The 141,909-nt window shown below is 38.3% G+C and overlaps 10 protein-coding genes and 1 long non-coding RNA gene across 18 annotated transcripts; 5 read left to right on the top strand and 6 right to left on the bottom strand.

Annotated features, from left to right (window-relative positions):
- The first annotated feature begins 47,607 nt into the window (after positions 1 to 47,607).
- mier3b (mesoderm induction early response 1, family member 3 b) lies at positions 47,608 to 54,872 on the top strand. 2 transcript variants are annotated; one of them, XM_007548136.2, is made up of 13 exons: positions 47,608 to 47,670; positions 49,476 to 49,500; positions 49,737 to 49,882; positions 50,134 to 50,256; positions 50,363 to 50,486; positions 50,962 to 51,035; positions 51,140 to 51,212; positions 51,320 to 51,468; positions 51,596 to 51,677; positions 51,944 to 52,038; positions 52,136 to 52,263; positions 52,383 to 52,537; positions 52,668 to 54,872. In XM_007548136.2, the coding sequence occupies exons 1-13, from the start codon at positions 47,662 to 47,664 to the stop codon at positions 53,138 to 53,140; spliced, it is 1,656 nt and encodes a 551-aa protein (XP_007548198.1). In that variant the 5' UTR covers positions 47,608 to 47,661; the 3' UTR covers positions 53,141 to 54,872. The 2 variants fall into 2 exon arrangements, with proteins under 2 accessions (XP_007548198.1, XP_016525004.1); XM_016669518.1 differs by lacking the exon at positions 47,608 to 47,670 and adding an exon at positions 47,679 to 48,299.
- LOC103135429 (zinc phosphodiesterase ELAC protein 1-like) lies at positions 54,666 to 59,609 on the bottom strand. Its single transcript, XM_007548134.2, has 5 exons — positions 59,351 to 59,609; positions 59,004 to 59,210; positions 58,657 to 58,715; positions 58,150 to 58,360; positions 54,666 to 57,503 (listed from the first exon to the last, which is right to left on the bottom strand). The coding sequence occupies exons 1-5, from the start codon at positions 59,505 to 59,507 to the stop codon at positions 57,019 to 57,021; spliced, it is 1,119 nt and encodes a 372-aa protein (XP_007548196.1). The 5' UTR covers positions 59,508 to 59,609; the 3' UTR covers positions 54,666 to 57,018.
- A 170-nt stretch (positions 59,610 to 59,779) lies between these two features.
- LOC107835814 (uncharacterized) lies at positions 59,780 to 77,264 on the top strand. Its single transcript, XR_001661640.1, has 2 exons — positions 59,780 to 59,978; positions 75,755 to 77,264. It is a non-coding gene; the product is annotated as an uncharacterized LOC107835814 (long non-coding RNA).
- On the bottom strand, positions 60,380 to 72,529 carry LOC103135426 (NAD-dependent malic enzyme, mitochondrial-like). The gene is made up of 15 exons (XM_007548131.2): positions 72,374 to 72,529; positions 70,337 to 70,493; positions 65,821 to 65,954; positions 65,582 to 65,731; positions 65,313 to 65,388; positions 64,882 to 65,043; positions 64,555 to 64,768; positions 64,261 to 64,358; positions 63,972 to 64,085; positions 63,778 to 63,889; positions 63,470 to 63,612; positions 63,221 to 63,323; positions 62,957 to 63,027; positions 62,364 to 62,462; positions 60,380 to 61,981 (listed from the first exon to the last, which is right to left on the bottom strand). The coding sequence occupies exons 2-15, from the start codon at positions 70,448 to 70,450 to the stop codon at positions 61,823 to 61,825; spliced, it is 1,749 nt and encodes a 582-aa protein (XP_007548193.1). The 5' UTR covers positions 70,451 to 70,493; positions 72,374 to 72,529; the 3' UTR covers positions 60,380 to 61,822.
- On the bottom strand, positions 72,704 to 75,442 carry LOC103135427 (zinc phosphodiesterase ELAC protein 1-like). Its single transcript, XM_007548132.2, has 5 exons — positions 75,129 to 75,442; positions 74,799 to 75,005; positions 74,456 to 74,514; positions 73,947 to 74,157; positions 72,704 to 73,304 (listed from the first exon to the last, which is right to left on the bottom strand). The coding sequence occupies exons 1-5, from the start codon at positions 75,283 to 75,285 to the stop codon at positions 72,820 to 72,822; spliced, it is 1,119 nt and encodes a 372-aa protein (XP_007548194.1). The 5' UTR covers positions 75,286 to 75,442; the 3' UTR covers positions 72,704 to 72,819.
- On the bottom strand, positions 76,962 to 88,326 carry LOC103135428 (NAD-dependent malic enzyme, mitochondrial-like). Its single transcript, XM_007548133.2, has 15 exons — positions 88,160 to 88,326; positions 86,123 to 86,279; positions 81,607 to 81,740; positions 81,368 to 81,517; positions 81,099 to 81,174; positions 80,668 to 80,829; positions 80,341 to 80,554; positions 80,047 to 80,144; positions 79,758 to 79,871; positions 79,564 to 79,675; positions 79,256 to 79,398; positions 79,007 to 79,109; positions 78,743 to 78,813; positions 78,148 to 78,246; positions 76,962 to 77,765 (listed from the first exon to the last, which is right to left on the bottom strand). Exons 2-15 carry the CDS (start codon positions 86,234 to 86,236, stop codon positions 77,607 to 77,609), a joined length of 1,749 nt encoding a protein of 582 aa, XP_007548195.1. The 5' UTR covers positions 86,237 to 86,279; positions 88,160 to 88,326; the 3' UTR covers positions 76,962 to 77,606.
- Positions 88,327 to 88,958: 632 nt separating this feature from the next.
- LOC103135425 (mitogen-activated protein kinase 4-like) lies at positions 88,959 to 107,422 on the bottom strand. 5 transcript variants are annotated; one of them, XM_016669515.1, is made up of 9 exons: positions 107,142 to 107,422; positions 103,915 to 105,299; positions 101,962 to 102,137; positions 96,664 to 96,808; positions 95,613 to 95,695; positions 95,152 to 95,230; positions 94,611 to 94,827; positions 93,816 to 93,981; positions 88,959 to 93,465 (listed from the first exon to the last, which is right to left on the bottom strand). In XM_016669515.1, exons 2-9 carry the CDS (start codon positions 104,279 to 104,281, stop codon positions 92,521 to 92,523), a joined length of 2,178 nt encoding a protein of 725 aa, XP_016525001.1. In that variant the 5' UTR covers positions 104,282 to 105,299; positions 107,142 to 107,422; the 3' UTR covers positions 88,959 to 92,520. The 5 variants fall into 5 exon arrangements, with proteins under 5 accessions (XP_016525001.1, XP_007548191.1, XP_016525002.1 ...); XM_007548129.2 differs by having other exon boundaries at positions 103,915 to 105,296; XM_016669516.1 differs by lacking the exon at positions 107,142 to 107,422 and adding an exon at positions 105,964 to 106,049.
- A 3,065-nt stretch (positions 107,423 to 110,487) lies between these two features.
- On the top strand, positions 110,488 to 134,736 carry LOC103135421 (macrophage-expressed gene 1 protein-like). 2 transcript variants are annotated; one of them, XM_016669514.1, is made up of 4 exons: positions 110,488 to 110,498; positions 131,415 to 131,874; positions 132,562 to 134,211; positions 134,242 to 134,736. In XM_016669514.1, exons 2-4 carry the CDS (start codon positions 131,422 to 131,424, stop codon positions 134,260 to 134,262), a joined length of 2,124 nt encoding a protein of 707 aa, XP_016525000.1. In that variant the 5' UTR covers positions 110,488 to 110,498; positions 131,415 to 131,421; the 3' UTR covers positions 134,263 to 134,736. The 2 variants fall into 2 exon arrangements, with proteins under 2 accessions (XP_016525000.1, XP_007548186.1); XM_007548124.2 differs by having other exon boundaries at positions 132,562 to 134,736.
- Positions 113,643 to 121,487, bottom strand: LOC103135423 (tetraspanin-3-like). Its single transcript, XM_007548126.2, has 7 exons — positions 121,258 to 121,487; positions 116,957 to 117,148; positions 116,716 to 116,790; positions 116,521 to 116,622; positions 115,930 to 116,067; positions 114,992 to 115,075; positions 113,643 to 114,407 (listed from the first exon to the last, which is right to left on the bottom strand). The coding sequence occupies exons 1-7, from the start codon at positions 121,315 to 121,317 to the stop codon at positions 114,330 to 114,332; spliced, it is 729 nt and encodes a 242-aa protein (XP_007548188.1). The 5' UTR covers positions 121,318 to 121,487; the 3' UTR covers positions 113,643 to 114,329.
- On the top strand, positions 127,725 to 128,527 carry LOC103135422 (histone H1-like). The gene has a single exon (XM_007548125.2). It carries the CDS (start codon positions 127,814 to 127,816, stop codon positions 128,324 to 128,326), a length of 513 nt encoding a protein of 170 aa, XP_007548187.1. The 5' UTR covers positions 127,725 to 127,813; the 3' UTR covers positions 128,327 to 128,527.
- A 974-nt stretch (positions 134,737 to 135,710) lies between the features above and the next one.
- Positions 135,711 to 140,673, top strand: LOC103135419 (perforin-1-like). 2 transcript variants are annotated; one of them, XM_007548123.2, is made up of 5 exons: positions 135,711 to 136,131; positions 136,338 to 136,613; positions 136,748 to 137,019; positions 138,863 to 139,004; positions 139,130 to 140,673. In XM_007548123.2, exons 2-5 carry the CDS (start codon positions 136,344 to 136,346, stop codon positions 140,015 to 140,017), a joined length of 1,572 nt encoding a protein of 523 aa, XP_007548185.1. In that variant the 5' UTR covers positions 135,711 to 136,131; positions 136,338 to 136,343; the 3' UTR covers positions 140,018 to 140,673. The 2 variants fall into 2 exon arrangements, with proteins under 2 accessions (XP_007548185.1, XP_007548184.1); XM_007548122.2 differs by having other exon boundaries at positions 135,711 to 136,142.
- The last annotated feature ends 1,236 nt before the right edge of the window (positions 140,674 to 141,909 follow it).

The raw sequence follows: 141,909 nt of genomic DNA, 5'->3' as shown, positions 1-141,909 counted from the left end.
AGAATTTAGTTGAGTTTTGAAAGGGGGGGGAAAAAAGCTTTGAAGTACACACGTACTGGGATGTTCTTTGGGAATTTGAAGGCCTTTGCATATCAAATGTCAGCACTCCTCCTCCTACTCTGTGGACTAAAACAGAAAAAGAGCCAGGATGAGTGCAACTCAGCCTTTCCTCTACTCCAGCTGTAGCCTATTGACTGGAGAGATCAGAACTTGCCAATTCTCACAAAATTACCTGGGGCCAAAATGTTCTTGTTCATAAAAGAAATCTGTTTACTGAGTGTCTAAATAAGATTGTAGATATTCAAGTGTATTTGCAGCATGTCATCTTTGGTTTCCCTCCAGGTGTTCAGTGATATTTAGAGTTGCGAATGAGTCATCGGGTAAGACGCGGTGGATACTTTGTGTGACGCTCAAGCTCTGATTCCTGCAATTTCCTACAATCAGCCCTCTGAAGAGATCTTTTTTGACCAACTAAAAATAGAAACTTGGATGTTGTAAAAATAGGCTTTGGTTCAGTTGTGGATCAAAGAATTGTGCCAAATCTATCTTATTTATACCTCAGTGAGAAAGCACAAAAGGAGCAAAGACTGATTCCAAATGAAACGCCCTTTCAAACACCTTCATGTAAATTTATCACTACTTCTATTCCCTTCCTGTGAACTTTTGAAGGTTTAATCTCCCTTCTTTCTTTTTACTTTTCTACATTGTTTAAAAGAAGTCTTCATCAGCAGTTTGTTCTTCTAAAGCCTTTCGTTTGACTTCAGCAGCTGTTCACTAATTGTCAGTTCTATCTGGAATGGCATATTAAAGAAGATGTGGCTAAAATACTGACAGTGGACTAGTTGAGTGCAGAAAAACAAGTCTATAATATCTAAAGCGATATGCATAACACGTTTTTGGTGAATTAAAGTGTGCTATTTTGATAAATTCAACAATAGAAATGTGAAGGAATCAAATTTTTTGGACAATAGGCAACAAATTACCTGAAAGTAAAATTTTAACATGATTTATTGTGAAATCTGTTTTATGTAGCCATGGTATTCTCTTGAGATTTTAAGTCTTTTCAAAACCTTACTATAGGTCAGAGTTAAGAGGCTAAACCAGAAAAATAAAGAGTCCTTTGAAAATGCCAAGTTCTGAATTACAACCAATTAATGAGGCAGGCAAAGCCTAAGAAAAACCCTAAACGTTCTTTCCAACGATTTTCAGAGGAATTTATCAATTCTACTTTAAAACAATACAATAGAGTTTGGCAAAAATATCCCCAGTTACCGATAGAGACTGAAGCACATCCCATGTTCTGAATCCAGATCACTGTGCACAGAGAAGCTGAATATGTTTAGCTTTAATCTTACTCTCCTTGTCTAATTCGCTCTGTCTCCCATGTGTCCAGTTGTCCAGCTTCTAATTAAGCTGCCATTACTAAATGCTTGGACTTCATGCTTTATTGAACGTGTCTAATTAAGACAGAACAACAGTTTTATTCAGACATTAATCACGCGTGCCAGACTGACTGAACTCGGATGAACCCTCTCATACGTCAAGTCGCTGCGTTACCGTCTCAGATGCTGTCACATGCAGATGAGCATCACAAGCTGATTACTGTATTGAACTGACTGATGCTTTTTGTTCCATTTCTAATAAGAGATTTTCTTACGTCCTTTCTGACTGGTGCAGCCCTCCTCCGTGAGGTCTGAGGAGAATCTGGTTTCCTCGAAAAATGGGGTGATGATCTGCAGACATGCTATTAAAGCATCACATGGTTGTGTGCGTGGGCAGACTTATGACTAGGGGTACTGAAAGGCCATTTTCTGTTCTCTCAGCAGGACTGGATTTATAGCAATTTTCAAATTAAAAAGCTTCTCTTTTAAAAATTAAAGTAAAACAAAGTTGGTATTAGGAGCAATGCAAACCTTTCACTGTTTTATAATCGCAATCCTTGACCTCCGCCAACTCACTGAGCCAGTGTTATGTTTTTTTTTCCCTTCAGGATGGACGATATGATGCTTGATTACTTCTTAGACCAGTTCGAACTGCTTTGCGCTCTGAAATCCAAAATAAACATACATAAACAGGAAAAGGCCAAAAGAAGATAATGAAATGTTTAGAGGTAGAAGTTTCCTCTTTGTCATTTTCTTTTCTTTTTTTTTTTCATATGTTTCCGCTTTCGTTGTCAGGACATGGCAACCATCAGGTTTAGTCATCAAATCTGGACTGGGGAAAACTGTGAAAACATGTTCACTGCATTTTTACAAAGCCATAATGAAGTTTTTTTTTGTTTGTTTTTTACGTAAAATTTATTTATTTACAGAACAAAAAAAACGACAATCAGGAGAGCACCAAGGAGTGGATAGTGGTGACTCTATGAAAGACTGAATACAGACTGAACATTTACACTTATTCAAGCAACGAGTGAATTTAATTACCTGAATAACCTGCAGGGTTGGAGAACTAAGGAAAACCAAGCAAAGTTGATGTGGAGGAAAAACAAAGGAAACAGTTCAAAATAAAAATAACACTAAGGGATGTTCTAAACAACTGACATAAACAACAAAAGCAATTCAGATAAAACTAAACTCAAACTCTATCAAAACAAGGCAGTTACATATTTAGACTGTCCCAACACCGCCTGCTTTTGCTTTAACTTGCAGCAGTAATTTCAGTGGGATCGAAACCTTGCCTAAAAGCTCCACACTGTCAGTCCTGTCATTACAACACGGTAGTTTCACTGTAAATCACCGAAATGTGCTGGACAGGGGTGTAATTATTGTTCAAGCTCTTCTCATGAACAGTTGCATCTAAGGATAAAAAAATTCCCATATTCCAGCCCTAGCAGCCAACAGGGTGTGAGAACCCCCTGCTCAAATTCCTTTGTGCAAAGTTTCAACAAGTATGCATGTAAAAGCTGATACAGAAGATGATTCATTCATGTGTTATTTGTTCAAAAGCTTTGCTTCCAAAAGACTGTCTTTGAAGTAGTTTACACAGTTCACAAATTGCCACCCGCTTTGTGGCAATTTGCTATGAATCATTCTATAAAATGTTGCATGATGAAAATTAATTAACTTGTATAAGTTAACATTTGGAGTCATAAACAGACAAAAAAAAAGGCACATGGTCTTTTAATCAGTCACACAAGCTGCTGAAGTCTGTTCAAAGCCTGTTTCAGGTTGACTGTCGGTATCAGTAATTGTGCAGAAAAGATCTGTGAAGTGTGGCCAGTGTTTAAACATGGCCATGTCTTCCGTTGGGAGGAAAGCCCTGAGGCATCAGAGCAGCATTTCAGTCCTGTGATTCACACAGATAGGAAGGCAAAGAAAATCCTTCACCACACACTCCTGTACACACAGGTGGGGCCATGTTGCTCAATACGGGAACCCTTTAATGTTAATGTTTCTCTTTAACTTCATGCTGGCACTTCACAATCTATTCTAGTCTCAACGGATGTACTGAGCTGGTAGCTACAATATATATTTTATGTTCAAGTCATTTTCATGTAAAACTGCTGATTCAGCTAAATCATGCATACACACTTTATACGAGTTAAACAGCTATACAGTGCTCCACGTTTAACTTTTTTTTTTGTCCTCAGGGTGTACCTTTAAAGTGTTTTTTCTCAATTTGTTTTGTGACAGCCCTCAAAAACAGGTGGATTCTTGTTCTAACACATCTCGTTTAAAATGTTAAACTAGTTCCTCAGCAGGGCATCAGGTTTTGCATGGGGCCTGCCCAAGACACTCATATTTAATTAGGTGTGTTGAAACAGGGAAATGTCTCCAACATGCCGGGCTCTGATCCTTTACTACTAACTTTGGACTTTACTGCTCTGTGAAAGGCAAATGTATTTATTTTGTACTTAAAAACTGCTGCTAAATGTAGTGGGTGCATTCTGTCTTTGCTCAATATAGCAAAATCAAAATAAACAGATGTTAAGCATGACCTTATTTCATTAATCATTATTCTCAGATCACACAGAATAACTTCAGCTTATTCTAAAAGTAGATTTTGTTTTAGCCTTATGTGTAATGCTATTCCTTGGAGTAGCTTGCCACCATCAGCACGTGAATGTGTGAATGGCTGAATGCAGTCTGAATCGCTTTGGGGTCCTCTGAACTTGATTAAGCGATGTACAAGTGTAGGTCATTTACCATTTTTACCATTTGATTTTTTTCATGAATATTTGAGGAATCCTTGAATCTCCCATGGCAACCATTTTGGAGTGCCTTAAAGCTTGCTAACACAAAGCTCCTCTTCGGAGCTGCAGGCAGCAGCTGAGCTTCTGCCTCATAGAGTGTCCCTTCTCAGGTCTCCCCCACCAGACGACTTTGACGTGAAATAGGCATGTCAGAAAGAACTTCTTAAAGAGACAGCGACCCAATTTCAAAGTGTCAGATTTGGAAGTCAAATATATTTTAAGTTATGTTTGATACAGACAGCATTTTTACAACTGAAGGTAATTGTGCTTTAAAAATGGCACTGAAATATACATAATACCCCCACTTTAACAGATCTTTCTAGTCAGCTGCTGCCACCCAACCTGCCTTATTGTCTTCATTCATGAAGAATTGATTTGTGCTCAGGCATTCATAGACTGTGAAAGAGAGCCGTAAAATGTCAGGCGAAAGAGGAAACAGGAGAGGCTGACATCAGAAGAGAGCCGTCAATAGAAGTGTTCCTGTATGCCTGTTGGACAGACACATCAATGAACCAATCAGCACATCATCTCAGATAATAGACACTTGCTCTTGAGTGGGAGACAATGCTGTTTCCCTGGCAAACAGTTTTCTCACATTTGCCTGCGTGTAAACATCCAGCTGCGCTTCAGTGTTAGTCATCCTATATTGCTTACACACCTCCTTGTCTCTGATTAGGTTAAATCAATAGAACTGGAGTGTGGCTGTTATGCCCTTTATTTGACTCTGTTTTATGGAGCACTAAGTCTTAAGGACACATTGACCTTTCAAGGGACAAATAAGGACGAACGATGGCAAGTGGCCAATTAACAGTTCCAGTGAAAATCTACTTAGGACACAAATGCATGAAAAGGGGAGCATGCACTTTTTTGTATCAACATCCTCTTTATAGGTACACCTGTTAAATTGTTTGTTGACACAAAATGTAAATCAACCATTCATCTTCAGACATCCAGTGGAGGGAACAACGACTCACTGAAGTTCAATCCGAGCCTCAGATTGAGAAAAAAGTGGATTCGGGGGACTTTGAATATGGCACGGCTGTTGTTGTCAGATGTCTGAATGTTTCAGAAACTTCTGCTCTACTAGATTTTCACAAACAGCAATCTTTCAGGTTTGAAGAGAAAATACTGGGTGAGTGGCATTTACGTGGACGAGGGTAACAGATGAGTGAAACCAATAATAGCAGAGACAGATAGAAAACAGCATTGCCTAGACTGATAGGTCACAATATCTACAAAATACAGATAGTTGGGTAAGATTTAGGTGTGAACAGCATCAAACATGGCCTTCTATTAACAGTCCAGACTGCTAGTAACAGTAAAATATGCATCTCTGTATAACTACAGAGTATGCATTTCTGATGGCTACATCCAGCAGGATAATGCACCTCGTCACAAAGTTCAAGTAATCTCAAACTGGTCTCTTGAGCATGACAATGAGCTCCCTGTGCTCCAGTGACCTCCATATAAATCAGATCTCTCCAACAGAGCACTTTTGAGATGTGGTGGAATGGAGGAGTCACAAAAATATATGTCACAACAGAAATTACAGCAATGAAAAAGCCAAAAAGGTCTTAGTCAGGTGTGCCTAATTTGAGTTTGAAAATATTAGGCTAAAATCTAATCAAATGTAAACAAAACAGGGATTATTTTTAGACATGTTTTGGCGTTTTCTTTCCCAAAACTAATTTGCCTTATCGGTGTAATCTCATTTCTATCAAATGTCCCTATTTAAAAGCCACTTTGGTGTTATCGTTCCGATATCCACAGGAAGTGTCCGCCCAGATAAGTAAACACAGTTGTTTATCTCAAACATGGCTATCTCATCATTTGCTTTGATCACTTCTCGTTAGTTTTCAGAAGAATTGAATTCAAGCATTTTAAAACCGACAAGTGCAACATGTAAGGATATCAGCTGTTTCAGAAAGCAATTTCAGCAACACTTTTCTGACCATCGGGGGAAGTAGCTTGTTGGAAAGCTTCATTGTACTAGCAGAAATAATAGGATGCAGCTGCTGCCACTGTTCAGAGAATAATTTATAAGATTGACGTAGGACTGATAAACAGTGACAGCCGCTGAGGTACATGCTTTTTTTGAACAAACCCTCGACTTTAGCCAGAAGTGACAGAATAACTGCTGACGAACTGTCATGTCACTTACTGTTAACCAGGCAGCAAGACAATAGCTGTTGTCACTGTTTGTATTGCTTCTGGGAGAAGGGAACAGGAACACATCCGACTGGATATCCTCTGTTTGGTTCAGTGGATGAAATCAGAACAATAAGCCAGATGAGTTTAGCCCTGGGAGGAAAACATGGAGGAGGTGGGAGAAAATCTCTAGAAGACAGTATTTTTTAATAATAGACAAGAAATGTGATGATATAATAACCATTTTCAAATCCTCCAAGGCAAATCAGGTACAAGGAAAATGAAGGCAACGTCCTAGAAAACATTTTAATATACTCTGAAATGTAATTCTAAAGTCAAAATCTTAATTTAAATGACAGCTAATATTACATTATCATATATTAAAAGACCACTGTTTCCTCTAGCCTGTGCCGAAAGATTTAACGGTGCTTGTAGCTGAAGGCATGCTTTATTAGATAAAGTTAAATTATAGATGGAATGTAATAAACCATCAGCTAGAATTTATGTGTTGATCCCCTTATTTTCAGAATTAGACGCATTAAACCATAGGATACTAATCAAGCAAATTATAGAAAACAAAGCCAATAAAAATCTATTTAAACACTGCGGCAACATGCTAACAAGACAAAGGTTGTGCTGTACTATGTGAGGAAATTGTTTTGTGAAATGGAATCCTCAAGAAGGATAGAGGACTTGTATGCTCAGCTTATTGGGCTATTGGGTTTTTGACAAAGGGGTTGCCTTGAAAACCCCAACAATCAGAGTTGGAATTTTGAAGAGATGCTCTAATTCGGAGTTTCCCAGCCCTGCTCCTCAAGGCCCGCTGTCCTGCATGCTTCCTGCAGCTGCGCACATCGCTTAAAAGAACGGAGCACTTGATGGGGACTCCTGTGTGGTAAAAATAGTTTTGGATTTTTTTTCAATTAGGTGACTCTAAGTTTTAGACAATGATAAATTCAATTCAGGTACATTTCTGGAGACAGAGATGTTTTCTGTTTCTGTTATAAACACTCCATTTTCCATTTTACAAATAAAACTAATTAATTCATTGCAGCCCAAAGCAATGTACACTTTTTCTTTTCATACTATTTTACTTGACAAGTTTGCACAATGCTTTCTGTATTCACCTATCATGAAAGTCTATACTTAAACTAGTCTTGTATCTTTGTAAGGGCCCACAAATTTCCAAATAGCCTGCAAGCTACATGTAGGTTTTTGTGGCCCAGGGGAAGTTTTTATAGGATTCTGTGCTGACTTCACCTGTGTGTGACTTACACCGACTGAAAGCAACAACACAGACAAAACAGCGTTACTCACACTCTCATCAGGGTAACGTGATGAAAGTAATTGTTACTTTATGTCTGTACATCTGTGTGTGTGTGTGTGTCAGCTGAAAGACCACCTGCAGACCAAAAGTTACGTTTGACTAACACTTTTTAGTCAGTTTTCTACATTTTTGTGTTTTACTTAATAACTTAGCGCCGATGTCTTACACAGAAACAAATTATACTGAAAGAGGCAGGCACATTTGCTTTCACCTATTATTAAGTACAAGCTGTGAAGGAATGAAAACAACTGCAGAAAATGTAAGGATAACCTTATGTCTCATGCCAGATGGGGGTCTTGTTTAAGCACGCCCAAAAATCATCTAGAACGAACAGTTTTTGATATTTATTCTGTCAGGGTTGCTTGGCAAAAATTGTAGGAAAAAAAAACAAAAAAAACACTGTCCTTGACAACCTTTCATGTTTAGGCACGATAGAAATCAAAAAGGAAAAGAAAGAAAATCTCTAAGCAATCTTTTATACAGGTATGAGCGAGTCCAGGCATGCTTCAAAATCCTCGACTCTCAACTATCAAGAATGAGGAAAAATAATTAATTTGTTTATGGGCTAAGCTTTGTGATTTATTGGAAATCTTTTGGAAGGAGCTTTTGTCAATCGTTCCTTATGTTTCTTTTTCTGAAGACGTATTGTACAAAACCACTCTATGTGGAGATTGGAGACTCATATCTGTACTACCATTTGCCAGGTGCTGTCTATCTTCTTTCAGATGTGGGGAAAAAAAGAAGTGCAAAAAAAAGAAAAAAGAAAGCAGCAGCATTGTAATTATTGTGTGTGTTTATTTTTATTGTCAAGACTGAAACACAACTCTCAGTGTGATATCATCTTAGTTTCAACATGTGGGAATAACAGCTGTCCTTAAGAATGTTCTGCAATTCAAAGAATACCTGCCAGGTAATTTTTTTTATATATTTTTTTCCTTATCTGCCTCTGCATTTCTTGGTCTTACGTCAGCCCTCGTTTGCTCGTCCTTGAAAGCTTGATGATGTTATGATAACGCTGGTCAAACGGCGCATCTCGTCTGCTTCTGCTTTCAGGTGATGTCATGGCTTACCAGTCATAGACACAAAATCAGATCAAATGTTTTCACATCTATTCACGAGTGGCAGACAAAATGAGATCACCTGCCACTTACTCTGTAAAACTGAAATCATCTTAACATGCTCTGGTAGACAGAAATAAATGACATCAGCATCGTTCCTTTTTTAAGATTTTTACTGCCACGTTCCCCTGGAGACTGATGTTTACACCAGGCTTATGGAAGGTTATGTAACATATGGGAGACAGGTGTTACGTTGAACTGTACTCTGTTGCATATCACCTCTTAAAATGACGGTTTGGCTATTTTGAACACGATGGTGTGAAGTTGTTAGCGTGGTAAGTAAGTCTTAAATACATCAATATTTTTCTCTGTAAATATATATCTAATTGACATTATATATACACAACACAAGGTGCAGAAAAATAACTCAAGTAATTCACAAATGCAAAAAACATTCATGTAGTGTTTTAGGGTAACAGAGCAACATTTTTAAAGATGTGTGAAATGTCATCCTTGGTCTCATTTCATCAGAATATACTTGCAGGATTTCTTTGACTTGTCCAAATCTTTTGCAGGAAACCTTAAACAAGAGCTTTTTTTGTTTTTTTTTCTTAAACTGTGGAGTTTTGTGTAATGAAAGCACATAAAGGCCAATCAGGGTGAGTTCATCTCTCAAAGTTGCCTTTGCTGCTTGAACAACTTATATGATTAGTACTTTGAAATGTTTCAAGGAGCATCTGGTCATAGCTGGTTAATGGTGACTTCACGTTCTTTCAATTTCTGGGTTATGGTCCGAGCAAGGACATCAATTAGGATTAGACAAGGTATATTAACTTGTACTGACAGGAGGCACGTTTGTCTTAGGCTATTTTTGAAGATTTCTGTGCCTTATTGCAGCCTCCTTTTACTGTATGTTCACCTGATGGTGCCGTAGTGACGGCGGACCCAAATGTAGCAAGGCTGAAACAATGAGTTCATATTGGTGTTTTAGTAAGAAAAATGATCAAAAATGTACAAAACACAGGGAGCACTGGGAGTCAAAGAAGAACAAAAACCACTCAACACTTAGCATCATCAACCAGATGAAAGATTTTAAAGGTAAACTTTTACATCTGGTCATTGATATCACAAAATTAAACTCAAACTTCAGAGTTAGCACACAATTGTGAATGAAAATCATGAGTAGAAAAGAAGGGTTATAAAGGACAGAGCTGAAAAATAAGGATATAAACCAGAGGAGGCTATAGGAAGGTATGTGGATGAGTGGGGTGTCTTTTTGGTGTGTAGAAGACTGGAATGATGATGAGGCAACAAAACAGCCTCACAGAGGGACCTTTGCTTTCAGTCCATTAGCAATCAACAGTCGCAGTGTTGAGAAAACTGCCAGCTTCACATGTGGATCAACAACAATGTGGGGAAACTGTGCTAACTTGTGAGAGTGGTTATGTTTCTTTGCGGAAAAGTCCATGAGAAAATGAAAATAAATAAATAAATAAATTGACCAGAAAATGCTAACATTTAAAGTAATATTTTAGGTAAAACAAGAAGTGATGTGATTCTCTTAAAAATACTAGAATCCTGAACTGCAAGTGGCAGTTTGGGATGCGCTGAGCCCGTAGGTAAATACAACCAAATGACGTTCAAGCTGCCATTTGGTTGCCAAATCTTCCCTGCAGGGGATTGTCAAACAGTGAAGCATTATAGTCAAGGTAGAATTAGTTGAATTTCATCCAAGAGGTTGAAAGTATATCTTTCGTCTACCTGCACAGATTCACAGACACTGTTTCTTGTATGAGTAAAAGGACTGAATTTATAAAGGGAATTGAAATTTTGTATAGAGCTTTTCTATTCACACTGACCACTTAAAGTGTTTTACATTTATCCGGCTTTGCTCACTACCAAGGCTGGATACACTGATATCCAGAAAGGCAGCTCAAGGTTAAACGCCTTGTGCTGGCATAGTGATGAGGCGAGGGAAGAAGCTGCATTTGAACATAAAACCTTCTGATTGCAAGGAAACTCTTCCCACTGAACCACAGCAAACCCACAAGTAAACGTTTGTATTTTTATGTACACTTGCTTTGAACATCTCACAGAGCTCGGGGCTGAAGAAAATACAAGCCACACCGTTTACTTTATTTTCTTGTGGGTAACAAGAAAATAAGAAACACATCCATCCTTTTCCTGTTTGGTCTTTCATATTCTCCCCTCTTTATTTACTTTATATGCAGAACATTCATTCAACTTATAAATCTATTTTTTTTTATTTGTGCTGATCCAACTGGAAGGATTAAAACCTAATTGATTAGTTTATTAATTTGGCTTTGAGCTGTTTTTCTTATCCAGGTCACATGTTCACATTTTCCCATGCAAATGCACCTATGTGCAGTACTGACAAGAAACTGGTGTGTTCAGTCAACCTCACTGGGAAAATAACACATTGACTAGAGTTAGGAAACCAGGTTAGGGTCATTGGAGATGCCAGCTCATGTTCTTCTGTCGGAGCTCTGTGGAAACCTTCAAAACATTTAGAAATTTTTTCTTGTATTCGAGCTGAACTGTTTGAGCTGAATCATTTCTGCTGATCAAGAAAGAAAGGTGAGCTGCTCAAACAGCCAACTGATTGAAACATTATCATTAACCAAAAGCATAACCAAAAATTACCACCAGCTAGTAAATTAAAATGATAAACTGTTTAAAAAAAATTACAGCTCAGTGATTGCATGATTAATGACCATCATTATCTCCATGGTTTTGCAGTGGTAAGTAAGTGAAAGAAAGCTTTCGCTGCATGAAAACCCTAAATTAATAGCAGATTATTATTTTATTTTGTTAGAAACAACAATGAAATCAAATGTTGAAAGGGTCATTTTATTCCACTTCTACGACAAAGTTAGTCATTTTAATTTGAAGCCAGCAGCACGGTTTAAAACCTTAAATGGTCCCAAACGTGAACTCCCTTCATCTACTGTTCACAAATCTTACATTGGACTGTATTTACATAGAATACACGAAAACCTCTAATTCTGATTTAAATATTAGAAAAACTGGCAGTCTATGCATGATGCAACGGGACTCATTAATTGTTTCACAATAGCCTCCCTCACAATAGGCTGTTAGCTGAGTCTAACTAGGCCTCTAACTGCAGATCATTGAGTACGAAAGGGATCACACCTTTCCTTCCAGCAGGAAAGAGATGGCTGTCCAAGCAAATGGCTTCCTGCACCTTGTATTAACCCAACAGTTCTTTTCCTGCCAGACTGTTTCCTGAGTTACTGAACCATCACTGACCTCCTACAATGGACAAACTCAGCTGTTATGTTAAGTTGTATTCACAGCCCATTGTCTAAGAAAGCTATATTTTAATTTTACCAACTTAAAATACACCAGTGTTGCTTTGTAGCTACATAAACAGAGCTAACAACTCATTCACTTTACCCATCCCTTCAATCTTGCTGCACTACATAGTATTTAGCCTCTAGCTAGTGGGTGGAGTGGATTCAGTCTCACTTCCTGCACAACAGGAAATGGGGATCAGCACAAGAGAGCTGGGAAGGCCTCCAAGGAGTTGATGGACGAGCTTATTTTACTCCATTGTCTTTGCTTTCCTCAGCTGGTGTGTGATGCATTTAGTAGAATAAAACAAAGTGGGTTTTGTGCCTGTTTATAAAAGAACTGGCATATAAAAGGGGTTAAAGGAAACTTACATAAAATTGTATCCTCTGAAAGTTTCTCAGAAAGAGTTAGGGAAGGGAGTCAGAAAGAAAATGAAACCAGAAGAGAGAAACTAAATTGACTTCCCACTACTTCTATTGAGGCTTTAGAAAACTTAAAATCAATAAATGGCTTTTGCATGGAACACTGATAAACTGTGATTCACAAAATGAATGTTAGTTTACTTATACTGAAGTGAAGAAAATAAACAAATTAATAAAACAAAATAAAATAATCCAAGATTTAACAGAAAATGGTGGATAAAGTTTAGTATGTGTGGTCAATCATCCAAAAGAGTGGCCACTGCGGAGAGGAAAGGGCAGGTGGAGACAATTAGATGGTGATGAGTGACAGGGTTACTTTGTGACAGAAGGATAACTCTGAGAATAATGGCGAAGGTTCCCAAGATGGGAGGGAGACCTGCAATGACGTATGGACTGAAGATGGCATGATCAAAACAGACAGAAGGATACGCTGGAGGTGGCAGAGCTGGACATGGTACAGTTAGAAAGGAGTATAAGGGATCGTGACTGAGATCTGTCTGACAGTCACCCTGGACAATGCACACTCATGCTGACTCACATTGGCCATTTAATGTAATGTGCAGATTTTTGGACTGTGGGAGAAAGCTGGGGTGATGGAAGAGAATCCGTGCATGCACAGAGAGAAGGTACAAACTCCAAATGGAAGAGACCTGATGAGATTTACACCAAGGACCTTCCTGCTGAGAAGCAGCAGTTCAAAGCAAAAACAGCTTGAACAGCTTTGAAACTTTCTCACGGCACCGTCAAGTTTTATAAAGGCTAGTGGCCTTTATTTGAGAGTTGTCAGACAGGAAAGTGATTAATGAGAGAGGAGGAAGACAATGTGGCAAAGGTCGTCAGGCTGGTACTCGAACCTCTGCGTTTGAGGCTAAGTCCTCCATATGTGGGTTATGCTTTACCGCTGCACCACCGCAGCTCACCCCCACAATTATCAATTAAATGGAAGCTACCTCTAAAAAAAGACATGCAAAAAAAGATTTCAAGTGTTTCCCTTTAAGTTATGATGAACTTAACACAAAATTGTTAAATATTGGGTTGGCAAAATGGCATTTACACAGACGGGACTTCGTGTGACTTTATTACTGTGTTTACTTGTTCCAGCTCATCAAGAACTGTCAGGTTGTTTTTGATATAATGCTCACATGTGCAAAGTTCTCTGGTTTTTCCTGTGTCATAACAGGAGCCTGCGTACTGAACTCCAGTTACAGAACCTGTCTGGACTTGTCTGAAATACCACGTAATGTAGGATAGGCCTGATTCAAAGCAAGGCACAGTTCTCAAACTGTTTATATCGTTGAGTATAAGTCATCTCAAAAACTAACAACCGGCAAATCCTGAGGAGTAAAGTCAATGAACTGGTGTCTTGGGATTTTGGACTTGAAGTGGATTTAATGCTGCTTACCCAGTGGCATACCATCTCTGTTTATGTTTCTGTAATGAAGCACTGTGTTTGATCAGATCAGATTGCCTCAGTACTTTTGAATTAAGTTTTACTTATCTTTCTGTAGCGTTGCGTTAGTTAAAAGTGTAATTAAATGCCCCTGCACTGAAATGAAACTCCAAATCATCACAGTAATTTAGGTCAGCACTGCATGGTCCGGCTTGATGCAAGCCCTGTGTAACCCATAGGATTCAGGCAGAGGATTGCTCAGTGTGATTTGTCTCAAAATCACACATGAGGGTCAATGAACCCTCATGTGCCTCAGCTTGAAATAAACCCACTGTGCTTGGTTGTCTTGGTGAGAAAGAGCCTAAAAAGGTCTCCTTCTTTGGAGGAGGTTTGATTGTCAAGTGTTTGCCAAATTAATAAACTCTCAAAAAAGAACCATTGAGGTCACCAGTGAAAGGAGGCAGCTGGTGTAATTCTGCTGGTGACGTGGGTGCTCCTTTTGCCTGATCCTCGCTTTGTGACTACCTGGAAGACGAGATCTTGTATCTAAAAGGGATCTGACAAAAACTAAAAATAGAATTACATTTTATACAAGTGCACTTCTCCATCTTCATAACAAAGCACTTAATGCGCAGGCAGAAAAGAAACATGGAAAAGCAAGGCAATAGAGCTCACTCTGGTGTATTGATTTCTGGGAGTAGCAGAAGAAGAAGAAGAAGAAGAAGAAGAAGAGGTCAGTGGACAAATGGCCGCTAAGTGATGTGGTTAGTTTGATAATGGCCCTGTGTGTGCAGGACAAGGCGAACAAATAAAATGAGAGGTGATCAAAATTTCCTTCTTCTGATTTTGAATGAATTCAGTGGGCGGTGACAGTAGCAGAAACTTCGACACTATTGAAGAAAAAAAGAAATGTACAGCCTCTGGTCAATATATTATTACTTTTTATGTCTTTTACCTTGCTGTGACTTTGTTGTTATATAAGGTGTGTTTCTAAAAAAGAAAGAAGAAAAGATAGTAATTAAATGCATGAAGCTGAATAAATACTTCTGTCAAGGAATTTATTTGGAATCAGCAAAAGTTTATCTTTAGATTTCCCATTTCCCTGGTGTTAGCTTGACCACTTCACACAAATTTTCCCGTCTTTTTTTTTTTAGCATGTAAGTTCCCAACAGGGCCTTCTGCAGAAAGTTGTACTGTGCCTGAAATCTCAGTGTACCGTCGATGATGGCTTTTCATGCAGACTGCAGAAATATAGACTGGGTGAAGGCACAAGCACTGGATTCGACCTCGTCCTCCACCCCCTTAACTACACAGGAGGAATTGTGACCTGTCCAGTCTTTTCCTTCTTCCTGTTAGAGCCATTACTTAATTAGTATTATCTGGCAAGCCACTTCACAAAAGTGAAGATAAAATTTCAAACGTGGACTAATTGTGTAACTTTTGAAGGCAAATGGTTGGGCTAGATTTTATGTAGGGGTATCAGAGTTTAGGGGGGCTGGAAACAAATCCACACATTTCAGATTTAATGGATCCAAATAAAATCCCAGGGAGTGTGGGTACTTTTATAAGATACATGTTGCGCCACATGGTACTCAAGCAGCAACCGGTTGAATCTTTTATGTCAATATAACTCATCAGTACTGAGCCAGGAAAGCTGTCATGAAGATTTTGTACTATATTAAGGTCTCTGTGTTACAGCCCTGCTGCCAGGGCTTTAATAAAATGAGGGATTGACACAATTTATGTTGAGCCACTGTCAGTCTTAAATGAACATTTACATGATACAAACGGCACACTTCATTATGGATGTTTCAGGTAGAAAGCACACATAATGGAAAGAGGTGGGTTATTTGTTCCTCAAGACAGCATGGGGGTGTTTACTTCTGCATTTTTAAACCTCAGATATTGATAAACTGTCTCACGCCAAGTGGTCAGAAATCACATCCTAATGCTTCATTTGTTCAAATGTGCATCAATCCAAAGAAGCATCTAAATGTGTGCAGCAGCAATGTTGTGGGATTTGTGTACGTCATCCACTTGACGTAAAAACCCCCCACTGATGGTCCCACATACCCTCTTCACCTGTAATTTTCTTCTAGCCGGGCAACTGTGCGAACAGGGATATGACAAACAACAGCTGTCCTTTTAAGTTCGAACTATGTTTCAGACTCAGCGGTCCATAGCAATGTAGAAAAGGTAATACAAAAGACCTAAGATGAAAGCAAATACTTGACAATTTGATTTGAAACAGACAATAATATGTAGAGTAGGGTTTGTTTTTTTCTGAGCCTGGCTGAGTTTGGAGGCCTCCCTGCTGAGCTGGATAAAGCATCTGCAGCATTGTTCTCTGACTCATCTAAACACAAAAATATTTCAAAAAACAAATAGTACATAGAACATTGTGGGGAGAAAGTACATTCACATCAAAATTAGTTCATTTGGGACACATGAAAACAAAAATTATGTATCCCACACACCGACATATATGTTTTTCAGCTAAAGTTAAATTTAAAGAACTCAGTTTAAGGTTTTTGTTAAATGACTAAATAACATTGATTGATATCCATCCTTGCTTTGCAGATGCTGGGCAGAACTCACAAAAGGCAGACTCCAGTTCTCTGAATGGTCTCTGTGGCAGCTTCACAATTGCAAAATTCTGCATGGGTTGACCACAGATGACCCTGACTGAAAGTAAAAACATGGTCCTGCATACAAAAGTTATACCACAGAAAACTGAAGCAGCAATATTCTTCTGTGTGAGTCTGTCTAGGTGATATTTACTTATGAGTTACATTATTTTACCGTCTTCAGGGCTAGTAAAATGTTCTCCAAAGCACGGGAATGACATATTTTTGCAGAGCATCGCAAGTATATTTTACGTGACATCTGGTGAAGTCACCGCCTTAAATGGCCTGAGTCATCCCTTGCTTATTTTTTTTTAAGAAACAATAAGACTCACCAAATTTCTCATTTATTAAATGGAGTTGTCAGATTAGGTTTTTTTTTCCCCTCCACACTCATCTTTTTTCTTCCCTTTGCTGCATCGTGCTGTGCTTTTCTAAATGCATTGTTGGGTGCTGAGCTGTGTCGTGATGTCTCAGGTCTGTGTTGTCCTGAAGGACGTAGTGAGGCAGGCGAGACAGGCCGCATTACAGCTCTAATGAAATCTGTCAGCTCAGACTGCACTCAGGGGCAGCCTGAAGTGCAGCAGCACTACTTACCACCACACTGGAGAGGAGAGGGGTCGGGTGGGGGACTTTGGAGGGGGCTGCAGGGTGAGATACAAAGATTGATATGGATTTGGCAGTGTTTTTCTGTGGCATTGTGTGTTTGTATAGGAGAGAAGTTAAAAACTGATTAAAATGGTATTTTGTCATACTAGGCTATCTCACGCCACTGGCTCCAGAGCACAGGAGCAGACAGCCAACTACTACCTTCATAGACAGACTGGGACTGAACAGAATACTAATGGTGGCAGGAGGCATGGTGAAAGAGAGATAACGGAGGAAGAGGGATGAAGCAGATAGAGAGTGAGAGAGACAGAGAGAGAGAGAGCGAGGCTAGTGTGACACAGAAAATGCAGGGAGTGCTGAGGACTGTGTGTGACAAGACAGCTTCAAAACGATTAAAGAACCCATTGTACGAGAGAGCCGTGGGATTCGTGTAAAATAAAACATGAATCGCACAAAACTGACCGACAAAATTGCAACCAAGAGCGAATTCAGGATTTATCCCTGTTCGGAGGCCAAACAGCACTAACAGAGCGAGCTGCTGCTCAATGAGACTAAGCGGACTGAAGGACGGAAAATGCAGAGCTTCGCTTTTTCTCTTTGCATTCAGACAGCAAAGTAATGAAGCAGTCATTCAGAAATTATTACTAGCAACCATAATTCCTCCTTTGGAGCATTGTCACAGTGCTCACGGGGCTCGGTTATAGCTGTTTTTTTTTTTTTTTTTTTTTAATTATTATTATTTTATTTCAACAATTATTTAAAATCTTGACAATGACTGCCACGCAAAAGTTGTTGTGGTACGAGTCGACAGAATGTGGTCACATTACATAGCTGGAAATAATTTGAAGAACCCATTTGTTTTGTGACCCTGAATTTAAAGCTAGTGTTTCATTCAGTGGCTGTCTGTGAAGTTGGGGCAGAAAGTGAGACTGTCACAGTGTTTTCACTTGTCCTTGCAATGGTTCATTATATTATGCTTTCATTTAGACGCCGACATATGCATTGCTTATGAGTTTAACTGTATCTGTTTTATTCTGCCACAGACTCTGCTACGAATTATGATTTAGCTTTAAACTGTCTGAAGCATAAATGCTAAAAATATTGCAAAAAGGGGAAGAGTGCCAGTGGGCTATGTTTATTTTTGTCTGCTTCATATGACTCTAAGCGAATCAAACGACACTCAAACTCTATCAGATCAGGCAGTAAGAGTTATTTCTTCTGCTAAGGGCATTAAGGTTATTTTAGGTTTATAGAAAATATACTGAATAATGCAGGACTCTGAAATATCTATAAAGCCATCATATTTTCATGAATTCTTACTCTAGATAGTAATGCACATTTGACTTTATTAAATAAATTGGTTCAAAGATGCTCCAGAAATTTGCAATGGAACATTGAAATTTTAGAACTGCTTTGACATTTTAGAACCTTTCATAGTTCTTGTATTTATTACACAGCCCGTTTTCTGGGCACTGACTATACCTGCACAAACAAACAAGCAATTCAATGTGTGCAGACTGTTTTGAAACATTTTTAAATACAAAAGGACGTTTAAAAAAATAGCACAAAGCAGTAAGGTGGCACAAGTGGACATGTAAAATGTTGAAAAGGCTGTTGCAGCATGGACATTTTAAATGTAGTTTTTTTTCTACACTGATTATATTTTTAAGTAGCTTCAGTCATTGCAGACTTGATCAGTTTAGGTGGGGAATCACAAGAATTGAATTTGATCTATATAAAGTGTATGCAAACACTTGAGATTAAACTCTTTTCACCAGCAACAGTATTTTGAGTTGCTTAGTAACTTTTTTTTTTAAGTTTAATCCAGTCTAAAGTGAGAAACCACCAACACATTGAACTGTGTCAGAACTGACACCTGCCGGTCTGATTTACCTTCCAGATAAATCAACAGCTGTTTGTGACCCGGAACAGCGGAGAAGGCTAATTTGCCCAGTGAGTGAGTCAGCAGCCCAATTCAGTGTAACACAGTAGATAAGTAGGTTCTGGTGCTGGAAGATGACAAATCTATGTTATTCTGAACTCTGGCCATCATTTCCCCTTTCTTCCCTGCTGTTTGGTACTAAAGCTCAAAAATAAACCCAAACCCCTCCTTCCTTATTCTCTTGGTTGACTAAAAGTGGTGATGAATGTTAAAATGTTTAAATTGTTTTCTACATTTGTCGGTTTTTGTGTCTCTGCAGTATCACTAAATAAAAAAAATTAAATTAAAAAAATTCTAAATTTTGAGTACCAGTTTATTTTGTTTATCGTATCTTTATTAGCAGCCTTTTACATTTTAAAATTTTAATCATTTTAACGCTGATCAAAAATAAAAATAAAAAAAAATCCAAGCCCTAAAGACCTCACAGAAATGTTGCTTTTTTTTTTTCTAATAGAGACCGCTGAATTTGTATGTATTTTTGATCAGATTGTGACACTGGTTGATTTATAAACCTTTTTTCACATAGCTTATTCAGGCTGCACATTCTTTTTTTCATGATGCAATAAACAAATAACACATCCAGAAGAAATGAAGTTACATAAAGCGGAGATACAGCACTTCCTTCAACAACTGTAATTTCTATTGGTCATTAATATTGTTACTGCCATTCTCTTGCCTGAGTCCTTGGCAAAGTTTCTTTGTGTTGTGGGGGTTCACCTCTTGGCTATTTTGACATGTTATGCTCTTGATATCAAAAGCAGCCTTTCATTTTTGATTAAATGTATGTGACTGGGTTTACACTGTTGGCTTTGACTTTATTTATTTTTTTATTATTATTATTTTTGCTATTGTGGCCTTTGTCTGAGCTGCATATTTTGCCTGTAAAGCAACATTATTGCTTTTGACACACACAGCATACTGAAAATAACTAGGCTAACAGAGCAATGAAAGGAAGAGGAAAACAACTCTCTTTCGAAGTGTCCAGCTCCACCTTTGACATTACAATTCACATTGTTCTCAGGAAACTTTGAATTCTAGTAATTCATCCTAATCAAAACTTGTTGTTACATGAGTAAGATGAAGTAAAATTGGGATCTTTGTGGTAAAAGTTGAAGCATTTGTTGTTTTTGTCTGAGTCACCTCTTCCATCCAAATGTTTTAAGTACTTTGCTCATTATGCTAGGAGTGTGTTTTAAGGACAAGTGAACATGAACTTAGGTCAGAATAGATCATAAGCTACAAGTGAACAAGATGTGACAAGAAACAGCAAAACAGAATAAAGAAGAGTACACAAAACATGACTGTTTTAAAACATTTCTCATGTATAATTAGACATGCTTACTTTTTTACATTGGATCTAATTTTGTTACGATAATCAGAAACTCTAGTTATTGTCAGGAAATTTTTTATTTATTTAGTTATTTGGATTAATAAAAAGGAGGACTAATTTATCGAATACCTCAGTACATGCATAGGAAATAAAAGTACAGCATGTTCTCTAAATGCTTCAGGTGGGAAATGAGAGATACCAACTATCCTTTAAACTGGCTGTAAGTAAGGACTTGAAGGCGGCTATTTTGAGTTCTGTGGGCACTATTACAGAAACAGAGTGGTTATTGTGACATTACATTGGCTGAGGCTTTTATTGGATTGAAATAGCATCTGCTAAAAAAAAGAGGTAAATATAACCACAAGTACTGGCACAGACAGTCTGGCTCAACAAAGCCAAACAAATGCATCACATCTTTACCGGGTACATTGCACAAAGTCCTAAATTAGCTGAATCAGAATTGGTCGAAGTCAATTTCCTTTACAGACCCAATCTTTTTTTTTTCCCCCATCTCGTCAGACCAAATATCCAGACTTGTCTTTCGTGTAAAATCTGTATCACAAGTCTTTAGTGTTTATCTGAAAGTGTTTTCATTTCCCACCTTCATCCATTTTTCTGTCTTGTCAAAAATAGGAACACAAACTAAAATGTTTCATTGACTCTTTGTGCTAAAGAGTTCAAACTCACACTGTGCAAATATTTAGCATGCACGTTGTTTTAAACAGCTGTGTCCAAAGTCGGTCCTTGAGGGCCGGCATCCTGCATGTTTTGGTTCTCTTCCTGGTTTAACACAGCTGGATTAAATGATGGCTCATTAGAAGGCCTAAAAAGAACACTGACATGCTGAAAAGGTTGTTACCGCCACACTAGGGGAAAACTAAAACATGCAGGATGCTTTGGGCACCACTGCTTTAAACTTTGCCCATGCTGCCCATGTCAAAAACCACCCTGGTCACAAGCTCTGATCATCTCAAGTCATCAGCCTTCCAACTAGTCAGGTGCTAGTAAGTACGGACCTTCTTGTCGCTCTGCCATCCTGATTAATTCTCCAGTTTCTCTGTAATGTTTCTTCTTCAAATCCATTTTCAGATCCCCGGGTGCTACTAGAGCAAACTACTTACTACCCACTGCTAGTTCATTACCCCGTTGAAGTCTATTTAGCCTGGGCATTTATCCTGGTAATCATTTCTAACAACAGGAACTTTTCAGTCTTCAGGTGTACCTGTAGTATGTGCATTGAAATTAAGGTGGTAAAAACCAGTGTTTTTGTACAGGCTATGTTACTTTTTGGCTATGTTACTTAAAAATAACCTGATCATCTGGATTAAACCTTAACACTCTACTGTACATAGAAAATGTCCATAGTTGGTCAAATAATCCTTACCTAAATGTAGCAGAAGATGAGGATGACAACATTGAATTCTTTAATTGTTTTTAATTTAATTTAATCTTGTTTAATTATATTCAAAGTTAAGCTCCTTAGGATTAAAGGTGACCTTTTGAAATTTACTGAACTGAATTTTTGACCAACCATAAACAATTTGCAATCAGTGATAAACTGAGTTATGACAAACAGGACGGATGCTCAAGATTAACAAATACCTGAAAATGACTGATTCACCACAAAACAAGGTGAGGCTATGTTAAGTTTAGAAACATGGTAACGCTAATATCCTTATTGAGCAGAGGAGCTGAGAGAGGGATTACTTGTAACAAGTCTTACGTTAGAGGTTATGCTATTTAAATTATGAAATGGGCTTAATTTAGCTGAGACAGATCAGCCTTACTTTTTCAATGTGCAGCCGGAACTGCCGAGTTTGGCTCATATAGAGAAGAGATCCCCTCACTATGCCGCAGACTTCTGGTCTCGGGTTGATTGTGGGTCCCTGCCAGCTTCTATCAAAATGCAGGTATGCCTGGAAGATTAAAAAAAAAATTCTATTAAGCTCATACTTTGGAAAATTATCAGAAGTCAAACAACTTAAATCAATTAAAGTATTATGGAAACTTCTGCACTGAGACTAAGGAAAAAGGTTAGATTATGCACAGTTCAGAATAAAACAGAAATTAGACGAATAAATTCTTAAACTTCCTTAGAAGTGTAACCGTTTAGTTATATGGATTTATGACCAAGAGGATCTTTCAGGAATGCCTTCGTGCATATACAAGGCACTGCCTGTCCAAAAGCTCTGTCTTGGAGCTTCAATAGACAGTGGAGAGAAGCATTGTTGTGATGACATGTTGAGGTGAGAGGGTCAGGAAGGGTAAAAAGTTCTTGAAGGAATCAAGAACTTTGATTGATTTGATTGCTTTGATTTGATTGAATATTTGATTTCAAGGAATCAAATATTGTTATGAGCTGAATTGATATTTCTTCTAAGTTTTTTTTTATATATACAGCATGTTCATAACAACTGAAGGGAACGAAGTTACTTCACTGTGCTATAAAACGGCACTATGTGTCTGTAAAATATATTATCATTCCTCTTCAACATGAATTAGCTGTGAATTAATTTCAGTCAGCTTAATTATTAATTAATTCATGTATACAGGTTCACCAGCTACCAAATCCAAAATATGCTCTTCATTGACCTCTTGTTTTTGACCTCATTTATCACACTGACATTATTCAATAGTATCAGTCACATCACAGTGAAATATAATATATAAAACTTGTGGTATCCATGGTGACATGTACAGACAATGCATTAAGACATTTCTTCTTAGGTTCTGCTCTGTCAACTACAGCTTCCTGTGCCTCGATGAGTCACTGTCTGCACTGCAGCATTTCAACACTCAAATCAAACTAGCATGCCATGTCTGCTTGGCAAATATTAAACTAACGGCATGATGTTGAGAGAACAGACTGGTCAGATTAAGAAGATTGTTTTAAAAATATCTTATTGTAGTGAAAAGTAGAATGCAAATGATGCATACATTGCTAAAATAAATGGAGATAATCAGAGAGTCATAGCAGCGTTTCCTATTTCATTGCTGAAGAGAAACTGGAAATGAACAAGTGGAAGCCAAAGCATTGCAGGGGTAAATTTCCAGACCAGGATGCTGTCAGTTACAGTCGTCACCACTGCATCCTCCGTGCTTCAAGCAGCACACAAACAAAAACTCACACAGACACTTTGTCAGGATTCATCATGTCCTACCACCAAGCAACACTCACCACCCTTGCCCCATGTGGCCGTTTCTTAACACTTTCTGGCTGACGTATAAACACACAAGCACAGATGTACGCTGGCATTCACACATGCCTGGATCCACCGTCGGCTCACTGATGCAAACTGCACCCTCACACAAACATCTAGGGTCTTTTCCTTCTCAGCGTTGCCAGAGCGCTAGGAAAGGTGCTTGTTGTCCCACGGAGCAAAGCGCAGATGAGGAGATGCACCTGGTCACATATTCTAAACAACTAGTTATGTAAGATGCGATCCTGCACTTAACTACACTTAGAAATTAAAGCATTTAAAAATCATATAGAAATATTAATCAGCTTGGCAGTTTGACACTTTAGTGCCTATGCGTTGTGTTAAATGTGCGTTTCAGTCTCCATGTTGGCCTCAGTTAACCCTTGTCTCATAAAAGGCCTTTGTGTTCTGCTATTGTTTGATTTACAAATAAATTATTCAAACAAAATCAAAAAGATTAAATTGAGTAAATAGGTTATTTATCCACCATAAACACATTCTGCACAGTGAGATTCTTTCCTGGCTGTGATAGGTTCTTTCTGACTATGAGTGGTGTATTTTCTGCAGGATGCAATAGCTAACTATAATTACTGAGCATAATAAATAACTTAGGCAACAACTATCAAAGATAAAATGAGAATGAGGCAGAGCAGGATAAATTGTTCCTTCTATAAAGATGAGCTTGGAGAAAAAGTTTGAACAAAGGGCATATTGGGATGCTATTCCAAGCAGACCAGGACATTGTTAATACAAAGTGTTAACTTGAACTTCACTGTTGTCCAGGAGCTCAATTAAACATTAATTCGATTTAGAATGAGCACTTTGACATTTTGTCCTTGCCTTAAAAGCCTTTTAATCCCCAAATTGAATTGTGCATGCAAACACACACACAGACACACATGCACACCCACTGTGCAGCTACGCCTACTCTCTGGCCCTCTCCGCCTGCTCTCTACTCTCATCCAACGGGACTAACATGTAATTACGGAGAGTCAGGCTCACAGAATCCTTTAAGATTCCTGAAAAGGCTTGAAGAGAGTGTGCTGATTTTTTTTTTTTTTTTTTAAGACCACAGTCTTCTAAAGGTCAAACATTTTGTATTCCTTCCTCTGTCCTTCACACAGCTGTCCCCAGAACACTTTGTGCATGAACATGTCTGCAGCTCTAAGGCTGGCAGTTTCTTTCCAGGTAAAAGTTGAAGTGCAATCCTCACCATCAATGTTGAATAGTTAAGAAACAAATCTGTAATTGTGCACGTGCATTTTCTCTCAGCCGTGATGTGATTGACAGATTGGGTTTTCTTAACTGAGTCTGTGGTTTTTGTGATGTGCTGAACTTTTCCCTGAGCTACCCTCAAAGTTCAGCCCGACAAGCCACCGTGAGCCATCTAGCGAGCAGCACAACACTTTTTAATGAGGACACATGTAGCGGGGTAAACAGGAGTGAGAGCCAGTTGATGGCTTCAGATTAAAGAGACTCGAGTACATGAGTAAACACGATGAGAAGCATGTCACGAAGGCCCCCAGGAAACTAATATTTACAAACATGAGCCGCCCCGATGATGAAAGAAGTGCGTTTGCAGTGGCATGGTAAAATTAAATTTTTAAGTAGAATTCATTTTTTGGCATGTCTTAGGATCAAATGTTTATGGCTAGTAAGTTTGATTAACATTTCTGTTGAGATTGTTCAAAATAATGTATCAAGGTTTTAAAGTGTGTTAGTTAAAGCTTTAAAACAATTTTTTTAATCTATCTCTAATAATGCAAAACTTTAAATACAATACAGTATAAATATCCTTTACTGTGTATGCTGAGCATTTACAGAGCATTCTGAGAATCTGACACTCAGACTGCTTGCTACATCTCTTTTGATGTAGTGGACTTCAGACTCCAGGAACTGACAGTTCCAGGAAAGTTAGACCAGCGTTTGTCGACCCTGGTCCTCTGAGCACACTGCCTGCATGTTGCTCCTGATTCAGCACACCTGATTTCAATTGATGGCTGATTAACAGACTTTTCCTGAACTGCAGTCATCTTAATCAGGTCTGCATAGTTAGATATTTCCCTGTCAGGTTAAAATTCACAATTAAACCAAAAAACCCTTTATTTTAGGCCTCTAGTAGTCTGACAGATAATTGATAAATGTTACAGGTATGAACAGTTAAGATGGTAACACTCTCAAATCCATACCCTTGTTTAAATTTCTCTTTTAATTTCAAATATAGATTGATTAGCTGATCATTAGGTGTTGACATTCAGTTTTATTTTATTTTTTTATTTTTTTGGCTTAATTACTCATTAGAAAGTAGCTTAATAACAAGTTAAGTTCTAGATTCTTAATTCTTTGCAATTCTAAAAGTTTAGAATTGTGAAAAGGCCCAATGAACTGAAGAACAAAGAACAGTAAAGTAACATAGCTTGTTAATTAGCCCCTCCTGAGAGAAAGATACAACAGAGAAACCCTCCTTTCCATTATTCCCCCCCTCTCTCGTTTTCTCTCTCCATGCGTATCCCCGGTGAGTCACAGTATACCAAAAGCTCAGCGGGATCCCGAGGCAAAATAATGAGAACAATGATTGTTAATGAGCTTGATTTCAGCTGCTTGTGATTTCCCTGAAATGTTCAGTTCAATCACTGTGAAAAACCTGGAAAAACTCACATGGCTGGTGTGCATGCAGAAATATCAATAGCTCTGTTTCTGACAGCTTATTTACATTTTCCATCCATCCATCCATCCATCCATCCATCCATCCATCCATCCATCAATTTTCTTTACTGGTGCCTGTCTCCAGCTAACGTTCCAGGCGAGAGGCCGGGTACACCCTGGACAGGTGTACCTGGCGCAGGGCAACACTATTTACATTTTCACTCAATATAATGGACTTTCCCTCCAGAGGTCTCCACAGCTTCAACTCTATCAGTCTCTTCTTGGGCATGGCAATGCTTTCAGTTAAATGCAAACAGTGCGCTTCTATGCAGCCTGGAAACCACGATGAGACAACAGTTCTTTGTGCTTTCAAAACATTAGGAGTCATCAGATACAAAATCCAAATGTGAACAACAATAATCAGTTTTGAAATTAAAGATGCCCATTGCTGCAAGCTGTACATAAAGAGATGTACAATGCAAATGTTTAAGCAATGTTAGCTTTTAGCTGAGCATCAGGCAGAAAACTGCACTCCAAAGAGATCAGGACAGGGTGAATTTTGGCTCCACGCAGGATTAATCTGTTATCCAACCATTCCTGTCATATTGGTTTATAAATAGCAACAATAAATTAAAGTGGCTAACAGACGCCAACATCATTAAGCTTAGATTTTGTAGGCTAATGTTCAGGTTGTTAAAGATAGTAAACACTTGAATTATTTCATTCAGTGCCTCTAAATAGAAATTTAGTTCCCAAAGCTGTAAACTATATAGAGAAATATATAATGAAAAAGTTTAAGTGTTAAGTGTAAGTGGTGTCATTGGCATCGAATGCGATCGACACCCAAACCATGAGATCCAGGTTGCTTAATGAGTGAAATTTGCACCAGGAGTTTGATCTTTCTGGTTTTCGAGGTCATGACATGCTTAATTGGTGCTTGTGCCTAATCACGGGCTGTTATGTTTTTCTCCAAAGTATCAGGAGTGCTTTGCTGAGAGAGTGCTTGTTTTTGCCTGTTGTTTTTCATGACATTATTGTTTTGCTTCTGCAGCTGCACTTTGTGGGAGAAAAAAAAAAGGCTGCAGAGTTCTCCACTTCCTCTCTCCCTTCCCACCTCCCTCTCCAAACTTTTCCATCCATTTTTACAGTTGACTTCCTTCTGGATTGAAATCATCCCTGGAAAGAGTTTGCCCCTGAGGGTTCCCCCATCTATTGTTTCTGAGCCCATTCTGCACTGTTAAACATTGGCACACATGATGACGTCCACCTTGTAAACTGCAGTGCTGCAGTGGCCACTGTTGAACCTCTTTAAAAATATGCAAACACAGAAGAAATGTCTGTGTTTGCGCGTCTTAATTCCAGTGTGCTCTTATGATGCTTTTACTTCTTATATATCTCTTCCATTTATCTCACAACCTGTTGAGGAATGTTTTGTTTTAGCCACTGAGTCTGACCTATGAGTCATTCAAGTATGAAAGACACTTAAGCTCAAGGGTAAAACCCCCATTGTGTCTGCACATAATAGACAACTTAGCAAAACATTTCTACATTGCATATAGGATGAATTGCGAGAAGAAGCCTGCCACAAAACTCAGTTTGTTCCAAATGCAGAATAATACTTTCAAATCATATAGGGAGACATTAAACAGAGTGTTTAGAAAAAACAAGGTGAACTCCAAAAAACATTGGGTCAGGAACTTGGCATGCCTTAGCCATTTCTGCAGTGTTCATAGATACTGCAATATAAACAACTCAGACATAAAAAAAAAAAAGAAATTATATATATAAACAACCTAGGAGAATGAGCAGAGCTGGATGCTTAAAGTTCCAGATTTCTGGTGGAGCTGAAAAATGTATCATTCCTCAGTTAATTGTTCTGCTGCCTGCCAATTTTATAATTGCTCCTTGCTTATTGTTTGTTGTTGCAAGATGCTGTTTTCTGTCTGTCACACTGTGATATCTTTTGTATTTTTGCCAATTTGGGGAAATGAAGGGTAATGTTATTTTGCCAAAGGCTGTAAGTAATAAAGGGCCTAAAGATCTAATTACTTTTGTCAGTTGTGCATCATGTGTAGACATAATACTTGCAAAAATATGAATTAAACTTAAATTGTGGACTTGTGAGTCAATAGGCAGCCATCATCAAGAGAAAAATGTTTAAAAGACCTTCATGTCTGGTAAAACATGAAGGTGAAATTAAATTGCAAAGAATTTTTACTTTTAGGATAAAATGTAAAGAAGTGAGAAAGTACAGGGACCTTTCAACACAACTAGCATCCATGACTGTTTTAATCCTTATAGTTCATGTACAACAGCCTTATCCACTCAGTATTAAAGCACCACAAGTTTGAGCAGACTTTAATAGTTTAGAGACTTTCTGTGTCCTTATTATTTAAACCCCATGTTTCAGAAATCCCCATGGATCCACCAAAGCAAAGCCCTCACAGGAATTGTGTTGGCTCTTGTCAGAGGGCATTCATCGTGATGGAAGTGCAACGGGAACATTAGTGAACAGCAACCAAGCCGAGTGGCATTAATGGAGTTGCATAATCTCTAAAAGCAAGTTCCCTTTGATGAAAGTAAACCAACCTCCAGTGGGAGATCACAGCTGAAAACAGATTAACAGTTCTAATATTTGCAGCACAGAAAGCAAACAGTTGCCATTGGCTACATTGCCTCATCCTGGGTGTCCCGAACACTTTGGGTTGTGTAATTTAAGGTTGTGTTCGCAAAGATGAACTAGAAAATTCCTGAAGAAATTTAAATGGGGCCAGTAGAAGTGTGCCCGTTGCTTTTTACCCAGTGTTCTGGATATATATTGCACAGTTGGACTTGCCCAGGAGCACATCCGTGCAATACTGACGTGCTGACATGGTTCATCACTAAAGTGCAATCATTGAAGCTTTTGCTATGTCCATCACCATAGTGTTATGGCTGACCTGGTTCACTGCAACAGTAAAATAGCAGAACCTCATGTACAATGCAATTCAGTCCGAGACTCATGACTATATGAGTCAATTTACCATACATGTATTTCCCTTTGCAAGGCTACTATTAAATGCTATAAAAATGTTGAGGGTTTCCAAGTTAAAAATATTGAACAGCCTTTTTTCCTTTCTCATAAAAAAAGCTTAACTACCATTTTAATTTGTAAGATGGGAGAAATAAGCCCATAAAAGGAGCATATTTAAATCTTTTCAGCAGTTACACTTTTTCAGCCTTATTAGTCTAAGGAATAGCTGGAACTCATTGTGACTTGATTCCATGTACTTGTTAGAACAATCAGATTTGCTTTTGCATGTATTATTCTGTAAGTTTAAGAGGTAATGTCTACATCTCCTTCGTTTTTAGTTTTGAAAAATAAAGCTTTAGTGTTGTCATGACGCAGCCCAACAGCTGCTTTGAGACAGGCTTATTACGTCCCAGAACCAATCTTCCTTCTGCATTTAACTGATTCAATCTGATGATATTTTGGTGGAAAACAGAGTACTTCCTACCATCCCCCAGAGGACTGCAAATTTCCACAGCTGGCTGGTTCTCCACCTCGTCCAGTTTTGACAAGCTCTTCCCAGCAACAGTAATTGTCCTAAAAAGCCGGCTGGCATTATGTGTATGTGCAGCGTTTTGCAGAAGAATGTTTTAGTAATGTGAAAATGAAGTCATGAATAAATTTGTCCTTTTAGTCCCTAACTACTTTTTAAATTGGCCTCTATTTTATCCTGATTGAATATAGCTGTCAAATATCCTGAATGTTTTGCATTTGTTTTATAATTACCAAAAAGTTATGACAGACTAATTAGAAGACGTAATGCCACTTTTGACTTCATTAGCTAATGCATGAATTTATTGTCCCACACTTAAACTCTCCACTCACCATTTTATTCACATTTTTTGAAGTTGTAAAAATGATAATATATGTCAAACAAACAGTGCTGTTCTTTAATGAATTATATTGCAGCTTTGCAAAGAGGTATCGAATCGTAGCTCAGTTCCAGGTGGTTCAACAGTCTGCAGCCATGCGGATGTGGGAATGCCGAGAGCTTGAGCTGCTGGAGGGATGCAGTCCTCACACACTGCATACTGCACTTTCAAGTCGCTCAGAAATAACACAATCCAACCTGCAACATCTGGCACTTTCTCAACAAGATTTTTTTTTTTATTTCTCCAGAATGATGTAGATTTCACCCGACATTTGCTACTTTACTTAGGTTTTTGCAATTTCATACCAACACTTTGACATTTTTCTCAATTTTGTTGTTTCCTGCTGAAGCCTCATTATGAGTAATCAGTTGACAAGTGTGTTGAAATTTTAAGAGACTTTTCACTGACTCTTTCATCTGTTGGATTCAGAGAAAGCTGCTAATGACATGAGAGGCCTTTTCTTTTTTCTTTTTTTTTTTTTCTACAAATTTTGGCTTGCTTGCTAGCCAGGTGTTCACACGCTGTGCGTTCACAGATGTAGTTGTGTAAGTCCTCCCACGTTCACAAGGACATTTCCACCCAAGAATGGGAAGGAAAAAGAGACATGCAAAACATTTCATAAAAAAATGTATCAGAAATGTGCGTCTCTTGAAGAACAGGATAAATGTATCCATGCTTTAATTTTTCTTTTGCAGAGAGAAGGATATTGCTGAAAGCAGTAGTTTTCCTCCCTGTGTCAATACATTCTAACAACCTCTAATAACTGAGAATCACAGACTAGTTTGCCTGGAGTGACCCTAATTTCTTTTCCTGCTGGGCTTCATGTTCCCCGCCTGCGATTGGAGGTTTCCTTTGCTCTCACCTATTCACCTGTGGGAGAGTCTTCCTCCAGAGCTGCTAAGGGGGAGGCTCGTGTGCCTTGTGTGCACATGGAATCCCAGTGATGATTCACAGAGCTTCCTTCGTCTAGAGAAACATATCCTCGGCTCGCTCCGCTTGATCCGAGCAATATTTCGCACTCCTCCACCTCCTCTCTCACCTTAGTCAGAGAGCTCTTCCTTTTAACACAGTGAGTCACAAGCAAATCCACAGATATAGATGGCCCGTGTGGGCAGATGGTGCCCCCCATGCTCAGCTGCAGCAACTGCAACTTTAAAGCCCATGCAGCCATCTTTAAAGGCTATGAAACAGAAGACTCCCCCACATTGTCCTCGTTTTAACTCTGATGTGTGTTCACTTCTATGCCGTGAAGTGATTCCAAAGGTTATTGCTTTGTTGAAACAATGGTATGCTAAGACCATGCATTTAAACGGTTTGATATACCTGCGAGTAACAGTGGCATGTTGACTGAATAAGTTGATTGCTTTTCAGTTACATCAGCCGCTGCATGCAAAAAAAAAAAAAAAAATGATGCAATAAAGGCAAAATCAACAGATACACACCCATAATGAGCATAAAGTGTTCCGTACAAAGGTGATTGTCGCATTTGCCCCTTTGTGTTCCACATTTTCATGTAATCAGGGTCTGGTGTGTGAAACATCACACCCTATCCGGACCTCGCTGCTCTGCCTGACTGAGCCAAGGGTCGACAGAAAGGAAAGGGTGGAACCCTGAAAGAGGAGGAGGAGGTGTTAGTGGCATCCTCCGTAAAGGAAACATATGTTTGATTTTTAGGAAGAAACCAACTTCTCCTCTGGGCGAAACAAAGGATGCAGCGAGGAAGGCTTAATAAGAGGGAATGCGCGGCATGCATTAACATTCCTTGGGTCAACAAGCATGCATGTATCTTCACTCAGGTCATGTGTGTTAGGAGAAATAAATACTTAAAGATGTGTTTTCACAAGTGAGACCAACTCCCAAATCAGGACAAATATGTGACGGCTCAAGAGTTATTTACTTGCAGTTCTATTGTGATTTTTTCACCTGAAGTATGTAACAATAATAATTTCAGAAGACTTTTGGCTCTGCGTTTATGTCTTGTGTCACTTGGAAGAATATATGAAAGAAAGTGAGAGTTAATTTTCTCACTTTTTCTTGTAAAGCAAAAACGTATTCAACCACTTCAAGAATCACTGTAAAGAATAAGTTCCTTTTATTTCTGAGGGGGGTGGCTGGATGATTTTAAAAAATGTAGTGAAAGATAATGTTTCCAAGTAAAAAAACAAAAAAACCCAGCATCTTTCTTGTCATTGAATTATTTATAATATGAGAGGAAAGAGCTTTTTATTGCTGTCGTGATAGGTCATATTTAATTTGGCTCACTGCATTTGCCAGTTCTTTTTATGTGGGCAGAATAGGGTAACAAGAGCCCTATGAGCATAATGTGTGGTTCTTTTATCCCAACAAAAAAAAAAGATAACTCACATTGTAAACATACAAGAAAAGATTTACAGTTTTGTTCTCATGTTGATCAATGGTCAAACATATCCTGCATGGCTAACTGTAGATCATTGTTGTATGTACAGCTGGGGAGCCAATTTAGATTTTTTTTAAATATGTAAAAAGTCTCGAGGCCCCCAGTCTTGTTATGGCTTAGCCTCATACTTTTTGTTCTCCTCCCACACTCTAAATCAGAAAGACTGGAGTCTAAATTGCCCAGAGGTTGATGAGATGGAGTTTTATTCAATCAGATGCATTAACAAGTTGTCCAGGGTATTTTCCTGCCTCCCACCTGTTGTGTTCACAGACAATGTTCAGCCACCGGCGATGGGAATCTAAAGTGGGCTAAGTGAGGACCACAGCTATCATTAATGTGGCAATCCGTCATGAAAGCTGCAGGCAACATAGCTCCACCGTGCTCTGGCACACAATTTACTTTTTTTAAGTTAAGTACTTTTTACTTTAGCAATAATGAAAACATTTGCTTCCATCGACGTTGAAATCTGACTTTTACTGCGATTATTCCCGGGGAAGAAAATAATTTTTTTTTGTGCAAGGCCTGACTTTGTTAAGCTTGTCATGATAAGATTCTTTCTGGATTCGTTGCTAAATAGTCAAACATCCTGTTGAGCAAGTATATCTAGAGTATACAGTCATTTAATTTTTGCCATCATACAGCCAGCATCTATTCCCTTTTTAAATGTAAACATCAATCAAACCAGATAAACATGAATCAAAGTATTTGCTGTTTACAGTTGTTTAATTCGTGGAAAAAACAATTTAATCAATTTGCATGTTTACTGGTTCTTGAAACTGAACATTTCAATCATTTATTTTCTGTTCCGGTTTCTTTGTGGTATCTTGCTTAGAATATTGAAACTTGCTGAAAATTACAATATCCTTTCAGCTCCTCTGTGACACGTACAGCTGACGCAAAAGCACCGGTTTTGTCTTGAAAAGGAAAGTGTGCACGCACTCGACTGCTTCCCATCTTCCTTGGGGGTCATCTTCACATCAGAGAGGGGCATCCTGGACTCAGGCTGAGGGGAAGCACAAAGGAAGAAGATAAATGTTGTTTTATGTTTTGTTTTGTTGTGTGTGTGTGTGTGTGTGTGTGTGTGTGTGTGTGTGTGTGTGTATGAATGTCAATGCTTGTTCAAGCTCTTTAGTTCACGGTCCTGGGAACAGCTGCAGGCAGGACTTCCTGTTCTGCACAGGAAACAAAATGGTGGAGTATGGCAGGTCTGGAACAATGCTGTGAAAGTCAGCCACCACCCAGGTCAGTGGGGCGAGGTGCTCGTGAATCAGAAGGTGGAGAGGTGAGCCAAGCACGTCCCCTTTGGTACTTCCTAGCAACACGTGGGAACACACCTTCACTGCTTTGGCATTAATGTAGGACTCAGGTTTGTCCATTTCAATTGGAGAAAGGCAACAGAATGACCTGTTTGAAACTAAAAACAATCTTTACTTAACAGGCAGCGTGGGAGTAAATGAGTGTTTAAATATAAAGAGGATTTCAAAATTAGATAACAATGCATAAACGTTGCTTCACTTCTGTACGTTGCATCGAAACCTTGCTCACAGAACAACCTAATCCATAAGTTTAAAGAATAATCATGTGATTTTTTTCCCCCCAGTTTCCTGTTACTACAACTTTGTGTCACTGTGAATTTGGGCTTGGTGCCAAAGTGACATCTGTCGTGCACATTCTCACGTTGCGGACCTGATCAGAATAGCATGGAGGATGGAAGTTTTCAGCTGCAGCTTTGTTTTCAGGATGTTTCACAGGCGCTATATTTAGTCTCCTTGGGATTTAACAATATACCTGCTTTATATGCAGCTTTCCTATCCGTCTCTTTATCCTGAGTGGAAATTTGTTTTTGAAAACAGGCATGGATGTAAGCTGAGATTTTAAAAAGGGGAATCCGATTACAGTAACTTCCACTAGTATTAATACCTATATTTTTTTAAACATTTAAAATTCTACAATTATAAAGTTTAAAGTTTGACTGGGCCAAGAAAAAAGTAGTGCGTGATTGTGAAGTAGGTCGTAAATGATTTTCACTTTTCCTATCTCAAAACAAAAATCTGGAAATTGTGGTGTGCATAAATATTCTACCGATGAATACAATCCAGTGCGATGACTTCTCTGAAGATCTGGCCTAATTAGATCACATGGCACAAGTACAGTCTTGTGCCATGTGGGAAAAAAGGCAAGGTAAGAAGAATGAGGGCCACAAAATATTGTTTTAAGAAATTGGAAATGCATAAATCCTAATCTCATATTGGAAAAAAAAGAAAGCTTTGCTAAAGGATGATGATAGAAAAAGCCTGTTTGTCACAAGGCACATAAAGGACATAGCAAACACGTGAAAGAAGGTTCGCTGGGCATATAAGACCCAAATGGAAATGTTTGACTTAAATGTAAAATGTAAATGTGGTAAAAAAAAAATATTAAAAAAAACCTCTACATTACTCTCATAACACTACACCTACCTAGAAAATAATTAGTGGTTGCATAATGTTGACAATACAGCAACATTAAACAGACAGTCATGCTACAATGGAAGCAGACTGACTTTGATTTGAATGGACCAGTCAAAATCTAGCTGTCCAATCCAATTGAGGATCTGTGGCAAAACCTGAAAGTTAATGTTGACAAATCTGACTGAGCTTGAGCTACTTTACAAACAAATGGATGAAAATTTCAGTATCTACATGTACAAAACTGCATAGAGCTGTGATAGCAGTTAAAGATTATTCTGCAAAGTATTGACTTAAGGTGAACGGAAAAGCATGGCCCGTGTATCACATTTAATTTACAAAAACATTGAAACTTGTATAATTTTCCTCTGCATTGTGTTGATATCCTGGTAAAATACACTAGTGGTCGTGAAATGACCAAGTGTGAAAAACCTGAAGTGGTTTCAAGACTTTTGGAGCTGTGTACCTCTTTGCAACAGTGTTGAGGTAGAGGAAACAATGGAAGCAGTGAAGAATTCAAGACAATAGAAACTTGTAGGCCAAGTAACATGCCAGTTATGCAGATGGGAAAAGTGAGCGATTACGTAATGCAACATTAAATGCTACCCCACCAGAGAGTTCCTTTCTCCATTTTCCTTTTCCAGTCTATCCACCTACGGTCTTCTGATAGCGCCTGCAAATATAGAGGTGTGATTAGAGCAGAACCAAAATCCTCAAGGGATGCCAACACATTTTGAACACTGTTTGTAACTTCATGGAGCATTATCAGTAAATTGCTGCTTTAAAAAAAAAAAGAATTTTACTGCAGAACACTTTTCTTTTGTAATTATTACATTTTTTTGAAGTCTGAGACCATGGAGTCTGCACAGAAATATTCTCCCTTAAAATTTATTTGGATTATTTGGTGTTTCACAAATTGTCAGTCTCTGACAATTAACTCTACATATTTATTTTCATATACTGATCAAATGTGAGCACTAGTATAATTTTTCAACACATATCTTGCTGAAATGAAGCACAAAAAGCTAATGGACTATAAACTAAATACAATCTAGCCAAAACCTTAATTCCTAAAAGTAATGTGTTATGCAAGCCTTTTGTCTGCTTATCACTGTTCACAGAGAGCTTTTGCTTCCAGGCAAGCATCTGTGGAGACAGCTGGCCTGTCTTTACATGTCAGGCCTCAGACTTAAAAAGTTAAAAAAGGATGATGACATAAAGCCCCCTCACTGCAGGTCACTGGGAAGATAAGACTGGTCCCTTTTGAAGGTTGCATTTATTCTAAAAGTTACATTTATGCAACTGTCAAGTTTAGCATAAACTTATTCCAGTTTAGCAGACTGATATTTATGCTTAAATCATTTATTTTCTATTTAGACAGTCTTTGTTCATTCCACCATTTGGACAATAGGCAGATTAACTGCACATACTATAAACTTAAAGCTACAGACAAAATGCATCTTGTTGCTAAAAATAGGTCCTACTGTTCTTTCTCAACTTTAGCTTGGATAAAACAACAGGAAGTTGAGTTCTTTGTGTGTTTATAAGATTGAATGTTAAAGGATGGTTCAGTTTTAAAGAACTGAGATAGAGTGAGCACAGTTCAGTTTAGGAATATAATTCTCAGTAGTTTTGTCTCCACTAGCAATCTTTTAATTGACTCTCTTGTTAACTTAAGCATAACTCCAATCCCTCGCAAAGCAAATGTTCAATCACTCTTTTCCCATCGTCATATTATAACCCCAATTTACATTTATCTATTTTAATGGGATTTTATGCTGTAACTTAAAGTAGTGTTTAATTTTTTAAGCTGAAGGAAACTGGTACTTTTTTTTTGTTCCATTTGTTATCATGAAATTGTATTCACCCCCTCGGTCAACTCTTTTCAGAATCCTCTGAAAAACAGCTTCAGATTTTTTGAGGCATCTCTACCAGCTGGGCACATTTAACTTTTTTGCTCATTCAAAGTAGCTCCAGCTCTGTCAGACTGGACAAATTGCTGTTGGTGAACAGCAACAGCAATTTGGTGTTTGTGTGTTTATAGCTATTTGCTGTTGCTGTTCAACAGCAACAACAGCAGCAGCAAAATGTGAAGAAATTTTTGTTTCTTCACATAACCAGAACAAAAGTACAGATTTCCAGTTATGACAAAAAATTTTCAACTTGGCTTTACGTGTTGCTTTTTTAGTGTGCAGATCTAACACCTGGATTATGCTTTGATCCTGCTAAAAGTTTAACTTCCCTTTCAGTCTCAAGTCTTTTACAGCCTCTAAAGCCTGACACACACTGTACTGTTTCAAACATTTGGCAGGATCTGAACGTGTCACACTGTACGCAGCACGATGGAACATGAGAGACTGCACAACTTGTTGCTGCAGCAGAATCGTGTCCCCCTCACCACCACTAACACTGCTGCAGAGTCAGATGTAGGCACACACACGCAAACACACACTAAACAGCTCACAGCTGTTAATGCAGAGTTTTTCATCTCTAACTAAAGCAGCAGTCTTAGCTTTATTAAGCTAATCACCGAGTTAGCAGCAGGTGAGTGATAAACTGACAGCACAACAACTCTGCCAGCTATGTGAACTTTCTGCATTGACAGCTCACAATGAAATGACACCCAAAGCAAATCACCAAGAGATCCTCTTAATTCAGAGAAGCACCTAACTGAGTTATCACTGGTCAGACCAAGTTATAAGAACTGAAGGAATCAACATAAAAACCAACTGACGACATATCTTCATATTGGGAACAAATCTGTTCCCAGGAAATATCAAACACAACTTGACGTGTCGCAGGTCCTCTTTGTTTGTGGGATCCTTGAATCAGCAGGCGGTGCCTCTGTCACGCTGAGCAGCCACATATTTTGAAAGAGTTTCTTTCAAAAGCATGATGCTGCCACAACCAAACTTCACAATGAAAAGAGTGTTTAATACATGTTTTTCTTTTGTCTAACATACTTGTAAATGCACAAAGGCCAAAAGGTTCAATTTGGTTTCACATAACCAGAACAAATTCTCCCACATATGCAGTGTGTTCCCTGAAGTGTTGTGGGATTTCTTCATGCAACTCGTCCACAAAGGTCAGATTTGTGAGGTGCACAAGTCAAGTCAACATGTGTCGTCCCCATACACTAGTAAAGCAACTTCTGAAGGGATTTAGTTGCTCTTCATTTTAGAGTAAAGGATGATGAATAGAAATACATGCCAAACTTTAGATTTTAAAGTGTAATATTTTATAAACCCTCTATCATTTTTCACTTCAACATTATATGCAACCTTGTGCAGGTCCATTGATTAAAATATCAAGAAAGGACATTGAAATTGGTGGTTGGGGACACGACTGTTCTGATTACATAATTGCTCGAAAGAGTATTTTCTCTAAACTGAAAAATCTCAAAGTTTGTCAGTATTTATTTGCACAGAATTTAGCTTTTTGTATTGATAAAAAAAAATCCACACATATATCTATTTGAGGTTAACATATGTTTACAAGTCAAACATCAGCAACTAGAGGCTAATTTTCCCATGGAAGATAATGATTCCTTCCTCTTCACTTGTCCTCTCAATCAGAAAAGATAAGAGTCACTCTTCTTAAGTGTGCCACAACTGTCTATTTTTTTTGTTTTTTTTGTTTTGTTTTTTTTTGTTTTTTCCTAGGCATGCCCATTGTAAGGTCTATCTCATTTTCGTTAATAGCTTTTGGAGCCAGTGTGTAGGTGGCTCAAGCTGATATTTCCTTTTTGTCTTTTAGCAACTCTGAGAATGGCTGTTCAAGAATGGGAGGTGTGCATGTGAAACATGAATTAATTTACATTCCAAAGAACAAAAAAAAAAAAAAAAAGAGAAATAGAACATTTCCCAAGTTTTCACTCTCCATCCTTTGTTCCTCTTTGCTTCACAAACTGTTCTTGTGGCAGAATCTTACGTTCCCATGGAGACAGGATCACCCACGTGTCTCGTCATGAGGAGCCTCTTGACAACACAGCTGTTTCCTCTTTCCTTCACATTTGGTGCATTGCTCATCACTTTGCATATTCTTCACAGGACTCGAATCAAAGGAGCTTTTGGAGCCCAGCATCCTGCCTAAACTGCTAAAGACCTTCAGCACTGCTGCCATGACAAGTGCCTCTCTGAACTGTCATTCCTGTAAGCAGATGCATCTGAATGAATGTGTTCAAAGGGAGCACTGATGTGTGAAAAGAAACATTTGATTTGTTGGTATTGGTACAAACATCTCTTTTTCTTTTTTTGGCAATTTGAGCACATCTTTTAACCTTTGTTCGTGTTGGGTTAATAAATGATTATCTTACTTTAAAAGGAATAGAAAGGCTCACATTGCCTTTCCTGGCCACTGACATGTTGCGTCAGCTTCACAAATATGGGCATTTCCGCAGCTGCTTCTTTAAGAACTAGTCATTCAGAGAAGTTATCTTACGTGAAACGTGAGCGCCCAGAGTGACGCAGGTGGTGATTAGAAATACAAACACCTACACATATAGATACTACGTCTGAGCACAGAAAGAAAGGAAATTGCATTGCCCACTCACTGTTTCTCCTCCTTGTGGAGCTGCAAATATTTACAAAACAGAATCAGAGCACAGATAGAAGCGCCAAGTTTTTCAGCATTTAGACCCTTTTACATAAACTTTAAGCTGATACATTTTCTAGGAAATTGGAAGGGTTTACTTCTCGTGGAGACTGAGCCTTGTCTAGTGATGTCCTACAGTGATGTAAAAAAGTTTTTGCCCTCTTAGGAATTTCTTCTGCTTTAGTGTTTTTGTCACACTTAAATGTTTCAGTTAATCAGTTGAAGTCTAATATAAGGATCAGAATAGGCTTTATTGGTCAAAGATTGTGAACACAAACAACGAATGTGACTTTGGTTTAATGGGCTCAGTGTGTACAGTATGTAACTTTTTTAATAATATATGTTTTCTACATATTTCTTAAAACCAACATGTTGTGACAGTGTAATAAGAGACAGATAATCTGTCTGAAGAAATGCACCGCTCCAGACCAAAAACAACCAATGAGAACCAGGAGAAGTGTCTTAGCGCTGTCAGTCATCCATGTGTACTCATTGTTCAAGGTGCTAATAGTTATTTATAGGAACACAATGGCTGTGTTTGTCCACAGTCATTGGTGGCCATGCTAGCTAGCCTAGCATTCATGACAGGTGCTGCTACAGGAGGAAGGGGGGAAAGAGTAAGAGTAAAACGGTGATTAGCAGGGCTAAGATCCACCTCCTAATTTTGATTGGTTGTTTCTAGGTAGCACTGAGAGAAGGCAGAGAAGCTCAAAATTTTCACAAATTATCTGTCTCATACCATTCTGTCACAACATAGAGACAGTTTCAAAGCAGAGGACCTGTCTACCCGGATGGTGTCCAATGTGTTCATCAGAGAGACATCCTGTTTCCTGCTTGTCCTTAAAGAAGATTTAATGGAACACATACCTTCCAAAAAGTTCCACTTTTGTCCTGCCAATCCACATAAAACCTGTAGTCTTGGGGGATCTTCCAAATGTTAGGGAAATGTGAGATTAGCCTGTGTTTCCCTTTTGGTCAAGAGTGGTTTATGCCGTGGCAGCCATGTTTGCTGAGTGAATGAACTTTCTGTGCCTTTTCTTATTCTGTATCTCTATGACAGAGAGGACAACTCGACTCTTTCTCTTGCAGTTCTTACAGTTTCAAGATTGTTTTTTTTTCCTTCCCAAAGTCATTCAGTGTGTGCTCAGCTAAAATTACTGTCTTTGTGCCTTATCTTTGTGTTTACTTTTGTAGTTTTAGTCTTTACACGAATGACTTTTTGGTGAAGAGTGTGTCAGGTATTCTCTGTTAGCTTATTTTCTCTTGGTATACTTTAGGAAAAATATGGTTCTCCTGCTGGTAATATTTAATATATACCAGCAGGAGATGACTCTGGGTAATTTTGTCACAATAGGTGGAAACAGAGTTTAATATAAAATATTCAGAAAAAAAATCCACAATTCAGTTAAATTATGTAAGATTTTAGCATATTTATAATATTTTAGCTGGTTCATCAAAGTGATACATCACAGGATAATGAATTACTAACAGAAAGAAACTGGCACAAAAACGTTAAACACGAATACACATGAAATAATTTACAGTTATGAAACTGAACTTTGTTCTGATCCTACGATTAAATTTCCAAACCTTTGGTCAGTCATGCACATATATCTTACACACATTGCATGAAGGCAGCCGGTGAAATATTGGATCTGCTGTGCAGCGTTTCAGAGCTCAGTGAGGGGCCGAGTTCAGAAGCAGCCCTGCTAATTCCCACACTAACGGTTGATGCATGCTTCAAACTCCCTAACCTCACCAGCAACTGAGGAGACACAACAGATTCCTCACAGAGTGCAGACAATCGTGTATCAGCTCACAATGGCTGCATTAAAATGAAGTTAGATAGGTGCATTAGGAGGTGATTTAATAAAGAAACAGCTCTGGAGTTTTCAATTGTTGGAATTGGTACACTTAGCAGGAGATAAATGCACCAAGGGTCCTCGACTAGTCAGCAATAATACAGAGTTAATGTAAAATACAGGGAGAACGGTTACACCAAAAACTGTAACCATAACCAGGCTGTTTTTTCATCAGGGAATTATTTTTGGCCTGTCCTTTATCTCTGCTTTAACATGCATCTTTTTATTCAGTGAGGGGTATACTCTGTCTCAGAATGGGCCAAAAGAGGTTAGTTAGATAATGTCAATTCATAATCAACAAGAACAGAAACAACTGTTCTTCTTTCCAAAAGCTGTAAGAACAAGATCACGTTTTTCTGTTCCTTCACCTCTGCAGCGGGAGTTCTTGCAGCTTATGCATCAAGCATAAGAACTTCTTTCTTGTGTGGTGTCTGAGAAATAAGAATTGGGTGTGCTGCAATGGAATAGAACAGAATAGAATAGAGTAGAAACTTAAGGCAAATAAATGTGGAAGCTAGACTTCAATAGAAAATTACTACAGAAGGTAAGAACAGCATTAAAAAGCTGCCATGCTGTGGAACTGAGACACAGCATGGCATAAGGTGTTACCTAACTTCTACCAAATGTGGATTAGACGTGAGCAGAAACAAAGAAAAACTGTACAAATGTTTCAAAATACAACAAAATTCTAAACCTATATCTGGCCTAAGATGGCACAAGTTATATGCAGAAACTTGCAAAGACAGGCAAAAAAAAAAATTTTTGAATGTAAAAGGCCAACCGAAAAGAGATGTGACCAAAGATGCATATGAACAAAATTAGCATGAAAATATTATGTAACACAAGCTGGAACATGACAACATCGTAAGCAATAATGGGGTGCACAAAAACATCTCTATAAGGTAGATGTTGACAGCCTGAAACTATATGCATGATTTGTGTTTGTTTTGTCTGCTTCAGTTGAGGTGTCCTTTCATCACGGCAGAAATAGTTGTGTTTTTTTCAGTCCGTTCCCCTTGCCCACATCTGTTCAGATGAGCTCTTAAGAAGTACTTCAGCATCTTTATCCAGTAGAATCATACATAGGAAAAATAATGACTCTTCCACTGCAGCTCTTACTTCATAAGAGCGTCAGTGTATGAACACATGGTTGCTAATGTACCCTTAAAAATAAAACAACTCCTCCTGAGAGTCTAGATGGGTGCATTTCAGAACCAAAATATTAGAGGTGTTTTATTTTTGATCTCACTAACAATTTTTTTTTTTCTTACAACAAGCCATTTTTGTCCCCAAGCCACCTCTTATTTTTCAGGAAAAACATCACAAATAATTAACAAAACACACAAGACCTGTATTAGGAAAACCTTTCCTATTTAACCATCTTGTCGTATTTGTATGCTGAGGAAAAAAGTCAGAGAAAGTACACATGCAAAAAAAAAAACCTTTGCACTTAAAAAAATGAATTATGTTTCTTTTCTCCTATAGATTATATTACACTGTCTAATCCATCTGAAACTAGAATGAATGTGGCACAAACCTACCAAGATACATCATCTCAGTTAACTTGATAGGCTGGACTAGGAGAGCTTTTTCTATAGAAACCGGACAAATATTGGTAATGCATCCCACAATGCGTCAAAGGTCTATTTATACTTTCTAAGATAGTGAGTGGTTCTGCTCTGAGCATAATATATATTTGAAATATATTCAAGCAATATTCAAGTAACTTCACTTATCTGTTCTCATTCATACAAAATATTATATGTACTATAGGATCTGTTAGAGCAATCACAAAGTGCCTAAATGCAGCTTACATGTGTTTCTCATCAACTAATTCAATCTTGATCAATGCTTGCCGACGGAGGCTGCTTTCGTGGTTGTATTTATCTTCTTTGTAAACTGTTTACTTGCATCTATTTCCAGCTCATTTCACGGGCCAATGCAAATAGTGACACATACAATCACTTTTCATGAGTTTCGTGGAAATTACTTTGTTACCAAAAAGCACAACACCATGTTTATGCTTAGGATGAATAATATAAACTTTCAAATGGCAAAGTCCTTCAGAGGAGTTTGTTGACACTGTGGAAACTGCTCTGCAGCTGCTCACTGTTTATGGTGGACTGAAATGCTCGGCTTGATAAAACAGACCTGTGTCATTGCGCATGTTGGAGTTTCCATGATTCATCCAAACATAGCACAGTGATAATGCACTTTGTGTTTTGTTGTTGTTGTTTTTTTGGGGGGTTTTTTGGAGGGAGCTTCCGTTTTTGTTTTTTTTGCTGCAGCACTGCTAAAGATGGTGTATTAGCAACATATTGAAAATGGAAAAATGCTTTAGCTGAGTCATCTCGAACCCAAAGTATCCACATACTGCCACCTGGTGGTCAGTTATTTTATGGAAAGCGAGTCCCCAAGTGTTCATGGAAAGTACACGGTGAACTTAAAAAAGCTTAAAACGGGAACAGGGTTCAGAACATATGCAGCAGGATTCAGCAATGTTACTATTTTGTCACTTTTCTATCCCATTAAACAGCTCAGCTAATAAGCGATTTAATTGCACAGATTAATAGATTTTTCTTTATTTAAAAAAATATTTTAGTCGTGATTTTTTTTATATAGTATTAATGACATTTAGTTTTCCTCATTGTATGTTTTTTTAAAAAAAAACTTCTTATTTATTGTTCTTAATTAAATTACATTTTATTTTATTCAACATAAAAATATTATATTATATTATATTATATTATATTGTATTGCATTATACTATGATTACTCATATGATTATGCATATATAGACAAGCTGAATTGATGACCACTTTAATTGTTATAGTCTAGCAGTTTTTACATTTCAGTCAGTGTGCCATTCCTAAACCATGCATGATATTTAGCTTGATCAACATGCAGTGAATCTTTCCATTTATTCTGGAGCATAATAGATGATCATCAAGTTGTTACAATGTACTATGAGGTACATCAGCTGAGTGGGTAGTTGCCGGACTGCTGCAGATTCAGTGTAGGTGTGGGCCGGTGTTAATCATGCGCTTCCGGTTTGCAGTATAACAATGGATCGGTGACCCTTTCTAACCCGCCTCTCCACAACCTACGTCAGAGAATAACTTGTTGACCTGGCAATTTCACTCATTAAGTAAGGGCCCACATATCTTCCTGACAACATTGTTCTGTGAAAGTAGGGATTTAAAGTGCTTTTAAATGAGTAATCATAGATTTGCCAGAGAGGGAGGGATGAAGGGGAATAAAACAGGTAGAAAATGCTGCTTTTATTTTACTGTGCTCATCACAAGGGATGCACCAGCTAAGAAATCCAACAAAAATTATGTTTGATGTAAACTAGCCAACTGCCACAATATATTATTCTCTCTTTGTTATTTCTTTCTTTCTTCTTTCTTACTTTTTTCTTTATTATGAACAATGATATTCATAAACACTTGATTGCTATGTTTTAAATAAAGCTCTTCACAACATTCTCTTAAAATCAGTATTGCAATTTAAATATTTTGCATTCTCTTTTTAATCTACTTCAGCTTAATTCTATTTTTTATTTTATTTTTGCTTTATTTAACAAACGTATGAAATTGCATGTTTAAAAATCGTCCTTGCTTTAGGGCAATGTTTGTTCAACACAACCAATAGACATGAACAACTGCTTGCTTGCCTGCTTGATGTCATTGGACTAATCACAGCTGAGATGCTGAACATCAGCTGACACCATTTTCTGGACAGAATATTTGTGCCACTGCTTGTTACACAAGCAACATCAAGAGAACGGTTAGGACACACTGATAGTATGGTGATCTCTCTGATTGACTTGTACTCATTTAACAGTTTCTGACATGGTTCAGAGGAAAGTTTCTCCCACTTTTCATTTACAAATGTAAGATGCTTGAGAAATTTTGTGTATCTAATGTTGCTTTTACACCCAACAGTCCAAGTACCTGACCAGGTCATGCAGTAAGCAGCAAAGCATCCCAAACTATTTCGATTTTGTGAGATTCTTTTCTGAATATATTTCTCTCACTCCAAACACTCTGTTCTCCCGGTGTACAAATAAGTCAGTTTTACACTCATCTTTCAAACAAAACAAAACAAAACAAAAAAAAAACACATTATTCTAAAACAACTGGTATTTGTCAATGATCTATCTGGCAAACTTTATTCTGTCCTACCAACACAAGTCTTATCTTACAAGGCGTTTTCTCTTCATTTCTCGTTGCACGCATGTCCTAAAATGTAAGCATGTGTAGTCTTATTAGCTGATGTCATATGTAACTTAATCCCAAATTCTTCCCACTTAAAATGGCTGTCTTAATTTATTCCCCATCAAAAATTGTATTTCTTTATTACATTTTAATCAAATGTATAACTTGTTCCATCCATCCATCCATCCATCCATCCATCCATCCATCCATCCATCCATCCATCCATCCGTTTTCTGTACACTTTTGTCCCTACTGGGTTCGGGAGGGGTGCTGGTGCCTATCTCCAGTGAACGTCTTGGCCGAGAGGGGGGGAACACCCTGGACATGTCGCCAGTCTGTCACAGTTATAACTTGTTTTCTTCTTAAATTCTTATTGTTTGCTTATATAACTTAAAATGTTCACAAGTATTAAAATTGATATTGACCCCTTAACTGCCATGCTTAAAGTACTTACATGTACAAAATACTCCCTGGTGTACCTTAGAAAAAAGACAAGCTTTCATAGGGCGCCCTAGTTGTTTCTCTGGAATGTATGGGAAATGGTGTGAAGAGTAGTACATAATATTTACCTGTTAAAACCCTCTCATATATGGTTCAAGTATAACCTGTGGAGGGAGGTTCCTCTGAATAGTCTCAAACTGTGACTCATAAGTCCTCCAATGCAGCCCACACTGTTTGTCCTTCACTGGGGATTCCACTTTCCAGATTTAGAGATATTAACTTCCTGTGACAGCGAAACAAAAATAATAATACTGACTAAATAAACAATACATTTCATTAGATAAAATAATGGGGAAACTGTGTTTAATGTAACAATGCCAAAGCACTGATAATTTAGGAAACAATGACATTTTCCCATGGCTTAGGAATTACAATTACATAAAATTAATATGTGTTTACGTAATTGTAAAATTACACAGCAGTTTTATACATGACTGAATGATAGCTTTCTTGAGCAAGACAAAATTTCAAAAACAAAAACAAAAAATGGCTCCCTGCACTTATTTTGCCTCCTGCTGGCCATTGTATAAGAAACAGACTGTTTTAATCTCTTTTAAGGCAATGTTGTAGAGTCAAATAACATTTTAAGGTGACTCTACATTTGATATTTCTATGTCTATTATGCAGATTTGTTTAATTTTTAAACAGCCAACTGCCGATGAAAAACTTAGAATTGAAAATTGAACTAAAATATCTGATTACGAATTTATAAAACATTTACCATGCTTATAAAATATACAAATTTTATGTAAATATTAGGTGCAAATGGAAGTGTTTGCCCAGCGCACAACTACAGAACGCTAATTGTTGTTTCGATGATCTGCTTAGGCGTGTGAAAAAACTCTTTTAAAAAGTTTATTATGAAAATATAATTTTTTGCCATCCTTAAATGTAACTGAAACCACTTGAGAAGAAAAACTTTGGTAAAATGTAATGCATTAGGGAATAATAATATTGGACGACTATTGCATACTTTAGGTAAGAATGCCTTTAGATTATAGACTGAAAAGGTTCAATAATTTGCCTATGGTCATTTTCTTAACAGGGCTCCAAAATATGTCTTATGCTGCAAGGACAACGGAACGAAATAAATGACCATGTCCACGACAGAGTTTTGGAAATGAGATAGCTACAATAAGTAATAGGAAGAGTAGGAAATAAGCTAGTATGTTCTGAGACCGTACCAGGAATGTTCTAGCAAACTGCTGAAACTGCTGGTTCGTGAGGTACTATTAGGGTCGATGACATGACATCTCTTATGTTCTGTATAGAAAATTGATCTGACTTGTGCTTTTTTCACGTTTTCTTGAAATATTCATCTGTCAATTTAACATGTATTGATCATTGCCGTTACTCTGATCAGTGGTTGGTTTGACCAGCGTCACGACTACAGCTGTCACCTGGACCTCTGATTGGCTCAGAGCTCTCATCCGGGTATTGAGCTAGGACGAGCTCATTAGCTAAAGGTACCAATATGGCGGAGGTAAGAGGGAAAACAGGGGAGAAGCTCCCGGTCTTTAATCGATATTTTTTGTATTCACGTATTTTAGTTTTAATCTTTATGTTATCGATTGAGGAGAAAAACGTTTTTGCTGCATGTATAGCGTGTTTTATGCCATAAATGTCATTTTTATTCCTATAAAATATGCTTGAATGTCTGAAGTGATCCTTCACTAGGAGGCCTCTGCGCCTTCGCTCTCAGCTGCTTCGCAGTAGAGACTGTGTAAATTGATACGTAAATTTAACGCCAGTTGGCTGCTTAAAGGAAATAACAGAGTATTTCGAGTTTATTATAATTTAAGTTGTATTTAAATGGCTTGAGCTTATTTTACAGTACCTTTACGGAAAAGAACATCTTTCCCCACCGTTGACGGCGCGATGCAAACCAAATTAGTGTTTACATTTCTCGATGCAGAGGGTTAACATTAAGCTTTTAGGGTTAGCTTGGCGGCTAGCAAAGTGTTTCGGGAGCAGATTCAGTTCAAATCTTGCTGTTGTCTTTTACACAGGGGCCTGATTTATTTGGATGTAGTGAAGAATCCCAATTCCTTGCTTCAAATATGAAATTGCAATATGACTTGCGGCTCATGTCAAATTAGCTACCCATAGCAGGTAACCATAACGGTATTTCTGAATATGTATCCCCCTTTGTGGATTGTTAACATGTATTCTGGATGAATGCATGATGCTGTTTGGAGCAGAGACATTTAAAATAAAGTATACCCACATTTGGCCCATCATAATGACTATTTCAGGTTTTAGGTCATTTGTGGGGGTTTTTTCAGTACTACTATTTCGATCAATTTACGAATTTTTTGAGCTTATCATTTCACGAGTTTGCTTCATTTTTATTACTGCAACTGTAAAAACGTCATGCACTTTTTTGCATACAGGTACGTTGGCAAAATTCTGAAGATGGAAATGTTAACCAGTTTCATCTGAAAGGGCATCAAATCATTTTATGCTAAGATTGTATTTGTAGTTTAATGCTTAATAATTTCTGGTTTCATTTATGCCTCTGAATTTTCAATAAAACATTTTTTTGGGGGGGTGGGATTAGAATAAAACAAATTCTTAGTTTTAAATATTGCTATACTATGAGAAGTGTGATAATGTCATATTAGTGCTGTGATTTAAAATATGTTTGCCTTTAAAAATGGTGACATTATGCTGTCTTGAAATGAAAATGCATTCATCTTATTCTTTTTAAAATGAAACATTATAGTTGAGACCTAAATTTCATCTGAAAATTATGTCAGCATTTTAATACAGCCTGGTGTGTGGTTGTGTGTGCGGGGGAGAGACCTAATTAAGCATGGTGTAACCTATTAAATCATTTGAATTTTTGATATATCAGTATCTGAAAATGTCAACCAACAGTCAAACCTTTAAAAAACATCAGTTTATTTTCAGGTGAATCAAACACTGTTTTGTTAAATCAAAAAAATTCTGTGTAACTATTGATGCAACACAATCACAAATTTGAAAGTTCTTAGCATCTGTGACCATATTTAACATGTATGCATTCTCTTGGTTGCATCTGTTAATGCTGTGTGATGTAAAGATGTTTCAATGAAAGTTACATTGATGAACAAAATGTTTATTAGCTTATAGATTCACATGCATCACACATTTCCCATATTCGTCCATGAATGTTTTTTGTGGTAGAGATTTTTTTTTTCTCCTAATGACAAAGCTATATGGGGTTTATATATATATATATATATATATATATATATACATATATAAAATTATATTATATTAATGTTTTGCTCTTTTTACTTTCAGGCTTCTCTAGGAAGTTCAAGTCCAGGTAACTAATTCACCATGAATTATTGTTTTTATGTTTAATTTGCCTAAGTCTTTTTTAAAGAAATGCTTTTGTATTACTTAAATATTAGAAGGATACTGACTATTTTAGTAGCACTGAAATCTGAACAATCTAGTCTTGTGCTCTCTTGTGTTTTCCTGCGACTCTTGTGATGGTGTGATCTCCCTTAAACAATTTGTGTGCGATGCTGCTAAGATATTTCTGTTTTGTTTGTTCAGTTGGCTCTTTATCATCAGAGGACCATGACTTTGACCCAACTGCAGAAATGTTAGTTCATGAATACGACGACGAGAGGACCCTGGAAGAGGAGGAGTCTTTAGATGACGGGAGGAACTTCAGCTCTGAACTTGCAGATTTGGAAAGGGTAAACTAGTCCTCATTTCATTTGCCTTCAAATTACGTACTTAATCAGTAGAATTTAGAAAAGACCAATCCGCAACAAATAAAAAGAAGTCAATTCATTAAAACATTCAGTATGTTCTAGTTTAATCTTAATTATTAAATTTAGCCAATTTAAGTTTATTATTTAAATTGGTAGAAATATTTTCCATCTAATGCAGCCATCACATCACAGAAAAATTTACATTTTATTTTATTTTTTATTTTTTCCATCAGGAAGGGAACATGCCTTTGGAAGAACTTTTGGCGATTTATCGCTATGAGGCGTCAGCTGGCTCCAGTATAGACAGTTCCTCTGGGGACCTGACTGATGAGCTGCCTGACATGACATTGGATAAGGTAAAGACCTGCAAATGCACACACACATTAAACATATTAAAAAGTTTATATCTTGGACAAAATAATTAGTTGTGCTCTATTTAATTGTTTATTCTGGTCTCATCAGGAGGAAATAGCGAAAGATCTGTTATCTGGTCATTATGAGGAGGAGACCCAATCTTCAGCTGATGATCTGACCCCATCAGTTACTTCTCATGAGACCACAGACTTCTTTCCAAGAACACTTCGATGTAAGTTTACAGATTTGTGTCTGTTGGTGTTAAAGTTTTATGTATAGCTTACTGAGTGAAAAATGACATATTTGCAATTGGATTGTGACTGAGTGACTTTGCACAATCATAATTTGCATCCATTTATTTTATTATAACATTTTGTATCAGATTTTAGAATGGTTGATGATGTGTCCTTCAATATTTAACATGGTGACGATCAAAGTCAGAGTGTTTGCCCTGAAAAAGAAAACTATGAACAGGAGATCAATGATATGTCAAAGTCATGGCAAAATAGTCAAATACTTTGGGTGACATTTAAAATGTTTACCAGTTTACACTAAATCCTGACACCATTTGTGCGTTCAGCAAAATTTTACAGACAAATGAGATCATCTTGTAGATTCTCAAAATTATATGAAGGTTTAAACCTCACACTTCTGAGCCAGAAAGTAAAGGAGTGTGTTTATTAATATGATTTTTTTTTTTTTTTTAGCCAATGCCATCTCTGATGGGGATAAAGAATCAGAGTGTGACGATCTTGGGCCAAGCCCCGACGACTCTGGAAAAGTGAGTGATGGATTGTATTATATATTACGTAATAATAAACTTCATGTCACATGAAGCCAGACCTTTTGTATTTACTTTCAACATGATATTCTCTATTTTTCAAGGAAATCATGGTGGGGGCCGAGTACCAAGCAGAGGTGCCATCTGGCCTCTGTCACTACAAAGATGAGGAGAAAGGTGAGCGCTGCTCTTTGCATCTGTACATGCTGTCTAGCCAATTCCTAACAACATCAAGGGGAATTAAGCAGCAGCTCTAACTCTAAACCATCTCCTCTTTCAAACAGTGTATGAAGATGATGACGAGTTACTATGGAGCCCAGACGTTCTGTCCGAAAACAAGGTTAGGAGTTATCTCTCTGAAGTATTGTCAAGGACAACGGATGAAAGCACAGGATGCGACAAACCAGGGATGCATGTTCGAGATGACGAGCAGGTAGGTCACATCTCCTTGACGATCCTTTGATGTAACATATTGAAAAATAAATAAATCAAGATTTCTATGGGTAGTTTTTATCTGATTTTTTTTTTTTTTGTCCAATACTTAATTTTTTCCAACTTAGGCTTTGTACGAGCTTGTGAAATGCAACTACAACATCCGTGAAGCACTAGAAAGATACTGCAACCATGTGAAATCCTCTAAAGGTAAGCAAACAAGGAAATGATCTCACTATTCCATTCAATAGGTCCTTTATTTATAAATATGTATGGTTTTTTTTTTTTCAGATGAGGTGTAATAGTAAATCATGGAATATCCAAAGTTTGTCTTGTCAGATGTTAGATCAATTAATAAACTTAATTCTTTCAGCCTTTAAGCTCAGTTATTTAGACGGACTCTGTGGTTAAGACATCCTTTACTTTTCAGATGATTCCAGGAATCGCTGTTTAATATTTGTCGTGTTTTGTTTTAGAAAAATCTCCTCCATGGTCGGAGGAAGAATGCAGGAACTTTGAACATGCTCTTCAGATGTACGACAAGAACTTTCACCTTATTCAGAAGCACAAAGTGAGACTTACTTCATGTTTTTACTAAAGTATTTATGCAAAAGTAAAAAAAAAAAAAAAAAAATTTTTTTTGAATTTGAATGTTTTTGTCCCCTCAGGTAACAACACGGACAGTAGCAGAATGCGTAGCGTTTTATTACATGTGGAAGAAGTCCGAGCGCTTCGACGTGTTTGTGCAGCAGAATCGGTTTGGGAAGAAGAAGTACAGCAGCTATCCTGGTGTAACGTAAGTGACCGGAACAAGTTGGTTTGACCTGTTTGCTCCGTGTCTCACACACAGGCTGGGGGAAAACATACGATACCTGATGTTGAAGAAATTGTCTCGGTTGTGATTTTATTGCGCAGTGACCTGATGGACAGGCTGGTGGATGAAGCAGAGGGCTTGGCGGTGGACAGCTCGTCATCTGTGTGTTCAGGCGCGGGTGGAGGGGGAAGGATGGAGGCCACAACAGAGCAGCAGCTCAGTCTGCTCAACTCCATCACTGCAAGCGATCTCACAGGTTTGTGTGGGGATAATGTGAAATTCTTCGTAGCATTGATTTTCTGACTTGTCCTATTTTTTTTATTTTTTTTTAAACGTAGTTGTCAACTGTAGATTTTCCAAACTAACACAGTTCTGTGTCCTCACAGCTTTAAGCAACACTGTAGCCACAGTATGCGCCCCTGGTGAGGTGAGTTGCTTAGACTCCTATAGCTTTCCTCCTCTGGAAAGTCTCCACCGTGGATCCCTGAGCCACGACGAATCCCTCGGGTTCCCTTCCAACGGCGCCGACCCCGACTGCCTCAACATGCTCGACGCCGGCTTCTACTCCGACCTGGGCCAGCTCGGAGGAGTGTGCGTCAACAAGGACTGCGAGCGGCCCTCCAAGAGACTCAAGATGACACTGCCTGACTCGTTTATCAACGACGTTTCCGTCGCTAACCTCGGTGTGGACTTTGAAGCCCGACGGACAACGACGCACCACCACCGAATCACCGGCGCCAAAATGGCCGTGTCCGTCACAGACTTTGGAAGCTTAGCCGGCAGCGGCGAGCCCAACGGGTTTCTGGGAGCGCACGCGCGGCACCACACACAGCATACTGCAGCACTTCAGTCAGAGTGATCTTCCTCGTCTTCTTCCTCTGTTCTTCCCTTTTTGAAACCTTTTTTTTTTTTTCTTCTTGTACATAAGACTGACCTCACTGGAAAATCTGATTTGTTTAAATTCTATTATATAAATATATACATATCTATATATATGTATATGAATATACCTTTTGTTTTCATTTTTTGTGTAATATGACATCAGTGATGTCTACCATATAGAACTAAAATCTTGATTTCTCTCAAGAGTTTATATAGCCATTTATTTTATTTTCGTTTGCGTTTACGAGATGTGTAACGTCCATGTACCGTGGGGCCCAGAAGCTGCAGTAGGAGAACCGTGAATCTTCTTCCCTGACATATACAAGCATCTTCAGCGCTACAGTCTGTTACCCTGCCGGTCTTTTCAGCTGCCAAAACAGATTTTCTGCCTCTAGTGTTAGTAGTTGCCTGTCTTTATTTGATGTGGTACTTATATTTAATGTTTTTTTTTTTTTTTAATTGTGTTTGGTTTACAGGTACTTTTCAGTAATCAGAATGGTGCAGATGGTGTTGTTGACCCCCCACCCCACCAACTCCAAAAACCTGAGTGGAAGTAACACTAGCATGCAGATTCGCTCAGAGGCCAGGAAGTGTTTTGACTTGCTGCAAAGGTTCTTCAATTTGAGTTAATTTATGGAGATGCACCAATCAGAATCTTTGTTACATTTTTTTTGTAGTACTTATACATGTTTTTTCTGACATTTTGATTCGTCTTGAAGAGGCAAAACTCATCCAATCCCATTCGATAAAGAATGCAGACTAATTAAATTTTCAAAAAGGCAAATCTGGCATGTTCCATTACTCACAAGCACTTGAAGGAAAGAAAAAAAAAAAAAACAGAGTACTTTAGCTGAGTCAAGTCTTGCTCTTTTGCAGCCTAATTTATACATAGATTATAGAAGTTTAATTTTCAAACACTTTGTTGATACTAAAATAATTAGCTTCCAGTCTTTCTCTCAGCTACAACATCAAAACCCCGAGGAGTGCGACGCACAAAACATGTCATGATTTGAAACCGTAAAGAGGCAGTCTGTTGGTGCAGCTCATCTTTAAGTTCAGATTAATTTAACTTGGCATGTGCGAACCTTTGCAGCATCCTAATTTTTTTTTTTTTTTTCTCCTCAAGTCAAATCTAAATTTCTGGCCCTGATTTGTTGTTTTATCATCGTGCTTCTACACAGCTGGTGAAGAAAACGTTTTGCAGCCTCAACGTAATTGGGGGTCGCATTGTTTTCCTTTTCTCCTTGTTGTGAAACCTTCTTTGGAGCAAACTGTAACAGCAATATAGCAATGCAAAGATTTGTGGTTGGGTTAATAGCCATGTAAACACTGACACAGTAAAGTTCTGTATTTATTGAGTATACTTTGACCTTTGTAAGACTTAATTTAATACTTTTGAGTTTGTTCATGCTGCTCTTTGGCAGGTTTACCTGTATATGACCTTGTTATTGTTAAATATGGTAGAATTTGTTCCTCAATCAAGTAGCTCCATTTTTTTCCCCCCATTACTAGCAAGCTTTGGTAAACCTGCTGGTGGTGTTATGTTTATTTAAAGCCTCTTGAGTTGCGTACGTAACCTCTGCTTAGCCTGTACTGACGAGAGATGCCTTTTAAAACCCGATTGACAATTTCATGGGAGCAACGTAGCAGAAATGGAGCGGTTTTTACTTGACTGAATTCCATAATTGTAAAACAAAAACAAAAAATCCAAAAAAAACAAAAAAGTTCAGCGGATCGGCGTCAGTGAATTGGATGCAGTAGTAGTGTTTACTTAATTTATCTATGCATCGTGCTATGAGTGTTTAGTTTGTTTCAGGGGAACATCATGTCTGTCTTGATGCATTTCTCCCATAATGTTTGTGTAAAGATCAAATTCACGCCCACTAATCATCACTAAGTTTCCATCATGTAAATTCAGTTCGAAAGCCCAGCATCAGAGAGAGGTTCTTTACATCTGCATTTCATGTAAATAATTAGCAAATAGCCTTTAAAACGCCTATTAACTGACCTCTTACACTTGTGAGTTTGTGTTGATACAAAGCTTTGAAATTTGGTTCTCTGTCAGAAAGGCAATAATTTGTAGATATGTACAGTCATGGGTTATTTTTATTTTTTCTGCATTTAAACATTTGACTTGTTCAAATCTCATTTCTCTGTTTGGATTGTCACAATACCCAAAAACTCCAGGCGGCAGCTGAAACCACGCATGCCAGCTGCGCCTGCCTCTCTAGTGTGCCACAGAAAACGGCTTTACCTGAAGACGTGCTGGTATTACTCAATGTTGCGGTTTTTGCAGCCATGTGTAAAAGACACTCATCTTTCTTTCCTAAATCTTTTTACTCGTCGATATTTGTCTTGATGGTTAAGGGATGGCTGCTGAGTCTAAGTATGCGAAGAGCTCGTTTCTCTTTTAATGCAATGTGCATAATGCAGTAGGTCCTCCAAGCTCTTCTAGCTTTAGCAGTGCAGTGATATTTATTTCACATGTGGTTTGTACAAAGACTAAAAACTGTCAGAATGTAAAGGCCATTAAGTAGTTTGAGTAGGTTCTCACCTCCCTGTGAACTCGGAAAATGTGATATTTTATTGATCTCTCTGGCTTGAGATTTGTGTGTGCAGGAAAGCACTAAAATTTATTTTATATTTTGTATTGTGTTTAGAAGTTTAAAAGTTAAACAGAATATAGCAGTCGTGTTTTGAAACTGAAAATTCACATCCTTTAAAACCGAAAAACACCTTTGTGAATAAAAAAAAAAACCCTACAAAACGTAAAAATGTATATCCAGAAATATAGACAATCAAAAACTTCACTATGAGAAATGTTCAAGAAGCTATCTTTATTGTTTATAAGAATTGTACATAAACATTGCTGTTGTTTTTTTGTTTTTTTTCCTTTTGTTAAACATTATTTTGTATTTTCTGTTGTACTTTAATACCTTGTGTACAGATCCAGAAATAAAGCTCTGGAAAAACTTCAGAGATGATTGCATACTTCTTTTTGTCTTTAGTAATATTACAGAGGTCAGTATATTGAACAATGAAATTAAGAAAAAAAAGAAAAACTGTAGAAGAAAAGTTGACATCCCAGAAAAATGGGTGTCGAGCTAACGGTCAGAACTTGTAAGATTCATCTGACTGAAATTGAGAATTTTGAAAAAGGCATCAAAAAAATTAAATGCAGATAAAAGTTGCCAAAGCATGATTAAGCTTCAATTCATAACTTCTGCTAAAGATGAAAACAGTGATAGCAAGCCCCCCATTCCTCAAACATGAATACCTGAGGTGAATGTTTTACAGGGAGATTTGTCCAGCAAGTAGAAGAAAGTGAGAACCGTTATCTTAAAGATAAATATTGAACATCTAATAAAACATTCACTCCTACCCTGCAAGTTTATTAAAAGCCCAACCCTCCAGCAAGCGGTCATTTGTCAATAGCCGGGCGTTCGGACTCGCTGTTTGAAGCAAAGCGTAGAACAAGGAGCTGGTTTTTATCAGGCTAACCGAGTGGAAGTTTCCTAACGCCCTCGACAACTTGCATGCTGCATTAAACAATTGTCATTATATACTTGAGTTATTAGCAAACATTTACTGCAGTACAGGTAATTAACCTTCATTTGCCATCAAACAGAAGTTATGCCAGAACCTGCTGGAGGACTTGAATTATTTGCTGTTTTTTTTTTTACTTTAAAGAAAATTGAGAAAAACAAAAAAGCATTCTAAGAAAAGCTTTAGAGTGTATTTGTATGTCTGGGTAACATTTTGGTTTACAGTGAACAAGGAAATGACAGTCAGTGATAAATAAGGACTAAATGACACACGTTAGATTAATCATATCCACTTGCGTCACATCAAACCTTAACTGGACGGCTGTCTTTTGAGAGGAATTTGAATGGTCAAAAAGTCCTCTGCCAGAATCACCTCTACCCCACTGTCCTGTAAAGCCTGGTCAGCTTGCTTCTTGAGCTCTGAGACTTCGTCCTCGTCTCCCTCCTTCTGTAGGGAACTGGGTTTGTAGCGCTGACTGAAATGATAAAGGACCAGCCTCCGTGCAGAGCAAGTCCGAGCCACGGCCGCTGCCATCTCGGGCGTGCTGTGTCCGTGGTCCACAGCTTTCTCCCGGTGCTCGTTCCCAAGGGTGGCCTCGTGGACCAGAACGTCCGCCCTGTCGCACAGACGGAAAGCTCCTTCACCAAGCACCGAGCTGCAGTCACCGAAAACACAGACTTTCCTCCCGGGAATGTCTGCTTCCAGAACCTCACTGGGATGCAGTAAGCGTCCGCTGTCAAGAACCAGAGACTCGCCAGCTTTGAGACGGCCGTACAGAGGGCCTGGTTTAATACCTAAAGTTCAGAAAATACATCAATCATTAATAAAATTAGAATAATAACTTTCAGTTACACTGTCTAGCTCATAAGCTTAAAAGCTTTCAAAATTACAAAGTTCCTGTTTATAGTTTCACACTTTGTTACCAAACTGAAATCGGCCAATGATTAACAGCATTGTCAGTTTGGGAATGTGAACAAAAATACAAGAAGTCTTAAATTTGCATTGAAAATGTTTTCTCCCCGTTTTCACACTTATTTCTTTATTATTTTGTTTCCCTAAAATATTTTAGACACACTCACACCACTTGCATCAAACCTTTTTTTTTTTTTTTTTTTTTACATTTTTCTGGGTAAAAAAAGTGTATGAGTGTAAGGGGTTTTAAAAATATACATCGTGATGGAAATTTTCTTTCAACATAACCAAGAAAGTTGAAAAATACAGAAATTACTGTCCAAAAATGTCCCTCATGTCTCAAAAGTCCATGAGGTTGTGATGTTAACCAAAAAAGGAGTATATGTACTAAACGCACTATTACAAAAAAAAGAACTTTAAATTCATTCTTTGGTTGTTTGTGGTAAAAAGTGGATTTTTCTATGGGAAATTGAAACGTCTGTCCAATGGCTGGTTCAGGTTGATAGTAAATCAGGAGGTATTTATTACCGAGCTCCTTTAGTAGTTTTGTTTTCAGTCTTCCGGGACGATCATGTTCCTGGATGCAGAAGCCAAAGGAAGGGATGCGGTGAAACAGCCGGAAGGCCTTGACGACAAACTTGTTATCTTGGAAGAGGAGGTAGCAGTCGCCGGAGACGTCCAGAGGAATCGTCCTGCCAGGCTGCTCCTGAGGATGGGAAGGGCTGCAGTCCACAGTCATCTGTAATGTTAGACAAATGTCAGAGCAAATCGGAAACCTACAAGCACCACTCAAATAAAAGTAATAAACAACAGACGTCGTTTCAATGCATCCATTTTTAAAGAAGTGTAAATAAATATAGGGAAGCTGAAATAATCTTGATGCATTTATGATTGAGGAACTTCATCTCAACAGCTTGTTGAGATTTCTCAAGATCAAGATAGAACAATAAATAAGTTTTTTAGTTTTTTTTGTTTGGCTTATCATTTTTTCACCTTTAACTCCTTCAAAAAGAAAAAGAAAAAAAAAAAACATACCTCCAGACTCAGCTGTCCCTCTTCAGGACTCTGGTCTGGTGTGGGCTGCAGCTCATGCACTACAGCAACAAGAGGCAACCAATAAGCAATTAACAAACGACAACAAAAAAGGACCAGTTCTAAACTAAACAGCTGGATACGTCATGTACTTAATACTTCATGAGAATGCATTATATTTATTTTTCCAAGTCTTTAAAACTTCATAATAACTGATTCTCCAGGCAGCAGCTGAGATGTCTGACAGTATGAAACGCCTGTTTACATGAACATGAAAGGAAACAAGGTATGCTTTCATGTTTTCAATTCGGTCCTGAGTTTTGGCAGCAGGAGGTTTGCGTTGCACCTGCCTGCATACGGGAAGAGCAGCTGAGATCCTGTGAGGCCAAGAGTCACTCTGAGAAACTTCCTGAGGCCCCGGGGCCCGTAGATGTCCACACACTTCAGGCTCTGCTCGACGTCGGGGTTGGTGTTGAGGCTCACGGTGCAGAGGAGACCAGGCAACCCGAACAGGTGATCGCCATGCAGGTGGGAGATGAAAACCTTAGTGATGCGCCCTGTGTGGACACCATGACGTGACAATGATCTACCAACAATGAAGAAGTCCCGATTGAAATGAATCTGATTTATTACCATCTCAAACTTTTTTTTTTTTTTTAACTTCAAAAGACTTAGCGGGGTTCGGCTGGTTCCTCACCGGCTCTGAGCTGGCTCTTCATCAGTTGGGTCTGGGTTCCCTCTCCGCAGTCAAACAGCCAGCACTCCCCGTCCGTCCGCAGCACCACGGCCGAGGCGCCGCGGTGAGGAGACGGGTAAGCCGACCCGGTTCCGAGGAAGGTCATATCCATGGCCATCCTTCCAGTTACAGGAGATCAGTCCAAAATATCGAAACTTCCACAAACAGTGACGTGAGCCATGTTGCCTGCCAGAACAGGTCTCACAGTGATGACGCAAAATGTGAGACGGCGCGGCGCTGGAAGATTGGATTGGCTGAAAAGACGCGCTAAAAACACAGGGCTTAAATTTTCTTTGTGTTTGTAATGCTTTAATTGTGACAACAACCCGACTTTTTTTTTCCCTGTAATGTTTATGAAATAAAAGCATAGTGTTTAAAATACTTTTAATACTTAAGTCCCTATTTAAGCAACAGACTCTAAAAGTGGTTGCTTGTTGTAATATCTCTATAAGGATAAAAGATGATCAAAAGGAAACTACAAGACCAGTGAGTCAAGATACAACAAAATTTTATTCTGCAGCAGTACATCAATTAGATTGGGCGATATGATTATGTCAGCGTATTCATATCAATTAACAGATATTGATTAGTTTTTTTTTTTTAATTTTTTGAATTCTTGCCAAACTGGTGATGTGACCTGTACTCTCAATTTCCTTTTAAGCTGTTGCATTCATATTATCACTCTATGTTGTTCTAAGTTGAGGCACAGTGGCGAAACACAAAACTGCTACTGCGCAAGTTACTCGCTACTAGTAACCAAAAGTGAGTTAGTTGTCACCCACCTTGGTTAGCTGGCTAGGAGACTGAGTGGATAAAGCCTTTCCTCTACCTACATTTCCCAGAATGCAGTGCAGTTTTGTATAAGAGTTCAGTAAAATTACCAACATACTAAAAAAACTAAAGTAGCACTATTAAAAAGAAAAAAGAAAAAAAGTTTAGGAACACAACATTGGACAAATACTGCCAGGAAATGGCGGAACGTCACATGAGCTATTTCAGATTAATTTAATTTTTGCATGTATACATTTATAAATATAAATAACACTTTCCCTTTAGCAACACATCACATCCTAAAGCTGCAGAGAAAAAGCTGCACATTGAATATTGAAAACCATTCAGTCCTAAAACCAAAGTCACTTTTTGTTCTGTCGGACCATTTCTCAGCTGTCTACAGTAAATATTACCTAAAACAATACCTATGGCTATAAGACTGTATCTAAATGCTCAGTTTTGCCAAAGTCTTTAACAACACAACTGACACTTTGGTTTATAATAAAGTTTATTATATTTGTACTTGTGTGTGTATGTGTGTATTTGTACAGTTATTCCCTCTGTGAAAATCTTGATATTTGTTTTTGTATTTCATATGAGGTAAATCATCTTTATTATTTCTGCTGTATTTAGCTGGCGCTAAACTATATTTCCAGGTATTTGTATCTTCTGTGGCTCCGCAACTTCTTGCTGTGAGCCGCAATTTTCATCTGTGGCCACAGCTTTCAGGATGGATTAAAAAAAGCCTAAATTCTCAACGTGCTCAACTGCATGTGAAAAGAGAGAGATAATAAAGTAAAAAAAAAAATAAAATAAATATTGAGTCAAAAAGTGCACAGTATCTTAAGAAAATAATGTATATTCTATAATGTTATACTAATACGGGTAATATATTTTCTTCAACACTTAAGCCAAAGGAAATGTTTTAAGGGGATGGATTATCTAATATAAAATTACTAAAGGAGTTTTAACACAACATTGGTTGTAATATCTAGATGCAGTTAAAAAGTTTGAACAAAGTTTGTGCTTAATAAATAGTTGTTCATTTGGAGTGTAGACAACAATTGGGTTACATTTATTCTGTCAGATACCTGGTGAAATCGGTTTTAAAAGAATTAGGGCAATTGCTCAGTAGCCAATGTATTCTTATGTTCAAAAAAGCATGTATTGAAAAACAATAACTGTATGTCTAACCATTTTGTTAAAGAAATTTTAAACTAAAATAGTTGCAGTATTCCTTGTTTTCCCTTACAAAATTGCTATCTCGGTGTTTAAAGTGTTTGATCAAAGTGTTGCTGGACATAAAATGTAAAAAAAAATAAAAAATAACACAATCACATGTTTTCTACTTTCAAACGAAGAAGAAATGCAAAGGGCATTTAAATTTCACTAGGTATCACACACTGCACCTTTCCACCACCAGGTGGCCCTCTAGTTAACATTAAAAAACACAGTATTGACTTGTGGAGAGAAGCCGTGGCTCTTTCTACAGTCTGACTCTAGTCCAGTTCTCACAGATCCAGTGCAACTACTTTGACACAAACTAACGTTTGCCTCAGCATTGCTTTAACTGTTTCACGGGGGAAAAAATTGGGGAGAAAAATGAAAGAGAAAAGGGGTCCACCAAGACACTGGCCACTTTGAGGATGTGCTTTTCTACTTCTAGTTGATAGGACTGAAGCTAACACCTGGCCAGTCATAAGTATCTGGCAGTAAGGAGTCGTAGTCTGTGTTAAACGCAGTGGCACGCACAAAGCCGTTCTTGTCTAGAGGTTCAGGGTAACGGAACGCCATGCCTTTGGCATAGACGAACTCCATCACCTGCAATGGAGAAGAAACACATCAGGGAGACATGCAGTGCTGGAGACGTTTTTAAACCTTTGATATCACCACGTTTAGATATGTTCAGTTTGACATTCAAAGCTGAATTTTTAATACATTTACAAAGTTATATCTAGTTTCTTCAGACAAGGCAAATAATCAGGAATTTTGCCAAGGTAATGATTCCCTCAAGGAATCGTTACGTAGATAGAATCTGATAGAAATCAGATTCTATCCAGACAACATAAGCCTCTATCAAATAAAGATTACATCTGAAGGATTTGACTAAATTAAATGACTTTATACACGGAATCACCAGCAGTCGAAGCATCAACTAATAATAAATGAGCAATTGACAAACGGGTATTGTTCCAGGGTTTACCTTGACGGCAATCTGAAGAGAAACTTCTCTGATGTTGGCGAGAGGAGGATAGAGCCTTCCCTCTGCAAGCTCTTTATCTGTTAGCTGCTCAGCAAGAGACTGCAACAGATATGGAAATACTTTAATGTTATATTTCTTCAACCTATGAAAAAAGAATATATTCAGTACTATAATCATTTGTCAGTAATTTATTCTGCTTGCCAATCATATCTTATTGCAGGCATTAATTTAAAGTGGTTGAGTAATAAAATAGACATTAAACTAAAACTGTGCAGAACCGGTTCTACCATTGCAATACAGACACCTATTTCAACATGAAAGCATTGTGTTAATCATTTGCAGTGAAGAGTGTTAATCGAAATGTATCCCAGAAAAAGGAAGCACACAGATGGATCAGCCTTTTAAAAGCTCTTCATCTAATAGCTGTTATGCCAGAGTCTAGAGAGAAGGAAAAGGACACATCAAAGGGTTAAACGAGGTTGAGAGAAGCAAACACACAAGACAGTCAGCAACAAAAGGAAAGCTGGAGAGTGTGACATAAAGGAGAGGTTCAGCAAAGTCTGAAAAATGATTTGAGAAACACTTTTTTGTACCTTGGAAGCCTCCAAGAACACAGTATCACAGATATGTCTCACTCCACTCAGGATCACAGCCATAGCAACACCTGAAGCAAAAAATAGGATGAGTAGGATGAGCTTCAATACACAACATAGGGTCATCAGTCATCTTGACAAAGTGAAAACAAAGTATAAGTTATCTTTTTTTATCTCTCAAGTTCATGAAATGTGCAGATAATTTATATCCTCTTAGGCTCAATTAGGTACATAATAAATATCCATAGTCATTTTTATTATAACCTGGGAAGATGTAAACATTGTTCCCTTGTCCTGGTATAAACGCACGACCATCACTCAGTGTGACTGGACCAAACGGGCTGCCACTAGCAAACAGACATCTACCCTGTGAGACACAGACACAGAAAACTAAGCACTGGGGTAGCCAGCAGACTCCGTTTTAAACTTACCTACAACAGTTCAAAAAGTAAGCAAGTTAATAAATAAATAGAGGCCAAAAATAAAAAAATAAAAAAATCGAAAAATGCCTACATCAGTTATTGTGTAGGCTTCCTCTGCTGTGCACTCTGCTTTATTCGTTGGGTTACTCAAGGCAAATATAATTGGCCGCTCATTTAAGGATCCCATGGCTTTGATGACATCATTTGTAAAGAGACGCCCTGCTCCTGCCACACCTGGAAAAAAACAAAGACACCAAACCTTAATCCTTATGCCGAGTTGAAAATAAAAAAAAAATTAAAAAAAAAAAACAAGACAGAAAAAATAAACTTGTGATTGAAACCTCAAATAAAGGCCATGTGTTTTACATCCAAGAAGTAAAAAAACTAGACTGTAATCACCAATGATAGCAGTGGGCTTGATAGTGTTCACAGCATCTAGGAAGGTCTGTACATTCCCCGGACTGTCGTGAACAAAGAGCTCCTGGTTGGCATCCGTTTTGTGTTCTCTGTCCTGAAGGTTCACAAAGAGGAAGCAGCCATGCTGGTCAAAATGTAGCTGTGTGCACACAGAAGGTTTTGTTCTGCTCACTAACCTTCACGAGTAAACCATGTGCGTCATACATCCAGATCTTTTCTCTGGCCTCTGCTTGGGTAAGCCCCAGCTCCATCATGGCCATCACAATCAGATTGGCAATACCAAGAGCAGCCTGGAGGGAAAGTATTCAGACATTGTATATTGAAACTGTTCCTTTTTATCACATTAACTGAGCAAATCCATGTCTTACTGTGTTTCTTTTCAGTACAACCAGCTATTGTCAGTGTGGGGCAGTGTGACTCTCATAAAGAAGCTGAATTTTAAAAACTTGGGAAATGTCAACTTACCTCGCCAGCTCCCAGGAAGAGAACCCGGTGTTCGGTGAGGGGTTTGCCAATGGCCCTCTGAGCTGCTAACAGACCAGCCAGTGCTACAGATGCAGTCCCTGGAAACATGCAAACGTACAGAGCCATACAGAAAACAATCAATACAATAATGATGCTTTTGATCTGTTTATTATTTTTTCTTAAGTTGTAGTAACCAGTGCACAAGACTAAAATATAACCATAAGTTGAATTTTTACTAACTGATTCAGATGAGTTAGCCAAAACAACAACATGCTAGTGTTAGGATTGGTGTACCTTGAATATCGTCGTTGAAGGTGCAGTATTTTTCCCTGTACTTCCGAAGGAAGCGGAATGCGTTGTGATTCCCAAAGTCCTCAAACTGAATCAGTGTGTCCTGTCCATATTTTTCCACAACTGCTTCCATGAACTCATCAATTAGGTCATTGTATGCTTGAGACCGATCCCGTCGCTGATACAGGCCCATGTAGAAGGGGTCTTTGAGAAGAGTCTGACAGAAGCGCAAAGATAAAAAGGAGGAACAGTGTTACAAATCTGCTAAAACTGAAACAAGGATCATAAATGGAGCAAACAAAGTACTGTATGTATAGTCTGCCTTCCTACCTCATTGTCTGTGCCAACGTCTAACACCACAGGAAGACATTTCTCAGGTCTAATGCCAGCACAGGCGGTGTAAAGACAGAGTTTCCCAACAGGTATGGCCATTCCATAACAACCCAGGTCTCCCAAGCCTAAAATACGTTCTCCATCAGTTACTACTACAGCCTTTAGAAAGACAGCAAGAGAAGGCAGGGGAAAAAATTGACATTAAATCATTTTGCCATTTATCTAAACATGAAATCATTTTACCATGTATCTAAATGCTCCTGAATAAAATATATTCAGGAGCGTCACAGGTATCAGTTTTAAATATCCTCAAAAACTTTGTGAAATCACTTGTTTGTGGATGTAGGAAAGAATAATGCCTTGATGAGTGATATTTACAGTGTTTTATTAGTACTATCTGAAATGAATTTGTGTGGTCAGGTACTCACTGCCACATTTGTTGCTGGCCAGTTATCAAGGATGGAGCGGATATGTCCTCTATCCAGAATTGAAATAAACAAACCCCTAAAGAGAGAAAACACACATTGTTTTTAAGCCATTTTAGGACTAATTCTCAACTAAAACAGAACAATAAATCTATTTTCTAAATTAAAACATATTTTTCTTCCTGCTTCAATAAAAGTATAAAAGTAACTAATATTTCTACAATTTATCAATACATTAAATGTGCAAAGATGTATTAGTTATTCCTGCTTACTTTGGTCTCCTAAATATGTGTCCATACTGTGTGCAGGCCAATCCCACAGTAGGAGTGTAAACTATGGGCATTAGTTCCTCGATGTCTTCCATCAACACCCGATAGAAAAGTCTCTCATTCCTTTCTTGGATTCCCATCAGGTAGATGTACCTGTGCATTAAAAGAAACAAATAAGAAAAAGAGAAAAACTAATCCAAAAACTCCCACCCTAACAAGTTTTAAGGAAAATATGTAATTACTTTTGCAGGGGATCCGTCATCTTCTTGAGATTCTTCTGAAAGCGCATAGCCTGAAGGTCCTGAGACTCCACTTTGGGAGGCAACATACCATGAATCCCCAGAATCTGTCGCTCCTGCAGGGTGAAGGCCATACCCTGTGGAGTAACATACAAAATGCAAGAAGAGCAAGACCAGAATGAATAAGTGTTGGAAGAATCTCTGCAAAAAAAAAAAAAAAAAAAAAAAAAAAAACAGTTTTTGCTGGAAACTAATATTTGAGTTTGTCCAATTTTTTCCATTCACTTTTTACTACTTAATTACTTCTGCATACTTTGTGCAATTTTAACCATCCAACTTTTACCATATTCTGCTCACTGAGGACGTTACGGGTTACGTCTTTTAATATTGTATCATAGGGTTTGTGAAATATTTCAGCTTTGTGTGATCATCTTGGGCCCCACTGAAATGAAAGGAAAATCCTATAATTTCTAAAAAAAAATAATAATAATAATAAAATACTGCTAAAAACTTTGCACTCTATCACAGCTAACTACTTCCACAAACTTTGAGGTAGAAACTTTAAAATGTAGTCATACTTCTACTTATTTCAGCTTTTTTATATATTTTAGAGATTTCAATAAATCCATCTTCAAATGTTTGCTTGCATTATGCTCAGTTTTCAGAAAAAAAAAAAAAAGAAAAAAAAAAACACTGACCGTTAGCTCCGAGGGTTCCAAACCTAACCCTTTCATCCCTCCTTCCATCCTTAGTTCCAACACTTCATCCAACCCTAGTCCCAACCATCCTTTCAATCTTAATTCCAACCCTAATCTGATCACTCCTTCAAATCCTAATCCTAACCGTCCTTTCAACCCTAATTCCAAACCTAATCCTAACCTTCCTTCCAAACCCAATTCATCCTGGGTTGCTAAACAGAACATATACAGAATGACAAACATATGTTGGCACTTGCGTTAGCTAGGCTTCAATTATTTGCACTTTCTTGCATATTTACAGTAACATTGTTGTGTTCCAATAATGCGTTTATTGGAACGCTTTATTGAAAGTGATTTTAGATATGCTTTTATGCCAGGTTAGTCGATGTAGCATTTTAGACATTTTATCTTCCCAGATGAAAAACTGTATACCATTTGGCTTCTATGTTTGCTGTGAAATGTAAAATGTTGATCTTGTTGAAATGATTATTAAAACTTTTCTGGATGCATAATGGTATACAGTATCTATCACTAGAGGGCACCCTATATGGGTTTATAGGGTTGACCTATGGGCTCCTGACAGCAGAATGCGAGATCTGGGAGACATGAGAGAAGACAGAAGAAAGCAATTTGCCCACAGGAAAATAAAACATGGAGTCACCTTAAAGGAGCCAATGAGGGACACAATTTTTAGAAACACCCCTTTATAAAAGATGGGGCTCTTGTTGTTTGTGTTCCTGTAGCATATGTGAACATGTGTGCACGTGTAGTTACAGGAATGGGCGGAAAACAAAAAAAGGCACTGAGTGAGGGGCTGGAGAGGGGGCTGATTGTGCTGCAACAGTCATATGGAAGAGGGGCTGCTTCACAAAAAAATGCCAAGTCATGCTGAGTGAGCATTTACTTCACTCAGCTCCAACATGAGCCGCTCTCAGGATAAGGTAACAGTGCTGTAAACATCTGATAGCGTTTCTGTTTACATGATTGTAGCTGTTTAGAATGCATCAGTTCTCCTGAAGTGTTTTAAGCTAAACCGAATAAACAACAATATAAATATTTTCTTTTTACTTGTATGATGTGTCCAATTCCATAAACATATTCAGCATAAATTACATTATATAATAGTCCTTGACGACATGTTGCTTCCCCCACAAAAACAAAGTTTACAGCAGATTCCTTTTACTGCTGAAGACCAAAACAACACAGTTTTGTTGTTGACTCTGGAAGACAGCAACCTTTGACTGTCTAACATATACAAGACAAAAACTTTATCTGTTTTAGGTCAATAGGGATTATCAGTTACTTCTCTTTTGTACCTGAAGTCCCAAAGTAAAGGAAGAGGATTTTCTATTATAGTCTTCCTCATAAATTCTTTACATATACTAAAATAAATATATCTTTATCTAAAATAAATAAATCTCAGGCTTCTGAAAAGTATGTTCATTTTTATTCACTGAAAAATTGATTGGACCTCCTTTTGCATGAATCACTGCATTAATGCATAATTACTGCACTGTTGAATCTGGTATCTCATCTCCCTAAGAAAATCCCAAAGACTCTTCAGACTCAGAGGATTGAGATCAGGCAAATTTGCTGCCCATCAAGTACAGGAACACCATGGGCACGGAAACAGTTTTTGGTACCTTCGGCATTGTGGGAAGTCCTGCTGGATAATGAAATTAGCATCTGCGTAGAGCTTGTCAGCAGAAGAAGACATGAGATTTGCTAAAGTTTCCTTCGAGATGATCGCGTTGACCATGGACTTCAGAAAACACGGTGGACCAACATGAACAGATCACCTCAAATCATCACTGATCATGGAAACTTCACACTGGACTTCAAGCAGTGAGGGTTCTGTGCCTCATCACCCATTCTCCAGACTCTGAGACATAAATTTCTAAATAAAATGGAAACTTCACTTTCATCTAAACAGAGGACAATGGGCACTGAGCAACAGTCCAGTTCTTTTTCTCCTCAGTAAGACCCTTGTAGTCCCTGTGTGGGATTTGTCTGTTTTGTGGCTCTTGATGTGCCGACTCAAGCCTCAGTCCACTCTGTGTGAAGCTTCCTCAAATTCTCAAATGAACTGTGCCCAAAAAACCTCCCTAGGTTGCAGTTTTCCCAATAGCTAGTGGATCTTTTCCTATCACACATTTTCCTTCCACTGAACACGCTTGGTCACAGTACTCTGAACAACCAGACCCTTTAGTAATATGTTTTGTGGCTTGCCCTCCTTCTAGCACATATAACATGTCTTCTAATCATCAAAATTACAAAAAAATATACTGGCTTCAAATATCCCAGTCTATGTCTAATAAATCTATTAAAAAAATAAGCGTTTCAGTCTGTGCAGTGATCAATAAAAACATTGAATAAAATGTTTTTTCAGGAGTAATTTTAGTTATTATTAGATGTATATTATTTTGCAAATAAGTAACTACACTTAGGTGCCATGCTTCAGAAATCACAGCACTAATGTATTGTTTTAGATTAACATCATTACTGCGAAACCTTAGATCTTTTTCCATAGTTTGGTCTTGATATAGCAAACTATGAAAAAATATGCAAATTTCTTAATTCATTACTCAGAATTGAGTATTGAATCATATAAAATTAAACCTACAGAGGCAGTGGGTTGAAACTGAGCACGGACACACAGAAACAGTACAGGGAGGCCTGAATCCTGCCCTGGAAAGCAGACTCTGTGCACCTGCTTTCTCCCTCAGTAACGGCCCCTGGTGTTCTCAGTAAATTACACAGGTTTGATTTATAAGACGATAAAAATGACAAAAGCCTTGAGTGTTCACAGCTGCACTCTCATAGCAAGCTGGCTATATCTCAGCTGTTCCACTTCTTGTAGGCGTGCAACTACAGCACTGAGATTCTTATTGTATTTTAGCCTCAATGTTGTCTAAAAGGAACCATTTTCAAATTGTCGCACACCAGTACATTTCAACATTATCTGTAATGTCTGTAAACTTTAGCTACATGTTTTTTATTTTATTTTTTACAAAAACTAAAACCCAAAACAAAATGTAAACAGACACAACTAATGTGAGGGACTGGTACCACCTGTTGCACAATAGGTGCAGAGTGTCTTTAATATGAATAGTACAATATGTGCAGGCTGCACCTATTGTACACATATTTGTTTATTATAGAAGCAATTAAAAAAAAACTTCTTCCTGTCAATAAATATTCTCCTACATAACTGATGCAAAGACCAGAATAATTTAACACTACTGCCTGGTTTTACTGTTACCATCCATTGTGAGCTTAATTGTGCTTCTGCATTCTTTCTCCAACTTTTTTGTTTCGTTTTTCCATTACTGTCTTTGTGGATGTGAGCCTTCCTATCTATATACCACATAGCTTCCTGGAATTCCAATAATTGGGATCTGATCAGAAGAAATCCGAAAAATAAATAAATTCAAGGAGAGTGGGGGAACTGCTTCAGGTTCTGATATTATTGTTCCTGTGCATAGTCCTGAATAAATAAATAAACTCAAACTCAGCTAGTTTGTCTGTTGCCTCATAATTTAGAACAAAGGTGCACCAGGTCATGGATTATGGTTTTCATGGATGCATGAAAACCATAAAAAGGAGGAACATTTTCTAGATAATCAACATTTATTTTGTCTAGTGTTCAGTTTCGGTCTAAAGTTCTTCTTTTGTGCACTGTGGCCTAACAAAGGAACAGGTTTCCTGCTGAGCAATGCAGTTTTCACAACACGTACAGATCAGACCGCAGTTTCACAAAGTAAACCTAGACATTTATGGATAAATCTTGACACTTGAAGGCAAAGTCAGACATAGTCTACCTTGTTGGTGCGAGGATTAAGCATTAGGGGTCTTCCCTTCTCTTTGGTGTGTGCCCATCTGCAAACGGAGACGCAGGGCCTCAGGGACCAGGATGTCCTCAACCTTGACAACATGGTGGACTGTCAACAATCTTGAAGGAGCACTGATGGAAACTTTCTAGGGTTAATAAAGGACAATGTTTACCAGACAGATGTTTACCAGATGGATCCATAATTGTTTTCTTTAACAATTCTAAAAATCATCAGCAAATGAAAGCAGTTCTAATGTACACAAAATCTTTTTGGCCGACAATGCATATATGGCTTGTGAGAAAACACATGCCATCATAATCATTCTTCTACAGCCATAGCAATCTGAGGTTTGTTTAGTTTATTAATTGTTAATTACATGTCAGCAGATCCCACTATTCTCTTGACATGATATTAAGCTCCAACTAATACCATCAATTTACCATCCCTGTCAAAGCCAGGTTATGCTTGTAGTGTGTACAGACAGTCCTTCCACTGAGGATTACAAATGCTCAGTGTCTTTAATCTGAATTCTGGTTTTAAGCAGTTTGGCGTGAGCCTGGTGAATACAAAGCTTTCAAAGATTATCATAATCCTTTTTGAGAAGAAAACAATGGAAGACACACAACAACAATAAAAAGGTTGAAAAAGAATCAACCAAAACACAGACTTTTTTTTAAATATTTTAGGCTAATGTACACTACATACCAGACATCAAACTCTGGCTGATTAAAAATAACAATCTCAACAGATTATATATAAAAAAAACACTACTATATACTATGTACTTTGTTGAATCCGTTATATATCTAATATGACTTTACCAGAAACTGAAATTGTAAACCACAATCCAAAATGAACAGAAATAAATTCCTGAGATATATCACAGTGTGTAACAAACCTACCCAATAAATAGGTTTAAACTTGAAACAAATAACTAACAATTGACAATTTTCTTAGTTACATAGCATGTACATGTATTTCTGCAACATTGTTCAAATCCGACTGCATGCTTGATGAAGTGGAAAAAGGTCAATACAGTTTGGAAACAAGTTTGGAAGTGCTTGTTTGCAAAATTGTGAAGAACAATAAACAGCACCTTGGAGATGTGCATTTAGACTTCATCAGTTGTGCTGTACAGTAGAAATAAATTAAGTGCACATAAGACAAACCTCATGCATCCAATTAATTGGTTTTTGGAGATAAGGGAACCCCAAATAATTATGTACTAATAAAAGTTATGAAGACATAACTAACAGAGCAATCTGTGTATTTTAGTGGATGCATCTTTGCTTAGCTGAACAAGCTAAACGTCCTCTTCACGTGCCTTAATGTGTAACCTATGTCTACATTTTATTGCTTTTATGAAAGGACATAGTTCTCTTCATCCTCCTTTTTTAAAACAGAAACGTATTTAAAGAATGTTTTCATTGTTCTATCGACGGGAGTGTAGCTCTATAGGATAAATGTAAATATTCCAATGACCAATGCAGAAGAATGGAAGCTCTGTTCACACCTAATTTTATGTTGCCACCGCTTTTTAAAGAGTTACTAATCAAACTTAGACACAAGTTTCCGCTCAGCAATCGGTAGTTGGTAATAAATGAAAGCGTGGGAGGACGAGGTGGAAATATAACGGTACTATCAACATGAACATGGGAAAAACAACTAGATAAATAAATATATGCCAATCTTAAAAAAAAAACTCAGTGAATAAAACAGGAAGCTAACAGGTGCTACAAGCTAGCAACTTGCTAACTAACAGCCTTGTCTATACTTGGATATCACTCCAGACTTCACACCAAATGTCACCAATAGAAACACACACAGAATGAACTTTTGAAATATCTAAAACTGCTGCTGTTCATTCAAGCACAAATTATCATAACCACAGCAGAATTTTAAATCTTGACCTCATCCTACCCATCATCAACAAGCCCCTCGCACGCTAATTTAGTCTCGGAAACGGGAAGTTCTCCGTTCGTGACACGGAGCTTTCTGTTCTTTAACAACAGCGACTTGGTTTACCTGCTTTCGGGTGTGATAATACCGCTTTCCTTCTGTTGGACAGCCTAATGTTTATTCAGCATGTTTCTTCGGTGTAACGTTCGAGGTTTGACACCCTGGACTGGGCTGGAGTATCCTTGGACAAGAGCTACTGCTGCAGACGGAGCCAGCTGAATGACTGAAAAGAGGGGAGGGACTGTTGTACACAAGAGGTTGGCAGCTCATCCAATCACATGCTGGGGTTCCCTTCTTGGTTGCCGTAGAGACGGTGGCGCGCGTGACAGAAGAGAAGCATCATTCCTTATTACGGTAAGATTGCAAAAATATTTATCAAACTTTGGTGCNGTGTATTTGTATGTCTGGGTAACATTTTGGTTTACAGTGAACAAGGAAATGAAAGTCAGTGATAAATAAGGACTAAATGACACACGTTAGATTAATCATATCCACTTGCGTCACATCAAACCTTAACTGGACGGCTGTCTTTTGAGAGGAATTTGAATGGTCAAAAAGTCCTCTGCCAGAATCACCTCTACCCCACTGTCCTGTAAAGCCTGGTCAGCTTGCTTCTTGAGCTCTGAGACTTCGTCCTCGTCTCCCTCCTTCTGTAGGGAACTGGGTTTGTAGCGCTGACTGAAATGATAAAGGACCAGCCTCCGTGCAGAGCAAGTCCGAGCCACGGCCGCTGCCATCTCGGGCGTGCTGTGTCCGTGGTCCACAGCTTTCTCCCGGTGCTCGTTCCCAAGGGTGGCCTCGTGGACCAGAACGTCTGCCCTGTCGCACAGACGGAAAGCTCCTTCACCAAGCACCGAGCTGCAGTCACCGAAAACACAGACTTTCCTCCCGGGAATGTCTGCTTCCAGAACCTCACTGGGATGCAGTAAGCGTCCGCTGTCAAGAACCAGAGACTCGCCAGCTTTGAGACGGCCGTACAGAGGGCCTGGTTTAATACCTAAAGTTCAGAAAATACATCAATCATTAATAAAATTAGAATAATAACTTTCAGTTACACTGTCTAGCTCATAAGCTTAAAAGCTTTCAAAATTACAAAGTTCCTGTTTATAGTTTCACACTTTGTTACCAAACTGAAATCGGCCAATGATTAACAGCATTGTCAGTTTGGGAATGTGAACAAAAATACAAGCAGTCTTAAATTTGCATTGAAAATGTTTTCTCCCCGTTTTCACACTTATTTCTTTATTATTTTGTTTCCCTAAAATATTTTAGACACACTCACACCACTTGCATCAAACCTTTTTTTTTTTTTTTTTTTACATTTTTCTGGGTAAAAAAAGTGTATGAGTGTAAGGGGTTTTAAAAATATACATCGTGATGGAAATTTTCTTTCAACATAACCAAGAAAGTTAAAAAATACAGAAATTACTGTCCAAAAATGTCCCTCATGTCTCAAAAGTCCATGAGGTTGTGATGTTAACCAAAAAAGGAGTATATGTACTAAACGCACTATTAAAATAAACAACTTTAAATTCATTCTTTGGTTGTTTGTGGTAAAAAGTGGATTTTTCTATGGGAAATTGAAACGTCTGTCCAATGGCTGGTTCAGGTTGATAGTAAATCAGGAGGTATTTATTACCGAGCTCCTTTAGTAGTTTTGTTTTCAGTCTTCCGGGACGATCATGTTCCTGGATGCAGAAGCCAAAGGAAGGGATGCGGTGAAACAGCCGGAAGGCCTTGACGACAAACTTGTTATCTTGGAAGAGGAGGTAACAGTCGCCGGAGACGTCCAGAGGAATCGTCCTGCCAGGCTGCTCCTGAGGATGGGGAGGGCTGCAGTCCACAGTCATCTGTAATGTTAGACAAATGTCAGAGCAAATCGGAAACCTACAAGCACCACTCAAATAAAAGTAATAAACAACAGACGTCGTTTCAATGCATCCATTTTTAAAGAAGTGTAAATAAATATAGGGAAGCTGAAATAATCTTGATGCATTTATATGATGGAGGAAGTTCATCTCAACAGCTTGTTGAGATTTCTCAAGATCAAGATAGAACAATAAATAAGTTTTTTAGTTTTTTTTGTTTGGCTTATCATTTTTTCACCTTTAACTCCTTCAAAAAGAAAAAGAAAAAAAAAAAACATACCTCCAGACTCAGCTGTCCCTCTTCAGGACTCTGGTCTGGTGTGGGCTGCAGCTCATGCACTACAGCAACAAGAGGCAACCAATAAGCAATTAACAAACGACAACAAAAAAGGACCAGTTCTAAACTAAACAGCTGGATACGTCATGTACTTAATACTTCATGAGAATGCATTGTATTTTTCCAAGTATTTAAAATTTCATGATAAATGATTCTCCAGGCAGCAGCTGAGATGTCTGAAAGTATGAAACGCCTGTTTACATGAACATGAAAGGAAACAAGGTATGCTTTCATGTTTTCAATTCGGTCCTGAGTTTTGGCAGCAGGAGGTTTGCGTTGCACCTGCCTGCATACGGGAAGAGCAGCTGAGATCCTGTGAGGCCAAGAGTCACTCTGAGAAACTTCCTGAGGCCCCGGGGCCCGTAGATGTCCACACATTTCAGGCTCTGCTCGACGTCGGGGTTGGTGTTGAGGCTCACGGTGCAGAGGAGACCAGGCAACCCGAACAGGTGATCGCCATGCAGGTGGGAGATGAAAACCTTAGTGATGCGCCCTGTGTGGACACCATGACGTGACAATGATCTACCAACAATGAAGAAGTCCAGATTGAAATGAATCTCATTTATTACCATCTCAAACCTTTTTTTTACTTAGCGGGGTTCGGCTGGTTCCTCACCGGCTCTGAGCTGGCTCTTCATCAGTTGGGTCTGGGTTCCCTCTCCGCAGTCAAACAGCCAGCACTCCCCGTCCGTCCGCAGCACCACAGCCGAGGCGCCGCGGTGAGGAGACGGGTAAGCCGACCCGGTTCCGAGGAAGGTCATATCCATGGCCATCCTTCCAGTTACAGGAGATCAGTCCAAAATATCGAAACTTCCACAAACAGTGACGTGAGCCATGTTGCCTGCCAGAACAGGTCTCACAGTGATGACGCAAAATGTGAGACGGCGCGGCGCTGGAAGATTGGATTGGCTGAAAAGACGCGCTAAAAACACAGGGCTTAAATTTTCTTTGTCTTTGTAATGCTTTAATTGTGACAACAACCCGACATTTTTTTTCCTGTAATGTTTATGAAATAAAAGCATAGTGTTTAAAATACTTTTAATACTTAAGTCCCTATTTAAGCAACAGACTCTAAAAGTGCTTGCTTGTTATAATATCTCTAAGGATAAAAGATGATCCAAAGGAAACTACAAGACCAGTGAGTCAAGATACAACAAAATTTTATTCTGCAGCAGTACATCAATTAGATTGGGCGATATGATTATATCAGCGTATTCATATCAATTAACAGATATTGATTAGTTTTTTTGTTTTAAATATCTGAAATACTGCCAAACTGGTGATGTGACCTGTACTCTCAATTTCCTTTTAAGCTGTTGCATTCATATTATCACTCTATGTTGTTCTAAGTTGAGGCACAGTGGCGAAACACAAAACTGCTACTGCGCAAGTTACTCGCTACTAGTAACCAAAAGTGAGTTAGTTGTCACCCACCTTGGTTAGCTGGCTAGGAGACTGAGTGGATAAAGCCTTTCCTCTACCTACATTTCCCAGAATGCAGTGCAGTTTTGTATAAGAGTTCAGTAAAATTACCAACATACTAAAAAAACTAAAGTAGCACTATTAAAAAGAAAAAAGAAAAAAAGTTTAGGAACACAACATTGGACAAATACTGCCAGGAAATGGCGGAACGTCACATGAGCTATTTCAGATTAATTTAATTTTTGCATGTATACATTTATAAATATAAATAACACTTTCCCTTTAGCAACACATCACATCCTAAAGCTGCAGAGAAAAAGCTGCACATTGAATATTGAAAACCATTCAGTCCTAAAACCAAAGTCACTTTTTGTTCTGTCGGACCATTTCTCAGCTGTCTACAGTAAATATTACCTAAAACAATACCTATGGCTATAAGACTGTATCTAAATGCTCAATTTTGCCAAAGTCTTTAACAACACAACTGACACTTTGGTTTATAATAAAGTTTATTATATTTGTACTTGTGTGTGCGTGTGTGTGTATTTGTACAGTTATTCCCTCTGTGAAAATCTTGATATTTGTTTTTGTATTTCATATGAGGTAAATCATCTTTATTATTTCTGCTGTATTTAGCTGGCGCTAAACTATATTTCCAGGTATTTGTATCTTCTGTGGCTCCGCAACTTCTTGCTGTGAGCCGCAATTTTCATCTGTGGCCACAGCTTTCAGGATGGATTAAAAAAAGCCTAAATTCTCAACGTGCTCAACTGCATGTGAAAAGAGAGAGATAATAAAGTAAAAAAAAAAATAAAATAAATATTGAGTCAAAAAGTGCACAGTATCTTAAGAAAATAATGTATATTCTATAATGTTATACTAATACGGGTAATATATTTTCTTCAACACTTAAGCCAAAGGAAATGTTTTAAGGGGATGGATTATCTAATATAAAATTACTAAAGGAGTTTTAACACAACATTGGTTGTAATATCTACAGGCAGTTAAAAAGTTTGAACAAAGTTTGTGCTTAATAAATAGTTGTTCATTTGGAGTGTAGACAACAATTGGGTTACATTTATTCTGTCAGATACCTGGTGAAATCGGTTTTAAAAGAATTAGGGCAATTGCTCAGTAGCCAATGTATTCTTATGTTCAAAAAAGCATGTATTGAAAAACAATAACTGTATGTCTAACCATTTTGTTAAATATTCAAATTTTAAACTAAAATAGTTGCAGTATTCCTTGTTTTCCCTTACAAAATTGCTATCTCGGTGTTTAAAGTGTTTGATCAAAGTGTTGCTGGACATAAAATGTAAAAAAAAAAAAATAAAAATAACACAATCACATGTTTTCTACTTTCAAACGAAGAAGAAATGCAAAGGGCATTTAAATTTCACTAGGTATCACACACTGCACCTTTCCACCACCAGGTGGCCCTCTAGTTAACATTAAAAAACACAGTATTGACTTGTGGAGAGAAGCCGTGGCTCTTTCTACAGTCTGACTCTAGTCCAGTTCTCACAGATCCAGTGCAACTACTTTGACACAAACTAACGTTTGCCTCAGCATTGCTTTAACTGTTTCACGGGGGAAAAAATTGGGGAGAAAAATGAAAGAGAAAAGGGGTCCACCAAGACACTGGCCACTTTGAGGATGTGCTTTTCTACTTCTAGTTGATGGGACTGAAGCTAACACCTGGCCAGTCATAAGTATCTGGCAGTAAGGAGTCGTAGTCTGTGTTAAACGCAGTGGCACGCACAAAGCCGTTCTTGTCTAGAGGTTCAGGGTAACGGAACGCCATGCCTTTGGCATAGACGAACTCCATCACCTGCAATGGAGAAGAAACACATCAGTGAGACATGCAGTGCTGGAGACGTTTTTAAACCTTTGATATCACCACGTTTAGATATGTTCAGTTTGACATTCAAAGCTGAATTTTTAATACATTTACAAAGTTATATCTAGTTTCTTCAGACAAGGCAAATAATCAGGAATTTTGCCAAGGTAAAGATTCCCTCAAGGAATCATTACATAGACAGAATCTGATAGAAATCAGATTCTATCCAGACAACATAAGCCTCTATCAAATAAAGATTACATCTGAAGGATTTGACTAAATTAAATGACTTTATACACGGAATCACCAGCAGTCGAAGCATCAACTAATAATAAATGAGCAATTGACAAACGGGTATTGTTCCAGGGTTTACCTTGACGGCAATCTGAAGAGAAACTTCTCTGATGTTGGCGAGAGGAGGATACAGCCTTCCCTCTGCAAGCTCTTTATCTGTTAGCTGCTCAGCAAGAGACTGCAACAGATATGGAAATACTTTAATGTTATATTTCTTCAACCTATGAAAAAAGAATATATTCAGTACTATAATCATTTGTCAGTAATTTATTCTGCTTGCCAATCATATCTTATTGCAGGCATTAATTTAAAGTGGTTGAGTAATAAAATAGACATTAAACTAAAACTGTGCAGAACCGGTTCTACCATTGCAATACAGACACCTATTTCAACATGAAAGCATTGTGTTAATCATTTGCAGTGAAGAGTGTTAATCGAAATGTATCCCAGAAAAAGGAAGCACACAGATGGATCAGCCTTTTAAAAGCTCTTCATCTGATAGCTGTTATGCCAGAGTCTAGAGAGAAGGAAAAGGACACATCAAAGGGTTAAACGAGGTTGAGAGAAGCAAACACACAAGACAGTCAGCAACAAAAGGAAAGCTGGAGAGAGTGTGACGTAAAGGAGAGGTTCAGCAAAGTCTGAAAAATGATTTGAGAAACACTTTTTTGTACCTTGGAAGCCTCCAAGAACACAGTATCACAGATATGTCTCACTCCACTCAGGATCACAGCCATAGCAACACCTGAAGCAAAAAATAGGATGAGTAGGATGAGCTTCAATACACAACATAGGGTCATCAGTCATCTTGACAAAGTGAAAACAAAGTATAAGTTATCTTTTTTTATCTCTCAAGTTCATGAAATGTGCAGATAATTTATATCCTCTTAGGCTCAATTAGGTACATAATAAATATCCATAATCATTTTTATTATAACCTGGGAAGATGTAAACATTGTTCCCTTGTCCTGGTATAAACGCACGACCATCACTCAGTGTGACTGGACCAAACGGGCTGCCACTAGCAAACAGACATCTACCCTGTGAGACACAGACACAGAAAACTAAGCACTGGGGTAGCCAGCAGACTCCGTTTTAAACTTACCTACAACAGTTCAAAAAGTAAGCAAGTTAATAAATAAATAGAGGCCAAAAATAAAAAAATAAAAAAATCGAAAAATGCCTACATCAGTTATTGTGTAGGCTTCCTCTGCTGTGCACTCTGCTTTATTCGTTGGGTTACTCAAGGCAAATATAATTGGCCGCTCATTTAAGGATCCCATGGCTTTGATGACATCATTTGTAAAGAGACGCCCTGCTCCTGCCACACCTGGAAAAAAACAAAGCCACCAAACCTTAATCCTTATGCCGAGTTGAAAATAAAAAAAAAATTAAAAAAAAAAAACAAGACAGAAAAAATAAACTTGTGATTGAAACCTCAAATAAAGGCCTTGTGTTTTACATCCAAGAAGTAAAAAAACTAGACTGTAATCACCAATGATAGCAGTGGGCTTGATAGTGTTCACAGCATCTAGGAAGGTCTGTACATTCCCCGGACTGTCGTGAACAAAGAGCTCCTGGTTGGCATCCGTTTTGTGTTCTCTGTCCTGAAGGTTCACAAAGAGGAAGCAGCCATGCTGGTCAAAATGTAGCTGTGTGCACACAGAAGGTTTTGTTCTGCTCACTAACCTTCACGAGTAAACCATGTGCGTCATACATCCAGATCTTTTCTCTGGCCTCTGCTTGGGTAAGCCCCAGCTCCATCATGGCCATCACAATCAGATTGGCAATACCAAGAGCAGCCTGGAGGGAAAGTATTCAGACATTGTATATTGAAACTGTTCCTTTTTATCACATTAACTGAGCAAATCCATGTCTTACTGTGTTTCTTTTCAGTACAACCAGCTATTGTCAGTGTGGGGCAGTGTGACTCTCATAAAGAAGCTGAATTTTAAAAACTTGGGAAATGTCAACTTACCTCGCCAGCTCCCAGGAAGAGAACACGGTGTTCGGTGAGGGGTTTGCCAATGGCCCTCTGAGCTGCTAACAGACCAGCCAGTGCTACAGATGCAGTCCCTGGAAACATGCAAACGTACAGAGCCATACAGAAAACAATCAATACAATAATGATGCTTTTGATCTGTTTATTATTTTTTCTTAAGTTGTAGTAACCAGTGCACAAGACTAAAATATAACCATAAGTTGAATTTTTACTAACTGATTCAGATGAGTTAGCCAAAACAACAACATGCTAGTGTTAGGATTGGTGTACCTTGAATATCGTCGTTGAAGGTGCAGTATTTTTCCCTGTACTTCCGAAGGAAGCGGAATGCGTTGTGATTCCCAAAGTCCTCAAACTGAATCAGTGTGTCCTGTCCATATTTTTCCACAACTGCTTCCATGAACTCATCAATTAGGTCATTGTATGCTTGAGACCGATCCCGTCGCTGATACAGGCCCATGTAGAAGGGGTCTTTGAGAAGAGTCTGACAGAAGCGCAAAGATAAAAAGGAGGAACAGTGTTACAAATCTGCTAAAACTGAAACAAGGATCATAAATGGAGCAAACAAAGTACTGTATGTATAGTCTGCCTTCCTACCTCATTGTCTGTGCCAACGTCTAACACCACAGGAAGACATTTCTCAGGTCTAATGCCAGCACAGGCGGTGTAAAGACAGAGTTTCCCAACAGGTATGGCCATTCCGTAACACCCCAGGTCTCCCAAGCCTAAAATACGTTCTCCGTCAGTTACTACTACAGCCTTTAGAAAGACAGCAAGAGAAGGCAGGGAAAAAAATTGACATTAAATCATTTTGCCATTTATCTAAACATTAAATCATTTTACCATTTATCTAAATGCTCCTGAATCAAATATATTCAGGAGCGTCACAGGTATCAGTTTTAAATATCCTCAAAAACTTTGTGAAATCACTTGTTTGTGGATGTAGGAAAGAATAATGCCTTGATGAGTGATATTTACAGTGTTTTATTAGTACTATCTGAAATGAATTTGTGTGGTCAGGTACTCACTGCCACATTTGTTGCTGGCCAGTTATCAAGGATGGAGCGGATATGTCCTCTATCCAGAATTGAAATAAACAAACCCCTAAAGAGAGAAAACACACATTGTTTTTAAGCCATTTTAGGACTAATTCTCAACTAAAACAGAACAAGAAATCTATTTTCTAAATTAAAACATATTTTTCTTCCTGCTTCAATAAAAGTATAAAAGTAACTAATATTTCTACAATTTATCATTACATTAAATGTGCAAAGATGTATTAGTTATTCCTGCTTACTTTGGTCTCCTAAATATGTGTCCATACTGTGTGCAGGCCAATCCCACAGTAGGAGTGTAAACTATGGGCATTAGTTCCTCGATGTCTTCCATCAACACCCTATAGAAAAGTCTCTCATTCCTTTCTTGGATTCCCATCAGGTAGATGTACCTGTGCATTAAAAGAAACAAATAAGAAAAAGAGAAAAACTAATCCAAAAACTCCCACCCTAACAAGTTTTAAGGAAAATATGTCATTACTTTTGCAGGGGATCCGTCATCTTCTTGAGATTCTTCTGAAAGCGCATAGCCTGAAGGTCCTGAGACTCCACTTTGGGAGGCAACATACCATGAATCCCCAGAATCTGTCGCTCCTGCAGGGTGAAGGCCATACCCTGTGGAGTAACATACAAAATGCAAGAAGAGCAAGACCAGAATGAATAAGTGTTGGAAGAATCTCTGCAAAAAAAAAAAAAAAAAAAAAAAAAAAAACAGTTTTTGCTGGAAACTAATATTTGAGTTTGTCCAATTTTTTCCATTCACTTTTTACTACTTAATTACTTCTGCATACTTTGTGCAATTTTAACCATCCAACTTTTACCATATTCTGCTCACTGAGGACGTTACGGGTTACGTCTTTTAATATTGTATCATAGGGTTTGTGAAATATTTCAGCTTTGTGTGATCATCTTGGGCCCCACTGAAATGAAAGGAAAATCCTATAATTTCTAAAAAAAAATAATAATAATAATAAAATACTGCTAAAAACTTTGCACTCTATCACAGCTAACTACTTCCACAAACTTTGAGGTAGAAACTTTAAAATGTAGTCATACTTCTACTTATTTCAGCTTTTTTATATATTTTAGAGATTTCAATAAATCCATCTTCAAATGTTTGCTTGCATTATGCTCAGTTTTCAGAAAAAAAAAAAAAAGAAAAAAAAAAACACTGACCGTTAGCTCCGAGGGTTCCAAACCTAACCCTTTCATCCCTCCTTCCATCCTTAGTTCCAACACTTCATCCAACCCTAGTCCCAACCATCCTTTCAATCTTAATTCCAACCCTAATCTGATCACTCCTTCAAATCCTAATCCTAACCGTCCTTTCAACCCTAATTCCAAACCTAATCCTAACCTTCCTTCCAAACCCAATTCATCCTGGGTTGCTAAACAGAACATATACAGAATGACAAACATATGTTGGCACTTGCGTTAGCTAGGCTTCAATTATTTGCACTTTCTTGCATATTTACAGTAACATTGTTGTGTTCCAATAATGCGTTTATTGGAACGCTTTATTGAAAGTGATTTTAGATATGCTTTTATGCCAGGTTAGTCGATGTAGCATTTTAGACATTTTATCTTCCCAGATGAAAAACTGTATACCATTTGGCTTCTATGTTTGCTGTGAAATGTAAAATGTTGATCTTGTTGAAATGATTATTAAAACTTTTCTGGATGCATAATGGTATACAGTATCTATCACTAGAGGGCACCCTATATGGGTTTATAGGGTTGACCTATGGGCTCCTGACAGCAGAATGCGAGATCTGGGAGACATGAGAGAAGACAGAAGAAAGCAATTTGCCCACAGGAAAATAAAACATGGAGTCACCTTAAAGGAGCCAATGAGGGACACAATTTTTAGAAACACCCCTTTATAAAAGATGGGGCTCTTGTTGTTTGTGTTCCTGTAGCATATGTGAACATGTGTGCACGTGTAGTTACAGGAATGGGCGGAAAACAAAAAAAGGCACTGAGTGAGGGGCTGGAGAGGGGGCTGATTGTGCTGCAACAGTCATATGGAAGAGGGGCTGCTTCACAAAAAAATGCCAAGTCATGCTGAGTGAGCATTTACTTCACTCAGCTCCAACATGAGCCGCTCTCAGGATAAGGTAACAGTGCTGTAAACATCTGATAGCGTTTCTGTTTACATGATTGTAGCTGTTTAGAATGCATCAGTTCTCCTGAAGTGTTTTAAGCTAAACCGAATAAACAACAATATAAATATTTTCTTTTTACTTGTATGATGTGTCCAATTCCATAAACATATTCAGCATAAATTACATTATATAATAGTCCTTGACGACATGTTGCTTCCCCCACAAAAACAAAGTTTACAGCAGATTCCTTTTACTGCTGAAGACCAAAACAACACAGTTTTGTTGTTGACTCTGGAAGACAGCAACCTTTGACTGTCTAACATATACAAGACAAAAACTTTATCTGTTTTAGGTCAATAGGGATTATCAGTTACTTCTCTTTTGTACCTGAAGTCCCAAAGTAAAGGAAGAGGATTTTCTATTATAGTCTTCCTCATAAATTCTTTACATATACTAAAATAAATATATCTTTATCTAAAATAAATAAATCTCAGGCTTCTGAAAAGTATGTTCATTTTTATTCACTGAAAAATTGATTGGACCTCCTTTTGCATGAATCACTGCATTAATGCATAATTACTGCACTGTTGAATCTGGTATCTCATCTCCCTAAGAAAATCCCAAAGACTCTTCAGACTCAGAGGATTGAGATCAGGCAAATTTGCTGCCCATCAAGTACAGGAACACCATGGGCACGGAAACAGTTTTTGGTACCTTCGGCATTGTGGGAAGTCCTGCTGGATAATGAAATTAGCATCTGCGTAGAGCTTGTCAGCAGAAGAAGACATGAGATTTGCTAAAGTTTCCTTCGAGATGATCGCGTTGACCATGGACTTCAGAAAACACGGTGGACCAACATGAACAGATCACCTCAAATCATCACTGATCATGGAAACTTCACACTGGACTTCAAGCAGTGAGGGTTCTGTGCCTCATCACCCATTCTCCAGACTCTGAGACATAAATTTCTAAATAAAATGGAAACTTCACTTTCATCTAAACAGAGGACAATGGGCACTGAGCAACAGTCCAGTTCTTTTTCTCCTCAGTAAGACCCTTGTAGTCCCTGTGTGGGATTTGTCTGTTTTGTGGCTCTTGATGTGCCGACTCAAGCCTCAGTCCACTCTGTGTGAAGCTTCCTCAAATTCTCAAATGAACTGTGCCCAAAAAACCTCCCTAGGTTGCAGTTTTCCCAATAGCTAGTGGATCTTTTCCTATCACACATTTTCCTTCCACTGAACACGCTTGGTCACAGTACTCTGAACAACCAGACCCTTTAGTAATATGTTTTGTGGCTTGCCCTCCTTCTAGCACATATAACATGTCTTCTAATCATCAAAATTACAAAAAAATATACTGGCTTCAAATATCCCAGTCTATGTCTAATAAATCTATTAAAAAAATAAGCGTTTCAGTCTGTGCAGTGATCAATAAAAACATTGAATAAAATGTTTTTTCAGGAGTAATTTTAGTTATTATTAGATGTATATTATTTTGCAAATAAGTAACTACACTTAGGTGCCATGCTTCAGAAATCACAGCACTAATGTATTGTTTTAGATTAACATCATTACTGCGAAACCTTAGATCTTTTTCCATAGTTTGGTCTTGATATAGCAAACTATGAAAAAATATGCAAATTTCTTAATTCATTACTCAGAATTGAGTATTGAATCATATAAAATTAAACCTACAGAGGCAGTGGGTTGAAACTGAGCACGGACACACAGAAACAGTACAGGGAGGCCTGAATCCTGCCCTGGAAAGCAGACTCTGTGCACCTGCTTTCTCCCTCAGTAACGGCCCCTGGTGTTCTCAGTAAATTACACAGGTTTGATTTATAAGACGATAAAAATGACAAAAGCCTTGAGTGTTCACAGCTGCACTCTCATAGCAAGCTGGCTATATCTCAGCTGTTCCACTTCTTGTAGGCGTGCAACTACAGCACTGAGATTCTTATTGTATTTTAGCCTCAATGTTGTCTAAAAGGAACCATTTTCAAATTGTCGCACACCAGTACATTTCAACATTATCTGTAATGTCTGTAAACTTTAGCTACATGTTTTTTATTTTATTTTTTACAAAAACTAAAACCCAAAACAAAATGTAAACAGACACAACTAATGTGAGGGACTGGTACCACCTGTTGCACAATAGGTGCAGAGTGTCTTTAATATGAATAGTACAATATGTGCAGGCTGCACCTATTGTACACATATTTGTTTATTATAGAAGCAATTAAAAAAAAACTTCTTCCTGTCAATAAATATTCTCCTACATAACTGATGCAAAGACCAGAATAATTTAACACTACTGCCTGGTTTTACTGTTACCATCCATTGTGAGCTTAATTGTGCTTCTGCATTCTTTCTCCAACTTTTTTGTTTCGTTTTTCCATTACTGTCTTTGTGGATGTGAGCCTTCCTATCTATATACCACATAGCTTCCTGGAATTCCAATAATTGGGATCTGATCAGAAGAAATCCGAAAAATAAATAAATTCAAGGAGAGTGGGGGAACTGCTTCAGGTTCTGATATTATTGTTCCTGTGCATAGTCCTGAATAAATAAATAAACTCAAACTCAGCTAGTTTGTCTGTTGCCTCATAATTTAGAACAAAGGTGCACCAGGTCATGGATTATGGTTTTCATGGATGCATGAAAACCATAAAAAGGAGGAACATTTTCTAGATAATCAACATTTATTTTGTCTAGTGTTCAGTTTCGGTCTAAAGTTCTTCTTTTGTGCACTGTGGCCTAACAAAGGAACAGGTTTCCTGCTGAGCAATGCAGTTTTCACAACACGTACAGATCAGACCGCAGTTTCACAAAGTAAACCTAGACATTTATGGATAAATCTTGACACTTGAAGGCAAAGTCAGACATAGTCTACCTTGTTGGTGCGAGGATTAAGCATTAGGGGTCTTCCCTTCTCTTTGGTGTGTGCCCATCTGCAAACGGAGACGCAGGGCCTCAGGGACCAGGATGTCCTCAACCTTGACAACATGGTGGACTGTCAACAATCTTGAAGGAGCACTGATGGAAACTTTCTAGGGTTAATAAAGGACAATGTTTACCAGACAGATGTTTACCAGATGGATCCATAATTGTTTTCTTTAACAATTCTAAAAATCATCAGCAAATGAAAGCAGTTCTAATGTACACAAAATCTTTTTGGCCGACAATGCATATATGGCTTGTGAGAAAACACATGCCATCATAATCATTCTTCTACAGCCATAGCAATCTGAGGTTTGTTTAGTTTATTAATTGTTAATTACATGTCAGCAGATCCCACTATTCTCTTGACATGATATTAAGCTCCAACTAATACCATCAATTTACCATCCCTGTCAAAGCCAGGTTATGCTTGTAGTGTGTGCAGACAGTCCTTCCACTGAGGATTACAAATGCTCAGTGTCTTTAATCTGAATTCTGGTTTTAAGCAGTTTGGCGTGAGCCTGGTGAATACAAAGCTTTCAAAGATTATCATAATCCTTTTTGAGAAGAAAACAATGGAAGACACACAACAACAATAAAAAGGTTGAAAAAGAATCAACCAAAACACAGACTTTTTTTTAAATATTTTAGGCTAATGTACACTACATACCAGACATCAAACTCTGGCTGATTAAAAATAACAATCTCAACAGATTATATATAAAAAAAACACTACTATATACTATGTACTTTGTTGAATCCGTTATATATCTAATATGACTTTACCAGAAACTGAAATTGTAAACCACAATCCAAAATGAACAGAAATAAATTCCTGAGATATATCACAGTGTGTAACAAACCTACCCAATAAATAGGTTTAAACTTGAAACAAATAACTAACAATTGACAATTTTCTTAGTTACATAGCATGTACATGTATTTCTGCAACATTGTTCAAATCCGACTGCATGCTTGATGAAGTGGAAAAAGGTCAATACAGTTTGGAAACAAGTTTGGAAGTGCTTGTTTGCAAAATTGTGAAGAACAATAAACAGCACCTTGGAGATGTGCATTTAGACTTCATCAGTTGTGCTGTACAGTAGAAATAAATTAAGTGCACATAAGACAAACCTCATGCATCCAATTAATTGGTTTTTGGAGATAAGGGAACCCCAAATAATTATGTACTAATAAAAGTTATGAAGACATAACTAACAGAGCAATCTGTGTATTTTAGTGGATGCATCTTTGCTTAGCTGAACAAGCTAAACGTCCTCTTCACGTGCCTTAATGTGTAACCTATGTGTATATTTTATTGCTTTTATGAAAGGACATAGTTCTCTTCATCCTCCTTTTTTAAAACAGAAACGTATTTAAAGAATGTTTTCATTGTTCTATCGACGGGAGTGTAGCTCTATAGGATAAATGTAAATATTCCAATGACCAATGCAGAAGAATGGAAGCTCTGTTCACACCTAATTTTATGTTGCCACCGCTTTTTAATGAGTTACTAATCAAACTTAGACACAAGTTTCCGCTCAGCAATCGGTAGTTGGTAATAAATGAAAGCGTGGGAGGACGAGGTGGAAATATAACGGTACTATCAACATGAACATGGGAAAAACAACTAGATAAATAAATATATGCCAATCTTAAAAAAAAAACTCAGTGAATAAAACAGGAAGCTAACAGGTGCTACAAGCTAGCAACTTGCTAACTAACAGCCTTGTCTATACTTGGATATCACTCCAGACTTCACACCAAATGTCACCAATAGAAACACACACAGAATGAACTTTTGAAATATCTAAAACTGCTGCTGTTCATTCAAGCACAAATTATCATAACCACAGCAGAATTTTAAATCTTGACCTCATCCTACCCATCATCAACAAGCCCCTCGCACGCTAATTTAGTCTCGGAAACGGGAAGTTCTCCGTTCGTGACACGGAGCTTTCTGTTCTTTAACAACAGCGACTTGGTTTACCTGCTTTCGGGTGTGATAATACCGCTTTCCTTCTGTTGGACAGCCTAATGTTTATTCAGCATGTTTCTTCGGTGTAACTTTCGAGGTTTGACACCCTGGACTGGGCTGGAGTATCCTTGGACAAGAGCTACTGCTACAGACGGAGCCAGCTGAATGACTGAAAAGAGGGGAGGGACTGTTGTACACAAGAGGTTGGCAGCTCATCCAATCACATGCTGGGGTTCCCTTCTTGGTTGCCGTAGAGACGGTAGCGCGCGTGACAGAAGAGAAGCATCATTCCTTATTACGGTAAGATTGCAAAAATATTTATCAAACTTTGGTGCATTTTTCTAATTAAAAAAAAACTGACATGCTTCAACCTCCACAACACTAGTACTTTGTTCATCATAATAGCAGTTTGTGATTACTTGCAAACATATAGCAAATGTTTATCAAGATACAATTCTCTGCTACTTTATGACATTATTTACTTTGTCATGTCAGTCAAAATTAACTATGCTTATCAATGCGCAATATTTATAGATACAATTTAAAGTCCCCAACGTTGAAATATGTCAATGCTATGTATTTATTTATTTATTCTTTTCTGAAGATGTTGCCCAAATTGAACCATTTCACAGAGAACTTCACCTATGACACCAGGACACTTTCATTGGCATGAATGTGGAGCTTTAGAGAGATCAACTCCTCATTTTGATATAGTGACAAAATGTAACTTTCTGTCCTACATGGAAATTCAATGCTCAGCAGGGGATTAACACTATGCTTATATAGATATTAGGACGGACGGACAGACAGATCTTTTTTCAACATTCTTTTATTAATTTTCCAACAAAGGTTGACACTCAAAAGAGATGCTATCAAGCCGATACAATAAAATTCCCACAGATTTTCTCAAATGAAAGGCTGAAATCCCCCTGAAGCATAAGTATGATAAATATGGAATAAGAAACCAGATAATTTGTTACTGTTTCAGAGACGTACACCATTAAGACATGGATTAAGCTACCTGCATAGCCATACAGAGATGAGGGCATATTTTACATTCAGCAAGCTGGAAGCATCGAGGTGTACCGAGGCACATTTTCAACATTGCTTGATAGAATAAGGATTTTTACTTTTGGCTCAGTAACCACATGTGTTTCAGTGTGTTTGTGTCACTCAATAAATGGCATTATTGCTGGCTTAGGTTGCCTCTGAAATAAACTGTGCTACAAATGTAGATTATAAGACGTGGTAAAAGTCAGACTGTAGACCAACTTATCTATTATTGGATCAGTTTTTACTTTCTTTGAGTGCTCTAAATATGTCACGGTTTTTGTTCTTATTGAGACGTACATCGCTGACAAAAGAAGACAATACAGAGTCGTAATGTTGATGGTGACCAAATGCTGCCTTTGTTAATGTGCTTCATATTCCACGTGTGCTTTACTGTAAATTTAACAACAGAAATATGTGATATGACTGCTGTTTCTCTGGGTTGTACTGAGAGTATATCTTGTGTTAGTATCATTTGGAAATACTTGACTACCTGCAGGTTACAGTGTGCATAAAATGAGCAGATTGATATGAAACTCAATGCTTGATAGCAATATCACTGTGGCTTATAACGTGGTCATTCAGTGAAAGACAAACATATGACTAAACATGCTTGTTTTGCAGTATTGCTGGCAGTGTATTTTGATCTCAGAGTTTTACCTCTGGTACTTTCTACAGGGTTACTCCAGGACAGGTGCAACTGCACTCTGCATACACATAACGATAACTTCACAGCAAGGCATTGTGTTTCAAATTGTTACAACCGTTGACCGAGGACATATGAAAAATGAACTGAACTTAGCTGGCTTTTTCCAACAGCCATACAGCACATCTCAGCAGCACCACCCTCCACAATTATTGGCACCACACATATTAAGATATCCTATTGTAAAATTATAGCTGAAACAAAAATCAATATTACTTGATTTAGAAAAAAAATATATATTATTTTTAGGGGGTTGCCAGTAAGTGTGCAGGGTGCTGTGTGTTTTTCAGTATGGTTGACTTGGCTGAGAGAAATAAAAGAGCCAAAATACCATTAAAAAAGTGAACAAAACAGAAGCATCTACAGTAACAACCTAATAAATATATAAAAGAGTTCAGAAAAAAAATGTACATTATAAATAGAGCTACTTGGCAGACTCTACATTTCCCAAATTATAGATAATCGTTATACATGCTACAGCTTTTTGTTGCTAATATTGAAGTGAGCAGAAGGTATTTAGGCCCGTAGCCGTGGAAGAAAACTGTGTTTTCATTGTGGAACAAATTTGGTACATCAGGCAGGAAACAAATTACATGTGTTTAAAAAATGAGTCCAGCTGGCAGAAGAATCATAAAGCACTACCATAGATTAGCTCACTACAAATTCAAACAAAATCCCAGCTAACTCCAAAATCATTAAAAAGATCATACTTTGTAATATTTAGAAAATATTGCAGAACTATTTTAGCCACAAAAATGTCTAGTGATATATTACATGTACTTGAAAATCCAATACGAACATAACTTTATACAAGATTCCATTGTTAAAACTTAGTAACTCATTGGGGGAGTGTAAAAGCAGCAATAAATAAAACTAACAGTTGATCACGCCACACTCTGTCTGGTTACTTCTTAGTTAATACATTCAAACGCTTAGAAAAAGCTTTTACTGCGTCACTTATTGTCGTCATTTGGTAAATGTTGTTGGAAGACTGACAGATTCTTTCAAGAGTTAACAGGATGGAGTTTAGAAAGATAATTACAGCATGTTTTAAGCACATAATAAGAGTCTAAGAGTGCTGTTATCAGTGACGAATTTTTTGTGACGTGTATTTCGTGCATTGGATTAAGTTGGATTCTTGAACCTTGGCACTACGTCACATCCCCACCAGCTGGTTACAATTTAAATAGCAAAGGAGCATATTCAAAATCAGAGGTTGTGCATTAGCATGTGTGTCACAGGTTTCATTAGACACAAGCGGACAGAAGCGTTAATAGCTGATTCCTGCAACCTTCACTGTTTTATATATACAGCGGCTATAATGAAGACTGAACTCGAGGCTGTTCAGATTGTGTCTTGTTTTTGTACTCTAAATTCAGATTTCCCAGAATTCCCAGTGGGATATACAACAACAACCACTGGAGGCAAAATTCTGACTGGGTAAGTTGTAATTCTCCAAACATCCCAGAGTTCAGTATCTAACTGGAAGAGAGAGAGGGAGACAAAGAGAGCATCCAACATGGCAGTCATGTGTATCAAACACAGTGAAAGCTGCACGGATCTTGGTCAACTGATAGCATGCATTATGCTGTGCAACCTCTAATTGTGACTACATGTAGCTTCAGAGTTTGAAGGCATAAAATTGAAAAAAAACAAAAAAAAAACATTTTTATTACCTTTAAGTTGTGACAGCGGTATAGAACTAAAACAGTTAGCAAACCTCACAAATTTTCTGATTTGCTAATATGTTGCTCTCAGTTTGTCTTGGAGATCTGAGTCTTAATTTGAGAGAGTTGTAGCCTTAAGTCAGAAAACTGGTGTGACTGGCTGTTTGTCTTTGGAGCTAACTACGACTGATATGTTTTTGGTTTTCATGTTTTGCATTAAAGCACTACGCTTACATATTCTCTAACAGTTTCACAGTTAGAATTCTGATGTTCTCGTTGCATTTCAACTGGGAATTCGGAAAATCCAACTTCCTATCGATAAGAGAACACACCAATGGAATGTACAAAACTCAGGTGCAGTGTCATTTTCTCATCAGAGTGTCAACGTGAGAGAAAATTTAACAGGAGACCTTCTTAGTCATAATTCTAATTTTAGGGAACATTCTTCTTTATCAGACTCATGTGTGATGTTCTCAGATCGGAGCTTTGACTTCCAAAAACAAACACACCAAGAGACCTTTCACTTTACTGACAGGAGATATGACTTCAGGGTACATTTGTGTTGTATTTCCAACTGGGAACTCATTAAATCCAAGTTTTAGTACAAAGACAAAGCATCATTAGCGATCATCAAGTTTTGAACGATTGATAGTTAGCTTTACTACCTGTTGGTACAGGCATAAAGCAGAACTACTCACATCGAGTAAATGTTTAGTATTTATTAGAGCCGAGTGTGTTGATTTATATTTTACTCAAGTTTCTTCTTAGCTTTTATTGCCTGAGAACCAAAGCTGCACAACTGCTGTTTTTAAACTGAAGGTTTGTCTTGAAGCCATTTTAGTGCTAAAAAGACAAGCTGCTACTGTAGAATGCAGAACATCCCTCATTTGCAGTATATTTTGAAGTGTGACTAATTTTATAGTTATTTTGTGCTAACTCTCGAACTGAGATTAGGAGTTGGGAGTCTGTGATGGGGAAGTCCTGTGCTCTGAAAGCCGGGGCACCTTTCCTTTAATGCTCGCTGTTTTGCTCTCCTCCATCCAGCCTTCATCTTTTCCTTTCTTCACATGAACTTTCTCTTTATTCTGCCGGACCAGCTTCAGAGCTCGGGATATGAACACATCAAGGTCAAACAAGCGCTCTTTTTGCTTGACTGGCAGAGATTCTGTGGAGTCTGCATTAGGGGACTGAGATACAGAGGAGGTAGAGGACAGCGGTTGAGATGCTGGGAGCTGCACAAGTGGAGTAGGTGGTGGCGATGCTGTTTGAGGTGAAAATATAGCCGTGGGCGACGATGGGAAGAGAAAGGGGAGGGTATTGGAGGAAGATGTGCTGGAAGGAAGCGGGCTCAGTCTGTCCTCGTCATAGTCAACTGATGGAGGGCGGATATGTTCGTTGTAGTGGAAGACAGGAGCTGGGAGGTCCGTGGGAGACAGCGGAAGAGGGGGAGAGGAGGTGTAGCAGGAGGGTGAGCAGTGGTCCATTAATGGACTGGTACTGGGCGAGTGCAGACGAGAATGAGCACTCTCCACCCAGCGAGTGATTTCCTGGAACAAATCCCCGGTTTCCTCCTCTGCTTCCTCTGCTTCCTCCACCCTCACCTCTCCCAGGTCCTCCATGCTGCCACCAATGGGCTCGGCAGGCGCGGGGAGTCTGCCAGTGTTACGCTTCCAGTGAGACAGATCCAGAATCAGCTTAGGCTCCGAGTAGTGCTGGGGCTTTCCCTCTCGCCATGCAATTTTATCCAGATATGAAGGAGAGCCCACTTTGTAATCGCAGGAGCGACCGCAGTCAAGCTCCCCGTATCCTAAAGCACAGACGCGCTCCAGAGACGAGTGAGAGCTCTCCAGGAAACGCTCAGCTGAACTGCTATGGGAATATTTGCGGGGGTCAACCTGTGATAAGGTGGGTGAAGAGAAGAGATATAAAAATCAGGTCAATCCTTTAGAAAAAACTCTTTCTGCCTTCCCTAAGTAATCATACGCTTTGTCATTGTATGACCACAAACGTTATAGCATTTTGCTGATTTTTCATGTGACAGACCAACACAAGGTAACAGACAGTTGCATAGTAGAATGAAAGTGATACATGGTTTATAAAATTTCTTCTTAAAGAGACACGTATAAACAGTTTTCTGTTTCACGAACAAACGCATGAGCCCAAAAAACCATTACCAGCAAATCCGTTGCTGATTAAGTGAGGAGAGTATAAATAAGTGAAGAAGTCGGCAAATAGCACGTCCAACCTGCGCCTCTTCTGTCAGAGAGCTGGAAATGGCCCTGGGGTCCCGCTGCACCTCTTCGTTATCTGTGGTGTCTCCCAGGTCAGCTGGAACAGGACCAGAGGGCAAACACCGACACCTCTCGCCTGAGTATGGTGCCCATATGTTGGTTGATAAACTGTTGTCGAACCTGCAGGCAAGAGATATTTTTTTTATTCAATCTAACGATAATCGACACTTGCTTAGAAATATTCTCGTTACTTGTTTTAGTGCATGTTTTAGTGTTTTACTTGTTATGGCAGTTCCCAAGAACATTTACAAGCTCAGACTAAAGTCATGAACAGTTGAACACAGATTCATGATGTCACTTGTAAATCTGGATGAATTACAGTCATTATTTTTTCCCATGTATTGTAAAAAAAGAGAAAGAAAATAAAGAACATAAAATGTTCAGCTGAAGATTATCAGGAACAGTACACACCCACTGTTGAATACACCCACAAGCCAACATGACATTCTTTATTCTTCCATTCATATTTATGGAATCACAGAAGGCTCTTATCTACAGCAAATATACCAATACTCAAGATCAGGAAAAGACGTTGCACTAGTTTATAATGCATACCCTTTTTCCTCTTGTAAACAATTTCAGAAGACAATTTTATTTATCTCTTGCAAAGCATAAAAAAATAAATGTGAGCTTCCACATTTCCATGAGTTGGTTTTTAAAAAAATAAATAGAAATTCAACAGACTTGATCAAATTCATTAGTCTCTTCATAGCATGAATGTTCTCCCTCGTGAAAATTTAAATCTTTACCTTTCCCAGTGAAAGCTGGAGGCCTGACTGTCGCTGCTGCTCAAGCTCTGCTCGGTGATGAGGCTGTCCAGCTCGTCCTCAATGTGGAAAGGGTGCGAGGAGACAGGCTCATCCTCAGGACAGGAGTACTGCTGAAGGAAAGGGTGGGACAGAGCTTCTTCTGCTGTCAAACGGTCCATGGGGTTAAATGTCAAGATGCGCTCGAGAAAATCCACCGCTGAGAGGAAAAACAGGGAGAAACTGGTGAAGGAGAAATAACAGGTAATACTGCATTCCTCTGTCTGTCTCGAGATTAATTATTAATTTAAGTAAAAAACATTTAAATCAAACCTTCTGTCTAAGTCTATCTATTCCAAGGGGGGAAATCCTATGTAGTGTTTTTTTGTTGTTGTTGTTGTTTTTTTTATTTTTTAAGCAAAAGTAATAAAAGCCATTTTGTAAAAAAAATAAAATTCACGAGTATCAAAAAATGGAAACAATGCTGCATATTTTACTGCTTCTCTGCCTTTTTGTACTCAGTTCTCAATTAAACGCCACTCACCCCAAGGATCCACTTCAGGCAGCAGCTCAGAGAAAGGTTTCTTGATTCTCCATCCATGACTGACATATGAAGGCATCACCTAAAAAAAAGAGCTTTAGAGTTAGTTTCTAGTTCTTCTCAGTCTAGAATGAAGCCATTTCTTTTCTGCTTCTTGAATATCCAGCAGATGAAACAACATCAGCGCAGAACTACTAAAAAAATGTATGGGCAGATTTAAAAAAAAAAAATCTCTCTGTGGGACTGGGATGTGGAATTGATTAACTTTGATATTACTCCAGATGTGGATATAGGAAGATCTCAAAAGTTCAGCTGTGACATACAAGTTTGAACTGCTTTTAATCTTTGCTTCTTTAGAAAGGACTATAAATTGGTCCAAAATGCCCTCAGAGGTGTTGTGTTTGCAGACATTCACAAATGTCAGATTGCAGTTTTGTGGTTCGAGTCGCCCTCTGAGGTGTCACCTGTAGGAGATCCTGCCTGTCCTCCTCTCTCAGTACGGGCACTGTGTCGAGAATCAGCTGCATCTGCTCCAGCTCGTGAGCTCCTGGGAGGGAGAGAGAGCCAATCAGAGAGAGGCAGAAAGGAGAAAAAGGCTTGGTTACATAAGCATAAAAAAAAAAAACAATAAAAAAAACATAAAGTCAAACGAGAATAACCCAGAGGTGTGAGCCGACAGGAGACAGGAGACGATTCGATCTAAACGAAGCAGACAGGCTGCAGCACTTTGTAGCAAGCTGCTCGGAGATTTTACTACTCTAACTCAATATTCTATAGATTTTTAATGTTCCAAGCTTGTTTGTCGAATCACGTGGTCCTGATCACTGAGTCGGAGACAGAGCCAATGTTTTGTGTAGCAACAAAAATGTCTGAACTTGAAATACAAATACTTCAAGGACAACAGCAGGTGGTGCTACACAAACACTGTTGGATGTAAGTAAGCAGTATATTTGGATGTGGGTGCCTCATTTCACCCCCATCCCCAACCCCATAAACAAAAACCTAGCGAGTCCACTGCTCTTGTGCTTCTTAGGAGAAAGTTGCGGCAAACGGCTCCGACACCTGATGTGTGAAAGTCTCACATAACACGAACAGCGGGGGAAGGAGGATGACCTTTCTGAGTTTCTGTGGTCGGCCCTGTGGCGCAGAGGAGCCAGTGGAGGTCAGAATCAGCTGGTCAGCTGGAACTTCGTCTGCTTCAGACAGACAGCATTTCTCCATTATCATTGTTATTCTGCTCAGGCAAAGAAGCAGCCCACAAGGAGGGAGAGAAGTGTCTTTGGTGGAGGACAGAAAATAAAAAAATAGCTCCTGTCTGTGGAAGCCACCAAAACTATGATAAAATCTAAAAAAAATTAAAAAAAATGGAAGGAAGCTAGAGACGAGTTATAAAGTTATAAAGTCATTCATGAATATGATTCTGTTAAATTATTAGTGGTGCATCCAACAACTTTGACTGTATTTTTGTTTTATTGTAATCACAACAGTCCTTTGATAAAGATTTCATCACAGTACCTGCAAACAGCATGCGTCCAGTGAGCATCTCAGCCAGTATGCAGCCAGCAGCCCACATGTCTATGGCCTTCGTGTAATTGTTGGGGGACAGGAGCAAACGGGGGGAACGGTACCACTTCGTCACCAAACCCTCAGACAGATAGCCCTAATGGGAGGAGTTGGACCAAATTGGAACAGAGAGAGAAATAAAGAAGTTTGAGCTGTACAACAGTAGAATATAAATACACTGAATTTAAGCATTTCCAACACTTTCCAACAGTGCAACAACAAACTTCATAACTGATTATGTGACAACACAAAACAGGGTAAAATTATGAATACGATGTAGAAGGAAAGCTTTCAAAGTCTGAAAAACTGAACAGTGTGGAGCGATTTTGTAACCAGACCCTTTTACTCTGATACCCCTACATCAAATGCCCCTTATTATTTATTAGTAAATAGAGTCCATCTGTGTGTGATTTACACTCAGTGTAAATCCAGCTGTTCTCTCAAAGTCTCAGAGGTTTGTTAGAAAACCTCAGAAAAAACAGCATTATGAAGGAAGACGGAGATGTCAGGGAAGAATTCGTTGTGGAAAATTTTAAAGCAGCAACAGAGAGCCAATTTTCAAAACATTTTTATATGGATCAACATCATCAACTCTGACAATATTCTACTCAAATGAATGGACCATTTCATAATGGACCAGTTTTCATTATGAAAGCAAAATATTTAATCATTCTTAGTAAGAATTAAGGATTTCTTTTTTTTTTAAATGCAGGGTTTGTTTGTTGTATTCTTCATGGTGAAGTATTTTAGTGATAGCATGGAGATCAGTTAACTAAACCTCATCAGTTACATCAGTTTTCTTGAAAAAATACACCTAGGAGGCCCTTTTTAATTTCAGAGTCTAAACATGTTTCTAAACATGTTCTACACACTTTTCATGGATATGTTGGGTTTTTCCAGTTGTAAATAAAAAAGAAACTGTTTTTCAAAATGTATTTGTCAAATGAGCAGTTAATTATAAGCCATTCATTGTAGGTCACTCACACGGTTCCCTAACCTTTACTCGTATCTCTGTCTCAGCGGGGAAACTCTACACAACTCAGCCTGACTCAAAGTTGTTCTGCAAGGTTTTCCAGGCCAGCTTCTCTCTGTATGAAAGTAAATCTTACAGAGACACTGGTGTTAAATCTTCCTTTCCCAGTCGTACAGCACAACTTAACAGCTGTAAATAAGTAACTACAGGTATTTTTGACAGGTCTTTTATTTGCCTATCACATCTTACTGCTCTCTTTTAGCACCATTTTCTCTTGTGCCACCTTTAATCCTTCAATTTTTCCCCTCTGGTACACTAGTCCAATTATTCCTATTATTATTCTGTCTCTACTTCACATCCCTTTTCTCCTGTCTTTCCCCTCCCTCCTGTCTGTTCTTGTCTTTGCTGTAGCAGATTACCAAACTGAGGACTCTTTGACCTTGCCTCTCTCAACCCCCTGTGTTGATCTCCGTCTTTATCTGAGCTCTCACTGCTGCTTCCTGTCAGGCATAGACTAAATGTTGTAAATTTTAAGGAGATACTAAAATGAATAAAGGTGATCATATTCAAAGTTAGTAAAACACTGTTTTTTTATATTCATAGTTTTCACATTATTTCAGAATACAGCTAAATTTGGTGTATATTTCAAGAATAAATTTTTGAAAACTGTGATGTGCACATTTACTTAGTTTTTGAAACTCTACAGGACAACCTTTCAATTTAGAAACCTATTCTTTACACAGCAGCATAAGCTGAGCCAGAGAGGTATTGCTATATATTTACAATTAGATTTAGGTTCAGACTTTAATGGGGAGATTCCAACAGATGAACACCGTTCCACTGCAGCTTTGTCAGTATGCGTATGGTCATTGTCCTGCTGAAAGGTGAACCAGAGTCTCAGGTTTTTTCCAACTTCTAAAAATATTTCTCACAAGAAATATTTTGATGGAGCTTTTCCTGAGCTCCATCAATTTTCTCATCAACTCTGACTAGACATCTGTCCCTGCCCAAAGCAGGATGCTATGAGAAAGTTTTAGTTTTCAAGCATTTGCAGTTCGACCTGAAGTTTCATATCAGTCCTATCTGACCAGAGCATCTACTTCTATATGTGTGCTGTGTGTCCCTTATACATTTTTTTGCGCCACACTTCATCAATGGGTATCGGAATAAAGAGGAATAAATATAAAGATTTCCATCTATTAAAAATTACATGTATCTGTTTCCTTCTGCAACACACCTATATAATATTTTTGCCTTGATATGTCACATAAAACGTTATAATGCTTTTGTGAAATCACTGTTTCCTGTGTTTAAAGTGTAATCATCTTTTATGCACGGACTGTTTAAAACGCTGCTCAGACTGTGCCTCACAGCTACTCGGTAACATAAACCTTTCTTCATCTTCTCTCCTTCACCTCCTACTTTCCTCTCATTTGATTTGCTGCGACTGTTTTCTCAGTTCTTCCTCTTTGTCTTCACATTCAACAGAGTCTCACTGTTGTTGTTTTTTTTTTACAGCTTTACTTCCTTCCTCACCTGTATCTTCTTCGGTTGTTGTCTCGCACCCCACATGTGAAAAACTGCTTTTTATTTCTTTAGACTTTTTCCCAACTTTCTGTCTTTCATTCTGGTTATGAACAGTTTCTGGGCATCTCAAACACTCACTCAGCGTGTGACATTAACACACCCACCTTCGCAGAAGCACCAAGTTCTTTACAGTGTAGGATGTAAACAGGATCCCAATTCATCTGCTTCTTATATCTGTCCTCCATGTTAGCTGCCTAAACAGACTGTTTTCTAACAAAACATGCAGTAGAACAGAAGGAACCTTGTTTCTACTCCCTTGTATAACCAAATAAATTGAATTTCAATCAATTTTTCTCTCTGTTTGAGTGTTTTTTTTTTAGCCTTTTCCATTGTCCTGTTTGTTTATGTTGAAGGATTTGTTCCCCCTCTGCTTCTGCACTTTTCACCTCCCTTCTCCCCAACCCTCTTTGGTTTAAAATTTCCCATCCTTGCTTCTCGTGTACTCAGCATACCTTCCTCCTCTGCTGCCCCCTCCATCCTCTCCCTCCTCGCTCTCCCAATGCACCCCTGTGTCTGCACCCAACTGATCCCAAAGTCCCGAGCCCTCAGTTGACAAAGATTTCCTTTCAGGAGAGCACCTCCTCACACGCACAGGCCCGAATCAAACCTCGCAGAGACACAAAACGGACACAAATGCATGCTTGCTAGTGTTACAGTACTGCTGTGGGACCTTTGAACATAACAAAGCTGGACAACGGAGTTGTGAATTGTCCCATTAATCTTTCAGGCGTTTTTTATGTACAGCTGACAGCCTAATTACAGAGCTTGATTAGCGCAAAACTTGACACCATCTCTGGAGTAGGAGTTGGGTTTGGGCATAAGAGGAAGCTTCATTTGAAGGACTTAGAGATAAGTAATCTGAGAGAGCAGAAATAATTGTGCCAGTAAATAATACAGCTTTGCCTGCACATCATTTGATACGAAAAGTATTCTGGAAATGATGACTGAGCTCAAAGTCTTTGTCCTTCTAAAAGGCAGAATCAATGCAGTGACATCTTGATACCACTAGACTAAAGAGAACAATGAGTTTCATTCAGTACTTTGCAGAAATATGAAGTTGCCCTATGTTGTCTGTTTACAGCCAGATTTGTGTCATTTATGCTTTGCAAAAGTTCAGATTCAGTGAGATTAGAGGGACAGTGTTTGTTAACTTCAATTTTCTGAACTTTGACTGGGCCAAACTGACACACGAATATACTTTGATCTAAACTTTTCCATCCTTGCTCTGACTCATGTTCCCAGAAGATAAGCCCACCCTTTTTCACCATGGGAACAGCGTATTCAGGTTTGTGAGCAGTTTCCATTCTGTTCAAAAACATCCATCCATCATTTTCTAAGTCAAGAAATGGTAAAGCGAACCTCCTCGGCAACAGCCGAATGTCCTTCTTCACAGACTCTTATCTCTGAAGGCTGTGTTTTTAACTCCACAGCCACAGAAAATCACAGAACATAAAAAGTCCTCCTGTCCCTAAAAGGAGGACTTTTAGGGACAGTCCTCCTGTCCCTAAAAGTCCTCCTGTCCCTAAAAGGAGGACTTTTAGGGACAGTCCTCCTGTCCCTAAAAGTCCTCCTGTCCTGGGTCAGGAGTTCTCATTGGCAAACAAGCCCTGAAGACTTACATACTGATACTTGACAGTTTCAACTGAAGTTTGTCCAACAATAGATCCTTCACCTAAAGGTTTTCTACTAACAACAACTTTATTTGTGTCAATCTTTGCAACGTACTGCAAAGTTTATGTTGTTAGAGAGTTATGAGGAGGATAGAATGTCTGTGCAACCACAAACGTAGTGCAGTTTACACACTGCTACATAGAGAAAAATATTAATATGACCCTGTCTAAAAATTGCACAGCCCAAGAGGAGTTATTGTCAGTTTCTTGATAGCAACCCAATCTAAATGAAGTGAAGAGATAACATGCACAAGTATTACAATTTTCTCTTTTGATTTATTCAGCGGCTGCAGAGAGCATAAAAGCAATGAGAATACAAAACAATCCTTAAATCTACTGACTTGAATATTAATATAATAAACTATTTTGTAACAGGAATGATATAAATATAACACTTCAAAACATTACACATTCAAAGGAGGTAGTACAAAGATCCAACGTTTTGATGTTCTCGTTTTATCCATGTAGAGATGGTTGATTTACATAATTATTCCACAAGATTCAAAAAGAGCTAAAAGCAAGATGATTACAAGCATTTTCTGGCACCCAAACCTATCATTTTCTATCTGACCTGCACTTGCATTCCTTTTAAAGTAAGTATGTGATATTTTGATCTGAACAAACCAACATCCATCGAATGCTATCCAACTATAGGTAAAACTAAATGGTAAAAGGGCTACATTTAGTTGTGCTTTACCCTTCAGCCACACACAAGAAACACAATAATATGCAAATCTGGGACACTGAAGGAGATGAGTGTCTTATCAGAGGGCAGTTCAATATGTGGAGGCAAAGATAAAGTAATGCTAACAACGTCTAAACTGGTAAATGTCTGTTTTTCCTCCGGAGCAACAGCTGCCTCGTTTTAGAGATACAATTATAAATTTCCATCTTACATAGTGAAGCATAGAAATACAAAGATCTACAAGGTATTTGGAAACATCTCAGAGGCCCCAGCTACAAGTAAACCCTTGTATCAGAATGTGTGGGAGTGGGACTCTTTGCTTGTTTAACACTCACCTTATGAGAATAATGGGGGTCCACTATTCTGGCAAGTCCAAAGTCTCCGATCTTGAGCAGCATTTGGTCTGTGTTGATGAAGATGTTGGCAGGCTTCAGGTCTCTGTGGAGGACGTTGGCTGAGTGGATGAACTTTAGGCCCCTCAGCAGCTGATAAAACAGCAGGGTGGCATGACCTGTTTAACGATAAAAGTTAGATAATTTAACACACAGCATCTAAAACTAAGGTAGATAATTTCCACTTTTTAAATTAGACTGATTTCTTTACATATCACCTTTTGTGGATGCATTTATCTGAACATGATCCATATAACCCATTCAAAGCTAAATCATGGAATTATATATGTGTGTGCTTTATGCATCAATGTAAATCCTATAGAATAAATGTGTCATGGTGTGTAGATTGAAGAGGACCCAAATGCTGAGAGGTAAAGACGGAGAGTAGTTTTTGAAGCTTTAATAAATAAAAATAAAAAAAAGATGAACATAACTTTTAAAATATCACAGGGAGCCAAAGCAAACAAAAACCAGGGACCCATGGGAAAAAAGATAGCAAGGAGATGACAGGGAGGAACCAGTGAAGGGTGAGAGGAGAAGAGGTGCTTAAATACTGGGAGTGTGAATGCTGGAACAATAGACCTGGCTGATTGACAAACAGGTTGTAGGTGTGATGGGAGAGAGCCAAAGACAGGCTGATGAGAGAGAGAGAGAGAGAGCAAGAGAGAGAGAGAGAGAGAGCAAGAGAGAGAGAGAGAATGGCACAGAGGGCGAGTGAACGTACACAGCAGGGGACCTATGAAAATTAATCTAACATTAAAAAATATCTAAACCTAAGACTAACAAAGAATAACTAGACACAAGAAATAATCATAAAAAAACTAGAATCACTAAGGAAGGACTGAACTAAAGTAAAACAGAAATAAGGCTGATCTAATCAAATAAAGAGACTAAGGAACAAATAATAATAATGAAACTAGAATTAATAAATCAATCCCCCAAAACCTCTCAAAACAACCCAGGTATGGATGAAGACATTTGTAAAGTTGTCACTGAAGAAAACACCTGCAGGCTAAACAACTTATTTGAAGGTCAGTTCCACATCTTTTTATCATGTCTGATGGTACAACCTGAGAATTTATCTGACACATCATTGGCTGCCATGTATAACTCCTGTATTTTGTCACTTAGGTTTTACATAGCTTGTACTAAGTATCATGGGTTCTTGTTGACCAAGGGTTAAAATCCACATTAAATTTGTCACTTAAATTAACACATTAGCTTCTACACCACTGAACCCAGGTGGACTACCCATATGGGCTTTAAAAGGTCTGTTAATGGGAAAGGCATGAATGAACACACAAAAGGGAACAGGAGATGAGACCATTTGACTTTCACAAATCATCATGTGCTTGCTCTTTACAAAGAGCAAGCACATATGGGAGCCTGATCCCAACTAGTTTAATATGCACAGGATGAGCAACTACCATGGTGACAGATTTAGCAGAAAACCCTCTGTTAGACAAGCCTTTATTTTATTCTACGATGGACAAAACATACAAATTTTCTTGTTTTAATTTGTACAAACAACAAAATTAATAAACAAGTGTTATGTTACCACACCTCTACTTTATTATTAAAGTTCTTCATCAATAAAAGTTGTTACCTCTGCTGGTCATTGAAATGTAACCAAAGGTTTAGCAAAAGTTTCAAAATCAAAATAGTACATATTATAAAACCAATCTAGTTGTAGTAGTCAGCAGCTTTTTAACAGACGTAGAATTAACTGTTGCAATTTGTTTTTACATTTTAAATAAAAATGTTTTTACATCATAGTATTGCTTGAATCCATTTTTTTTTTCTCATGCTTATTAGGCAAAGTCATTCACCTTCTCTCAGATTACTTATTTTCATTAAACCCATTAATTAAATAAACAACTGATCGTTCTCTCTTACTTGTAGGTAGTGGTCCCTGGTCCAGTAACCGGGCCAGATCAGTCTCCATGCACTCCTGGATGATGTATATGGCACTCAGCTGGGATGGGTCCTGGGGCAGCGGCCATCCGTATGGCGCTAAGACCTCATGGACACTCACTACGTTCTCATGGTGCAGTCGTTGGGTGATTTTCACCTCCCGCAGAGCATGCTTCACTGTGATTGCGTCTCGCATCGACAACTTTTTAATAGCTACTCGCTGTCCAGTGCGCTGGTCGACAGCAGACAGCACCAGCCCGGTGACACCGGTGCCAAGAGGTCGAGGGTCAACAAAATGACCGCTGAGTTCGAAGCCGTGGAGAAACATAGGGGTGGCCTGGCTGGCCATTGCAGCTCAGATTGAGGGGATAGGTTTGTTCTTGTTTTATGCAGAAGATGTTACATTTTGCTGGTGAATCGTCATCTGCACTTTCTTTAGGAACCTCAGCGTGCAAATGTATTTCCTGCTGTTAAGGCCTCGTATACTCCAAAATATTTTGGAAAAGTCACATCTGGTTTACATCCTCATGAAAAGAGATGTGCTGCAGCAAAAATAAGACGTATCTTTATCGCCTTGCAGGAATTCTCACATCAGATCTGCTACTCATCTTAGCATAAACAACAAAGCAATGGGAATATTTCTTTGTTGTCGTTGATCCGATCCAAAACAAGAAGAGCTTGAGCTAAAAACAGAACCTCTGAACTTAAAGGAATCAAAGGTGTGGTTTTGTCAGTCATCCTTGAGTCTCATGTGTAAGCCTGTGGTGGTGGTAAGGTATCTACAGCAAAGGTTTAAAAATATCACTTTCTCTTCAGCATCTTCCTCTTGACACTTGATGTTTTTTGGGGGAGGGGGGGTTTCTGCTATGGCTGCAGGATTTTTAAAAAATGAAGTTTTCTCTGTATCTCCCAGATGAGAATGTCAGCTAGTCTTTTTTTTTTTAATAATTCAGGGCAGGGGTAGGCAGATATATGCAAGCAATAGGCGAGGCTAATACTACTGCTAAGCATCAACAGTCAGCTTTGCAATTTAAAGCTTTCCGAGCCTTTGATGGTGAGACAGGTGGAAAGAAGGTGGGGTCAGCGGACAGAACATTCAGCGAGCCTCTGTTGGCTCCTCCTCTTCTTCCATGATGCCTTTGGAGTCTCTCAGTCAGTCAGGGAAGTTCATTCAGATCAGTTGGATGGAAGTTAAATCCCGGAACCGTAGTACCCCCCTGCGTTTGCATGTGCACACGTGTGCATGTGTTTAATCCCCCAGTAATCTTCTTTCTGTTGCCTTCTCATGAATGTAGGGCTTTCAGCAGCAGGCCGTGGTCAAACAGAGAACATCCTGCACAGCACATCTGCTACTTCTTCTTCTGCTGCTGGTGGGTAGAAAGAGGAGAAACGGGGTGAAAGCCGAGACACACAGACGACAGACGAAAGTTAAACAGCGACTGGGTCTGTTAAAGAGTAACTGTTACATAACATCGAACAGCAACGTAACCTAATCCACGCAAGCAACTTGGTGTTCTCAGGCAGGAAGTACAGTCATGTCAGCTGTAAACTGAAGATGCATCAAATCAGAGTTTTGCAGCCAATTCCTAATCTCGGTTTTTTTTTTTTTGTAAAACTGGCGAGATGCAGATTTTTTTTTTATGTAATGAAGAGCATTCACATTTTTCAATAATTTATTGAAAAATGTCTTCTTGCAATGAAAGTCATTAAATTATTTAGATCAGGGATAGAAGTGATGCAATAAAAGCTCAAGAACCTGGATAACAGTGTTTTACAGCAACTTTTCTCTAAAATGTTGCGTTTTTCTGTTATCTGGGAACATCCCTTCATAGTTTCTTGACGTTCCTTACACGTTTTTTCTTCCTCTTATTTTATAGCATCTAAGTATTCCTAAAAGTACAATCTTTATAAGACTTTTTTTTTACTCACTTTTGACATATTCACCAAACAGCTTTGGTTGTGCATATTATTCAGTTTGGTTGTGCATTCACTGACTGGGAAATTATTAGATTTTTTCTGTTTCCTGCTTACCAATCATAAGGCAGGGCCAGACAAGCTGAAAATCAGCTGATTTTAGTCAGTGGAGGATTTCTTTTTGGTGCCTCTCCATTTTTACCAAAAAGATTGTTTACACTTAAAACCGTTTACACATAAAAGCACAATTCAGTTTGACAAGATGGAACAGATTACACAGCTTGTTTATTTAGTTTCAACTTGGCTCCATTTTAAATCTGTCAGATACTTTTGTGTTTCTTCCTGCTTCCAGAATCTCTGTTGTCCATCTTCTGATTCCTTTGCTATGACAGATCTAACTCATTTCTGTAGCTTGAGCGCAACTGCCTCCGTCTTACCCGCTGTTTGGAAGACGAGGGTCAGGTCACATCAGTCTTTTTTATTTTCCAACAACAGTTTCTCTCAGATCATGCTCACTCAGGCAGACTGAAAGAGGCTGCAAAATTGTAAGGTGAGAACAGAGAGAAGAGATGGAGGCAGTGGAGCTGGGTGGGAAGTGCAGCACTGGGGTAACTTTATAAATAATGCATAATCACTTGCAACAGCGGTTCCTGCTCTCTTTAAGCATTTACTCTCCACGATTTGTCATGTTACTCAGCAGCTAAACCCATTTTGATTTTGCAGATTCTGAAAGCAGATCAGAAATCCGAATGCAGAAACAACAAAATCGGAACAAGTAAACTGGCTTTAAATGACATATATAGTCTGCTTAAAAGCAGGAAATGAAACCACACTTGCCAATACCCTTAATATATTTGATAGCGGGATGAGCAAAACAATGCTTCATGTGTTGCTCACTCAGCTGCATTTTCTTTTCTCTCCCCCCCCCCCTCCCCACAGTGTTTACTTTCCATGCTGCGCTAATGCAGATTGACTTCAGTTGATAAAAACGCCGCATCTCCTCTGAACACTGGCTCTGTGCAGCTGCCTTTGTGTCCACATAGTAACGCCCCTCTGACGAAACAAAAACACTGAAAGTGCATAATAAAACAAAGAGCCTCATTTCCCAGAAAGAGCAGAAGCAGCCCATGTGCATCGTTTCACTATTTTAAGCGTCTAGAAATCTTACCCACGTGAGTGTTTGGTGGCTGATTTATTTTATTTTATTTTATTTTTTTATTTTTTTTTATTTTTTTTTAAGAAGGGGGAAAAAAATAGAATCGAAAGATAAATCAACAGCAACCATCTGTACTCACAGAGGCATTACGCAGCCGCAGCCTCCCGTCCAGAAACAAAGATCCGGAGGAAAAGATGTGATAGAGACGGATCCTTGTGAGCGAAGAAAGTGAAACACTTGTCCATCTCTCTGTTTGTCGCTCGAGTGAAAAGTGAGATACGGACGATTTATGAGAGGAAGAGTCAGCGGGCGCTGGACTGGCACCGGAGGAAGCGATCCGATCCTCCGAGATGAGATAAGCCAGTGGCTGCTACAGAGCCGGTTACTGTGGGCGAGTGTCCGCTCTCTGTCAGCGCTTCAGAGGGATGATCTGAGAGGGGAGGGGGGGTGAGTGCGAGAGGGATCCCCCACCAGAGTCAGGTAGCAGCCTCAAGATGCTTCAAACTCACACACACTGCAGTATGAAGCGCTTTCTTCATACTAACAGCAATTACTATAATATAATAATGACTCCCGCCCGCCCCTCTCATTGTAACTAACCATCGTTAAGTCTGATTTTGAAACCATCCAAGAACTCCAGACGGCCGCCTGACCCCTGATAAAACTGCAGGATATCTGGTTCAAACTCGTTGAGGTCTACAGATTGAACACTGGATCTCAATAGAAACACACATCCCCACTTCGCCAAACATACTCCTTCACAATTTGTGAAACACTTCTGATCAAATAATTTGTCAAAACTATCAAACACTGAGAAATATTAAGATGCTCAGTGCTAGTTTTTGTAGTTTACAAAAATGTTTTACGGCTTACCCAACTAAGCATTTTATTCATCTTTTATTTCTTAATTTAAGGAGGCCCCAATGCACAAGAAACCTTAAAAAATATATATATATATTTGTACCTCGTCTATAGAATAAAGGTTTCCTGAATATTCAATTTTGCTTTAAGAAAAAAGTTTTTGTTTGGCCAAAGTACTTTGGATTTAGATGATCAAACGTAGTGCTGATTTTTTATTTTTTTATTTTTTTATGTGAAAAGTCAATATTTCTTACAATCCTTACATGGTGCAAAAGATGAAGGAAGGGCACAGCTTCCCATGATTTGAACATGCAAACAGTAGAAACCTATTGAATAATGAAATATAACTTAAAAAAAGAGTTCTAATGGCACTAATGGCACTACCCATGGACATTATGCCACCCTGTGTGAAGAGCCGTGTTGCTCATATTTTTCACATATGGGTTTTAAAATTCCCATTGGGGATTCGCAAAGGTGATTGAGAATCCCTAATCCCCAATTATCTTATTCTTCTTATCTTGCCATAAAATAAGACGGGGTTTTACTGGTTGAGAAACACAACAGTAGTAACAACCTTTACCCATTAATTCTGACACCCCTACATAAAATCCACTGTAACTAGTTGTAATCTGAAGACGCTGACTAATTACATACTATACATTCCACAAATCTTGACACATTATTGAACAGTAAGAAGACAGATTAAAAAAAAATAAGTCTATTTAATGTTTACCACAAATCACAGAGAGCACGGCAGGTCATTTCAATTCAATCATGCATACATTCCGAATGACCCAGTTATCAAACAGTTCATAGAGTTCAGTTTAGTGTTCAAATTGGTTTTAAAATAATTTAAATGTACTAAGTTATTTTATCTAAATTATTGAGTCATTGACTTTCTGCAGCATTCATGCTTCCTGGATGAGCATGTTGTGAACCTCCAGCAGGACGTGGCTCAGTGTGAGCAGCCATCTGCCACAATCCACTCAGGGGGGGGTTAGAAGACACTGAATCTTAGCCTACAGTCGGAATTGCAGTGGAAAGGTTTGTTTGAAAGTACGTTATGTCAGTTCTTATGTGCTCCTACACACCCTTCATCCAATCTGACAGAATTTATTGCCATTTTGCAAAGAGGAATGGGCAGACAATTCAGCTTCCAGATACACAAAAGTGGTGAAGACTGATTTTCATAAGAAGTATCTGTTGTCATGGCAAAATGTGCCCCTGCCCCAAAAGACTCTCAGTGATCTGCAGTGTCCTAAGTTTAAGCATTGTTTGTTTAAGAATATTTTTTAAACATTTCAGACTCATGACTTTGTCATTTCCCGAGTTGATTGTGCATTACTTTGTGTTTTCTTACTTTTGTTTAAGCACTCCTGAAAACTCTTAAGACATCGCCTGGAATGCTCCGCTGAGGTTGAAGGGAGAGCAACGGGCGAACAGCAGAAAGCTTTGTCAATGTTTGCTGTGTCTCGCTGTCACACCGATCTGGTGATTTCTGTGTTTGGTGGGTTGGGATTTAAAGGCGCTTCATCATCGAGGAGACAAAAGAAAAAAAGGAGGTCATGCTGAATATAAAAATGATTCCCAAAAGATGTTACATCCTCAGGGATTGATGAAGATGAGAAAGGCTGCAAAGGTAACATATTCATCATTCACTTGATATAATGAGCTGTCTGTGATATTATCATGAGAGGAGCAGAGGAGAATGACAAGACGGGCTCTGGAGGTTTCATTTCACTCAGCCTCATTATTTTTTATTTAACCACATCAATTAAGAGGAAACTGAATGAACATCGTCAGAAAGCATGTTCTGTGCTATTGAATGATTATACATACAGTGTTATAGACTACATTACTACACAATATGGGTATGGGTATATGGGTACTTAATCTCAGATTAAACGAACCTATTAAAATTGACAATCTTTGAGCAGGTATTCAAAAAGTGGAAAATCACATATATATATAAAAATACATACATGTCAGATGTTAGAAGAAACAGATTTTCTGCCTGCAAGGTCTCACATTGGCTGTTTCAGTGTGTGCATGGTGCTTTTTATTTTGAAATGACTGGCAGCAAACACATACACCAAGAAAGAATAATTATTATTTGCTGACTCTCGTCGGCAGAGCAAAAACGGTTCTGTTTATGTTTGTTCACCCTTCAGCTTAATAATGTGCCACAATGATCTGATGAATGTTAAAACAATGCTAAGGCGGGATTGGTCAGTGGATTTGTTCTGATTTTGTGGTTTTGTTTGCAAAGGAGAGGGTTGAAATTATAGATATCGTTCATAAGCAGGTGTGACTGCTTCTATTTCACACTATATACCTGCCCTTTATCAGATGTGCTCAGAGAAAAGCTGGCTGGCTCATAATTCTCCCGGTGCGCAGCTTCTTTCAGATCTTTGCATCGGGAAAACGTAAAACTGGTTTACAAATGGAATGTAGTTTTAAAATCATTAGATGCTTCTGTCGATGTCAGTTTATTCTCGTCTTCTATGACAGCAAGAGAGTCACAAAACCTCTCTCTCCCCCAAAAGATAAATTCAAAATGAAAGATTGCTGCATTCTTTCACTTAATTTACAGTGGAGATTAAAAATGTGCATGCCTCTTTTAAAAAAAAGTCAGTTTTCTCTGATTATGAAACCACAATAAATCTTTTTCAAAACATATTTTTATTATCTACTCATGATTTTTTTATTTTTTTTTATTTTTTTACTAAAATCTGTTTAAAAAAAAGAGAATTGGCAAAATTTCCATGTAACATTGGTTTGGACTCACTGAAACACTTTAAACACTCTAAAAACATCTAAGCAGTCAGTTGAATTTTTATTTGTGGGTTTTCACTCTGTTCAGGTGGATATGGGGTTTTGTCAAAGTGGAGGAAACGATGAATAGTCCAAAATTTAAAGCTAAAAGTGCTTTGCATAATAAAACAAAACACAATTAACAAAATACAAACAAATTAACAAAATACCAACAAAGAAAATCATGGATATAAATCAACAAAAGAAATAGAAAAAAACCTGTAAACGAGGAACTGGTAAAGAAAATAGAGTGGAGAGAACTGAAAAGGAAACAGAGAATAAAGCATAAATGTGACATGAGGTCTTATCTAAAGGTCAGAAGGTCGGTGCAGCTGGAGGAAATGTGGATGATGCTGTGACTCTGGTCTGTTTCAGTCTTTGTTCTCAGTGTCTCTGGTGTAGCTCTGTTCCTCTTTTGTGGCTGCCCTCTCTAATTAACACTGATAGCGTCTGACAAATGGAAACATCACAGTGTCAGCTGTGGGTGGCTATTTCCAGAAACAGACTCGCACTGGCTGCATGTAATAGGAGGGATTGTTCCAGGTCTTGGCAGTGTGTGATTATTATTTTGTGAAAAATCTCATTAAAATAACAAAAAAGGAAGAAAGAATTAAACACTTATCAAAAATGCCATTGCTATTCTCTTTTGGAATAATAAAAAATAAAATAAAACAGGCGCAATATTTTTACGCCAAATATGTCAAAAACAAGATCACAAGGTGATTCTCTTCAATCTCTTTGTCCAGAGCAAGGATTTTGATGCTTGTTTGATCTAAATGCTGGGAGATTTACAACAAAACTACCCGGTTTGACGCAAATCCAGGGAAGGTGTTCAGTGCAGCTGTGCGTGCCACAAAGGAATTCTGAATATGAACGTGCTCAGATGTGTGCAAAGACACACAAAACTGTGATCCTGCCCTTTTGTTTATCTCCCTTCAGCACAAAGTGTGCAGCGGCGCTGCAGTCGTCCCCTCCTCAGGTTACTTCCCTTCACAAGATCCCAGCGTAAGTGGGAACAGAAATAAATAAATTAGAGGTCGGTGATGGCATCTGGCTCAGTCTGTGCATGTCTGTGAAGAGCATTTTTCCCTGTGAGCTGATGTCGCAAAGTGGGAAGGAAAAGGAGGCCACATCTGTAGGTGTGCAGGACTGAATCATAAGGGAATAAAAAGAGTTACAATGCCAAATTCAGTGCCTGAACCATGTTGGCGTAAATCAAATCCTAAATCTGTTCATTTCTAGCTTTAAGACATGTTTTGTTATAAAACATTTTCAAGATTAGAAATGCATGAAATGATAAAGAAACAAACAAACAAAAAAAAAAAAACTCCAAGAAGCTCCAGGGGAAAAAATACAGAAAAAAGCAAATTAAGTATCAAATTAATTTAAAGTTTGATTAAAATCACTATTAGTATTTGGATTGGATTTTCTCAAGTTTTACAGCAAGAGATTCCCTTTCAAATCAATATAGTCGATTTACATTTAATTTGGGAAGCTATTTTGGTTTTCTGTAAGATGATTTTAAGACATAGTATATAGATTGTGTGTAGACAACAAATAGATTAATTGTACACAAAGGAATAGTTTGTTAATGAATGTTTGCCCACGGAAAAATATATCTTACAGTCCTGTGCAGCATCGGCAATCGATACTTAGCTGTTTTCTTTCTGCATTAATTACTTCATCACTGCAGTGTGGCCCCAGGGCCACTAACTTGTGGCCTTGCTGAGGTGTCCAGAAAGTCATGATAAACTTCAGCTGACCTGCATCAGTGGGCCTGTGGCGTTTCTCATCTGGTCAAGCGGTCAGTTGGGCAGGCATGAAATCTTAATTAAAGCTGGCATTGTCAATTTTGGAAGTGATGGGGATTGACTCCAAACTATCCCTCGTCTTCTGAATCTCTCATGAACTCTTCTATTTACTTTATTTTACAATCCCTTCAAATCTTAGCCAATAAAGCTAATTGTGAAGAAATCAGCAGGTAGCTGAAATATACTTTGAGTGATCATTTGTTACAAACATGTATAAGTTACTTTGCAAAACAAATATGTAAAACTGTATATTCGTAAGTTGTTTTGTTGAAGAAAAAAACCTTACATTTTGCGTTGTCATATTCCCACGTTTAATTGACTTCGAGTTCACTAAGCACAGCCCTACCGGCTCTAAAGTGAGTTTTGGCTCTGCTGCACCCCCTACTGGATTCTCTTTGTTACTGCAACTCATTTCAAAACTGGTCAGATTTTAAATTTCTTTTTAAGTTTTACGATTTACGACTAGTCTAATGTTAAGTGATAGCATGGGTTAAATGCTTTCATGAAACAGAATAATAAAACTCATCCTATTCAAGCTGTTCTGTTCAATAGAGTCGATTTACAAAATCCTCATCAATGCACAAATGTAAAGATTGACATCAGGAAGTGAAATTAAAATCAAAGGCCAGAGATATTAAGAAGAGCAAGACTAAAAGTTAGAGATCAATAATTTATGTAATGTACTGAATAGAAGGATGTTACCACATGGTCCTGTAAATATGAGTGGGATACAACACAGTGACAGTCTGCACATTCAAATGAACTAAAGCTTGCTGAACTCTTGCATTGGCAGCTCCTCTAATTGGCTGACTTGTGCTTCCAATGAAGTCTGACTGTGGACTGCTCAGGAAACTCCAAGAATGCCAAGTTCTAGAATGCAACTTGTATTTTTCTTTTTTTTAATCTTTGTAAACGGTGACAGAGCTCATGTAAGATGAATAGTCATCATCTGTCTGCGCCACCATGTGGGTCTCTTATCAGTCGAGTCAGGAGGTTACAGATAAACACTGTGGGTCACGCTCAAGAAACTGTGTGCATACTCTTTTTTTTTTTTTTTTTTGGAAGCAACAAGTTTTCTTTTTTTTTTAATACAATTTTTAAGTAAAATCTATAGTCATTTAGTGGAGACAAAACACCAACAACATTGTGAAATATTTACCCTTTTAATTTAGAAATATAATAAACATATCATGATTCTCCATACAGTTAACTCACCAGAGAAAGGCATGGTTTTATTTCCCCCCCTTCAGTTTGCTTTAAGATCCCTAAATAAGGCAATAAAACCCTTTGGTAAACTATCGCAAACAACTTCAAAGATATAATGACGTCATTTACTAAGGTACATTCACAGAATAATGTCCTTTGAAGGATTATCTACACGATGCAGAAGAGTGAGAAGGGTTAAAGATAAACAAGTAAAAGACGAGGCCTCAATGTCAGACGGTTTTCTTTACATCACATCTATTGGGAGAGTCTGCATCGGGCAAGTAAGGCTTTCAGTAAACAGTTCAAACAAATTCAAGCATTTCAGACAGACTCCATTTCTCAATTTGCTTGCAAAGAGACATATAGACAGCACAAGTAGCTCTACGTCATGGAAAGTGAACTGAAAGTAGATGCACTCAAGACAATAAACCTACATGGATGGAGCTACACATAAGTTTGTTACAGTCTGAGGAGGCATGCTGTCATATGATCCCCTTCAGAATATGGCAAGACTTGCAGGTACAATTATTGAGAAACTTTAGATTTGTAGAAGGAATTGATTGTTGTTTAGAGTGCAGAGGAAGCAGTCTGCAGACCCCTTTGAGGAAAATGAGGAGGGACGTCTAGGAAGCGTCTCAGGCATACAGAGGCTCATAGCCACTCCTCCGACTGCTTCTACAGGTTATCACACAGACGCTCAGCATCCCGAAGAACTGCAACGACACAGGAGAGGGAGGGGGTTATTTGTGTATTAGAAGAAAGTAATAAAACATTATCTAAAATGTTTTATTGCTCATTATTAAAGCATTTATCAGATGGAAATGATTTTGGCAATCCTACCTTACCACATTAAAACTGACAACATGATGTGTAATAAGGGGAACATTTCATTCAGATCTTTTATGCTTGAGGTAATTGGAGTTTGCCTTTCTTGGAAGAAAAATCTCTTTGAAAAGCATAATCTGATCAGCGGAGTGTGTAACTGCTGTAAATGACTGGGAGAATGCCACAATGGCCCCTTTTTGTTTTAAGAGTAGATGTTGACAGAGCTGGTATTGTACATGAGGCTTTTGAGATGCGTGCTATTTAATTCGCCAACTTCCATTCTGGAGTACTTCCAGTATGGATGGTGTTCAATACCGACAAGCTGACATCTGAAATCGCTGACATCTGAAATCATCATTAATACGGTAACAAATCAAAGTACTTAAAAGGCACAATATCGATTTTTGTGTGTAAACATGCTGTATACCAGTGTGCATATTAAAGCTAATTTCACAGATGAACTGTAGGTTACCTTGATGATGGCAAACCCAAGAATGACCAGCATGGCATAATTCAACACATCATGCAGGAACTTCTCCACTTTTACCACACACCCCTAAAAAAACAAAGACAATGAGTTCATATTAGAATCTACCCAAAGAGAGTCATAGATACCTAAAAAGAGATCTGCACAGGTAAATGAGCTGGAGACTCAAATCGGAAAGCGTTCAACCAACCCCGATTGTCAACTGGCTGGATAGAAATGCAAAATCAGTGTTTGTGGGGGTATATTTGGAGAAAACGAGACGTATCCAAGTGCTCGTAGTCTACGGTGGCAACTAAAATATTTGGATGTTGAGTTGTCTGTATGATTAAGGAGTTCCAAAATTAAGTTGGAAGAAGAATGGTATATTCTAAGATAGAGCATGCCATGGTGTAGAGGTGTGCCGTTTAGAGAGAGCAAAACATTCAATAGGTAACAGGAAGGTTGAACAAGTACAATCTGGAATTATTGGCTGTAAATATAAGGCTCAGCATTCTGTAGTAGAGAATACACAGTCGTTTGTTTACTGATGCTAACTTCATTAATCACATACATAAGATGCTAACGACAGTTGAATATGTAAAACAGCTTTTTAGCAACTGTGCTTTTAAAAGAAGCCTGAATCAGTGGGTCACAGCTTTACAAAAAAAAAACAAACAAAAAAAAACAAAACACAGAAGTCAGAAATCAATTTCAATATTGACTCTTGCAACTCTAGTAGTAACTTTAATTATTTTATGTTAAAGTGTACAACTACTGAAAATACTTTTTCAAAATACAAGATAAAGTTTGGTCCAATCTGCAATGTCAAAAAAAAATAAAAATAGAGAAAAAAAAAAAAAAAGCATAATTCAGAGACAGGCAAGGGCACAATCAGGAATGACTACATGCAAACTTGTGGATTGTACAGATTGTGTTTGATTTACCTCTTGATAAAACTGGCTTGTTGTGGTGCCGTCACACTGAGTTTTGTTTATGCAGCAAGACTGAGGTATGGTTTTGTTTTTTTGGTACCAGGGGGTGTTGTGCCAGCTGGTGTAGTTGACGACTCCACAGCACTTCAACTGCAACGACAAAAGAAAATTAATTTGTATGTACTTACTTCTACTATGTAAGCAAAGATTCCATAGGTCATGCATTACCGTTTTTGACAAACAACTGAGATAAGTATTGCAAATGGGGCACAAATATTTTTTCTGCCTATGTTGACACAATTGTGAAGCAACAGAGAGATCATCAGTCAAGTCATATTTATTTTTGATCAGTGCACCCTTACATCTTGCTTGCCTAAATACCTTATCTGGATTAAAAGTCCAGATAAGGTATTCTGGGGAGGCTCAATAAGAATAATTATTCATGAACACTAATATGGCTTCCCAGAAGAAGGAAATGCAAACGGAGAGAACAAAGGGAGGAAGTGAAACCGCATGGGTGGGAGAGAGGACGCAGAGCAAAAAGGATGCGTTTGAAAGTAGAGCTGAGAAAACAAGCCTAGATATGTGGACAGGAAGACAAACCTGAGACTGCAGATCATCCACGGCTTTGGTGTCAAGACTGTCTCCATACTTTGTAAAGGTTTCATTCATCGAGCGCTGCAGCTCCTGATTTATCTGCGCTGACTGCAAGATAAAAAGTAGAAAAAGTAACCTCAACAATCGGAACTAAAGTAAAATACATTTACAAAATGGTGAGATTGCGTTATTTTGACTCACTTTGCTTTGGTAAATGAAGATAAACGCCAAAGCAGTCACTTCAGCTGCAAAGACTATCACGATAACCAGAAAGAACTGCAAAAAAGGGGAAACATTTGAAAGAAATTAGAATGTCGAAATTGTTAAGCATTGTGAAAAAATAAATTATGCCCAAAATGAGCAAAACATGCATTTAAAAATCTATTCCCTTCCAGCCAAGTGAACAAACATTGAGAAGATCCAGAGAAGGACAAATGCTTACACAGCCAAGGCCAAATTTGGACTCTCTGAGCGTGGAGCAGCATCCCACCAGGCCGATGACGACCATCACCACGCTGGTAATGATGATAATGCCGGCGGGGATCAGAGACTGCTTGTCCTCCACAAAACTGTCAAAGGTTTTATAGCTCATGATTATGTAGGCGCCAACGTAGGCCAACGCTGCTCCGGCACCCTGCGAGGCAAAGAGAAACATTTTGTCGTCTGAGTGAACAAGTTTGTGGCACAGTTTAGTAAAACCACAGTAGCATTATTTATTTTCTAAATAAATACTTTATTTATCCTGTTGGGGAAATTAAGTGATGTCGTAACTCTCTTCAAAGAGTCATTATCTATGGCTGTGGGCAGGAAGGCTACCCAGCAGCAGTCAGTCCTGCCATATGTCCCAATAAGTGTCTGACTAAACACTGCTGCTGTATGATAATCTCATGACTGTCTGCTAACAGCTAATAACAGCTAACAGCTAATAATCCAGGCAGAGACGACAATATTTCACAGCAACATGTCTTGTATGACACAGTCAGCTGTTGGAAAGCACTGCTAATTCAACTAATTTGCTTTTGTAGCTCTGCTTTTTACATCTTTACTTGGCAGCATTCTTCAAAGGCCAGACATAGTTGGGGTCATAGTTCAGGTATTGCTTAAGTTTGAGATAATAATCAACTTCTCCCGTTTAAAAAACAATATCTTGTTGCCACATCTACACATAAAAGCAACAACTTGAAAGTAAGAGTAAGCATAACTCCTACACAAACCCAATACAGTAACTAATCTAACATGCTGCAGCCATGAGCACAGTTTAATATTTAAAAACCCACAATTTTACAGTCTGTCAGATACAACACACTGCTTCTAAGCTCTTGTCTCTGTGAGGCCAACTGGCTCAAAAGTCCAGTCTGTCCAAACTTTGCATTTATGATTAAATACTTGTTTGCTCCTCACTCTACCCGATATGCCATATATTTGAGACAAAACCTGCTGTATTTGAAAGGACCATCAGAGTATGGTGCAGACTCTCTCCTCATTGCATGCCATAAACATTATTATACAGATACGAGGCAAAACTATAAGGCACTGTGGTCCACTAGACTTCAGACAGACGGGGAGGCAGATGAGAAAACTGGGTCAATCTGTGGATGAGAAAAACTCCCTCTGACGTGGAAGCTGGACTTTGTAACTTTATTGATTGCTTGTAAACACAGTTATAGCAAAAGGAAAAAAGCTCAGACCTTGAAAAGACAATGATACATTTCAAGAAGATAAGTAATAGAGTCACTCGCTTCTTTCTGTCTGACGGGTAAATACGTTAATCCTATTTTCTAAAGTATTTGTCCTGATTTAATTAATTTGTGCTTCAATAGCATATCTGATGTAATTCAGATATGTTATTGAAGATAAGAAATAAGAAATGTAGCAAAGGTTAAAAAAATAAATAAATAAAAACTACTAAAGTCATTTGTTCTGTCCATATAACAGAGAAATATTACAGATATAACACACATATGCATTTGGTTGTAAAATAAGAGCAAAGCAGTAAAGTCTTGTTTGAAAAGATTTCCTTTTGTTGTACGTCATGCGATATGAAATCATGTGATCACTCCTGGGTTAAAAGGTTGACAAAGTCACAACCTTATCATTGTTTAGCACTGACATCACCAATCATAAGACACCATGCATGAGTTACTCCTTTGCACATACTGAACAACTTCATATCTCTTTAAGACAAGCTTTGCTTATATAAGTTCAATGTGAGTTAAGCCTAGATAAAAAAAAAAGAAGTGGGGCAGCTTTAGAGGCAAAGGTAAAGCATTTATCTTTTTGTTGACACGCCCAATTTCCCTTTGCCCTTTGAAATTGAGTTGATTTAAATCTGAGTCACTGATAAAAGAAGTAAAACAGCAGTAGAAGAAAGTAATAAACAAACTCAAGTGTGGTGTTTCTTAAGCAAGAACTCTGGTCATATGAAAAATAACTACGAGCGATGGGCTCTTTTTGACTTTGCCTGTTAAAAATCATGCAAAAGGCAAGACAACAAAAATAAAATCAAACTTCCCTTTCATGTATTCGTCACCATCAGAGCTGTTTTCAGTATTACTTCCTCTTTAACGTTACAGCTCTTTTATTGTTTGACTACTTTTTTTTATATGTACAGATGTGTTATCTGTAGTCTAACAATAATTTACATGGACTTAGGTCTCATGACTCAGTTCTCTAATCACTCCCCAGTCACAAGATCCCTGATCCCTGCACCTCTTCCTGTGCTCCTCATCCCCTCGTTTCCCCAGAAAATCTGATCTTGTGCCTATGATGCAGCACAAAGATGTTTACACAACATATGGCGTTCACACGCCGCGTCGCCTCGGTGAAATTTGAGAAAGCCTGTCTGAGGTTATGTTTCTTAATCTGTGGCGATAATTTTTGGAGAGTTCCTTGCAGAACTTGTTGGATCTGTAGTCACTGGACCACATTCCACATGAATGTTTTTAAAATTAGAAGAACAACTGATCACTTCAGCTCTTGTCCTTGCAAAACTTTGACTTAATGTTTAACTTTGGTCTCATAAAAACACTAAAATTAGACGTCTGTATGACATGTCATTATTTCATAAAGCCATTTTAAGTGACATTGTTAACATTTTAAATCAAGTCTTGGACAGTAGTTAATGTTTTGTGTAAGTTTTTTTTTTACGTCTTGAGCAAATCCTAACACTTGGACAACCCCAAATGAAACGGCGTTGTTCCTGATTCTTGGAAACAGCTGACAAAACAAAACCAAGTTTGACTGATTCCCGAACAGAACTTCTGGGTGTTTTTAAAAGTAAGGATGATCCTGCTTGAGGGCTGAAGTTTAGACATTTTTGCTCCATATGCAGAGATGACCGCTGCTGATTTGTAACAAAACAGGAAAACACGTACCTCTTATGTAGGCATTGAACAGAATTTTGTGGCCAAATTCTGAGCTGGTGACTCCACTCACAGCTTATGAGTGGTTAGCATGGCTAGCATTACTGAGACAGTAATACAGATAGTTTTGTGTGTATCCCCTTTATTATAACCCTGAAGCTGCCAGCATTTCTAAATTCAGCATATTCCATGATAGATGCAGGTTGAACGCTCAAAAGAATAAAAATAGGACAATTTTTCTATTATGTTGACTGTTTTCTATGACTGTATTTTTTGTGTTTTTATGATGTAAAGCACTTTGAACTGCCTTGTTGCTGAAACAACAAGGCAGCACATTTATGTGGATATGAATAGCACATTTATTTGAATGTGCTATTCAAATAAACTTGATTGATTGATTCTCTTCTCAGCCTCCCTCTTATTTGCTAACTGTTGTGCTCGTTCTCACTCTTCAGGAGCTAAAATTAAAAAAAATATGTGTCCCGATATAGAAAAGGCAGCTCCATTTTAAATAGCTTCTTATATTTCCTTAATGTTATGAACATATCAAGTAGCTTGAGTCTTCTTCCCTTAGTGAGAGTGTCCACACGGAAAAGGGTTTTTTTATTAGCGCAATGTTGAAGTGGTTATCTATTATCTACACTGAGACAAATCAAATTTTCAAGTTTCCAGTCGCCGGTAAACCTTTCTTTACATCTCTTCTACATGCAGGCTGAGTTAGACTTCAGCGAAAGGCCTACCAGGGCAGTGATCCGGAGAAAACCGAGACAGACTATGGAGAAAGAAGGAAGTCACAACATGGAGGCGGGTATTAAGATGAAAGCAGGCAGTATCAGTGTTTTCTCCCCCACAGACGGGTAAATCAGACAGTAACGTAATTACACAGGCCTCCGTTGCAAATTGTCTCAAAAATCTATTTAGCTTATTGCTCAAAAAATAAAAAAATAAACCATCGGGGGAGCTAGTCAGAGCGGACCAAAGTGTTTACGTTAAAACAAATGTAAATGGCCTGTTGTCTAAACATGGAAACAGGTGAAGCAGAATTACTGGAAATGTTAGACGGGGTGGGAAGTCTCATAGATTCCTCTAAATCTCCCCAGAAGAAAAAAAAAACTCCACATCCGGCCTATGTGAGCAGAAATAAGGAAGTTACTGTCCACTAAAGCTCACACCCTACTGTGATGTTTATCAAAGCAACTTTGATTTCTGTAAACGCGAAGCCTACCTACTAATAATTACATTAATAAAAATAAAACACGCGGCTGTTGTAAAGTAAATAGACTCGGTTCATATTTGCTTCTGGTTTCTCCCCGAATAGTCCGCATTCAAACCTTAGCAGGTGCAAATTTACCCCCCGCCCCACACACAAAGACACACTTACCCAGAACACCAAGCTGAGGAAGAGCAGGATGGTCTTGGACGTACAAATGCCGCAGTCCATGTTGTCAGACGGAGCTGAGGAGACTGAAGGAGAGCTGTCCTGTAAATTCTTTCCCTTTTCTTTAATCTCGCAGTGAAAGGCCACGCTCCAGCTGCTTCTACCGCAGTCACAAGTTTCCTTCTCACTGGCTGACTGCGCCGACTGAAAGGCTGAAATCACATGGTCACATGACTGCTGTAAGGGGATTCTGGAGTAGGGGAGGGGTCACTGAGGCAACTGTTCGAGATTGAACAACAGAGCATTGTTACAATCCAGGGGAAACATTTTGTTAGCGAATTAGCTTTATTTATCTTTATAAAATAAAATAAAAAAAAACAACAACAGCCACAAAGTCAGGAATCTTCAACATAAATGCCCTAGATTAGTCGTTTTTAATGTTTCTTGTGAGATGATACTTCACAGAAAGAATAATCTGACTATTGATGATTGAGTCACTCATACTGAGTCAATCACTCAGTGATGATTGACTCAGTATGTGTTACTGTGTGGTACAGTTATGACATCAAAAAACTAATTCACTGGAATTAGGACTGAATGACCTTTTATCTAGTTTTAACTCCAAAATCATTGTTTATCTTCAGTCCATTTTCACTTTTTAATATAGCTACTCAAGGGTTTTTTCCACTTCAAACTGCAATACTTTTCCAGGGTACATTTTCTAGATTTTATTTTATTTATTTATTTTTTTCCAGTTTTTACAACATTTTTGACTTAAGCGGTTGTCCTGTCTGTATATTCTATGGATCACAAAGCAGTTCACTCCTACAGTAATTCTGATAATTCAGCATGTGGTTAATTCTGCTGGGGTTTTTTTTAGCTCCTGAGCTAACTTATCTGTACATATGAAACAATGATCGTAGTATTGTGCTGCATTGTTGGGCAAGTCAATAACACCTTTCTCTTGTAGAAAGAATGTCCTGGGTTTGAAACCTGGTCTGGAAATATGTCGTTTTACTTTGGCATGTTGTGTGAATGGTAAATATATACTACTCCAGTTCAACCATGATGACACTTATTATGATTAACCCATGTTTTCCACATTATTCTTTTGAATTTTTTATCAACTGTCTGTCCTCACTGATCTCCCTTAGCTTTAGGATCTTGACCTTTAAGACATGTGAGCAGAAGAGACAGTCAAACTCTATCCAACTGGTCAACTTTATTATTGACTTGCAAAGCTTAATACAGGGTACCTGAAATATGAGACACCACTAAACCAGTTCTTGTGCTATCATGATATTTCTCCCACTTATATGAAGTAAAGAGGTTTCACAAGAAAATTGTGAGGGTGTTAGTCATTAAACAAGAGCATCATAAAGATGATTTTACACAGCTGGGGTTATTATGTCAGTCATGATGGCATGAGGCTCTAAGTTGAAAGTGTTCAAAAGTGTAAGATATTTTGGAGACAAATCAAGTCAGATAGGCTGGACAAAGTTCATTTTAATGCTTACAGTTTTTTAAGAACTAAATTAGAGAAGTAAATGGCCTGACCTATTTTATCTCTGAACAAATGTTTTCATAGGCATTCAAACTCTGGATGTGATTTCTATCTGCCTTTTGTACTGTATTTTCTGCACTATAAGGCGCACCAGATTATAAGGCGCACCTTCAATGAATGGCCTATTTTAAAACTTTTTTTCATATATAAGGCGCACCACATTATAAGGCGCATAGAATAGACTCTACAGTAGAGGCTGGAGTTACGTTATGCATCCACTAGATGGAGCTGCACTAAGAATGTCAACAAAACAGTCCAACTCCGGTCGGCAAGGATAACCTTCTTTGACTGGGCCGGGGTGTGGCCGGACGATGGCCACCCTTCTCCGTTCGTGCACAGCATGTTCGTGGAGAACGTGGTGCTAAAATGACCTGCAGATGACCTGATTCTAGACGGTCGGTAGGTAGGTAGGTCAGCCAAACTTTATCAATAGATTACAAACCAGCGTTCTGACAACTATCCTAGCATGCGCCGCGTGCTTCTTCTTCTACGGGGAAAATAAAGTCGTCGGCTGCTTACCGTAGTTGCTAGACCTTTTGTAGCTCAATATTGGTCCATATATAAGGCGCACCGGATTATAAGGTGCACTGTCGGATTTTGAGGAAATTGAAGGTGTTTAGGTGCACCTTATAGTGCGGAAAATACGGTAATTAATAGAACATTTTATACATAAACTAATTTGTAGAATGACCTTCAAGCCATGTTAAACACACTATGGTGCATTCAGGATAACATATCCTGATAGTTTTGGTATCCTATCCCCAAAATTATATTTAATTAGTTCAACATACAGTAGATTGATCGCTGAGAAGATCTGCACATCATGCATGTCGGGTCAAAATGTCCCCTTGTACATGACCCTATGTCTTTCCTAAGAAATTGTCTATAAAATCCTGAAGGTCCAATAAACCAGTAGTCTTTCTTTAAATATTTCCATCCATAAATGTATTTTTTAACTAAGCCTAACTTGTTTACTTGATACGGTTGACTGTATCGAGCAGCACCAAGGAGATGCAGAGTGGGCACACAAATCTTGCCATTATTGCATCTGACTTTTGGGGTTTGCTCAGATTGGGGGTCTATCACATTATAATCTTCAAATAATTTAGTGTTGTTCATATTCACAAAAAAACACCATGTAAATACATTTGCAAAGTTTTCATTTCTGTTAAAAGTATAGATGAAAAATAAAAAAAACTTTGCCCAGTTTCTGAATTTATACTAGGTTTTATACAAGGACTGAATGATGCACAACCCTGCCAGCATGCCTAGGTGGGCCCCATATGGGGAAAAGGAGGGCAGACCAGATGGGTCCCATATGAGTTTGTCCATGGGTTCCACGGTGGCCCCACATGGGTTTGCCCATGTAGGGCCACAGCCTACATGGGCCCTACATTGCGGTGGCCCACATGGAACCCGCGGACAAACCCATACGGGACCCATCTGGTCTGCCCTCCTTTGCCCCATTTGCGGCCCACCTAGGCATGCTGGCAGGGAGGTAGGCTCCATTTACTAAACCTCTGGTAAAAAGAACTTTGATGAAGAAGCAGGGCTTGTTTAGTCAGATATTGTTTGTCGATTGTCTCATTTTTATTAAATGAGACAATAAAAATGAGATTTTAAAATAAATGTCTACTTTTAACTTGAACTTGTAAGACCAAATTCTCTTCTTTTGGCACAGTTACGTATTCTGTTTCTAAACATCTGTCATTGTGACTAATTTGCTCCAACATCAGCACTGAGTCGCCACTGACAGGAATAAAGCAGAACTGCAGTCTGATGCTGGACTTTTTGAGCATTCACCTTTGAATGCAACTGCAGGAGGCGCTATCAGTGCACCGCAGGAGGCAGCAGGATATTTGCCAATCTTCTCCCTCATGCACACACTTGCAAACTTGCTATCTCTCAGCAGTGCAGAAAAAGACACGATAAGATAGAGCGGGAGAATATATATCTGTTTAGTTTGAGCGGTTTGAATGGGAGAAATATTATCTGTTGCTTATAGTGAGTTTATCTGTTAATGATCTCGTTTTTAATGTAATCTGTCACTTGAGAAACAGTCGTGATAAAAACATCATTTTCACAGTTTGCATATACATACTTTGACTTCTTAAAGCAATTCATCATTTTCAATAAAAGTGTTTTTTCCACAATAGAAAGCAATACTGTCTATTACAATAAATAGTAAGGGTATTTCCACTGCATTTTTAAAAGGCTTTGTGCCTGTTGTGTTACTATTATTTTTTTTCCCATTTTAAAATAAAATCTGGAAAAGATAAGTAATTATTCAGATGAGTCTGTTGCATTAGATTTAATAGTTGTGAGTACATCCAGAATTAAGTAAGAATTCAAAAGTGCAAAGGTCTCTTAAAACTCTTGAAGTTCTAGTGAACTGAAAGGTCAGGACAGGAGAAAACACACAGATGTTTGGGTCACGAAAGCGGAAAAAGGAATTGTGTTTAGTCAATTTGTGTACTCCTCTGATTAAATTGGTTGGGGAGGGAGAACCCGGGAAAATAATCTTGAATTCGTTTTTCTACCCACCCTCCATTGCTGGCTGATAATGTTATTCTGGCTCAGATCCACTTCCCTCCAAAAGTGAAGACAGACACATATTATACATTTCATGCATAACACATTTACTTATTATGGTGTTTACAGTATTTTTTTCTATATTAAATTGAATTAATTTAATTAATAAAACTGGAATTGAACAACTACTTTAAACAATATGTCAAAAACATTAAACTGTTCAACATGACCTAATAATCATTTATCTTTGATTATTTAGAGGTCAAACTCAATATAAATGTTATACAATGCACATCTGAAATCATGTCTAACAACTACCAGCTTGCAAAGACACAACAAATCTGTCAGATTTTAAAATATTAAAAAAAAAAAAAAAAATGTGGATGGAAAAAATTGGAAACCGTTGTATTTTAATGCTCTTGTATGCGAGTACTCAAATATTTTCTCTGAATCTGGGAGAAGGAAATCAAATCTTATTGTCAGTAAAGATGAAGAACGTCCCCCCTGTGGTGCTGAGACTGACTCTATATGGTTCTCATTTTAGATTTATTCACAAATCAATATTTACACAGCATGAAGGGGTTTTTTTGTCACCAAGCATCATACTGCCCTTCAAAAGCATTTTCATTTAGACATGAGAACAATTTTCTTATCTGCAAAAAAGTGACTTTGTTTTGTCATGATTTAAGCTTACTGAGCAAGCAGCTGTGTTTCTTTGATCATTTTTCAAAGCATTTATTCAGCAAATAATAACTAAATAAACCACATATTTTATGACAACATACAAAGAAGATCACAAGCTTAAAGACAATTTAGTTTGTATTTTTTCTACATGATTATTTTGAGGTCAAAAACCTTGTAAAGTGATTAAAATGCATGTCTGAAATGGCATTAGACAGCTGCCAGCTTGTATAGAATCAAGACACGTTTTCTATGTTCAAATAGGTTTTTAATGTAATTATAGCTATATGAAGTAGATATTGTATGGATTTTTTACAATGTGCTTATAAGAAGGTACGTAAAGCTTTTTGTCAAATTTTACAGAAAAATCCAGTTGAAGAAAACACACTCCTTATCATGTTAGAGAGGCGCCACTTCGGGCTGCGGTGGGATTGCTTCTATATGGTCCTCATTATGGTTTTTTGCATAATACATGATTTTTTATTCATCATTTATTTTATTCACTTATTCTTTATTTATTTTTCGCATAATCCAATCACAACAAAAGTGTTTATTTCCGATTGTTTGAGATGTTGTCATCTGTGAAAAAGTATCACGACACTCTTCATTTCTTCACCTTACAAGAATCAACTGTGTTTCTTTGATCATCTTTCAATCAATCCAGTAAGCAAAAAATACCGAAAGAAAACTGAAATCGTGGGATAATATGTCAAACACATCACACCCTTCAAGATTATTTTTTTAGAAGTCTTTCTACTTGATTGGTTAGAGGTAATAAACCTTAGAAATGGTCCAAAATGATTATCTGAATAGACATGTGAAAACCGCCACCTCATAAAGACACCAAAAAGCTGCTATCAACCACGGTAAGTCTTGATCAAAAATAGATATTAATGAAGAAAACATTGTGTGAATTTTTTTAAATGTGGTTTTATGTGCATATGCAACCTCTTTCTCAGAATTTTTGATGAAAAATCCAGCTAAAGAAAACACAAACCTTATCTTGTCAGAGAGGGTGGGGAAGATCCCCGCCACGGTGCCGGGACTGTCTCCATAGGGTTCTCATCAGGGTTCGATCCGCTACATTGAGTTAAATATTATTAAGGTATTTTCTTCCTTTTGTCATTGCCCATTTTAACTCTGTCCATGGAAACCCATCTCTGTTTATGTTTGCTTAATACCTTCTCTCTGAAGAAGTTCGACGTTTTCTAATCATCACTGTAATACAACCTGGAGGCAACTGTGTTTCTTTGGCCATCTTTTAATGTATTAATTATGCAAATGAAACTGAAATAAAAAATAACTTTTAGGAAAATACATAAAAAACATCCGGCACTTTTAGACTCTTTAGTCGTATATTTTTATAACCTATTATCCAGGGGTTATAAACTTTAGAAAATGTAGAAAATCCACATTTCAAATGACATCAGACAACTGCCAGCTTCTAAAGAAGGACTAAAATTGCAAGAAATATAAACAGTTCTACTGTAAGGATGAATATATATGTAGTACACGTTATGTGCAGTTTTTTAAACATTCATTTATGCAGATATTCAACCTTTTCTTTATATTTTTACAGAAAAATCCAGCAGAAGAAAACACAATCCTTATCATGTCAGAGAGGGTGGGGAAGGTGCCCGCCGTAGTGGTGGGACTGCCTCTGTAGGGCTCTCATCATGGTTTTATAAAGCCTGACTTTTGGGTGCAGACAAGCAGAAAGATTTTTCCGGTCTATCCTGTGTTTGACCTCAACTGACCTGAACCTGCAGGTGGAGCTCCACAATGTCTTCTCCCGCGATTGCTTTGCCGGGGGCACTGCCGGCAAAAAAGAAAGCCAAATCCAAGAAGAAGTCAGGTCCTTCAGTGTCTGACCTGATCCTGAAGGCTGTGTCTGCCTCTGCACAGCGTGGTGGCGTGTCCCTGGCAGCCGTGAAGAAGGTTCTGAAAGCCGGAGGATACGATGTGGTGAAGAACAAGGCAAGGATCTCTGTTGCCATCAAGCGTCTGGTGAACAAGAAAGTCTTGATCCGGAACAAGGGCTCCCTAAAGGTCAACAAAAAACCTCCTAAGCCCAAAAAGAGGAAGGTGGTGAAGAAGAAGAAGCCAAAGACCAAGAAGAAGGCAAAGAAGGTCACCAAAAAAGCAACCAAAAAGTCACCAAAGAAGAAGAGGAAGCCCAAGAGCCCAAAGAAAGCCAAAAAGCCTGCTGTGGCCAAAAAGGCAAAGAAGCCAAAGAGCCCCAAGAAGGTGAAGAGGGCCAAGGCTAAAAGGACCAAGACGGCAGCCAAGAAGTGAGGGCTCCAATGGAACCAGAAGGCTCTTCTCCTGAGCTTTCACTTGGTGTGGACTAAGATGCATTCAACAAAACTAAGTTTGTTTTACTGAACTTGCTATTTTCTTACATCTCCTATTTTTTCTCTTTTTCTCATCTGTCACAGTCTGTTGTAGACTGAACTGCATTGTTGGAAATAAAAAAAAAGAAAAATTCTTATTTAAGACGTGTGATGTAGTTTCTTTATATACATACTTGCTTAGTAATATAACAAAGGTGTGTTGTTCAGGTAGAATTATGCAATATTACCATTTTGTCTTAAAAGTAAACAAAAGTTTATTAGACTCACTGAGAATAGCTTTCATTTGCCTCAGTTTAAGAGGCTTCCTTGCTGGGTTTAAGATGAGTTTGCTTAATTCTCATAATTAATATTTTCAGGAGTTGCACTTTTTCTGCACTGTTAAACACTAAAAATTAAAAGCACACATGAATCAGATGTAAGCAGTATATTTTGTATATTTAACTTTTATTTGTAAAGTTCTCATGACTACACCTTCCGCCGTAACCTGATACAAATGTCAGCCTGTTTTGCATTCAGCTGGTAAGCTGAAGAAATTAGATAAAATAATGTCTGAACCCAATTATCTGCTTTTCAGGAGATTTGTGGAGATTAAAAGTGAGGGTGTGACTCCAAGAAACGCTCCACTGGCCAAGTGGCAAGAGGTTTATTTTCCAAACACGTTGCCTCGTTGTCACAACACTGTCATTCTGTACATACTGGTCTTGACTGTTCTTGACCATAATCTTCAGGTTTATAAGTTGCAGTCGTAAAAAAAATAGGTTGAGTCGTGTTATCTCGACATTATGACGAGCTTTAGCTTCACTGCAAAAGATTTAAAAAAAAACGTGGCATGGGGTTTCTTTCTTTCTTTTTTGCTTTTGGTTTCTTTCTTTCTTTTTTGCTTTCATTCTTTTGTCAAACTGAGCTCATAATTAGAAAGCTTTATGCGAGTAGTGTCTCAAAGTTTACTGTCGCCATCTGCTGGTCGCAATTAGGTAAAGAAGTGAGGCCTTCAAAGAAAAATCTCAACGGTATGTTGGGATGTCATATATTGTTGAACCCATCAGAAAGGTCAAGGGCGGAATTGGGAAGAAGCTCAACACAGGGTTAGCTAATAAGACAACATATTACATTTCAACAGACAACAGATTACTATTCAAGAAAATGAAAAGAGTATGACACGATTGCAGACCCACCTTAGCATGGGTGCCCACCTAAAATGATAGGCCGAGTAAAGAGAGCATAAATCAGCGAAGCAATAAAGTGGCCCATGATAACTCTGGAGGAGGTACAGATGGAACAAAAGTCTAAAACCTGGGATGGAGGTTCACCTTCCAGCAAGACCAGACTTATAAAGGAATCCTTTAGATTAGATAACAGTGTTAGCTCAGGAGGTTGGATTAGACTTACAACTGGTGGGTTACCAGTTTGAATGATTGCTCCATCTGTCCTCAGACTTGATGAAGCACTGTACAAATGTACGACATTTACCAATTGAAATGTGCTACTCAAGTCGATACCTAAGTAGAATAGAGAATTGACCACAACACTTTAAAATTACTAACTCAAGATTTGCAGCTGTAGCTGCTACACCAAGTGAGAGGTGAAGTATTGATTCAGGAATGGGGAAGGGAGGCTTGTTGAGTGTACAAGACATTATTAATGCAACACTCTTCTCACATCTAAATGTGAAATATTCTGAAAACCATGTACTGTGTTCTTTCCACATCACAATCACCTTATGCTGGTCCATCAAAAAAAAAAAAAAAAAAAATCACAGTAAAATGCATCAAAATGTATTGCTGTATCATAACAGAATGCAGAAATGTTCAAAACGTAGGAAAACTTTTGCAAGGCCTGGTAATTTATTGCTTTGACCGATGGCAAAGTGAGACGGGGTGAGAGAGAGAGGTTCTCAACTCGGTTTGAAATTTGCTGCTGTGAAGCATCTTTCTGCAACAAAGACAGGGGAATAACAGAAACTTGCCAAACAGGAAGTGTTTTTCTAAATGTGTTTGCTAACTCGGTGGGTCATTCCTCACAAACACCTGGAAGTTTACCTGAGCCTCTTGTCTGAACCACAACAGGCTCAGACATGAAGACTGGGTGGTGACTCAGAAAGTCACCGGGCTTTCCCACTGATGCACTCTCATGTGATGTTGACCATAATTTCCTCTTATCTTGTGTTTGAACATCTACTTTCTGTTCCCTTTTTAAATGAGGAAGATTATAAATACTTATCACAAGATATAGATATAGCATCAGTATAGATAAAGTGTTATATTTCATTTTCTAACCTGCACATAAAGAAGATTTAAGTCTATTCTCCCTTTACAGTCAAATGTTTGGATTGTTTGAACAACAACCTGTCTGTCCTGCAAGGGAGATTTGTTTTTACGTTAAACCCATTATATTAAACAGATTGTTCCGCTTGTGTTGATTGTTCTGCTTCTGTTCTGTTATGTTTGTTTAAAAATCACACTTCTTAGAGAACCACAGAAAACAGGAAAGACCACATCAGTTAAGGATTCTTCCTCATATCATTCTGTATCAATTTATCAGTGACAAAAGTTTCAAGTAATTGTTTATAATAGTTGTATTTCGCTGAGCAGAACTTTTCTCACAGTGAAACTGTAATCTTTTCATTGCTTTGTTGACAGTACAGCTGGTAAATCTGCTAAACATTTACAATAGTGATGGGGAGTGGGGTTAGTGGTGTTCATTTAGCCTTGAGATTTGTTTCCTCTTTAGTTAATCTTCTATAATATGGGTTAAATGCTGTTTAAGTTCTGGACAAATAAATGAGAAATTGCAAATGTCTGCAAAATAAGCAATTCTTAAATCATAAGATTGTTATTGTTGTTTTAAAATTTGATCAAACTTTTGTTTTCTTGTATTTTTCAGTCTGTAAAAATAATTAAAAAAGACCTAAGAGAAATGGAAGTGAAAACAAACCAACTCTGTGTTTCCTGTTAGTCATGTGATCATCACATTAGAGGCGGGAACTTAATGAACTTCAATAGAGTTGCCTCAGATTTCACTTCAATCAAAGGCATCATGAAGTCTGTCCTGACACTTCTTGCTGCTCTTACTTTTTTTCAAATCTGCTGCTCCGGTCCTGTTAGCCGTCCGACCAACTGGCTCAGACAATGCCGGGCCTCCACCAACATTTCCCTCACAGCCCTGGAAGTCCTGCCAGGAGGAGGCTGGGACAACCTTCGGAACCTGGACATGGGCCGAGTGATGAACCTCAGCTACTTCCAGTGCCAAACCACCGAGGACGGGCTTTACCTCATTCCAGATGAGGTGTTTGTCATCCCTCAGAAGGAGACAGGCGTGGAGACCAACTCAGAGATAATCAGCTCCTGGCTGGAGCAGAAAAGCACCACATCTAACTCCATAAATGCTGATGTATCTTTTTACTCAGTTCTGAATGCCAAGTTTTCCTCTGAGAACACAAGGATGAAATCACATCAGGTCAAGGATTCTTCGACTACAGCCAGAGTACAGGTATTTTGAACACTCTAAAAACATTCATGTGCTAAACAATAAGTAAATAAATAAATAAATAAATAAATAAATATTCAGACATCTGTACAAAAATTTTCAGACCCCTTGATCTTCTGTGCATTTATTTTTGTATTCCTGAAAATATACGTAATAGGCAAGCCTGTGCGTGATTATGAAGTGAAAAGGAGAATGATCAACGTTCTTTTAAACATTTCATCTTTTCAAATCAAATTCTGAATATGCAGCTGGAATTCATATTTATGTCCTACTTTGGAGAAACACAGATGTCACCAAGTTATTTGGGATTTCTACCAGATTTGCACAGCTAGATATTGGCTTTTTTTTTTTACCTTAATATCTGTCATATTTGATTTGGGAGCATTTATGAACAGCAAATATAATTTTCTACAACAAGGTCTCTGTTACGTAAGTCTCTAGACGTTGACTGTGTTGAACACAAATCTGTTGTGATCTAAACCAGTGGTGTTGCAGGTTAATCCTCAAAGGGAAACAACATGGTGTTCTCTACCAGGCAGTTGTAGAAAAAACAATGATATTGTTTGTTAGAGGGTAAAAAATATGATTGTCTATTTTCATTATGGGCACATGGACAGATTTATAGAAATATAAAGGAAAAGTTACATATCACGAAACTGAATATAATCTATAATTTAATTCTATCAACAGGTTCGCAACTTCATCTACACCGTCAAAGCTTACCCAGACTTCACATTGGATTCCCGCTTTGTTCAGCAAGTCAAAGACATTGCTGATGCAATTGTAAACAATCAGACAAGGAACGCAGACTGCCTTTCAGAGAAGATGGTGCTGGACTATGGAACCCATGTTATCACCAGTATAGATGCCGGGGCATCTCTGGTGCAGGAAGACTATCTCCGATCCTCTTATGTGTCAGACAGTTCTTCAGATACCTCCACTATTAAAGCTCAGGCCGGGTTAAACTTTTTTGACAAACTAAAATTTGATATCAGCAGTCAGTCCAGCCAACAAAGCTCATTACTTAAAACATATCAGTCCAACATTCAGTACTCCCTCATCCAAAGCCATGGGAGCATACCTTTTTATCCTGGAATCACTTTGCAGAAGTGGCAAGAAAATACAAAGAATAATCTGGTTGCTATTGATCGTTCTGGGTTTCCCATCCAGTATTTTATAAACTCAAACACTTTTCCTGATCTGCCACAGCCTACTGTTGGCAAAGTGGCTCGTACAGTGAGTATGGCAATAGATCGCTACTACAAGGTCAACACGCGCCCTGGTTGTGTGGACATTGGTTCCAAGAACTTCAACTTTCAGGCCAATGTTGATGACAACTCCTGTGATGGTCCAGCCACCAACCTTAGTTTTGGAGGAGTCTACCAACAGTGTACAAAACTTACCAATGATGCAGATCCACTTTGCCAAACCCTTGCCCAGAAAAATATTGCAACAGGTGGTTACTCCTGTCGCTCACCTTACTCCCCAACTTTATTACGATCAGAAGTGAGGCAGCAGGGTTACACAGAAAATTACTGCTATGATGTTAAACATAGATGTGGATTCCTGTGGTTGAAGACTTGTCATCGGCAAAACTGTCAAAATCTCTATCGTGTTCGCTCTGCTCGAATAAATACGTACTGGTGCTCTGTCAATGGAAAAGCTCCAGAAAACTCAGGGTATCTGTTCGGAGGAATCTACGGCACCTCTTTTGAGAACCCCATCACCAAGTCCAAAAGCTGCCCTGCAAACTTCATTCCAGTGAAGTTTCTATCAGATGGCCAAATGATCTGCGTGAGTGACGACTATGAGACTGGCTCCAGATACTCCGTCCCATTTGGAGGTCTCTTCAGCTGTGAGTCTGGTAACCCACTGGCTAAAAACCAACGTAGATGCCCTCCCAAATTCAGCCAGCACCTCGCCTCGGTTAGCGATGGCTGTGAAATTCTTTACTGCGTCCAGTCTGGACTGTTTACAGGGGGTGACCTGAAACCAATCATCCTCCCTCCTTTTACTAAATCTCCTCTTGTGAGCATGCAAGCCACCAACACAGTTATGGTGATGACAGAAGGAGATAAGAGCTGGGTCAGGGTGGGGCCCACTAAATTATGGAAACTTGTCAAACCTGAGGAAATGCCAGACCTTATTCGAAAGTTCAACCCAGAAATGAATCAGATGTCAAGTGGGGAAAAGGCAGGAGTGGCGTTTGGAGTGATGGGTTTGATAGCCTTTGTGGTCATAGTGGCAGTGATCCTTAGGAGAAGGAGGAGGTACTCTCAGTTTAGGTCAGGATATCAGAAAATAACCGACGAGCCAGAGAGGGAGACGACCCACGAGGAGGCGACCCACGAGGAGACGACCCACGAGGAGACGACCCACGAGGAGGCGTAAAAATGGCTTTAGACCGGGTGATTTTCCTTTGATTCTTAAAGCTATTTTTCACGAATTTAAAGATTTATTTTGTGAAAGAGAATATTATTTTTTTGCACATAAAACTTTGCATTATGAATTGTGAAACTTAAAAGGGAACTGTATTTGCTTTGCAATATGCAGCGCACACTGATGAAACCAAAACTGACTTTCAAACTCTGTAAAGTACCACTGCTGCACATGTCAAAAAGCACGTTTACTGTTTATCATTATTATTATTATTATACTTTGCATGATTTGATGCTGTGTTTATTTAGATTTTTCTTTGTTAAAAGCTCATAAAAATTATTAAAACAACTCAGGTCTACTTTGACTTGTGCCATATGTAAACCAGCTTAAGAGCTTACTTTTTGTACACTGCCATTAAGACGACTACACTCTTAATGTATGCTTGCTTATTTGACAGCGATAATAAAAAATAAAACTAGTAAAAGTGGGTGTGTGTTTCGTGTTGTACTCATGAATGTTAAGTATCTGATCAAATAAAATCTTTATAAAACATCCACAACAGCGAGAGGCCACATCAAACCCAATGGAGAAGCTGTTTCTGAGTAACTGATCATATTGAGTTAATATCTGAGTTAATCAGAAGCATTCTTTGTTTAAAGTTTAAAGCTTATTTTAAAGTCTCTCACTTCCTCTAATGATCCGATTTAGAGAGGAGGCGCTCTGTTTTATTGTGTACAGAACATTTTTCAAAGCTTCAAGGCTGTGTGGAGTAGCATCTAGTACAGCGTTTCTATAATTTGACTCTGGCTCAAGGTCAGATTCAACGCATATTTGTTTCAGTCTCACATGTGCATATGTGTTCCAAAACTGCTTTGAATAAGACACAGCATTCAGCAGTGAGGCTTCTGTTTATTTTTATATCTTTAAAAATATGCAAGACCCTATAACTTAAGCCTTGCGAGCAACAGACACACTCCTCTCTCAAAACCAAACAGACATTGATCACACATGAAAGGAATCACTTTAAAAAGTCTTCAATTATAGAGGCGGCACATAGCAGTTCATTAGACTGACGGGAAGCTGCTGCTCAAATTAACATACCGACTAGCTGATGGGTCTTTTCGAGAGTTTCTATTCTTGTATAAAACCTTTTGTAAAATGTGTTCTCATCTTTCCTGACTTCAAGAAGAAAACCCACACACATTCCACTGACATCCGTAAACAGACGTGCTTGGGTTTTTTTCTTCCTCTGTGGCTGTGCACAACCAGGGCAGCTCAGAGGTTTTAAACAAACACATATCCAGTCCAACAGACACAAAACTACATAGCCTACGGTATACACACATGGCAGCGTCTACACACTCAGACACACATTTCCCGGAAAGTCCTTATATCGGTGTTGGTCTCCTTTGCTGTGACAACACAAAATCTCTCCCTCCCCCACATATCCACATGCCAGCACACATACTGCACACGGTCGGCTGGGATTTAGAGAACTGGGTCTTGAGCATGAAAACAAACCTACTCATGCAGAGGAAATGTGCAATTCTGCAGGGAAAGAGAGACAGGAAAATAAGGATGGGCAAGGGAGAGCTTTGGATAGATAGTTCAAACAGTTGGAAACTCCCTCCTTTTCAATATGCAGAGGACAGAGCGAAGACTGAACTCAGCAGGCTTTCAGTACAGCCTGCCAGAGACGCCACAGCTCTCTGCAGCTGCCACTTCAGGATTTTAGTTTCCGTGTACTTCATCATTTAGTCAAATGTACCATGAATGGAAAGCTTAAAGAAGAAAACCCGAAGTAGTAGTTTATTCCAAAGAGAAAGTCACCGCCGGTGCTAAAGAAGAAAAATATCTGTAGGAACAAAAAAGGAAAAACAAGTGAGTAAGAGGTGAGTGTGCATGATTTCTGTGCAACATCTGAGGCAGGATTATTGCAGTTTACAACAGGCTCCTGTGATACCAGGGATTTAAAGCTCATCTAAAACTAAAATCAAACAAATTCTTTTAGTCTCTCCGCGAAACAGAGAGTGTTTTTAACAGCAAATATGTGTCTCTTTGGCCTTTTTGTGTTCTGTCACATTTAGGTAACCATGCAAGCAGGAGGAAACCAGCAGAGAAACTTTGTCCTGTTTGTGTTGAGACTGTCCGTTACTTTGGAAGTCTGCAGGGTCCTGGGTTGTCGGATTGGCACCGGACCAGAGTGTGAGAAGGCTCCTTTTGTCCCAGGCCACAACCTGGCTGGGGAGGGTTTCGATGTGGTGCGGCTGCGTCGCACAGGGGCGTACGTCATCAATGTCAAAGCTCATCTGGATGACAACCGTACCTGCACACTGTGTCCAAACAGGTTCCAAGGCGGGCAGGTGATAACTGTAAAACCTGCAGCTTGAGCTTCTGTTTCCACTCCTCTCAAAATGACTTCACTTTAACAGAAATATTTAGTTTTTTTCCTCAGTCTGACCAGATCGTTTGTTTCTCCTCCTTCCACTTTGCTTAGATTCAGAGGCTCCCAGCTGCAGTGTTGGACTGGCGTCTCTTCAGCCGCTGCAGTAAGCAGCTGTCTAGTGCACTCCACCATTCTGTGGACTCCCTGCTGCGTAGCTCCAACTCGCTGGTGAACAACAACTGGGGTTTGGGTTTGAGCCTGGAGAAAATAGGCCAGGCGGTGCTGGGAGGAAGCCGCTCAGATTTGGCCAAGTTTGCGCGCTCGCAGCACAGTGTGGACAAAGCTACGTTTGCCATGCATGAAATCAGTTGTTCCCATTACAGGTAAGGGGGAAAAAAATAGGTATACTTTGGCTGAATGCAGTGCATCGTTTCTTACAAAAAATAAACTTGCTCTATAAAACTGGAAATATAGGTCATTTAGTAAACCAGGTTAATTTTATTAATTCATTGTTTAGGTAAAACTATTAAGGTTAAACAATAAATTTGGTCTAAAACACCAATCAGTTACTGTTTCTGTGCTGGTGAGGACCACCATACGAAAAGGATTAACCATTATGTCTTTAGTAAAGGGGACAGGGTCAGTTTTACAGGGGCAATGCAAGATTTGGCCCCATCTACAATCACCCATTCTCCAAAACCTTACTTAATTAGTAAAAGAGAGTGAATTAATGTCATTTCATTTACTAACCTTTTTTTTAGACATCCACCAAATAAGTAGAATATACCTGGAATGGACAGAAGGTTGCACTAATGTATATTTTTAGATAAAAATTTAGCTTAATAAATAAATCAGTCAGTCTCACAATTTGCATAATCTATGTAAAATGTATTAGAAAATATGTTCCTTACTGTCCTATTGAATGAAATTGATCACAAATATGAAGTGGGAAAATTAAACATTTGTAGTTCTCAGATTATTTGGCATCAAAATAGTTCAACACTATCCATAAGGAACTAATAAATAACTAACAACACAGTGTGGTCATTTTCCCAATAATTTAAATAAAAAGAAACTACTGAAATCTCAGAATTTAGACGGAAGATGCTTCACATTTGTTTTTGTGTTCCTACATCTATTCTAATCAAAAAGGGGAGAGGAAGTGAGGAAAGGAACTAGGAAAGTTTCAGAGACACATTTTATTCTGGTTTCACACCAGAAAAGCCACAAGTTGTATTGCTTCCCCTTCGACTTATTTCCGCGTGCCTATATTTGGTCATGATATCAAACTGTTTGGTGGGTCGTGGAACTGATCAGAGAGGCGTTTGTCCCACACTCAGATGTCTGACAGAATATCTAAACATTACATTCGTTATCTCACCCGAAACTTCATTCAAACTGGAAAACTGTCAGTTCTGGCTTTTGGATGTGTGGATGCTTTTGTGTTCCTGGTCTTTGATTTGAGACTACCATACATGATGCAACATCATAACGTGCTCTGATTGGATAATGTGCTGATCAACCATTCAGAAAAAACTTGGAAAAACTAATAGTTATGAAGATGGGCAGTTTTAAAAATTGTTACTATTATTTTTGCAGACTACTTTAACATTGTGACTAAAAACTTACTTTTGTCCTGTGTCTCTATCGTCCCTAAAAAGTTCAAGCATGTAGTCATTGTACAGAATAATAAAAACAGTGTGATAAAAGTTTTAGTAGATATTTAAGGTTAATTAGTCACATTATATTAAAAGATTTCTGGATTTCTGCATTTGCAAAGTAAGGTCATTTATTTGGGAGATATTTTGACATATCGACAGAAATGTAAAAATATGCTTCTTATTAAATATTCTTTCACATTTTGAAGTTTTCAGGATGCCATCAGCATGGCATAACAGACTGTTTTGACCAAATCCATGGTCTAACAAGGACATTATGAAATGACACTGACAGTGTTTTATCTACTACAAGAATATTATCAACAACCAGAGAGTGAAATGCACTTTAAACTGCACTGCATACATTTTTACTGAGAAAACAATATGCTTGATATGTTGTAAGCATAAAAGTTTTATTTTAAACTGATCTAGAAAATATCCGAAAATATTTTTAGAAAAATTGAGAAAAGACAAAGTGTTTACTAACAGGTTCTCACATAAATAATACAAGCTTGCAAACTTTCTTTGTTGCAGAAAGATGAACATAATGTTGATGATTGTCTTACAGCTACAGGCTGGCCGATCATCCCCACCTGAGCTCAGAGTTCACAAAGCATCTGAGGAGACTCCCACAGAGCTTAAGCACAATCCAGAACAAAGCCCTGTACAGACGCCTCATAGACACCTATGGAACGCATTACATACACCAGGTTTTTAGCGTCTTTATTCTTGTACAAATGCAAAAAATCCCTCCCATTGCTCAAACAGTCCTGTGCTCAAGTAAAGCTAAATCTACCGTTTAAAGCCCTATGTTTCATTTACTTTTTGTTTCTAGGTGCAGCTTGGGGGTAAGGTGAGGCGGATCACTGCTTTCAGGACTTGTCTGGCCACACTGAAGGGCTTCTCGGAGTCAGAGATCAAGAACTGCCTGAATCTTGAACTCCGGATGGCTCTTGGTTTTCTTCCCGCTAATGCAACTTTCTCCAACAAGTGTGACAATCTTCTGAAGGGTAACATGAGCATGGGCTTCTACCAGGGCTTCATGACGCACAAGATTGAGGTGATAGGAGGAGAGCAGTATTTCCCTGACATTCTCTACCAGCAGGACCCCTCGGAGGCATACCACAGCTGGATGAACAGCCTCCACAACAACCCAGACGTGGTTTCCTACGCCATCTTTCCTCTGCATCATTTGGTGGAGGACAATCAGATCAGTGAAAATCTGAGAAGCATGATCACACAGTACATAAATGAGAACCAGCTGGAAGAGGAGCAGCTTGGCCCGAAGAACTGCTCCCCGACTCCCAACCTGGATCACAACTGCTGTCCTTTACGGGCCGGCAGAGGAACTCTGAGTCTGGAAATCCACAGAGCCGCAGGATTGAGGGCCGACACCTTCACAAAAACGGATGCATATGTGAAGATCTTCTACAGCGGCATGTATGAGGAGACCGAGACTGTGATGGACAACAACGACCCAGTCTGGAACGCCACATATGACTTCGGCTCAGTGGAGCTGGGTCAGGAGTTGAGGTTCGAAGTCTGGGATAGGGACGTTCTTTACAATGACATGGCAGGAATATGCATCGTCTTTCCTGAGAAAGGAACTCACTCTTTAAGCTGTCAGCTGCGCAAAGGAGTTCTCTATTTTACCTATGCCATTAGCTGCGACGCACATTTGACAGGGTTTAGATGTGGCCGATATTCTCCACATGCTGAGTAAATAAGTATTTAGCCTCTCAGTGTTTAGTTCTTCGTTTTTCAAAGAGAACTTCTAACCTATGTTCTAGGTAGTAATTGGCACTCAGACAGATAGTAAGAGACTTCAGGGCTTTCTTAAACCATTTTTAATCACCTATTAACCTATTAACTTTTTTAATTTGTAAAAGGTTGTATATATCATTGGTAGTCTAAGTAAAAGTAAATCTCTATTCAGGACCTTGTTTTTAACATAATGCTATATGTTAATCACTCAGCCTCCTTCATAAGCTTTCTGCACTTAACCTTTCACCTGCATTGTACAAGTTCTAGCTGTGAAATCAACTTCAAAATTTATTAAAAAAAAATAAAATAAAATAAAACTCTAAAGGCTAATATTTATTCCTTATGGTATATCTTAAATTATTTTAAATTAAATTTGTGTAAATTATCTTGAGACCCTCCTCAAGGGCCTCAAGATTGGGAGCTGCTCTAATGTACTCATTAGAGCAGCATGGGCTCAAGCTAATGCAGAAGTCAAATGGCAATTTTGCATTTGCATCACTGATGAGAATATCAGGACCACATAAGCTGTGGGTTCACACTGGAAATGTGAGCTGAGGAAATATGTTACTGCGTATCGTGGTACAGAACATCCAACCACAGGCTGCATTCAGACAGGACTTTTTTTCAACAGAAAAAAGAGGGGAAAGTTATCGGTATTAGGTGAGGAAAAATACATCTGCCTTAGATGTGAGTGACAGAGATGCTGAACAAAAGGAAAAAGCAAAAAAATTAATGCTGATGAAAGAAGAGGTGCTCAGTACTCCAAAGTGATTGGGAGAGACAGTGCTGTTACAAGACAAAGTGGATAAGTTTACAACATTACTTAAAGCTTCTCTCCACACCAGGTTGTGGGAAACAGGAAACTAAGTCATAGTTGAATTACCTACTGGAGTTCGTTATCAGAATATGACACGTGCAAAGAAATATGAGACTAATGAGCCCACAGAAGAATATTATGAACAAGTATCAATTCCTGAAAAGAGGGAATGTGAAGTAGACAAAAGTGTGGACACTTACACTTCAACACCACAAGAGGGCTCTCGCGACTCAGGCAGATATGTGAAACAAATTATGGCGAGAAAATAAGTCTTAAAATACCTGTGCGTATGCAGTACTGGATTTGTGATCCATGTAAGCCTGTAAGACATACAACTATCTCTAATCCTCATTCTAAGATGCACATTGAAGTTATTAATTCAGAGTCTAAGTGCCAAAAATGTAATTTTGTCAATAGAGCTAACCTTATTAGCTCTATTATTGCTTTGTCTTTGTGTGTTTCTCCAGGTCAAAATATAATCTGTATTATAAATGTGCCCAAATAAGAATGATCTTACGGTTAAAATAATTTTTATCTTTAATATGTTGAACATTTCTAAAGCACTTTTAACATTTTCAGAATTGGAAAACATCAATATCTGTTTGCTATGCCTGTGTGTGTAAGAGTTGCCAAAGTCAAATAAAACAGGATGTGAATCCCTAACCAGCCTTTTCCTGCCACTCCAGGAACGTCTTTGCTTTTTTTCCCAATACGCTTGAGTTCAAGTTTTTCATCAGCACATTTCATCAGCAAGGCAGTTCAAAATATAATGGAAAACACAAGATTATTAGGAAAACACCATACAGTCAGCAATTTAACAAGCATTAGGTTTTGATGAGTGTCATCTCCAAAATTATACACATGAAATATGGTGGCCAATGTTTCACTTATGATGTTTCAAAACCAACTCTAAGCAGGAGGGATTTTAGTCTAGGTTTAAAGGAACTCAGTGTCTTAGCTGTTTAGCAGTTTTCTGGAAGTTTGTTCCAGATTTGTGGTGTGAAGTTGAATGTGCTTCTCCCTGTTTGGTTCTG

This window comes from Poecilia formosa, unplaced genomic scaffold, assembly GCF_000485575.1.
Source record: "Poecilia formosa unplaced genomic scaffold, Poecilia_formosa-5.1.2 Scaffold25, whole genome shotgun sequence".
NCBI lineage: Eukaryota > Metazoa > Chordata > Actinopteri > Cyprinodontiformes > Poeciliidae > Poecilia > Poecilia formosa.
The sequence above is the reverse complement of the archived record's forward strand: the minus strand, read 5'-3'. Positions and strand labels throughout refer to the sequence as shown.

Coding starts and splice junctions, on each gene's coding strand:
- mier3b (XM_007548136.2), top strand. Junction 51,678..51,943: donor CCATGTGAAATCCTCTAAAG/GTAAGCAAACAA, acceptor GTTTTGTTTTAG/AAAAATCTCCTCCATGGTCG. Junction 52,264..52,382: donor AGCAGCTATCCTGGTGTAAC/GTAAGTGACCGG, acceptor TTTATTGCGCAG/TGACCTGATGGACAGGCTGG.
- LOC103135422 (XM_007548125.2), top strand. CDS start 127,814: ATGTCTTCTCCCGCGATTGCTTTGCCGGGGGCACTGCCGGCAAAAAAG.
- LOC103135426 (XM_007548131.2), bottom strand. CDS start 70,450: ATGTTGTCAAGGTTGAGGACATCCTGGTCCCTGAGGCCCTGCGTCTCC. Junction 65,389..65,581: donor CACATATTTAGGAGACCAAA/GTAAGCAGGAAT, acceptor TTCTCTCTTTAG/GGGTTTGTTTATTTCAATTC. Junction 64,359..64,554: donor CTTCAACGACGATATTCAAG/GTACACCAATCC, acceptor GCATGTTTCCAG/GGACTGCATCTGTAGCACTG.
- LOC103135429 (XM_007548134.2), bottom strand. CDS start 59,507: ATGGCCATGGATATGACCTTCCTCGGAACCGGGTCGGCTTACCCGTCT. Junction 58,361..58,656: donor AGGGACAGCTGAGTCTGGAG/GTATGTTTTTTT, acceptor CTAACATTACAG/ATGACTGTGGACTGCAGCCC. Junction 57,504..58,149: donor AAAACTACTAAAGGAGCTCG/GTAATAAATACC, acceptor TCTGAACTTTAG/GTATTAAACCAGGCCCTCTG.
- LOC103135423 (XM_007548126.2), bottom strand. CDS start 121,317: ATGGACTGCGGCATTTGTACGTCCAAGACCATCCTGCTCTTCCTCAGC. Junction 116,068..116,520: donor TGGATGATCTGCAGTCTCAG/GTTTGTCTTCCT, acceptor TTGTCGTTGCAG/TTGAAGTGCTGTGGAGTCGT. Junction 115,076..115,929: donor CAAGCCAGTTTTATCAAGAG/GTAAATCAAACA, acceptor TTGTTTTTTTAG/GGGTGTGTGGTAAAAGTGGA.
- LOC103135425 (XM_016669515.1), bottom strand. CDS start 104,281: ATGGCCAGCCAGGCCACCCCTATGTTTCTCCACGGCTTCGAACTCAGC. Junction 95,231..95,612: donor ACAGGCAGGATCTCCTACAG/GTGACACCTCAG, acceptor TCTTTTTTTTAG/GTGATGCCTTCATATGTCAG. Junction 94,828..95,151: donor GCCTGAAGTGGATCCTTGGG/GTGAGTGGCGTT, acceptor TTTTCCTCTCAG/CGGTGGATTTTCTCGAGCGC.
- LOC103135421 (XM_007548124.2), top strand. CDS start 131,422: ATGAAGTCTGTCCTGACACTTCTTGCTGCTCTTACTTTTTTTCAAATC. Junction 131,875..132,561: donor CGACTACAGCCAGAGTACAG/GTATTTTGAACA, acceptor TTCTATCAACAG/GTTCGCAACTTCATCTACAC.
- LOC103135427 (XM_007548132.2), bottom strand. CDS start 75,285: ATGGCCATGGATATGACCTTCCTCGGAACCGGGTCGGCTTACCCGTCT. Junction 74,515..74,798: donor GCTGCTCTTCCCGTATGCAG/GCAGGTGCAACG, acceptor TTGTTGCTGTAG/TGCATGAGCTGCAGCCCACA. Junction 74,158..74,455: donor AGGGACAGCTGAGTCTGGAG/GTATGTTTTTTT, acceptor CTAACATTACAG/ATGACTGTGGACTGCAGCCC.
- LOC103135428 (XM_007548133.2), bottom strand. CDS start 86,236: ATGTTGTCAAGGTTGAGGACATCCTGGTCCCTGAGGCCCTGCGTCTCC. Junction 79,872..80,046: donor TCTTCCTGGGAGCTGGCGAG/GTAAGTTGACAT, acceptor CTTTCCCTCCAG/GCTGCTCTTGGTATTGCCAA. Junction 79,110..79,255: donor AAGCCTACACAATAACTGAT/GTAGGCATTTTT, acceptor TGTGTCTCACAG/GGTAGATGTCTGTTTGCTAG.
- LOC103135419 (XM_007548123.2), top strand. CDS start 136,344: ATGCAAGCAGGAGGAAACCAGCAGAGAAACTTTGTCCTGTTTGTGTTG. Junction 137,020..138,862: donor ATCAGTTGTTCCCATTACAG/GTAAGGGGGAAA, acceptor ATTGTCTTACAG/CTACAGGCTGGCCGATCATC. Junction 139,005..139,129: donor GAACGCATTACATACACCAG/GTTTTTAGCGTC, acceptor TTTTGTTTCTAG/GTGCAGCTTGGGGGTAAGGT.